Here is a 144179-nt window from a genome sequence, read left to right on the forward strand (position 1 = left end):
CTTCTCAACAAGATGTCTTAGTATTAGAATGGGTTTTATTTTCTTTGTTTCTCCCTCTCACTTCTGAATTGCATGGCTGATCTTTCAGTTTAGGTCGAGCAACAAGAGAATCACCAGGGAGGCAACAGTTACTCCAAACCAGAATCAAAGTTAATAACATCACACTGTTTGGACTGGGGACTGCTCAGCAAACTAGGTGTAAATTTGCAGTAACTATGAAGTTATAACAAAACTTCAAGCGAAATTCATTGCTACCCCAGTGGCTCAGTCGGTATAATCAGGGCATAGCTGTGCCATACAGACCAGATGGTTTGTATGGAGATAGCTGAATTCAGCTGTGGTGTCAGTGGACACCCTGCAATTGGTCTCAACATCCCATTGCTGGGGAGGGGAGAAAATAAATAGGGCTCCCACTTCTAATCCAGTGCACACTAACAAGTGTAGGATGAAGACAAGCTGCTATGATGCCCCTCAAAGCTGAATAACACCTAAATGGATCGTCTAAGCTCTGGCATTAAAAACGCTCACTCTAATATTAGATCTGGTCTGATTTCAGCAATAAACAAATCAACGCTTGTAAAATAAAAGCCCGAGACTGTAGTTTAGGTAGATGAAAAATGTTGCAGCCTACATTTTTTCACCAAGTTTTTCTAAACTGATTTCCATAGCCTGGGTGAGTTTGTACTTCAGACGGGGCTGCAGATCAGGGAATTTTCTGAAGGGAGTATTCTTAAACACCACGTTGTTGCACGCCTGGAGTTGCTCCGCCAGGTTACTCAGAGAGCTCAGGAAGGGGGTGCATTCTGTCAGCGTACTGTCCCACAAACTGTGTTGCTGCTCGATAACCTGGAAACTTTTCTGTAGGGCTTGATGAACAGCCAGCATGGCTTGTTTCTGAGCCATTACTTTTATCGTAACCTAAACAAAGAATTAAGGAAAAAAAACAAAATTCAGTGAAATAAAAAAGGTAAGGGAGATAGGTGCGATTTGCACAATGATCAAACCAATAAAATGCTTTCATTTTTATATATTGATTGACAAATTATTGCTGATAGATTATTTTTATGTTTTTTAAAACTGCAGATGCTGAAACACAAACAGAAGACGCTGCAAACATAAGAACGTAAGAACTAGGAGCCTGCTCCACCATTCAATAAGATCACGGCTGATCTGATCTGGGCCTTAACTCCACTTCCATGCCCGCTCACCATAATCCTCGACTGCCTTGTAGTTGAAAAATATGTCTGTATACCTGCACAGCTCTCTTAGGTAGAGAATTCCAAATATTCACGATCCCGTATTCTGAAACTATGCCCCCTAGTTCTAGATTCCCCACGAGGGGAAACATCCTCAAATTTTATGTCTTATAATACTCCTGTGAAGTGTACTTAGTACGGGAGCCCGAGGCTTTGCAAGGCCTAAACTACAATTGCGAGCCATTGCCTGGAGTCCTTGTGCTCCGGACGGTGATGAGAAACCCCTGTCGTCGTACTCTGGGTTCCAGGAAAGAAGACACAGCGCCGGTCTCTTTCTCGGTAAGAGTCATCGAGACCAGCAACCATGACTCGTCTTAAGACTAATGTGCAGCTCGAGCTCCAGCTAATGTTCTATTTCTGTCCCTTCCAACGGGCTGGATAGAATGAACTGACAGGCCAGATATGGCTTTTTCAGTATTTTGCCCACCACTGGTTTAGGCCCTAAACTCTGGAATTCACCCCCCGAAACCTCCCCACCTCCCTCTCCTCCTTAAATCTTATCTCTTTCAATATTAAATTATCTGTCCCAATATCTCCTTCTTTGGCTTGGTGTCAATTTTTGACTCATTATGCTTCTGTGAAGCTCTTTGGGACATGTTCCTAGAGGTTACATAAATGCAGGTTGTTGTCAAAGCATACTGAAAAAGCAATCTCTGGTTGGTTCGATAGAGCCTCAATTCCTTACTGTTAACACTCGCACATAAATCCAAGCTGACACTCCAGTGCAGTGCTTTAATCATCATCATAGGCAGTCCCTCAAAGCGAGGATGACTTGCTTCCATGCCAAAAAGGGATGAGTTCACAGGTGTTTCAATGAAGGACGTAATATTCCCGGTCCCGAACTACATTGTGAAGGGTGGAAGATGCCTGTGTGTGGATTTTTTTAACGTGTGGTGGTCATTGCACACCAGCCACTACACGGGCGTGACAGAGCTAGGTCTTGGTCCAGCGGCAAGGATTACCCAAGACTAACTGGAGACCAGCTCTGTTGCACAGATCAAGCGTGCACACATATTGCAGTGTGGGCTGACCCGTGCTGCCCCTGGGCCGACCCGTGCTGCCCCTGGGCCCTCGCCTCTCCTGGGCCCCGGTCATTTCCCTCTCCGGACTCTTGCTGCTCCTTCGCCACTCCTGCTGTGCCTGCCCGCACTGCAATCAGCGACCTGGCTTCGCAGCCGTCGCCCTCCTGCAGCAGCACGCGCTGCTCCCTACAGTGGTATGCCACCGCACGATGCTCCCTCCAGTACCCCGGCCTACTGATGGTAACCGAGGCCCTGTCTGCTCTCAGGTGGACGTAAAAGATCCCATGGCACTATTTCGAAGAAGAGCAGGGGAGTTCTCCCCTGTGTCCTGGCCAATATTTATCCCTCAATCAACATAACAAAAACAGATTATCTGGTCATTATCACATTTCAGTTTGTGGGAGCTTGCTGTGCACAGATTAGGTGCCACGTTTCCCATATTGTAACTACACCCCAAAAGTACTTCATTGGCTGTAAAGCACTGTGAGACGTCCGGTGGTCGTGAAAGGCGCTATACAAATGCAAGTCTTTCTTTTTTTCTGTGATAAACTTCCCCAAGTTTCCAGTGGCTCTGCTTGCTTGACAGCTGTGCTGTGTGTCACCACACTGACAGTCCGCACATGTCCTGCACTGGCTGGGAAATCCAAGAAAACTCAGTGTGTGCAATAACAACAACAAAGCAGCCCAAGGCAAGTAAAGGTAATCCAGGCTGTCAGGCCCGTGGCCCATGGATGGACCCTCCTCCCGCACTAATGTCACCTGGCCCATGTCCCCGGGCCGGGCCTCACATGGCAGCCACACTGACCGTGGGCTCAACCCGAACGACGGCCGCATCACAGGCCTTGTGCCTGAATGTGTGACTGGAACACTCACTACCTGGACCACTCCGTTCCACACCACCGGGGATACCGGGCGCACTAACCGTACGACACACACCGCCCGCAGGGTCCGCGCGTGCACACAGCCTCACCCCCGCCGCAGGACTACAGCTCCCGTGATGCTTTGCCCGCAGTAACAATCGCATTAATTCCTGTCGCGCTAATATTTAATCTGTCTATCAATCTATATGTCGCTGAGTCATATTCACATTGGTTTTAAGCAGTTGCTTCACAAAAAATATTTTAGACTTTGAAAACTCCAGTTGAACGTTGGAAAGGTTGGATGGAAAGCCGCACTGTGATTGGCGTTCACTGATAGCCGAGCTGTGATTGGTGGTCACTGGCAGGCAAGCTATGATTGGTGGTTACTGATTGGCGAGCTGTGATTGGTGGCCACTGAGCTGATCGTATTGTGATTGGCGGGAATTGAGCTGGCCGTAATGTGATTGGCGTTCACCGACAGCCGAACTGTGATTGGTGGTGATTGGCAGGCGAGCTATGATTGGTGGTTACTGATCGGCGAGCTGTGATTGGCGATCACTGAGCTGGCCGTAATGTGATTGGCGTTCACCCGAGCTAGCCGCAAGTGTGATTGGCGGGCACTGACGTAAACCTGTGCTGTGATTGGCTGCGGATTGGTTTTGCCGGAGTGTGGCGTCTGCTGGATCCTGATTGGTTCGCCCGGCGCATTTGAAATTTTCAACAGTTTGGGCGCGGGGGTCGGCGGCGAGAAACCGGAGCGGTGAGTAAATGTTGTTCTTTTAATATCCGAGTCACCGGAACCACGGCCCGTTTGTGTTTGTGTCTGGGATGGTGCATGCCGCGCGGCTCCTTCAGGTGGCGAGCTCGGTTTGAGCCGAGAACTCGAGCAATTTCTCCAACAACAGCAACACAAGGCCCAAATATTGTGGGTGCTGGAATCTGACATAAAAACAGAAAATGCTGGCGATCTGAGCGGGTCAGGCAGCACCTGTGGAGGAAAACAGTTTACATTTCGGTCCACGACGACAACAACTTGAAAGAAAAACTTACATTTCTCTAGCGCCATTCACGACCTCGGGACTTCCCAAAGCGCTTTGCAGCCAACGAGGTAGCTTGTGAAGTGTAGTCACTGCTGTAATGCAATAGAGAGGCTACACAGGAGATTTACCAGGATGTGGCCTGGACTGGAGAATTTTAGCTCTGTGTAAAGATTGGCTAGGTTGGGGGTTGTTTTCTTTGGAACAGGAGGCTGAGGGAGACCTGATTGAGGTGCATAAAATTGTGAGGGGCCTGGTTAGAGTGGATCTATTTCCCTCAGCAGAGGGGTCAACAACCAGGGGGCATAGATTTAAGGTAATTGGTAGGAGGATTTGAGGAGAAATTCTTTCATTGTGGGTGGTGGGGGTCTGGAGCTCACTGCCTGAAAGGGTGGTAGAGGCAGAAACCATCAACATTTTAAAAAGTACTTGGATGTGCACTTCAAGAGCTGTAATCTACAGGGCTACGGACCAAGAGCTGGAAAGTGGGATTAGGCTGGTTAGCTCTTTGGCAGCCAGTGCGGACACGATGGGCCGAAATGGCCTACTTCTGTGCTGTAAATTTCTATGATTCTATGAAGCGCGGCAGCCAATTTTCGCACAAGATCCCATAAATAGCAAAATAATAATGACCAAATAATCTGTATTTTACTGATGTTGGTTGAGGGATAAATGTTGGCACCAGGAGACCAGGGAAAACTCCCCTGCTCTTCAAATAGTGCCATGGGATCTTTTGCCAGAAAGGCTCCCAGTTTAATCCGAAAGATGGCACCTCTAACCGTGCAACACTCCCTCAGTACTGCACTGGAGTGACGGCCTAGATTTTTGTGCTGAAGTCTCTGGAGTAGGACTTAAACCCGCAAGCTTTTGACTCCAAGGTGGTGGTGCTACCCACTGAGCCATGGCTGACACATTTACATAGAACGATACAGCACAGAAGGAGACCTTGCAATTCTGCAGATGTATTTCATGTTACAATTATATATTATTGGCAGGATTAGTGACTTGAAACCTTGAGACAGACTGTTAGCTATGCTGATGTTGCACTATTTGCAATCTGACATTCTCCCAGCTATTCTTCCATGGCTTATACATTTTCATATATCCCGTTTACTTTACTGTCCTTAATTCCATATATTCCGTTCAGATATCCACAAGTTCAGCAGACAAGGACAAAGGGTTTAATTAGGAGGGGGAAAATAGAGCATGAGAGTAAGCTTGCAGGGAACATAAAAACTGACTGCAAAAGTTTCCATAGATATGTGAAGACAAATGTAGGTCCCTTGCAGTCAGAATCAGGTGAATTTATAATGGGGAACAAAGAAATGGCAGACCAATTGAACAGATACTTTGGTTCTGTCTTCACCTAAGGAAGACACAAATAACCTTCCGGAAATACATGGGGACCGAGGGTCTAGCGAGAAGGAGGAACTGAAGGAAATCCTTATTAGTCAGGAAATTGTGTTAGGGAAATTGATGGGACTGAAGGCTGATAAATCCCTAGAGCCTAATGATAGTCTGCACCCCAGAGTACTTAAGGAAGTGGCCCTAGAAATAGTGGATGCATTGGTGGTCATTTTCCAACATTCTATTGACTCTAGATCAGTTCCTATGGATTGGAGGGTAGCTAACGTAATCCCACTTTTTAAAAAAGGAGGGAGAGAGAAAATCGGGAATCATAAACTGGTTAGCCTGACATCGGTGGTGGGGAAAATGTTGGAATCAATTATTAAAGATGTAATAGCAGCGCATTTGGAAAGCAGTGACAGGATCGGTCCAAGTCATCATGGATTTATGAAAAGGGAAATCATGCTTGACAAATCTAGAATTTTTTGAGGATGTAACTAGTAGAGTGGACAAGGGAGAACCAGTGGATGTGATGTATTTGGACTTTCAAAAGGCTTTTGACAAGGTCCCACACAAGAGATTAGTGTGCAAAATTAAAGCACATGGTATTGGGGGTAATGTACTGACATGAATAAGGAACTGGTTGGCAGACCAGGAAGCGTAGAGTAGGAATAAATGGGTCCTTTTCAGAATGGCAGGCAGTGACTAGTGGGGTACCGCAAGTTCTCTCTCCACGTTAATACATTATCCCCAATACCATGTGCTTTAATTTTGCACACTAATCTCTTGTGTGGGACCTTGTCAAAAGCCCAGCTATTTACAATATACATTAATGATTTAGATGAAGGAATTGAATGTAATATCTCCAAGTTTGCAATTGACACTAAGCTGGGTGGCAGTGTGAGCTGTGAGGAGGATGCTAAAAGGCTGCAGTGTGACTTGGACAGGTTTGGTGAATGGGCAAATGCATGGCAGATGCAGTATAATGTAGATAAATTTGAGGTTATCCACTTTGATGGCAAAAACAGGAAGGCAGAATATTATCTGAATGGTGATAGATTAGGAAAAGGGAAGGTGCAACGAGACCTGGGTGTCATGGTACAGTAGGTGGTGAAGAAGGCAAATGGTATGTTGGCCTGTAGGAGCAGGGAGGTCTTACTGCAGTTGTACAGGGTCTTGGTGAGGCCACCTTGAATATTGTGTATAGTTTTGGTCTCCTAATCTGAGGAAGGACTTTCTTGCTTTTGAGGGAGTGCAGCGAAGGTTCCTGGGATGGCAGGACTGACATATGAAGAAAGACTGGATCGACTAGGTTTATATTCCCTGGAATTTCGAAGAATGAGAGGGGATCTCATAGAAACATAAAATTCTGACGGAATTGGACAGGTTAAATGCAGGAAGAATGTTCCCGATGTTGGGGAAGTCCAGTACCAGGGGTCACAGTCTAAGGGTGAGGGGTATGCTATTTGGGACCGAGATGAGGAGAAACTTCTTCACTCTGAGAATTGTAAGCATATGGAATTCTCTACCACAGAATGTTGTTGAGGCCAGTTCATTAGATATATTCAAAAAAGAGTTAGATGTGGCCCTTACGGCTAAAGGGATCAAAGGGTATGGAGAGAAAGCAGGAATGGGTACTAAAGTTGCAAAAATAATCAGCCATGATCATATGGAATGGTGGTGCAGGCTCGAAGGGCCAAATGGCCTGCTCCTGCATCTATTTTTTCTCTTTCTATTCAGCCCATCGTGTCTGTACTGATTCTTTGGTAGACCTATCCAATTAGTCCCATAGCCCTGGAATTTTTTCCACATTAAGCATTTATCCAATTCACATGAATGTTACTATGGAATCTGCTTCCACCGCCCTTTCAAGCAGTGCATTCCAGATCATAACAAATCGCTCGCTAATTTTTTTCCACAGTGTCAGCTGCGGCTCAGCAGTCGCACCCTCTTCTCTGAGTCAGAAGATTGTGGGTTCAAGTCACATAAGAAATTGGAGCATGAGTAAGCTGTCTGGCCCCTCGAGCCTGCTCTGTCATTCAATAAGATCATGGCTGATCTGATCTTGGCCGTAACTCCACTTCCCTGCCTGCTTCCCTTAACCCTTGACTCCCTTATTGTTCAAAAATCTGTCTAAATCCACCTTGAGTATATTCAATGACCCACTCCAGGGACTTGAGCACAAAAATTATCTAGGTTGATACACCAGTGTAGTGCTGAAGGAGCGTTGCATTGTTGGAGGTGCCGTCTTTTGGATGAGACGTTAAACCGAGTTCCCGTCTGCTCTCAAAGTGGACGTAAAAGATTCCATGGCATTATTTTGAAGACAAGCAGGAGGGCAGTTATTACTGGTGGCCTGTCCAATATTTATCCCTCAATCAACATAACAAAAAAACTGATTATTTGGTCATTATCACATTGCTGTTTGTGGGAGCTTGCTTGTGTGCAAATTGGCTGCCGTGTTTCCTACATTACAACAGTGACGACACTTCAAAAGTGCTTCATTGATTGTAAAGCGCTTTGAGATGTCCGGTGGTCGTGCAAGGTGCTATATAAATGCAGGTCTGTCTTATTTCGCCTAGGGTTCTTTCGCCAATTACCTTTATATTTGTGTCCTCTGGTTACTGACCCTTCAAAACCCTTCATGATTTTTGAACACCCCTATCAAATCTCCCCATAACCTTCTTGGCTCTAAGGAGAACAATCCCAACTTCTCTCCACTTAACTGAAGTCTTTCAACCCTGCTAGTAAAACATCCCAAGGCTTCACCGCACCGTTAACAAACACAATTTTTATTTTTTAATATAAATGACCTCGACCTGAGTATAGGGAGTACAATTTCAAAGTTTGTGGATGATACAAAACTTGGCAATGTAATAAATTGGCTCGTCCAGTCTATTTAAAATTTGAACTGTTCTGGCACAAGGCAGCAGCTGCTGCAGTAAGAAGTGGAGCGGTGAGTAATTGGTGCATGTTGCCCCTTTAATATCCAGGTCATAACGATTGGTTGTGTTTGTGTTCCGTGCTTCCTGTCTCATCGTCAAATAGTAAATAGTGAGCAGAATAGAGGAAGACTTCAAAAATACGGAGACTGGCGAAATGGGCAGACACATGGCAGATGTAATTCAGTGCAGGTTAGTGTGAAGTGATGCTCTTTGGGAAGAACAACCTGTAGTATAATCTAAATGGTACTTTTTGAGGGGGATGTAAGAGCAGATGACCATGGGGTGCATATACACAAATGATTGTAGGTAGCAGGGCAAGCATATGGGATACTTGGCATTGTAAATAGGGACATTGAAGACAAAAACAAGGAAACCATGCTAAACTGTTACAAATCACCAGTTAGGCCTCAGCTGGAGTGATGTGTATAATCCTGGGCATTACACTTTAGGAAGGATGGCGTGCCCTTGGAGAGGGTACATAAGAACACAGGAAATAGGAGCAAAAGTAGGCCATACGGCCCCTCGAGCCCGCTCCGCTATTTAATACGATCATGGCTGATCCGATCATGGGCTCAGGTCCACTTCCCTGCCTGCTCCCCATAAACCCTTACTCCCTTATCGATTTGAATAAATTTAAGACAGAGATAGACAGTTTATTAATGTCCCAGCTTCCACCGCTCTCTGAGACAGCGAATTCCACAGATTTACAACCCTCTGAGAGAAGAAATTCCTCATCTCAGTTTTAAATGGGTGGTCCCTTATTCTAAGATTATGCCCCCTAGTTCTAATCTCTCCGATCAATGGAAACCTCCTATCTGCATCCACCTATACGCTCGATAAGATCACCTTTCATTCTTCTGAATTCCAATGAGTAGGGGCCCAACCTCCTCAACCTTTCCTCATAAATCAATCCCCTCATAGAAACATAGAAAATAGGTGCAGGAGTAGGCCATTCGGCCCTTCTAGCCTGCACCGCCATTCAATGAGTTCATGGCTGAACATTCAACTTCAGTACCCCATTCCTGCTTTCTTGCCATACCCCTTGATCCCCCTAGTAGTAAGGACCTCATCTAACTCCTTTTTGAATATATTTAGTGAATTGGCCTCAACTACTTTCTGTGGTAGAGAATTCCACAGGTTCACCACTCTCTGGGTGAAGAAGTTCCTCCGCATCTCGGTCCTAAATGGCTTACCCCTTATCCTTAGACTGTGACCTCTGGTTCTGGACTTCCCCAACATTGGGAACATTCTTCCTGCATCTAACCTGTCTAACCCCGTCAGAATTTTAAATGTTTCTATGAGATCCCCTCTCATTCTTCTGAACTCCAGTGAATACAAGCCCAGTTGATCCAGTCTTTCTTGATAGGTCAGTCCCGCCATTCCGGGAATCAGTCTGGTGAACCTTCGCTGCACTCCCTCAATAGCAAGAATGTCCTTCCTCAGGTTAGGAGACCAAAACTGTACACAATACTCCAGGTGTGACCTCACCAATGCCCTGTACAACTGTAGCAACACCTCCCTGCCCCTGTACTCAAATCCCCTTGCTATGAAGGCCAACATGCCATTTGCTTTCTTAACCGCCTGCTGCACCTGCATGCCAACCTTCAATGACTGATGTACCATGACACCCAGGTCTCTTTGCACCTCCCCTTTTCCTAATCTGTCATCATTCAGATAATAGTCTGTCTCTCTGTTTTCACCACCAAAGTGGATAACCTCACATTTATCCACATTATACTTCATCTGCCATGCATTTGCCCACTCACCTAACCTATCCAAGTCGCTCTGCAGCCTCACAGCATCCTCCTCGCAGCTCACACTGCCACCCAACTTAGTGTCATCCGCAAATTTGGAGATACTACATTTAATCCCCTCATCTAAATCATTAATGTACAGTGTAAACAGCTGGGGCCCCAGCACAGAACCTTGCGGTACCCCACTAGTCACTGCCTGCCATTCTGAAAAATACCCATTTACTCCTACTCTTTGCTTCCTGTCTGACAACCAGTTCTCAATCCATGTCAGTACACTACCCCCAATCCCATGTGCTCTAACTTTGCACATCAATCTCTTGTGTGGGACCTTGTCGAACGCCTTCTGAAAGTCCAAATATACCACATCAACTGGTTCTCCCTTATCCACTCTACTGGAAACATCCTCAAAAAATTCCAGAAGATTTGTCAAGCATGATTTCCCTTTCACAAATCCATGCTGACTTGGACCTATCATGTCACCTCTTTCCAAATGCACTGCTATGACATCCTTAATAATTGATTCCATCATTTTACCCACTACCGATGTCAGGCTGACCGGTCTATAATTCCCTGTTTTCTCTCTCCCTCCTCTCTCCGGAATCAACCTAGTGTACCTTCTCTGAACTGCCTCCAAAGCAACTATATCCCTTTGTAAATATGGAAACCAAAACTGCACGCAGTATTCCAGGTATGGCCTCACCAATACCCTGTATAACTGGAGCAAGACTTCCTTGCTTTTGTACTCCATCCCCTTTGAAATAAAGGCTAAGATTCCATTAGTTTTCCTGATCACTTACTGTACCTGCATACTAACCTTTTGTGTTTCATGCACCAGCTGTACTGCAGCAGTTTGTAATTTTTTTCCATTCAAATAATAACTTGCTCTTCGATTTTTTTTTTTCTGCACATAACTTCACACTTTCTAACATTATACTCCATCTGCCAAATTTTTGCCCACTCACTTGGCCGGTTTATGTCCTTTTGCAGGTTTTTTTGTGTCCTCACACTGCTTTTCCTCTTTGTCAGCAAACTTGGCTATGTTACACTTGGTCCCTTCATCCAGGTCGTTAATATAGATTGCAAATAGTTCGGGTCCCAGCACTGATCCCTGCGACATCCCACTAGTTACTGATTACCAACCAGAGAATGTACCATTTATCCCGACTCTCTGTTTTCTGTTAGTTAGCCAATTCTCTATCCATGTTAATATATTACCTCCAACCTCGTGAACTTTTATCTTGTGCAGTAACCTTTTATATAGCACCTTGTCAAATGCCTTCTGGAAGTCCAATACACCACATCCACTGGTTCCCCATTATCCACCCTGTTTGTTGCATCCTCAAATAATTCCAGTGAATTTGTCACTGACTTCCCCTTCATAAATCTATGCTGACTCTGCCTGACTGAATTATGTTTTTCCAAATGTCTACTACTGCTTCTTTAATAATGGATTCCAACATTCTCCCAACCACAGATGATAGGCTAACTGGTCTATAGTTTCCTGCTTTTTGTCTGCCTCCTTTTTTAAATACAGGTGTTACATTTGCAGTTTTCCAATCTGCTGGGATCTCCCCAAAATCCAGGGAATTTTGGTAAGTTACAACCAATGCATCCACTATCCTTGCCGTTACTTCTCTCAAGACCCTAGGATGCAAGCCATCAGGTCCAGGGGATTTATCTGCCTTTAGTCCCATTATCTTACTGAGTACCACCTCCTTAGTGATTGTGATTATGTTAAGTTCCTTAGCCCCTTGACTATTCACTGTTGGGATATTTTTAGTGTTCTCTACTGTAAAGTCTGATACAAAATATTTGTTCAGAGTTTCTGCCATCTCCATATTCTCTTATCACTAATTCCCCAGTTTTGTCTTCTAAGGGACCAACATTTACTTTAGCCATTCTTTTCCTTTTTATATACCTGTAGAAACTCTTGCTATCTGTTTTTATATTTTGTGCTAGTTTACTTTCATAGTGTATCTTCCCTTAATAATTTTTTTTGTCATTCTTTGCTGGTGTTTAAAAGCTTCCCAATCTTCTGTCCTCCCACTAGTTTTGGCCACTTTGTATGCCCCATGTTTTTAATTGGATACCATCCTTTATTTCTTTAGTTAGCAATGGATGACTATCTTTTCTTTTACACCCTTTCCTCCTCACTGGAATATATTTTTCTTGAGAGTTATGAAATATCTCCTTAAATCAACCGTCCTACACTTTAACCTATTTTCCCATACCTTTGTAGTCTGCTCCTTTATTTAAGCTTAGTATGCTGGTTTGAGATACAACTTTCTTGCCCCCCATCTGAATTTGAAATTCAACCATGCTATGGTCACTCGTTCCAAGGGGATCCTTTACTAGGAGATTGTTTATTAATTCTGTCTCATTACACAGGACCAGATCTAAGATAGTCTGCCCCCTGGTTGGTTTGGTTACATACTGCTCAAGGAACCCATCCCTTATGCACTCTATGAACTCTTCCTCAAGGCTACCCTGACCAATTTGATTTGTCCAATCAATATGGAGGTTAAAATCACCCATGATTATTGCTGTTCCCTTTTTACAAGCCCCTCACCCCCCGCTTTCCTGTGACGTCTAATGTAGTCGCCCAGTTCCACCTCGTCGCAGTCACCAACCTGCTCGCGCTGCTCCCTAGAGTATCTAGCTGCCGCCGTTACCTTTAAGCTGCCTGGGGGAGGGAGAGAGGTGCTTACCTGAGGCTGCAGTGATCTGTGGTACAGAGAAGATTTACTAGGGTTGATTTTTGGCTAAGATCAAATGTAATAGCGCAAAGTGATCTTTGGCGCTGGAGTTGATCTGACAAGAATGAACAAAAAAAAATAATGTGAAGAGATTGGAGAAGCTGGGATTGTTCTTCGAGCAGAGAAGGTTAAGGGGAGACCTAATAAAGGTACTGTATTCAAAATTATGAGGAGGTTTTATAGAGCAAGTCGGCAGAAACTGTTTCCTTTGGCAAATGAATCAGCAACCAGAGGTGATGGATTTAAAATAATTAGCAAAAGAACGAGAGAAGAATTCTTTTTACATGGATTGGGCAAAGGCAGGTACATGGAGCTAGGTCACGTTTCAAACATGATCTCCTTGAATGGTGTAACAGGCTCGAGGGGTTAAATAGCTAACTCCTGTTCCTGTGTTCCTCGAGGGTTGTTAAGACTTGGAACACACTACCTGAAAGGGTGGTGGAATCAGATTCCATTGGAACTTTCAAAAGCTAATTGGACATGTACTGGAAGAGAACTAATTTGTAGTGTTATGGGGGAAAGCTACTTTGTGGGACATAGAAACATAGGGTCCAAGTTTCGAGCCGCGCCTAGAACGGCGCAGTCCCGACCTGGACGCCCGTTTTTCGCGCCACAAAGTGCGCCTAAAAAAAAAACCTCCAGATTCTCCACCTCCTTGCAGGTCCTCTGGTCCTCGGCGCAGCGCAGCAGGAGCTGTAGGGGGCGGAGACAGGTCCCTGCGCTGAAAACAGTGCCGGGACCTCTGCACATGCGCGCTACAGTGGGCACGCATGTTCAGTAGCTCCAGGCGCCCAAAACAGTGTGGGAGGGGCCGAAGCACGCAGTCCCGAGCTCTGGCCGAATGGCCTCACCGGGGCTGCGTGCATAAGGCTCCTCCCACGCCCAGCTCCTGCTTCCTTCCGACCCAACTCGACTCCCGCTTCCCGCCCCCGGACTGGACCCACCCTGACTCCTGCTTTCCCCCCCGGACCCGACCTGACTCCCGCTTCCCCCCCCCCGCCCCCGACCCGACCTGACTCCCGCTTCCCCCCCTGCCCCCGGACCCCGACCCGACCTGACTCCCGCTTCCCCCCGTCCCGGACCGGATCCGACCTGACCTCCCGACCTGACCTACCTCCCCCCAGACCTGACCTCCCTCTCCCTCCCTCCCCCCGAACCGAACCGACCTCCCTCCCACCACCCCCCCCCCGACCCACACTTCCCTTGACCCAACGCCAGCTACCTGTAAATCTGGTGCTGGGAAAGGCTCTACCCGAAGTCTCGGGCGCGGTCCGTTCAGCTCCCTCCCCTTCTCCTTCCCCCCCCCCCCCCAATCTCCTTCTCTTTCTTCTTCTCTTCCTCTCCCCAATCTCTCTTCCCCCCCCCCCATCTCCTTCTCTTCCCCCCCCCCATCTCCTTCTCTTCCCCCCCCCATCCCTCTCTTCCCCCCCCCCAATCTCCTTCTCTCCCCCCCCCCAATCTCCTTCTCTCCCCCCCCCATCTCCTTCTCTCCCCCCCCCCCCCAATCTCTTCTCTCCCCCCCCCAATCTCCTTCTCTCCCCCCCCCCAATCTCCTTCTCTCCCCCCCCCCAATCTCCTTCTCTCCCCCCCCCAACTCTCCTCCTCTCCCCCCCCCCAATCTCCTCTCTCCCCCCCCCCAATCTCCTCCTCTCCCCCCCCCAATCTCCTCCTTCCCCCCAATCTCCTCCTTCCCCCCCAATCTCCTCCTTCCCCCCAATCTCCTCCTTCCCCCCCAATCTCCTCCTTCCCCCCCAATCTCCTCCTTCCCCCCCAATCTCCTCCTTCCCCCCCAATCTCCTCCTTCCCCCCCAATCTCCTCCTTCCCCCCCAATCTCCTCCTTCCCCCCCAATCTCCTCCTTCCCCCCCAATCTCCTCCTTCCCCCCCAATCTCCTCCTTCCCCCCCAATCTCCTCCTTCCCCCCCAATCTCCTCCTTCCCCCCCAATCTCCTCCTTCCCCCCCAATCTCCTCCTTCCCCCCCAATCTCCTCCTTCCCCCCCAATCTCCTCCTTCCCCCCCAATCTCCTCCTTCCCCCCCAATCTCCTCCTTCCCCCCAATCTCCTCCTTCCCCCCAATCTCCTCCTTCCCCCCCAATCTCCTCCTTCCCCCCCAATCTCCTCCTTCCCCCCCAATCTCCTCCTTCCCCCCCAATCTCCTCCTTCCCCCCCAATCTCCTCCTTCCCCCCAATCTCCTCCTTCCCCCCCAATCTCCTCCTTCCCCCCCAATCTCCTCCTTCCCCCCCAATCTCCTCCTTCCCCCCAATCTCCTCCCTTCCCCCCCAATCTCCTCCTTCCCCCCAATCTCCTCCTTCCCCCCCAATCTCCTCCTTCCCCCCCAATCTCCTCCTTCCCCCCCAATCTCCTCCTTCCCCCCCATCTCCTCCTTCCCCCAATCTCCTCCTTCCCCCCCAATCTCCTCCTTCCCCCCCAATCTCCTCCTTCCCCCCCAATCTCCTCCTTCCCCCCCAATCTCCTCCTTCCCCCCAATCTCCTCCTTCCCCCCCAATCTCCTCCTTCCCCCCCAATCTCCTCCTTCCCCCCCAATCTCCTCCTTCCCCCCCAATCTCCTCCTTCCCCCCCAATCTCCTCCTTCCCCCCCCAATCTCCTCCTTCCCCCCCAATCTCCTCCTTCCCCCCCAATCTCCTCCTTCCCCCCCAATCTCCTCCTTCCCCCCCAATCTCCTCCTTCCCCCCCAATCTCCTCCTTCCCCCCCAATCTCCTCCTTCCCCCCCAATCTCCTCCTTCCCCCCAATCTCCTCCTTCCCCCCAATCTCCTCCTTCCCCCCAATCTCCTCCTTCCCCCCCAATCTCCTCCTTCCCCCCCAATCTCCTCCTTCCCACCCCAATCTCCTCCTTCCCCCCCAATCTCCTCCTTCCCCCCCAATCTCCTCCTTCCCCCCCCAATCTCCTCCTTCCCCCCCAATCTCCTCCTTCCCCCCCAATCTCCTCCTTCCCCCCCAATCTCCTCCTTCCCCCCCAATCTCCTCCTTCCCCCCCAATCTCCTCCTTCCCCCCCAATCTCCTCCTTCCCCCCCCAATCTCCTCCTTCCCCCCCAATCTCCTCCTTCCCCCCCCCAATCTCCTCCTTCCCCCCCCCAATCTCCTCCTTCCCCCCCCAATCTCCTCCTTCCCCCCCCAATCTCCTCCTTCCCCCCCCAATCTCCTCCTTCCCCCCCCAATCTCCTTCCCCTCCCCCCAATCTCCTTCCCCTCCCCCCAATCTCCTTCCCCTCCCCCCAATCTCCTGCTCCCCTCCCCCCAATCTCCTGCTCCCCTCCCCCCAATCTCCTGCTCCCTCCCCCCAATCTCCTGCTCCCCTCCCCCCAATCTCCTGCTCCCCTCCCCCCAATCTCCTGCTCCCCTCCCCCCAATCTCCTGCTCCCCTCCCCCCAATCTCCTGCTCCCCTCCCCCCAATCTCCTGCTCCCCTCGTCTCCTTTATCCCCTTCTCTTCCCCCTTCTCCCCCCCATCCCTCTTCCCCCCCATCCCTCTCCCTTCCCTCTCTCTGCTCCCCCCCTCTCTCCCCCTCCCCTCGCTGTCAGAAACACAGACACTGACAGAGAATGAGAGACACACACAGACAGACAGCGATAGAGACACACTGTGGGGGGGGGGGAGGCATCCCAGCATGCTGTTGGAGGGCTCCCGGTGCTGCAGTCGGTAAGTAGAAAATGTTTTATTTATTGATTTAAAAAAAAAAATTATTTCTTATTAATTTTTTTGATTGATTTATTGGTTGATTTGTTGATGTATTTATTATTTATTATTGATGATGGCTCTTTATTTGTAAAACTGAAGTGTTTAATGTTTGTAAACTTCCCTTTAAACCCCCCCCCCCACCATTCCCTACGCCTGATTTGTAACCTATGCCTGATTTTCTAAAGTGTCGACAAGGTTTTTTCGAGCGTACAAAAATCTTCACTTACTCCATTCTAAGATAGTTTGGAGTAAGTTTTCACTCACGAAACTTTGAAATCAGGCGTAAGTGGCCGGACACGCCCCCTTTTGAAAAAAAATTCTGTTCCAAAGTGAAACTGTTCCAATTGACTAGAACTGGAGCAAACTAAATGACGAGAATTCCGATTTCTAAGATACTCCGTTCTACACCAGTTGCTCCTAAAAGTCAGGAGCAAATCATGTGGAAACTTGGGGCCATGGAAAATAGGTGCAGGAGAAGACCATTCGGCTCTTCGAGTCTGCAACACCATCCAATATGATCATGGCTGATCATGCAACTTCAGTACCCCACTCTTGCTTTCTGTCCATACCCCTTGATCCCTTTAGCTAACTCCCTTTTGAATATATCGAACGAACTGACCTCACCAACTTTCTGTGGTAGAGAATTCCACAGGTTCACAATTCTCTGAGTGAAGAAGTTTTTCCTCATCAAATGGCTTATCCTTAGACTGTGACCCCTGCTTCTGGACTTCCCCAACAATGGGAACATTCTTCCTGCATCTAACCTGTCCAATCCCGTCAGAATTTTATATGTTTCTATGAGATCCCCGCTCATTCTTCTAAATTCCAGTGAATATCAGCCTAGTCGATCCAGTCTTTCTGCATATGTCAGTCCTGCCATCCCGGGAATCAGTCTGGTGAACCTTCGCTGCACTCCCTCAATAGCAAGATTGTCCTTCCTCAGATTAGTAGACCAAAACTGAACACTATATTCCAGGTGAGACCTCACCAAGGCCCTGTACAACTGCAGTAAGACCTCCCTGCTCCTATACTCAAATCCTCTCGCTATGAAGGCCAACATGCCATTTGCCTTCTTCACCGCCTGCTGTATCTGCATGCCAACTTTCAATGACTGATGTACCATGACACCCAGGTCTCGTTGCACCTCCCCCTTTCCTAATCTGTCACCATTCAGATAATATTCTGCCTTCCTGTTTTTGCCACCAAAGTGAATAACCTCACATTTATCTATATTATACTGCATCTGCCTTGCATTTGCCCACTCACCTAACCTCATTCTGTAGCCTCTTAACATCCTCCTCACAGCTTACACCGTCACCTAGCTTAGTGTCATCTGCAAACTTGGAGATATTACATTCAATTCCTTCGTCTAAATCATTAATGTATATTGTAAATAGCCAGGGTCCCAGCACTGAACCTTGTGGTACCCCACTAGCCACTGCCTGCCATTCTGAAAAGGACCCATTTATTCCTACTCTTTGCTTCCTGTCTGCCAACCAGTTCTCTATGCATGTCAGTACATTACCCCCAATATAATGTGCTTTAATTTTGCACACCAATCTCTTGTGTGCGACCTTGTCAAAAACCTTTTGAAAGTCCAAATATACCACATCCACTGGTTCTCCCTTGTCCACTCTACTAGTTACACCCTCAAAAAATTCTAGAAGATTTGTCAAGCATGATTTCCCTTTCATAAATCCATGCTGACTTGGACCGATCCTGTCACTGCTTTCCAAATGCGCTGCTATTACATCTTTAATAATTGATTCCAACATTTTCCCCACAACTGATGTCAGGCTGACCGGTCTATAATTCCCTGTTTTCTCTCCTTCCTTTTTTAAAAAGTGGGGTTACATTAGCTACCCTGCAATCCATAGGAACTGATCCAGAGTCTATAGAATGTTGGAAAATGACCACCAATGTATCCACTATTTCTCATGACTAAATTGGACAGCTCTTTCAAACAGCCGGCGCATGCATGACGGGCCAAATAGTCCCCTTCTGTGCTGTAAGATTCCATGAAAAGTTGGCACCGATCCACGTCAGGAGATATGACCGGTGTAAGGGGCGAGAAAGATGTAGATGGGAATATATGTGCTTGGGGCCTCGGCAGCTGAAGGCACAGCCGCCAATGGTGGAGCGATGCAAATCGGTGATGCATAAGAAGCAGATCAGCCATGATCTAATTAAATGATGGGACAGGCTGGAGGAGCTGAATGGCCTGCTTTTGATCCCACGACAGTTATCTTTCTGTGTAAATGTGTGACCTTTGGTGTTGGAATCCAGTGGGCCAATGCTTTTCTAGTGGGTTGGCTGTTCTGGTGTGCTTCTTTCCCACCAATGAAGTGGCAGCTCGGCCCAACTGCGGGTTTGGAGGCAGCAGTTTATCTCTCCATCCTGCTCTCCCATTCAATCCCTCTTTCCCAGTAGTGACATCAGCTGAGCCAGGCGAGCTGTGATTGGCCGTTACTAAGCCAGCCGAGTTGTGATTGGTCGTCACTGAGCCTGAGCCAATCGAGCTGTGATTGGCCGTCACTGAACTAGCCGAGCTGTGGTTGGACAAGATGTGTGGAATTTTCTGGGTTCTGATTGGCAGATTCGGTGTATTTGAAATATAAACAGTTGTGGCGTGGGGTAGCGGCGGCAGCAGCAGCGAGGAACAGTGAGTGAGAGGTGCCTGTGAACGCTTTAATGTCTGGCTGGGTATGGTTGTGTTCCGTGCTGGGTTGAGTCGCAGACTTCCAGTCTCTATGGAGGAACCTAGTCGGCCCGGGGCTGTGGGAGAGCTGTGCTGGTGGGCCCCAGTGCTGGCGTTAGCAGGGCTCAGACCGGGCGGGGTGGGGGTAGGGTCACTGGGGGGGCTGTTGGGAGAGGGTCACGGGGGGCGAGGGGGAAATGTTGGGGGAGGGTCACGGGGTGGGGGCGGGGGAAATGTTGGGGGAGGGTCACGGGGTGGGGGGTGGAAATATTGGGGGAGGGTCACTGGGTGTGGGGGTGGAAATGTTGGGGGAGGGTCACGGGGTGTGGGGGGGAAAATGTTGGGGGAGGGTCACGGGGGGAAATGTTGGGGGAGGGTCACGGGGGGGGGGGGGGGGAATGTTGGGGGAGGGTCACTGGGGAGGTGATGTTGGGGGGCGGGGAGGTGATGACTGGGGGGGGGGGATGTTGGGGGAGGGTCACTGCGGGGGGCATGTTGGAGGAGGGTCACGGGGAGGTGGGAGGGAATGTCACTGGGGCTGCTGTTGGGGGAAGGTGGAATATTGTGTTTCAAGCTATCGAGATTAAGTTTAATCGCACATCTTTTGACCAAGCTTACGACACGGTTCTGGCAAAGGGTCATTGACCTGAAATATTAACTCTGTTTCTCTTTCCACAGATGCTGCTTAACCTGCTGAGTATTGCCAGCATTTTCTGTATTTATTTCAGATTCCAGCATCCGCAGTATTTTGCTTTTGTATCATCCTTTGGAAGGATGCCGAGCATCCTGGCCACTTGGATGACCAGATTGTGAGGATACAAAGCAGACTGGAGCTTTTGGTACTGCCAGCGGCCCTCTAATAGGGCAGTCATGACTGCGAGGACCAGAACGTTCTGGACAATCGGGAAAATAAGAGCATTAGAACATAAGATATCGATGTAGGAGTAGGCCATTTGGCCTTTCGAGCCTGCTCTGCCATTCAATAAGATCATGGCTGATTTGATCATGGATTCAGCTCCACTTCCCTGCCTGCTCCCCATAACCCTTTATTCCCTTGTCGCTCAAAAATCTGTCTATCCCCGCCTTAATAATATATTCAATGACCCAGCCTCCACAGCTCTCTGGGGCAAAGAATTCCATAGATTTCTAACCCTCTGAGAGAAGAAATTACTCGTCATCTCAGTTTTAAATGAGGGGCTCCTTATTCTAAGACTATGTCCCCTAGTTTTCGTTTCCCCTATGAGTGGAAATATACTCTCTGCATCCACCTTGTCGAGCCCCCTCATTAGCTTATATCTTTCAATAAGATCACCTCTCATTTTATTTTCTATGTTTCTATAGACATTAAGGGGTATGGGGAAAAAGCGGGAATATGGTGTTAAGATAGAGGATCAGCCATGATCATATTGAATGGCGGTGCAGACTCGAAGGGCTGAATGGCCTACTACTGCTATTTTTCTATATTCTGAACTCCAATGTGTATAAGCTCAACCTATCCTCATAAGTCAAACCCCTCATCTCTGGAATCAACCTGGTGAACCTTCTCTGAACAGCCTCCAATGCAAGTACATCCTTCCTTAAATATGCAGTACTCCAGGTGTGGCTTCATCAATACTCTGTACAGTTGTAACAGGACTTCTCTGCTTTTATACTCTATCCCCCTTTCAATAAAGGCCAACATTCCATTTGTCATCCTGATTACTTGCTGTACCTGCATACTAACTTTTTGTGTTTCATGCACAAGGACCTCCAGGTCTCTCTCTGCTGCAGCACTATGGAATTTTTCACCATTTAAATTATAATTTTCTTTTCTAATACTTCTGCAAAAGTGGATGACCTCACATTTTCCCACATTATGCTCCATCTGCCAAATTTTTGACCACTCACTTAACCTGTCTATATCCCTTTGCAGATTTTTTGTGTCCACCTCACGATTTGCTTTCCCACCCATCTTTGTAATATATAGGAGACGAGTCAGTCCCAGACCGATGGACCCACATTGTAAACCACATCCTACCATTTATTCCCCAGGGTGGCAATGCCCCTTCTCAGTGTCCTTATTGTCCTGAAGCATCTGGACAAGAAGGATTTGGGAAGTTACTGTCCTATTGCAGGTGGATTGCAGACTGACAAAATCATAGAAATTTACAGCATGGAAGGAGGCCATTTCGGCCCATCGTGTCCATGCCGGCCAACAAGAGGCTATCCAGCCTAATCCCACTTCAGGTGCACATCCAAGTACTTATTAAATATGGTGAGGGTTTCTGCCTCTACCACCCTTTCAGGCAGTGAGTTCCAGACCCTCTGCATGGAGAAACTTCCCCTGAAATCCCCTCTACCAATTACTTTAAATTTATGCCATCTGATTGTTGACCCCTCTGCTTAGGGAAATAGGCCCTTTCTATCCACTGTACCTAGGCCCCTCCTAATTATATACACCTCCAATGAGGTCTCCCTGCTGTCTCCTCAGTTCCAAGTAAAACAAACCCAGTCTATCCAATTTGTCCTCATGGCTAAGATTCTCCACTCCCAGCAACATCCTCGTAAATCTCCTCTCTACCCTCTCCAGTGCAATCACGTTCTTCCTGTAATGCAGTGACCAGAACTGCACGCAGTACTCCAGCTAACCAATGGCCTAACCAGTGTTTTATACAGTTCAAGCATAACCCCGCCCCTCCCCCCCCCACTCTTATATTCTGTGCCTCGGCTAATAAAGGCAAGCATTCCCATATACCTTCTTAGCCACGTTATCTACCTGGTCTGCTACCTTCAGGAATCTGTGGACATGCACTCCAAGGTCCCTTTGTTCCTCTACACTTTTCAGTGTTCTGCCATTTAATGTGTATTCCCTTTCTTTGTTAGCCCTCCACAAATGCATTACCTCACACTTCTCCAGATTAAATTCCATTTGCCACTGTTCTGCCCACCTGACCAGTTGATTGATATCTTCCTGTAGGCCGCAGTTTTCTTCATTATCAGCCACACAGCTGATTTTAGTATCATCTGCAAACTTCTTAGTCATACCCCCTATATTCAAGTCTTGATGATTGATGTATACCACAAAAAGCAAGAGACCTAGTACTGAGCCCTGTGGAACCCACTGGAAACATCCTTCCAGTCACAAAAACACCCATCAACCATTACCCTTTGCTTCCTGCCTCTGAGCCAATTTTGGATCCAACTTGCTACTTTGCCCTGGATCCCATGGGCTTTTACTTCCGTAACCAGTCTATCATGTGGGACCTTATCAAAAGCTTTGCTAAAATCCATATACACTACATTATACGCACTGCCCTCATCGACCCTCCTGATTACTTCCTCAAAAAATTCAATCAAGTTAGTCAGACACAACCTTCCCTTAACAAATCCGTGCTGACTATCCTTGATTAATCTGTGTCTTTCTAAATTAAGATTTATCCTGCCCTTTGGGATTTTTTCCAATAATTTTCCCACCACTGAGGTTAGACTGACTGGCCTGTAATTATTCGGTCTATCCCTTCTTAAACAAAGGTACCACATTAGCAGTCCTCTGCAAACACACCTGAAGCCAGAAAGGATTACATAACAACATAAGAAATAGGAGCAAGAATAGACCACCTGGCCCCTCGAGCCTGCTCTGCCATTTAATAAGATCATGGCTGATCTGATCATGGAAACATAGAAATTAGGTGCAGGAGTAGGCCATTCGGCCATTCGAGCCTGCACCGCCATTCAATAAGATCATGGCTGATCATTTAACCTCAGCTTTCCTGCTTTCTCTCTATACCTCTTGATCCCTTTGGCCATAAGGACCCCGCTCCCCATAACCCTTTCTTCCTTTATCGCTCAAAAATCTGTCTATATCCGCCTTAAATATATTCAACGACTGAGTCTCCACAGCTCTCTGGGGCAGAGAATTACACAGATTTATAACCCTCTGAGAAGAAATTCCTCCTCGTCTCAGTTTTAAATGGGCGGCCCCTTATTCTGAGACTATGTCCCCTAGTTTTAGTTTCCCCTATGAGTGGAAATATCCTCTCTGCATCCACCTTGTTGAGCCCTCTCATTATCTTACATGTTTTGATAAGATCATCTTTCATTCTTCTGAACTCCAATGTGTATCGGCCCAACCTATTCAACCTATCTTCATAAGTCGACCCCCTGATCTCTGGAATCAATGTAGTGAATCTTTTCTGAGCAGCCTCCAATGCAAGTATATCGTTCCTTAAATACAGAGACCAAAACTGTATGCACTACTCCAGGTGTGGCATCACCAATACCCTGTACAGTTGTAGCAGGACTTCTCTGCTTTTATACTCTATCCCCCTTGCAATAAAGGCCAACATTCCAGTTGCCTCCTGGATTACTTGCTGTGCCTGCATACTAACTTTTTGTGTTTCATGCACAAGGACCCCCCCAGGTCCCTCTGTACTGCCGCACTTTACAATTTTTCTCCATTTAAATTATAATTTGCTTTTCTATTTTTTTCTGCCAAAGTGGATAACCTCACATTTTCCCACATTATACTCCATCTGCTAAATTTTTGACCACTCACTTAGCCTGTCTATATCCCTTTGCAGATTGGAAAATGATGGTCACCGTCTCTGCTGTTTTCTCTTTTAATTCATTTGGGATACATTTCATCACGGCCTGGGAACTTAGCCACTTTCAAAACTGCTAAACCGCTTAATACCTCCTCTCACTATGTTTATTTCATCTAATATTTCATACTCCTCCTCCTCGATAGCAGTGTCTGCATTCCCCATCTCTTGTGAAAACAGATGCAAAGTATTCATTAAGAATCATACCCTCATCTTCTGCCTCCACACAGATTACCCTCATAGTCTCTAATAGGTCCTACACTTTCTTTAGTTATCTTCTTGCTCTGAATATATTTATAAAACATCTTTGAGTTTCCCTTGATTGTACTTGCCAAGGATTTTTCATGCTCTCTCTGCTTTCCTAATATCCTTTTGAATTTCACCCCCAGACTTTCTATACTCCTGGAGATTCTGCAGTATTTAGTGCTTGGTATCTGTCATAAGCTTGCCTTTTTTTCTTTATCCTACCCTGTATGTCCCGAGACATCCAGTGGGCTCTAGATTTGTTAGTCCTACCCTTTTTCTTTAAGGGCACAGATTTGGCCTGAACACTACGGGCCCAAGTTTCCACACGATAAAAAAACGGGCCCCCCTCCGAGCTGGGCGCCCGTTTTTCGCGCCGGAAAAATAACGCGCGATTCTGGAGCGCCCTGCAGTTCCATGTCTGCTTGGCGCGGCGCCCAGGGGGTGGAGCCTACCACTCGTGCCGATTTTGTAAGTGGGAGGGGGCGGGTACCATTTAAATTAGTTTTTTTCCTGCCGGCAACCGTGCGCATTGGAGCGTTCGCGTACGCGCAGTGTGAAGGAAACATTGGCACTCGGCCACTTTTGTAGTTCTTTGTAGCTGTTTAATTTTTGAACATTTTTTTAATAAAAGCACATTGCCATCAGCACTGAGGCTTCTTGCAGCAGTGAGAAGGCTGCAGGAAGCCTCAGAAAGTGGAGGCAGCCGCCCCCCCCCCCCCCCGCCCGCCGTCAGGAACGGCTGCCTCCTCTCCCCCTCCCCCCCCCTCCCTCGCATGCACGAACGGCTGCCTCCTCTCTTTCCCCCCCCCCCCCCCCCCTCCTGTGGGAACGAACGGCTGCCTCCTCTCCCCCCCCCCCCCCCCCCCGGCAGGAAGGAACGGCTGCCTCCTCTTTTCCCCACCCCCCGCGGGAACGAACGGCTGTCTCCTCCCCCCCCCACCCCCCCGCGGGAACGAACGGCTGCCTCAATTCTCCCTGGCTGAAGCACTTTCACACAGGTAGGAAGATGGTTTATTTAATCTTTTCTTTGCTTATACATGTTTATTCAGGTTGGATTTATTTGTATAATATTTGTATAAGTATAAATAAGGATTTATTATAGAATTTAATGACTTCCCTTCTCTCCCCCCCCCCCCCCCCCCCACCCCCACCTCGTTCTGGACGCCTAAATTGTAACCTGCGCCTGATTTTTTAATGTGTAGACAAGGTTTTTTCAGTTCTACAAAAATCTTCACTTGCTCCATTCTAAGTTAGTTTGGAGTACGTTTTCACTGTGGAAACTTTGAAATCAGGCGTCAGTGGCTGGACACGCCCCCTTTTGAAGAAAAAATTCTGTTTCAAAGTGAAACTGTTCTAACTGACTAGAACTGCAGAAAAGAAAATGTGGAGAATTGCGATTTCTAAGATAGTCCGTTCTCCACCAGTTGCTCCTAAAAAATCAGGCGCAAATCATGTGGAAACTTGGGCCCTACAGATCTCCTCCTTGGATGCCTCCCACTACCCTGACACTAATGTGAATGTGTAAAGAAGGGTTGCGAATGTGGTAGATGGATAGAGAATGTGGCAAAAGGATGGAGATAGGGAATCATGGGAAAATAGCTAAAGAAATGTCAAGATGCAGACAACTGCAGAATCAACAGAAAAAAAAGGCGTTACCAAGAGTTGAAGTTGAGGTTAGATACGGGTCATGAGAAAGACACAAGGCAGCACAAAGAAAGAAAGCAATCCTAGATAGGAGGGGAAAAGTAATAGCTTTTACTGATAAGGAGGAAGGGAAACTAATTGGGTTCTTTACTGATAAGGGAAGACAGTGTAGCAAAGCTATAACTAACCTGACCCTGACACCAGCCCTAATTGGGAGACTTTCTTGCCTGCCATTGGACGTACTCGGCGGGGGGACAGGGAGGCAGAAAGGGATTGGATATACCAAGTGCTAATCAAATGTGTTCTGTTTTGAAAATGTATAACTGTTGTTGTGTCGCACTGAAAAGGGGCTTGTCCAGGGGAAGGTAAACAGGCTCTGATTGAGAGTGTCCCTTTGTCTTGACAAGTCCCGGCCGGAGAATCTTCAATAAAGGTCTTTTACAGAAAAGGCAAAGAGGTGTTCGCGTGTCAGTGTATTCGCTGAAACAGATTGAGGGGAAAAAGAATCCGTATTAACACTGATTTACCTTCAAGTAGCTGTTTCCAGTCCACTATGAAAGTGGTGGAATAGGATAGCTGAAATGGACAATGGACTCTAAGGCCTCGTCCTGTAAGGGCAGTTCCTACCTGAGCTCAGTGACATTGTGCTGGTGAATAGGCAGGAGAGTGATATGATCTGCACCGGGGTAGATGGAACAAGGCAGAACATGGGAGAGTGAATGGAACAGGAGAGGTCACCTGTGCTCATCTGTTTGGCAGTGGTGGTGACACAATAGCCTCCTCTTCCCAGGTTAAAGAGACCTGGTTTCCTCCTTTTACCGCCCCCACCCCCCCGCTCCACTTGGTGACAATAATGGTCTCAAAGAAAGACTTGCATTTATATAACGCTTTTCATGACCACCAGATGTGTCCCAAAGTGCTTTACAGTCATTTAAGAACTTTTAAATGTTGTCACTTGTAATGTAGGAAATCTGCATGCTGGGGCAGAGTGCTGAGTAATGTCACAGTGGTAAATTTTTGCCTGGTGCTGTGTACAGCACCCAAGGCCTGGGCTCAACCAAGTGGATCCATATTGGATCAGCCTTGGGGGAAAGTCACAGAACTCTTTGAAGGTATCCCCTCTCCCTAAACCTCCCACAGACTCGACCCGATATAAGTGAGCAAGGCCTCCCTCCCAGGCTGTTGGGGAATGGAAGGTTCCCAGTTTTTCTGGGCGGTGAATTGGTTTTTAAAAAAAACAGACTTCCTTCTGAATTTAAGAAAAAAGACCCCCAAATTCCTATTGTTTTCATACCAAAATTTGGCCTGTAGATACAGCAACATCGCTTCTGTGCCATCAGCAGCAAGCACATTGTGTGCTGTACGTGCTACACTGATGTTTTAATTCAGTCTAGGGATGTGGGCATCGCTGACGAGGCTGGCATTTGTTGCCCATCTCTAATTGCCCTGAGACGGTGGCGGGCTGAACCATTGCAATAGTAACGATATTTTAATACAGCTGAGGCCTTTCTGGGCCACTTCCAAGGGAGTTGGAGGTCAACCATGTTGGTGTAGTATTGCAGTCCCATATAGGCCAATATAAACTAGGTGGGAACGGCGGGTTTCCTTCCCTAAAGGACATTAGTGAACCAAGGAATGAAAAAAAAATTAAAAGCAAGATCGTAACTGTACTCCTGTGCATAAACTCCAACAATTTTAAAGGGACTGCAGGAAGAGAGAGACCTAGGAAATATAGGCATAAGAGTACAAAACACAGGAAGTTATGGTAAATCTATAGTTGGAGTGTTGTGGCCTAAGCTGGAGTATTGTGTCCAATTCTGGCACCACACTTTAGGAAGGGCGTGAAGGCTTTGGAGAGGGTACAAAAGAGTTTTACTGGAATGGTTCCAGGGATGAGGGATTACAGTTAGGTGGATATACTGGAGAAGTTGGGGTTGTTTTCCTTGGAGCAGGGAAGCCTAAGAGGAGATTTGATAGAGGTGCTTAAAATCATGAAGGACTTAGAGAGAGTAAATAAAGGGAAACTGTTTCCAATGATTGAAGGGCCGATAACCAGAGGACAGAGTTAAGGTGATTGGCAAAAGGAAGCAGAGGCGACATGAGGAAAAACTTGTTTACGCAACGTGTGGTTAGAATTTGGAATGCAATGCTTGATAGCGTGGTGGATTCGAATTCAATAGTAACCTTCCAAAGGGAAGCGGATAAATACTTGAAGGAGGAAAAGTTGCAGGGATATGGGGAAAGGGGGGTGTGGGGACTGACTGGATTGCTCTTTGCTCGTTGGGCCGAATGGCTCCCTTCTGTGCTGTACTCTTTGCTAAGAAGTTCTATGAATGATAAGAGTGCATCGGTTTTATGGTCTAAAGAACCATTTGGGCTGAGAAGGCCAAACCAAGTCTGTGAATGTGCTGGAGCCTAGCAATTGTTAAAGTGCCACTGCTGGAGATGCTGATCTTTCACAAAGGCGGGGAACCCGGGTGATGGCTATATCAGTGAGGCTCTTCTGTACCAGTGATTATACGGGTCGTTTATTCTATCAAGCTTCACATTGAGCTGAATTTGCTCGGTTGGAAAGGAAGAAGCTCGTATAATCCCAATGTGCAATTGTTGTCTTTTTAAATTTTGCAACATTACTACAAGAAATTTTCCAAAAATGTCCGATGGAATGAAACTAGTTCATATAATGTTAGTAAACTGTAGCAGCTGTTGCCTTTGTCAACCAAGCATAATGTTGCTAATCTGTCAAAACACTGGATTAAGATAGATGACATACTGACTTTAAAAACTCTGATATCTGAATTTTAAAAGGAGGGAAAGGTAAATCTGAAAGCTTTTTCTTGTTCTTAGCACACTTTATTTAGCATTTATCCTGTTCAGAAAGTCAGCACATCTGTTATCGTGCCCTCAAATACTGTATCTCATTATCTTCAATTCCTTTCTTTCAGGTAACCATGCCTACAAAGCGGAAAGCAACTCGTTGCAAAAATGATACATTGAAATTAAAAAAGCACGAAAAGCTTCAGGCTTTCCTTAAGGATTTTGACATTGAAGGTACAGTAATAAATTTAGACTGTTCAAAAGTTCGAAGCTGACTCCATATTGGTAGCAATTATGGTAGCAACTATACCAATGTTTCGCACACACACACACACACACATTCCGGGGTGGGGAATCAGTGGTATAGTTGATTTTATTTTGAGGTTAGGGTAAAGGTATGTTGTGGCACTTTGCATCCATCAGTGTTAAGTTTCACTGGTTGGAGTGAACTGGGGAAAATTATACTTTTCTCTAGTAATAATACCCCTCACCTTGAGCACTGAATTCTGAATGAAGCTGAACATCGGTTAATTTGTCAGTTTGTAATTGCACTTAATGTTTGCTGGTCTGAGCTGTAACTATTTTTCTTCTGTAGTTGATCGGCGAAAGAGGGAGATGGAAAAAACAATGAACAACCTTCTCATCACAGTAGATGCTCATTACAGTCGTGCAATTATGAAACTTCCACTGGCTGTTCGACAGATGAATAACCTGGATTACCTTGGTAAGACATTGCTCCCTCTATCTGCTATGCACTGTGTTATGTATTTATGCTTGGGGTTACCAGACACCAGGGGGCGCCATTGTCGGAGGCCATCGGGCTATACGCAGTGTGCGCGGTCGCTGGTACCATGTCACGCGGGTTACTTTGGACGCGAATAAAGTTGGATCAGGTTTGCACCTGAAACAGTTTATAGTAACAAGTCTTTTGAGTCATTATATTCATTACACACTGTTACAGGCTTGAGATAGATTAGGGCTCTCAAACAGAAATCACCGCTGTATTTTTATGATTTATCTAGTTGAAGGCCTGAATCATTAGCACATGTGGTATCTGCAGAAAGCTCCATTTTAAGCACACATTAGGAGATTTATCCTATAGCCTTAGTGGCCAGTTTCTTCAGAGCTCAGGAATGGGCATAAGGATCCCAAAATGGCTGATCTTGGAATACAAACATAAGAATTAGGAGCAGGGCTGGAGCCTGCTCCGCCATTCAATAAGACGATGGCTGATCTTCGATCTCAACTGCACTTTCCCGCCCTATCCCCTCTTGATTCTCCTAGCGTCTAAAAGTTTATCTCTCTCCACCTTGAATATGCTGAATGATTCAGCTTCTACAGCCCTTTGGGGCAGAGAATTCCAAAGATTCACAACCCTCTGTGTGAAGAAATTCCTCCTCATCTCAGTCTTAATTGGCCGGCCCCTTATCCTGAGCCTATGCTCCCTAGTTCTGGACTCTCCAGCCAGTGGAAACCACCTCTCAGCATCTACCATGTCAATCCCTCTCAGAATCTTCTATATTTCAATGAGATCACCTCTCACTCTGCTAAACTCCAGAGAGTATAGGCCCAATCTCTCCTCATAGGACAATCCTCTCATCCCAGGGATCAATCCAGTGAACCGTGGTTGCATTCTTGTACTGCAGCCCCTTGCAGTAAAGGCCAATGAGAAGTGAAGTTTTGATGTCACGTTTTTCTGAGCCACTTTATTTTTACTGTTTGTGGGCGGGGGAGGGGGTCCTACTGTTCCATTTTGTGCGTTTGCTATTGTTTTAATGGATGTACCTTAAAATTTAGGCCAAAAGTCTTCTAAAAACGCATGGTATTGAAATATATTTGTGTACTGGATTGGACATTGTACATCTAGGTTCATGTTTTCAAAATGTTAAAATGTATACTAAAGTGCATTAAATCAGCAAGATTTGTATGTTTTTTGTTAATTAATTTGCAAGGATTAGAAATTAATGTGCTTCTTTACTTTCAGTATATGTCTATATGTATTATTTTCCTGAAACCGCTTTTGAAGCCATAAAACTGCACAAGTTAATTCCTTTTTTTCATAATCCAGCGCATTAAGTTTAACAGCCAGATTCTCAGGTATTTGCTTCAAAGTGTAACGGAAAGATGTTGATGTAATCGAGGTCATTGTGTAGCATTAAGCAATGTTGTTCGAGTTGGGTTCAAATGACGGCCAGACAAATGAAATGAATTTGCTGTTGAGTTCCCCCAAGCTACTTCCCATGCTAATTACCTGCCAACTGCCCCACCCCCCCTAAAAATAGATCTCCATTCTTGTTCGTATGAACAATGAGCTGTCAGCCTAGCTGTGTTGCCTCAGAGGATAAAGATCTTGGGTTCAACCCCCCATTCCAGGACGTGAGAATCTAATCTAAGCAACAACTTTAGTGCAGTACTAAAAGAGTGGCCTCTTTCAGATGGGGTGTTAAGCTGAGGCCATGTTAAATATTCCATGCCACTTGAAGAGCAGAGAAGTTCTCCCAGTCTTCTGACCAACATTAACAACTTACATTTATAGAGCGCATTTAACGTGGCAAAACGTCCCAAAATGCTTAACAAGAGTGATCAATAAAAACATTTTTGACTGCAAGCCACAGATGGAGATATCCGGACAGATGACCAAAAGCTTGGTCAAGAAGGTTTTAAGGAGCATCTTGAAAGAGGAGGGAAAGGCATAGAGGTTTAGGAAGGGAATTCTAGAGCTTGGGGCCAAGGCAGCTGAAAGCACGGCCGCCAATGGTGGAACAATTAAAATCTGAGCTACAAAAGAGGCTAGAATTGGAGGAGCACAGATATCTCGAAGGCTCGTAAAGCTGGAGGAGGTTACAGAGATGGGATGGGGTAAGGCCATGGAGGGATTTGTAAACAAGGATGAGGATTTTAAAATTGAGGGCTTTGTCAAACCGGGTGCCAGAGTAGGTCAGCAAGCAAAGTGGTGATGGGTGAACAAGACTTGGAGCGAGTTAAGATACGGGCAACAGAGTTTTGGATGAGCATAAGTTTACGTAGATGGAAGATGGGAGGCCATCTAAGAGAGCATTGGAATAGTCAAGTCGAGAGGTAACACAGGCATGATTGAGGATGTCGGCAGCAGATGAGCTGAGGCAGGGTCGGAGTGGGCATTGTTATGGAGGTGGAAGTAGGCAGTTTTGGTGACGGAGCGAATATGTGGTCGGAAGCTCATCTCGGGGTCAAACACAACACCAAAGTTGCGAACGGTCTGGCTCAGCTTCAGACAATTGCTAGGCATGAAAACAGACCATGGCCGTTTGTGAGATTTTGATGTGCACAAGTTAGCTGCCATACTTGCCTAAGTAACAATGACTACACTTCAAAAAGTAATTCATACATATGAAGCACTTTGGGACATCCTGAGGACATGAGAGGTGCAGTATAGATGCAAGTTCTTTCAGCAAAATAGTTAAACTGATTATTTAAAAAAAATGTCAACTTAAGGGACTGGTACTCTTAACTTTGAGTTTAACTTGGAATTTCTTGCGGGGAGGCAAGTACTTACAATAGTACGGTGTCCTTGGCTGAATGTAGTTACAGTGAAACCTGTAAATTAGGGACACCTAAGGAACTCGCATCAGGTGTCCTTATTTTTAAAATAGTCATTGTATGTACAGTAAACTGGATGAGCCAAATATTCAGGATTTTCTGTTTCCTACAGTGTCCCTTTTTCTCGCCTTCTCCTGGAATCATGTTTAATTTTGGAGCTCTGTAGCAGGATGTGATTTCAGGTCATTTTCAGGTTGGCTTTCCTAGTTTATTGCCATTCCATGGTCCTTTTCTATTAAGGAATTGATGTCCTGATCCTGAGATCTGCTGCGTTGGCAGCCTGCACCGGGCGAGGTGGCTGCTCTATGGTCAGAGTGTCTGGCAGATCCCAGCCAAATTGGGAGGTGGTGGGAGGGCCGGTTCATGTTCTGGAGACCCCTGTCCAGGACCCCTTCTCTCTGTGCTGCAGCTGCTCATGTTTCAAGTGCTGCGGTCTGGGTAGGGGGCTGTTAGCAGCTCATCTGTTCTTGACATACTGGTGGAGTAGAGTTGCCAACTCTGGTTGGAGGCATCCCTGGAGGTTTGATCACGTGATGTTCTGACCACATGACATTTGACCATATGATGCACGTGAAATCGGATCACATGACATCCACAAATGTTGGTTCCCTGTAGATGAGAATATTTATTTGTGATTTTGTGCTAGCAGCTGTTGTGTGAGAAGTTCTAAGAGCCAGGAGGCCACCTGAGAGCAGGCGAAGAGGGGAAACGGAGGATGAGGAAAAGAGGAAACCATTCTCTCCATCTCCCTCTTTTCCACTCTTGAGCCCCCAACGATTTAATTCTCGCCCCCACAACAATTTCAGGCTACCCTCCTGTGAATCAGGATTCCCAAATCTCCCCTCCCTGGACCAGCAGTTCCTGGCCTTTTTGTTCTGGAGATCTCTTTACCAAGCATCCATACCGGCAGAAAAACTCCTTTATCCCTGCGATCGAGCCGTGCAAGCATTCCGTCCCAGAGACAGTGGTTTCTCAGTTGCTATGTGTGATGTCTTGAATAAAGAGTCAGACTAGATACTGCAAGCTCAAAGTAAGGTGTGACCGTAGTCCTTTATTACAGATCTCAGAGTGCCTCTCCAGTCTGTGAGGCCTCCTTATATACAGGTACTCCCAAGGGATTGTGGGATCCCTTGGGACTCGAGGATAAGCCCTCTGGTGGTTAGACATGGTATTTATAGGGTTAGCTTACATAGCAACACGCCCACCCGCCCCCAAAAGTCAATAGTGTAACTATTTACAATGTGAGTCGACCTGGGGCCTTCCTTTCCCTGCTTGATCATCTCGGTGCAAATGCTGGTTTACGTGAGTCATTTGTTGGGCCCTCGCTGGGCTGCTGGGGGTGGCGAGTCCTGCAGCGGGTGATGGGTTCTGCTTCGTGGTCAACTGCTGGGTCAGTCGCCACGTGTGTGTGTGTGTGTGTGTGTGTGTGTGTTGGAGGGTTGAAAAAGGGGTCTATTGTGGGTTGTTCTGGATAGTCCGTAAATCTGAGTTTGGTTTGGTCCAAGTGTTTACTGCAGGTGAGTCCATTTGAGAGTTTGACCACAAACACCCTATTCCCCTCTTTGGCCAAAACTGTGCCAGGAAGCCATTTGGGACCTTGTCCATAGTTCAACATAAATACAGGATCATTTATCTCAATTTTGCGTGACACATTTGCGCGATCATATGTATTCTGTTGAAGCCGCCTGCTCTCTACCTGTTCGTGTTGATCAGGGTGGACTAACGAGAGCCTTGTCTTAAGTGCCTTTTTCATGAGCAGTTCAGCGGGAGGGACCCCAGTGAGCAAGTGGGGTCTTGTGCAGTAACTAAGCAGGACTCGGAATAAGCGAGTCTGCAATGAGCCTTCAGTTACCCTTTCCAAGCTCTGCTTGATTGTTTGAATTGCTTGTTCTGCCTGACTGTTGGACGCTGGTTTAAACAGGGCAGATGTGACGTGTTTGATCCCGTTGCGGGTCATGAACTCCTTGAACTCGGCACTGGTAAAGCATGGCCCATTGTCACTTACAAGGACATCAGGTAGGCCATGCTTGGCAAACATGGCCCGTAGGCTTTCAGTGGTGGCAGCATCTACAACCACTAAGAGAATTTTTCCCAAGAATGGGCCTGCATAGTCGACATGGACCCTGGACCACGGTTTGGAGGGCCAGGATCATAAACTTAGTGGCGCCTCCCTGGGTGCATTGCTTAACTGTAAACATGTATTACATTTGTGCACGCAGGACTTTAAGTCTGCATCGATACCGGGCCACCACACATGGAATCTGGCTATCGCTTTCATCATTACGTTGCCTGGGTGGGTGCTGTGGAGATCACTAATGAAGGTGTCCCTGCCCATTTTTGGCACCACTACCCGATTACCCCATAGAACGCAGTCTGCCTGTATAGACATTTCATCTCTGCACCGCTGGTACGGCTTTATTTCTTCCTGCATCTTTAATGGGACACTAGACCAACTCCCGTGGAGCACACAGTTTTTTTACTAAGGACAGTAAGGGGTCCTGGCTCGTCCAGGTTCTAATCTGTCGGGTGGTAACAGGTGATTTCTCACTCTCGAATGCTCCCATTACCATAACTAAATCTGCGGGAGGTGCCATCTCCACCCCTGTGGTGGGCAGTGGCAGCCTATTGAGAGCATTGGCACAGTTTTCTGTGGCGGATGGCGTAGTTGTATGCGAACAACGTGAGCGCCCACCTCTGGATGCGGGCTGATGCATTCGTATTTATCTCCTTGCTTTCAGAAAAGAGGGATATGAGCGGCTTATGTTCGGTTTCCAATACAAATCTGAGCCCGAACAGATATTGATGCATTTTCTTTACCCCGTAAACACATGTTAACGCTTCTTTTTCGATCATACTGTGGGCCCTCTCAGCCTTAAACAGACTTCTGGATGCATAAGCAATCGGTTGCATGTTCCCAAATTCATTAGCTTGTTGCAATACACACCCAACCCCGTACGACGACGCTTATGCTAGTACCAAACGCTTACATGGATCGTACAACACAAGCAATTTGTTTGAACATAACAGCTTCCTAGCTTTCTCAGAGGTATTTTCTTGGCTTTTACCCCATACCCATTCATCTCCTTTACGCAGTAAAGAGTACAGAAGTTCTAACAATGTGCTAAGACCCGGTAAGAAGTTACCAAAATAGTTCAAGAGTCTTAGAAACGACCGCAGCTCCGTCATGATCTGTCTTGGTGCTTTCTTGATTGCCTCCGTCTTCGAATTGGTGGGCCTGATGCTGTCCGCCGCGATTCTTCTCTCCAGGAACTCCACTTCAGGCGCCAGGAAAACGCACTAGCCCCACACGATTAAGCCGACTAAGAACTTGCTCCAGGTTCTGCAGGTGCTCGACGGTGTCCTGACCTGTAACCAAGATGTCGTCCTGGAAGACCACGGTACGCGGGATCGACTTCAGCAAGCTTTCCATGTTCCTCTGGAATATCGCCGCGGCCGATCGAATCCCAAACGGGCATCTGTTTTAAATGAAGACACCTTTGTGCGTGTTGATGCAGGTGAGGCCTTTCGATGATTCCTCCAGCTCCTGCATCATGTAGACCGAGGTCAAGTCCAGCTTCTCGAACGTTTTCCCTCCCGCCAGTGTTGCAAATAGGTCGTCTGCCTTTGGTAGCGGGTATTGATCCTGCAGTGAGAAACGATTGATAGTTGCTTTGTAATCACCACAGATTCTGACGGTGCTGTCTCCCTTGAGGACTGGAACAATCGGACTGGCCCACTCATTGAATTCGATCGGCGAAATGATGCCTTCTCGTTGCAGCCTGTCCAGCTCGATCTCCACTCTCTCTCTCATCATGTAAGGTACCGCTCTCGCCTTGTAATGGCTGGGTTGCACCCCCAGAATCAAATGGATCTGCATTTTTGCTGCTTGGAACTTCCCGATGCCTGGTTCGAACAGCGAGGGGAACTTGTTTAGGACCTGGGCATATGAGATGTCGTCGACGGACGAAAGCGTTCGGACGTCGTCCCAGTTCCAGCATATCTTTCCCAGCCAGCTCCTGCCGAACAGAGTGGGACCATCGCCCGGTACCACCCAGAGTGGTAACTCGTGCACCGCTCCATCGTAGGAGACCTTTACGGTAGCACTGCCGATTACGAGAATCAGTTCCTTTGTGTACGTTCTCAGTTGAGTACGAATGGGAGTCAGGACTGGCCTTGAGGCCTTGCTGCAGCACAATTTATCGAAAGTCTTTTTGCTCATTATGGACTGGCTTGTGCCAGTGTCCAGCTCCATGGACACCGGGAGTCCATTTAATTCAACCTTCAGCATTATTAGGGGACACTTTGTGGTAAATGTGTTTACCCCATATACCTCTGCCTCCTCAGTCTGAGGCTCTGGTTTGTCGTGATCCACCGTGGATCTGTCCTCCTCTGCAACATGGTGGTTTGCAGGATTAACAGGGATTGCAGCTCGCCTGCACATGTGTTGGAGGTGTCCCATTGTTCCACAGCCCTTGCAAACGTATCCTTTGAAGCAGCATCAATGGAAACGATGATCACCCCCGCAGCGCCAACAAGGTGTTAATGGCCTTGTATTCAGCACCCTTGATGGTGGACTCTGAGTCATCTACGGACGTGCAGCTGCAGGCGTGTAAGTCCTGCCCTGTACATTTCGATTTAAAAACAACTTTACTTTGTTCACAGTACTTGCAGCAGCACTCGTGTGCTGAGAAATTTGTTTGGTATTGTCACTGGTGGTGATAAATGCCTGGGCAATCGCTATGGCTTTACTCAAGGTTGGGGTCTCTACAGTCAAAAGTTTGCGAAGTATTACTTCATGGTCAATGCCAAGTACAAAGAAGTCTCTGAGCATGTGCTCCAAGTGTCCTTTAAATTCGCAATGTCCTGCAAGGCAACTTAGGTCGACGTAGCTCGTCCACTTTCTGGCCTTCGGACCTCTTGTACGTATAGAACAGATACCTCGCCATCAGAACGCTTTCCTTCGGGTTTAGATGCTCCCGGACCAGTGTGCACAACTCATCGTATGATTTGTCTGTAGGTTTCGCTAGAGCGAGCAGATTTTTCATGAGGTCATACATTGGTGCCCTGCAAACGGTGAAGAGGATCACCCTTCGTTTGGCAGCGTTCGCTTCTCCTTCCAGCTCGTTGGCCACGATGCATTGGTTGAGTCGCTCCACGAAGGTTTCCCAATCATCTCTCTCTGAAAATTTCTCCAGGATGCCCACGGTTCTCTGCATTGTTGCGGTGGGGTTCGTCATCTGTATCTCATTGCCAGTTGTTATGTCTTGAATAAAGAGTCAGACTAGATACTGCAAGCTCAAAGTAAGGTGCGACCGTAGTCCTTTTATTACAGATCTCAGAGTGCCTCTCCAGCCTGTGAGGCCTCCTTTATACAGGTGCTCCCAAGGGATTGTGGGATCCCTTAGGACTACAGGGGATAAGCCCTCTGGTGGTTAGACATGGTATTTACAGATTTACATACATAACACTATGCATACTGGGTAAAGAAATCTCCGTTACAGAAAAGTGTTTTTTTTTTTCCTCCGCTAGTGCCTCGAACTCACTGTGTCCAATGTTTTATGTTGTAAACAGACTTGGTGCATTTCTGTCCGTAGTTGGTCATTTCCGAGTGTCCGTGGTTTGACAGGGCAGTTTGTATTTGTCATTTGGGATTGTCAGTAAATGTCTGTTTTTGGGGGTGTCTGTTTGTACAGGTTTCACTATTGCTATTAAGAATTGTTTTTCTTTCCTTTTAAAGAAATGGGTGGAAGCGCAGAGGCAGTGGCTGAAGCGGAACAAGTAAGTTTTTTTCCGATCTCATCACATCAAATGCTGAGTAAAGTAAAATCCTAATGCAACATAATGCCCTTCCACAAAGGTAGGGTGTCAAAGGCTTGCAGGTGGCTCACTGAGTAAGTAACACTTTCTGGTTTGATACTAAGCCATACAGACTAGGAATATTCTGCATTTATAGCGTTCTGGAAGGGGTGAGCTGCTTGGTAGGCACACAAGGCAACAATAAAACTGGAGTTAAGTTGTTGTTTGTGTACCTGTCACGCAAGTAACTTAACAGATCAGATCTTTTCATTTAAAAGTATTTTTTCAAAATATTTTCGAATACCCAGTCACAGCACCGATTTAGCAGTGGCTCTGCTGTGCAGACTTGCCTGTAGCACCCAATATAGTAACTAACTTTGTAGGTTCATTTATGCCTGTCACTAGTCAAAACCAGATGATATGGTAGTCAACTGGATGAGGAGTCCCATCCCTATTTAATAAAACTAATAATGCAATTTGTTTCTCATTATCTTCATAGGTTTAAATGCTAACATCTGACACATGGGAATGCAAAGGGGAGTGAGTTATGCTTCAGTTGTACAGAGCCTTGGTCAGACCCCATCTGGAGTATTGTTCAATTTTGGACACCACATCTCCGGGAGGATATATTTATATTGGCCTTGGTACAGTGCCAACTCACCAGAATGATACCAAAGGCTAAAAGGGTTACATTATGAGGACAGATTGTTTGAACTTGGCTTTTATTTCCTTGTGTTTATAAGGTTGAGGGATTATCTAATTTGAGGTGTTTCAAACGATAAAAGGATTTGATGGGGTAGAGAGAAATTATTCCCTGTGGTGGGGACTCCAGAAAGGGGGGCACAATCTTAAAATTAGAGCTAGGTGACTCGGGAATGAAATCGGGAAGCAATTTTTCACACGCAGTGTAGTAAAAATGTGGAATTCTCTTCCCCAATAGACTCCTGGGACAATTTAAATTTTCTAGACTAGGAGAGACAGATTTTGATTAGGTTAGGATATCTAGGGATATGGAGTTGAGGTACAGATCAGCCATGATCAAATTGAATGACCAAACAGACTAGAGAGGCTGAATGGTCTACTCCTGCTCCTGTATCATGTGTTGAAAAGGAAATGAATGATACCTGAGTCAAAGTCCTATATGTCTAAGCTACTTTAAATTTTTAGCTTGTTCCTATGGATGATTAGATAAGTATTACTGTGTTTTTTATTAAATTCCACTATATCTAGAAGATGACAGGACTGCAATTTTAAAATTCCTAACTATACATGAAAACAGACTTAATGTATGTAAAAAAAGTTAATTTATTCTAAATCTATGGTTTGAAATAAAAATGGCCACTCCTACTTTATTTTTGTCCTTTTGAAGAATTTTATCTGTTTGGGATTTTTTTAATGTCTAATCCTTTTCTGAACTTGAGGAGGACAGGAATTGGAAAATGTTCCGCTGTATCTAATGAGCTTCTTTGCTGCAGAAACGTATCGATGCTGCCTGTCTGCAAGTTGAAGCCATAGAGTGTGAAATCTTGAAAGATGCTGCCCAGCTGAAGACCACCAAAAAACGTAAGCTTGGTACAACCATTACTGCCATATTAACTTGTGGATATTCTGATCTAACAGTCTAGTGTTGTGTCAAATCCATGCATTGATTGGAAAATTGTAGACCTACAAATGTGTTCACTGACTTCTACACTTACAGTTTATCAGTGGTGACAGTGTGCTTGTATGCTGTACCTAGGAGGGTGGGGGTCTGGCACTAAATAGCAAGTTAAATCTTGCCTTTATTACTGTACTTGCCCTTTCAGACCAATAATGTGCCATAGTGGCTGAACAGTATACCGGTGATTTTTCCTGTATCAACATTTTCCAGAAAGAAAGGCAAGAAAATGAATTGAAAATGCCAAATTTAATTGTGGTGCAAATATAGTCCTGTTCTTTTCACTCTTGCTGGAAAGTTGCTCAGTTTTCTGCTTCAGTGAAATGCTGACTACTACTTGTAAGTTACCCCCATAGTCCAAAATTGGAAGCCTGATTTCCTCCTCCTTGTTTTTATAAAAGTCCATTGTGCAAGTCTTGTAATGCAATTTCCCCATTTATTTTTAGTTAGTTATGGATAGTATTAGAATAGTGGGCAAAAGAATATTACAGCACTGTTAATCAGCGTATTGCCAGAGGAAATGAAACGCCACCCCCTCTGGGCCCATGGAGGGTAAATGCACAACCCAGTGTCTCACTGAACCAAAGGCTTTTAGCTTGACCGCGCCGGTATGTACTGTAGAATCTTGAGCCACATATCCTATTATATATCAAGTTGCTGATGCTAACAGATCTTTGTGTTCTGATTTAGCATTTGTCCCCCAGTGAGGCAAACTGCCCTTCCCACACTTCCAGGCCCACAGGACAAACCAGCTTCCTAAACAGGACAAACCAGCAGATAAAAAACGGAGTAACTATTTGTACTAAGTCTCCCGTCTCCCTTCTGCGCATGATTCTCCTGACTCATGCGCAGAAGCGAGAGTTACAACAAATATCACCGACTCTGGCACACACCACCCCCCCGCAATTCCTACTAACCCTTTTCTGCGCATGTGTCCAATACCACTTTGCCTCTACTGAGCAGCCGAGCCGAGCCTCCCACAGCACTGAGCGGGCCACAAGCCTCCTACATCGGCAGGGAGAGCTTGGGTGGGGGGGAGAGAGAGCTGGGTGGGTGGGTGGGGAAAGAGAGAGAGAGAGAGAGAGAGAGAGAGAGCTGGGTGGCGGGGGGAGAGAGAGAGAGAGAGAGAGAGAGCTGGGTGGGTGTGGGGGAAGAGAGAGAGAGAGAGAGAGAGAGAGAGAGGTGGGGGGTGGGTGGGTGGGGAATAGAGAGACACGCAAGTGGGGGAGAGGGGGATCGGAAGGGAGGGAGAGAGAAGACGGATTACGTTCTTCCTACCTCCTGGTGCATGCAAGCTCAGTGCGTGTGTTACAAGGGACATTGTTAGGGTGGATGAAATCCAGAAGTCACGACACTGTCACTATTCACTTCATACCCAATAAACATGTTAACAATCTGCACACAATGCCCTATCTATGGGGGGGGGGGAAGGGAGGAGAGTGTGGTAAGGTTCTTGCGCTTGGGTAAGGGTCTTTAGCTGGTGGAAGGATTGCCGGGGTAAGGATCTTCAGCTGGCGGAGGGATGCACTTATGTTGGAGTAATGGACTTCGGCTGTGGGAGGCAGCACATGTGCTGGGTAAGGACTTTAGCTGGAACTTGGTGGCTTTTGGGGAGATCTATCCTCTGGCTCCTGAAGTCAAAATGGATTGAATTACAAATTGGAAATTCACTCAGAACTTGGGCTGGGCGCTTCCAGTTACACATTCCAGAGGAACTTCAGGGTGTGGCTGGTCCCCTTAGAGGATAAATCAGCAATAGGTCTAGAGAGCCAATCAGAGAATCCGCTGCATTTGACTTAGTGCAAATAGATGCATCCATTAAAAAAACGAAGTGCAAATTGCTTAGGGCTGTGCAACCTGTCTTTCCAAGGCTTCAGGTTAAACAGCCCAATACTGAAGTGTCCAAGGTCTGATCTCAGGTTTTTTCTCTGTCTCCCCCAGGAGTTAGCATTACTAGTGTTATGAGAGGTGATGCCCAATAGTGCACTGCCAAATGGACAGGGCGAGCAATGATTAGATCTGGTCATCTTTTCCTCTTCTCTCTCCATGCATCTGAAGTAAATATTTGTAAATGTTTTAATTAATTTGAAAAGTATTTCCTGCAGGTAAACACAAAACAAAGAATGATTGTGACGCCTTTGCAAGTGACGGTGAAAATCTTCCTCCTTCGACCAAAATGTTCCGAAAGGTTAGTGTGTTTATGACAATCTCATTACTAGTCATTGTTTAACGGATGAATTGTAGCCAGTAAGTGAATGCCAATCTGCACAAGGCAAGTGAGCCATTGTCTAACAGAATTAAAACTGAAATTCTCACTCTATGTATAAATGTGTGTGTCCTTTACTTTAATTTATTTTACTGTATGTTCTGTACTCGAGTGGTGGTAGTTTAAATGTAATTATCTCCAAGTTTGCAGATGATACTAAGCTGGGTGGCAGTGTGAGCTGTGAGGAGGATGCTAAGAGGCTGCAAGGTGACTTGGACAGGTTACGTGAGTGGGCAAATGCATGGCAGATGCAGTATAATGTAGATAAATGTGAGGTTATCCACTTTTGTGGCAAAAACAGGAAGGCAAAATATTATCTGAATGGTGACAGATTAGGAAAAGGGGAGGTGCAACGAGACCTGGGTGTATAGTTCATCAGTCACTGAAAGCAGGCAGTGAAAAAGGCAAATGGCAAGTTGGCCTTCATAGCGAGAGGATTTGAGTATAGGAGCAGGGAGGTCTTACTGCAGTTGTACAGGGCTTTGGTGAGGCACACCTTGAATATTGTGTGCAGTTTTGGTCTCCTAATCTGAGAAAGGACATTCTTGCTGTTGAGGGAGTGCAGCGAAGGTTCACCAGACTGATTCCTGGGATGGCAGGACTGACATGAGGAAAGACTGGATCGACTAGGCTTATATTCACTGGAATTTAGAAGAATGAGAGGCGATCTCATAGAAACATATAAAATTCTGACAGGATTGGACAGGTTAGATGCAAGAAGAATGTTCCCCATGTTGGGGAAGTCCAGAACCAGGGGTCACAGTCTAAGGATAAGGGGTAAGCCATTTAGGACCAAGATGAGGAGAAACTTCTTCACTCAGAGTTGTTAACCTGTGGAATTCTCTACCACGGAAAGTTGTTGAGGCCAGTTCGTTAGATATATTCAAAAGGGAGTTAAATGTGGCCCTTAGGGCTAAGGGGATCAAGGGGTATGGAGAGAAAGCAGGAATGTGGTACTGAAGTTTCATGATCAGCCATGATCATATTGAATGGTTGTGCAGACTCGAAGGGCCAAATGACCTACTCCTGCATCTACTTTCTATGTTCGTTCCGGTTAATGGTCAGCTCAAACCTAAAGTCGAACAAATTGCAATCTGCTTTCAGGCAATAGTGACCTTCAGTCTGATTCAAATCAACCTGTTTGTGGATTTGATCTGTATTGGATCTTTTTTTTTCCTCTCTGCTATATATTGGGTACTGGCTTGTAGCTTTCTATTGCACAGAATGGGGTTTACAAAGGAAGACTGGAGATCTTTCTAATGTCTCTTTTTAGGCAGTCCCTCAGAGTCGAGGATGACTTTCAAACTAAAAATGAGTTCTCATGTGGCTGATGAGTCCTATACGGGATCTACAGTCTCTGTCACTATGGGGCAGATGGCGGTTGAAGGAACGGATGTGTGGGATGCTTGGGTTGCCATACGTTTGTTCCGCTGTTTATGCCTGGCTTCAGCTTGCTCTTGGTGTAGAGACTTGAGGTGTTCGGCACCTTCCCAGATGCTTTTCCTCCACTTTGGGCGATCTTGAGCCAGGGATTCCCAGGTATCGGTGGGAATGTTGCACTTTTTCAAGGAGGCTTTGAAGTGTTTCCTCTGCTTGCTTGTCATGTCGGAGTTCAAATAAAGTGCTTGTTTTGGGACTCTAGTATCAGGCATGCGGACGACGTGGCCCGCCCAATGGAGTTGATCGAGCGTGATCAGTGCTTCGATGCTGGGAATGTTGGCCTAAATGAGAGTGCTGATGGTGCATCTATCCTGCCAATGGATTTGCAGGATCTTGCGGAAGCAGCGTGGTGGTACTTCTCCAGTGCTTTGAGATGCCTGCTGTACATAGTCCATGTCTCTAAAGCATACAGGAGGGCTAGTATCAGCACTACTTCTCTGTAGACCATGAGCTTGGTGCCAGGTTTGAGGTCCTGGTCTTCAAAGGCTCTCTTCCTGTGTGTTTGTGTTCACACACATGGGGATGGTGGACTCAATACTGAGAAGAAATGTTTTCAGTATTTCAGGAGGGGTGTTCCTCTACTTGAGAGCAGCCTCTCGTCAAGATTACCAATCCCAATCACTTTTTTTGTTTTAGCCTTTTTAAATTTGTTTTGTACTTGCAGGTTACTTTAAATTGTAATACTGAAGTAATTAGGATCCATAATGGAAACCTTTAAAATTTGTTGCCAATCCTGGTAAGGATGCATTTATTGCCTCTCAAAAGGTGTTGGTGGGCCTTCTTGAACCTCTGCAGTCCTTGTACTACAGGTGATTCCATGATAGTGTTAGTAGGAAATTCCAGGATGTTGACCCAGAGACAGTGATTTATGTCCAAGTCGAGCTGATTTGTGACTTGCAGGTGACGGTGTTCCCTGGACATTGCTGCTCTTGTTCTTCTTGGTGGTAGAGGCCATGAGCTTGGAGGTGCTGTCTCTTGTTAAAGCAACCTTGCTAAGTTGCTGCAGTGCATCCTGCACACTGTAATGTGCTACTGCTGGATGGATATTGTGTTCAGTGGCAGGGGATCCAGTCAAGCTGACTGATTTTGTCATGGATGATGGTTTATTTCTTGAGCATTGTTGGGACTGCACCAATCCTGGTGAGTATTCCATCAGACTCCTGACTTGAGCCTTGTAGATGGTTGAGAGTCTTGTCTTTTGACTGGTCAGAGGTGAGCCAGTAGCCTCAGAGTCCCCAGCTTCTGCCGTGCTCTTGTAGCCAATGCCATTGATACGATTGGTCCAGTGAAAGTTTCAGTCAGTGGCGGATCCCCAGGATAGTGGTGCTATGGAAGGTTGGGGATGTAGTTGATTATTATTGAGATGGTCACGGCCTACCACTTATGTAATGCAATTGTGACCTGACATTGTCAGCCCAAGTCTAGATGTTGTCCAGGTCCGATTTGAATATTGAACTGAACAAACTTTTTTTCTTTAACATTATTCTCCTTTAGGGTAAAAACGGTGCAACCTTCTCAGTTAAAAGTAGACCTCCATTAGCATGTGCCACAGTTACCCGGACTAAAAGGTAAGTATTCACCCCAAAACGGTTTTATTTCTGGTACAGAAGATGAGTCTGAAGTTTAATGTTCTGATCATTACAGTTAACGGGTTAACCAATTCACAAGTGCTTCTTGGTCATTTTTCACATTTACGACTTGGTTACAGCTTTGCTGTGGCAATGCCAATCTTCATAACCAAAGTATTTTTATCAACTGCAAAACTGGGCTTAAAACAAGTGTTCAGCCAAAGGCTACCCTTTGATGGCATCTAGTATTGCATCCCAAGTTGTCACTTTCAGGAACTGTTTAAAATAATTCCTGGGTCTGTTTCTTCAATTGGAGTCTAAGAGCATTAGCAAGTTATCATATGGTTTTTTTAGTTCGTTCTGGGATGTGGGCGTTTCTGGCGAGCCCATCCCTAATTGCCCTTGAGAAGGTAGTGGTGAGCTGTCGCCTTGAACTGCTGCAGTTCTTGTGGTAAAGGTACTCCCACAGTGCTGTTAGTGAGCGAGTTCCAGGATTTTGACCCAGCGAGATGAAGGAACGGCGATATATTTCCAAGTCCGGGTGGTGTGTAATTTGGAGGGGAACTTACAGGTGATGGTGTTCCCATGTGCCTGCTGCCCTTGGCCGCCTAGGTGGTAGAGGTCACGGGTTTGGGAGGTGCTGCCAAGAAGCCGAGGCAAGTTGCTGCAGTGTATCGTGTAGATGGTACACACTGCAGACATGGTGCGTTGGTGGTGGATGGGGTGCCAATCAAATGATCTGCTTTGTCCTGGATAGTGTCCCGCTTCTTGAATGTTGATGGAGCTTCACTCATCCAGGCAAGTGAAGAGTATTCTATCACACTCCTGACTTATGCCTTGTAGATGGTGGAAAGGCTTTGAGGAGGTGAGACACTCACTGCAGAATACCTACTCTTGTTACCACAGTATTTATGTGGCGGGTCCATTTTAGTTTCTGGTCGATGGTGGTCACCAGGATGTTGATGGGGGGGATTCGGCGATTTATAATGCTGTTGAATATCATGGGGAGATGGTTAGACTCTTGCTTGTTGGAGATGGTCATTGCCTGGCACTTGTGTGGTGCAAATGTTACTTACCACATCAGCCCAAGCCTGAATGTCGTCCATGTCTTGCTGAATGCGGACATGGGCTGCTTCATTATTTGAGGAGTTGTGAATGGAATTGAACACCATGCAATCATCAGTGAACATCCCCACTTCTGATCTTATGATGGTAGTAAGGTCATGGATGAAGCAGCTGAAGATAGTTGGGCCTAGGACACTGCCCTGAAGAACTCGTGCAGCGATGTCCTAAGGCGGTGATGATTGACCTCCAACAACCACAACCATCTTCCTTTGTGCTAGGCATGACTCCAGCCAGTGGAGAGTTTTCTCCCTGATTCCCACTGACTTCAATTTTACTAGGGCTCCTTGATGCCACATTCGGTCAATGGCTGCCTTGATGTCAAAGGCAGTCACTCTCCCCTTACCTCTAGAATTCAGCTCTTTTTTCCATGTTTGGACCAAGGCTGTAATGAGGTCTGGAGTTGGTGGTCCTGGCAGAACCCAAACGAGGCATCGGTGAGCAGGTTATTGGTGAGCAAGTGCCACTTGATAACACTGTCGACGACACCTTCCTTCACTTTGCTGATGATTGAGTCTAGACTGATGGGGCGATAATAGGCCGGATTGGATTTGTCCTGCATTTTGTGAACAGGACATACCTGGGTAGTTTTCCACATTGTTGGGTAGATGCCGGTGTTGTCGCTGTACTACAGCAGCTTGGCTAGAGGCGCAGCTAGTTCTGGAGCACAAGTCTTCAGCACGACAGCTGGGATGTTGTCAGGTCCCATAGCCTTTGCTGTATCCAGTGCGCTCAGCCATTTCTTGATATCACGTGGAGTGAATCGAATTGATATGAAGCCTGAGACTCCTGAAGGTAAGTTCTGCATTAAGTGGCACGGAGTCGTATCCCCCCCCCCCCCCTCGGAAATGGCTTAAGCCCAAATTGTCGTCCTTGCATTTTATTGGGCCTTCCAGAAAGGCTTGGTTATGGAGCCCCTCAAAGCAGTTAAAGACACTGCCGTATCCTTCAGGTTGATTCGGTTGCAATTGGAAGCTCCCTGCAAAGTATGCAACCTCTACCAGGCAATCCGAATACTCTGGATTGACTAGTTGATTTTGAGGGGTTAATTATACTCGCATCTGGCTGCAAGCTATTTAATTTCTACCAGAACTACTTCAATTGTTGTGTAGCTCACGATTGTGGAATGGTGAAAGTCTCCGAGCGACGTGTCTCTTGCCAAAATCTTCTGTCAATGGTGGGGTGCTGAACTGATGAAGTTCGTCCATTTCAGCAGTCTGCCTGGCACATCAGACCGGTTTGAACTCTGCATGATGTGATTTTTTGTGCAGCATTTCCTCGCTCTTCTGTCCTGGTGTACATGGGAAAGTTTGCCGGGGGAAATCTGGTGCCTTCCTGCTGTCACTTTATGATTGACAGCCTAGATTGATTCCTGGGATGAGCGATTGAGTAGAATAGGCTTATATTCTTAATGAGAGGCTGTTTCCTCTAGCTGGAGAGTCTAGACCTAGGGGTTATCGTCTCAGGATAAGAGGTCGGCCATTTAGGATTGAGATGAGAAATTTCTTCACTCTCAAAGGGGTTTGAGTCTTTGAAATTCTCTAGCCTAGACAGCTGTGGATGCTCACTCATTGAGTAGATTCAAGACTGAGATCGATAGATTTTTGGGCATCAAGGGATAGACTGGAAAAGTGGAGTTGATGTAGAAGATAAGCTATGATACTGAATGGAGGAGCAGGTCCAAGGGGCTGTATGGTCTTCTCCTATTTCTTATGTTCTTATTAAGTAGGGATGCAGATCTTTTTGGTATTACCCACTCATCCTTGGACTGCTGATTTTCTAGAAAGTCCTCCAAACAAAGCCGACAGCTTTGAAAAGTTTGTACTGTGAAGCCTGGATTAGAATGTGAAAGTAATTCAATTGCCATGTTGTGTACAGATCCTGCAAGCACGAGAATTGGCTCAGTATCCTGAGGGGAAAGCAGCAGGGGGATGCTTTTTCACATTGTATTGTAACTGTTTTGATAGATTATTTCATCGCTAATTGTGTCTTTTCAATTGTACAGGACAAGCCGGACCAAGGGCTCCAGTTCTGCGACTAAACCTGATATATGGGGGCCCACACCACTGATAACACCTAAATTTGATTCACGGTCAGTTTATTAAATGTTCAGTAAAACCAGACGTAAAATTTAAAGTGTTAACGCTCTGGAGGTTGAAGTAAATCCCATATATAATTTTATTTTTCTGGTATCAAAGTGGAAACATTTGCTGAAAAACCAACTTGAATTTTCGAAACGTTGCTTTAATCGTACAATGTGTTACTTTAAAATTAACCTTAGAATTTCAATTTTATCTCCGATTACAAAAGTTTTGTAACTGGTTTGAGTAGCTACCAGAATTTGGTTTAGTTGGTATGATGTTTTCGAATGATTTTGTAGCAAGTAACGTTGTCTGTTTTGTAAATGGTTCACTTAGGCTGCCGAAGACGACAACTCGCTTGCGAAAAATGGGGGAGCGTGTGTTTAGCTTTTCAGGAAGCCCGCTCGCCGAAACCAAAGAAATGACCATCAGTATCCCAACTGCGGATGGACAGGTGAGCCTGAGCTGACCAAGGACTTGGGCATAATTTCCGTAGCAGCTGCCCATTGTTTAAAGATGTACACTGCAGATGAGTGTTCTAGGATCCATTTGTTCTACAACCAGATTAAAAAGTTGATCTAAAACTGAGCTCCTGCAAAGACTAATTCAAGTTTGCCCTGTTTTAGAATATCCAGTTGCTGGCCAGCAAAATAAACAATACAGATTTAACTCAACTGGATGACCAGACATTTAAAAGTTTTGAGCAACTCTCTGTAAGTACCATCTATAATAATAATCATCAGTCTTTGTCTGTCCTGGGGCGGGGGCTGGGAGCATGTGGTCCGGACTGAGTGACCGTTGCACTGACCAACGGGTGATCAGGGCCTTGCAACCAATCAGGGCGGGGAACGATGGATCTGCTCCAATGAGGAGGCGGCAGTCGATGCAGCGGGGACAGTGGGCATGGGAGAGATGGAGGGAGGGGGAGAGAGAAAAAGAAAGAGATGGACGAGGGAGGGAGGACGGGAGGACATCAGTGTTGATTCTATAGACGAAGAAGGTGAGAACAGTCTAAACAAGTATTGCTGCAATAAAGATACTAATTTGACCGCAAATGTTTTGCAAATCTCTGCTAGTTTTACTACATTAAGCATTGGGCTTTAGAATTTTCAAATGTCTTACTGATCACATTATAATGGTGTAGTTACAACTAATTACTAATGCGATCCTCTGCCAGGCTTACACCTCATATTCTCTCAAGCCCTTGTGCATGTCTGATTACATTTTTCATATTCATTCCTGACTTGCAAAATGCTTCTTGTGTTATCCTACATTTCAAATAATTTGCTGTCTTTGGTTTGTGGTGGTTCTGATTTACTGTTTATTAATTGTCTAAAAGTTGACGGTAAAGTAGGTAGAAAAATGTATGATCAAAGTGGGTCCCTGCAAAGATAACTCAGCTGTACTTGGATTAAAATGGGTCGACCCTTTAGCAGCTTTTTTTTTTTAATTGAGAAGTTTGATCCCTTCACTGCCTGGAAGGGCCCATCTATGAATTTGTGAATTTCCAGTTGTGGGCCCTCCTGTTAAAACGTGGGATAACACTTTATCATTGTGTAAAATTGGCCATCCTTGATGGATGGAAGCTTTTGATGATCAGAAATGAAAGCCATGAAGATTTTCCTTCTACCCATGCCCTGCAGATCTGCAAACCCAGGGTGCTGAGCATTGTTCCCTGTAAACTGCGCTTTGTTCTGTGCAGCCTGTTTCTTTTAGTGCGCGGTCCCTTTAAATTTCCACGCATGCGCAGTGTTTACAATGGGGAAACCGGTGAGCGGCCTGCCTGGGACCTTTTCCATTGCTGTGGGGCCGTGCAGCTCAGTGGGAACATTTGGTAATTAAGCAAATTGTAACATCTGCATGGATGTCACTAAATGCACAGCTTGGCCTGCTGCTCTCATAGCCAAAAGATGATAAAATAAATTCTAAATGTATTTTGGGGGATGAGTCAGGGAAGAATAATTGTGGAATAAATGCCACTTGGAGTACAACATTCTAATTAGTATTTGTTTTTACTTTGTAGCATCAGCTCAACGAAATGTTGAAGACGAGAAGGTGAAAGCTGGGAGATGCCAAAAATACTATTCGTGTGAATTCTTGTTTGAAGTATATCATATTGTGGTTTGATAGAATTGTGTTTTAATAAATATTATGCTTTTACAATCAGGCAATAACCCATTTCTAGTTCAAGTCAATCACTGCACAAATATAGATGCTGCATGAAATTCGAACAGGCCTATGTGCCAACATTTTATTGACAAACCTTTTCCTACATTGAGAGCAAGAAAAGGTGAAGATACATTATTCTAAAGGCCAGCATTTATTGCCAATCCCTAATTGCCCTTTACAGGGTGGTGGTGAGCCACTTTCTTTAACTACTGCAGTCCATGTGGTGAAAGTGCTCAGCAGTTTGATATATCTGAGTGGCTTTCTAGGTCACTCCTGTGGGCAGTTTGGAATCTTTTTGTGGGACTGGAGTCCCATATATGTAATGACAGAAGGTTTCCTATCCTGGTGAACCAGTTGGGTATTTGCGAGAATCCAACGTTCATGGTCACTTTTACTGAGGCTAGCTTTTATTTATTTCCAGATTTAAAAAAAAAATTAAATTCAAATGTTCAAACTGCCATGATGGGATTTTCACTTGCATTCTTTAGATTATTAGTCCAGTGACATTATTGTACCATGTATGCTCAGGAGAAAGCCCTGTCACAGCTCCTGTGTGAAAAGTATTTAAAATGCAAAATCTTCTCGCTTGTCACAATTGCATTTGCTCATCACTACTGCTTCAGCTCCTGTGCATTTCTGGGTTGCTTAAAACCTCCTCACTTCCCTGCCTTTTTAAAGTCTTCTCAAACTCCATTCTCTTGAGCCAAGTTTGAATGGTAAGGAAAGATGAAAAGTACAATTTAATAACCCCAACAAAGAAGTAATTGTTAGCAGAAATTGCTGGAACTTTGGCATATTAAAGCTCTTTAATGTCAAGAGCTTCCATAAAACTGGAAGCGTAACACATTCTACTTGGATGGTATCTATTCATAAGAACCTAAGAAATAGGAGCAGGAGTAGGCCATTTGGCCCCTCGAGCCTGCTCCGTCATTCAATAAGATCATGGCTAATCTGATCTTGGCCTCAACTTCACTTCCCTGCCTGCTCCGTGTAAAAGGCAGTTTCTGCTTCTGCAATGAGTCCATGATTGGAGAGGAGCAGCAATGATTGAGTGGACTTAAAAAAAAAATCTACCTTTTTGGATTTTGGGAAATCATAGAGCATCCCACACCAAAAATTGCACCAGTGTTGATATGTCTGGTGTATGTCTGAGTTTAGAAACTGATCAGCTCGGGGCAGGTAGCCAGAGCTCCAAAGTTTAATAAATCACAATTGAAATGATTGAAGCTGAAGCAGCCCAAAGCTAAAATGTTGCATTATTTCACCTGTAGATGGCGATCTAGTTCAGCAGAATGGACAGTGCGAGAAGTCTAAATGAAAAATAAAATAAGGTACAGGAAAAAAAAATAAGCTGGTCAGTTACTTGCAGAGATGTTTAGGGCTAGAAATTTGGTTCTCGGCGATAACTATTTTTCGCCAAAATTACCGCTATGAGGCCGTAAATTCAAGGTTTAATTTTCAGGAGGATTCGCAGTGCAAACCGCGATCCTCGCCAACTTTGGTCCGAGGCCGATACCGCTGCGGGTTGGGCCGGAGAGGGGGGGCACGGAGAAACGCCTAGAAAAATAAATTGGAAAAAACAAAAAAGTAAATTCACAAAACATTTACAAGACACTTATCGAGCGAATCGCTGCAAAAGAATTTAAAAAATAAAAACTTTAACTTACCGTTGAAGGTCTTTGTACTTACCGCTGCTCCAAGGGCTGCAACACAACTTTTTTGCCCTAAATACAGATGTGCTGTGAGCCAAATTTTTGGCGAAAGCGCATTTCGAGTCTTACACGGCGGCGCTCCTCTCTCGACCGGTATTTGAAAACCACCAACGCAAAACGTCTCCGAATTTTCTGCCAATCGGGTTTTTGCTGAAAAAGGTGAAATATTACCAAACACCCGGTTGCAAAATTGCTGAATTTCTAGCCCTTCCCACCACGGGAGCTCTAACTTTATCTTTGGACTCTCTCTTATTCTTTTCTCTTTGTTTACAATCAGAACATGTCTTAATCTGTGCCATGTATGTCCATTCACACACACATTTTGTCTGCCGTTCTAGACCCAAGTTCATTATTTCTGACTTTCTTTTAACTTGCTCTTCTCTCTACTGTCTTGGACTCTTCTCTTCTGTCTCCCTTTCCTGTTACCCAGTCACGCCTCCTTTAATGTTTTGCCCCTCAGATATTTTGCCCTCCCATATCCCTACTCCAACCCTTCACTGTTTCTCTAGTTTCCTACTCTCCTGCCACTATCTTTTTAAATGGTGAGAGATTGGGAAATGTTGGTGTTCAGAGGGACCTGGGTGTCCTTGTACACGAATCACTGAAAGTTAACATGCAGGTACAGCAAGCAATTAAAGCAAAATGGTATGTTGACCTTTATTACAAGAAGATTTGAGTGTAAGAGTAAAGATATCTTATTGCAATTGTATAGGGCCCTGCTGAGACTGCACCTGGAGTACTGTGTACAGTTTTGGTCTCCTTACCTAAGGAAGGATATACTTGCCACTGATGGAGTGCAATGAAGGTTCACCAGACTGATTCCTGGAATGGGGGTATTATCCTATGAGGAGAGATTGAATAGGCTAGGCTATATTTGCTAGGGTTTAGAAGAATGAGAGGTGATCTCATTGAAACGTATAACATTCTTACAGGGCTTGACAGGGTAGATGCAGGGAGGATGTTTCCTCTGGCTGGGGAGTCTAGAACCAAGGGTGTAACGCTCTCAGAATAAGGGGTCGGCCATTTAGGACTGAGATGAAGAAAAACTTATTCACACAGAGGGTGGAATTCTTTACCCCAGAGGGCTGTGGAGGCTCAGTCGCTGAGTATATTCAAGACAGATCGATAGATTTTTGGATATTAAGGGATATGGGGATAGGGCAGTAAAGTGGAGTAGAGGTGGAAGATCAACCATAATCTTATTGAATGGCAGAGCAGGCTCGATGGGCCGAATGGCCTGCTCCTATTTCTTATATCCCAGGATTGGCTCCTTCCTGTATAAGCCCATAGCATTCCCTCTGTGTCTCTTGGCATTCTCTGAAGGGCCCATCGAGACACTCGTTACAGCCTCCTCACAGCAACAACCACAACTGCCTCGTCCAGCGCACCTATTTGGGGCTAATCTTGCCAATCTCCTTTCCATCCCACTCACCCCTCCCACTGCTGGCCCTCTCCGCACCTCCCTCCAGAATGTCTGTTCGCTTGCGAACAAAGCCTTTACTATTCATGACTATTGTGGATGATTGCATCGACATCATGGGCCTTGACTGAAACTTGGCTCACGGGTGATACTTTTACAATAGCTCAAGCTATACCTCCACAACTTGCCCTGCCCAAGTCACCACGGTGGTGGTGTGGCCCCAATCACATCTTCCTGTGGTCTGCTTCCTACGCTTGGTATCTTCTCATTTGAACACCTCGCCTTGTTACACCTTCAAAATTCTTGTGCTGTCACACCCACCCCAGGTTTCTCACCGAGATAGATATCCTCACTTGGTTGATTCCGGGGATGACGTATGAGGAAAGGTTGAGAAGATTGGGCCTCTACTCATTGGAATTCAGAAGAATGAGAGGTGATCTTTATTGTGTTCCTAACACAGATGAAGCTGCACACAGGGAGATTAAAGTAACAGTGACCTCAGTCTTTATTAAGGCACTCCAGAGTGAGGAACAGGCCTTAGGGGCCGGCTTATATACAGTGCTTCCAAGGGATACTGGGATCCCTTGGGACTTCAGGGGATGCGTTCAAACTTAGTGGTGCCTCTCTGGGTGCGTTGCTCAACTGAGCACACACGCTGCATTGCTGTACACAGGACTCTTAAGTCAGAGTCTATACTGGCCACCACACGTGGGATCTGGCTATCGCTTTCATCATTACTATACCCGGGTGTGTGCTGTGGAGACCCGAGATGAACTTCTCCCTGCCCTTTTTGGGTAGCACTACGCGGTTACGCCACAACAGGCAGTCTGCCTGAATGGACAGCTCGTCCTTTTGCCGGTGGAACGGCTTGATTAGCTCTTGCATTTCAACGGGATGCTGGCCCAGCTCCCATGCAGTACACAGTTTTTTACTAGGGACAGCAGAGGATCTTGGCTGGTCCAAGTCCTAATCTGGCAGGCCGTGACAGGTGCTTCATTTTCAAACGCTTCCATGACCATCAACAAGTCTACTGGCTGCGCCATTTTCCATCCCCGTGGTGGGCAATGGTAGCCGACAGAGCATCCGCACAGTTCTCGGTGCCTGGCCTGTGGCGGATGGTATAGTTATACGCTGATAGTGCAAGTGCCCACCTTTGTACGCGGGCTGAGGCATTAGTATTTATCCCCTTGTTTTCAGCGGACAGGGAGATGAGGGGCTTGTGATCGGTTTCCAGCTCAAATTTGAGGCCAAACAGGTAGGTACTGATGCATTTTCTTTACCCCGAACACACACGCTAATGCCTCTTTCTCAATCATGCTGTAGGCCCTCTCGGCCTTAGACAAGCTCCTGGAGGCATAGGTGACAGATTGCAACTACCCCGCAACGTTAGCTTGTTGTAATACACACCCGACTCCGTACGACGACGCACCACATGCTAGCATGAGTCTTTTACACGGGTTATACAATACAAGCAGCTTGTTTGAGCATAAAATGTTTCTGGCTTTCTCAAAAGCAATTACTTGTTTTTTTTCCCCATACCCAGTTCTCACCTTTACGCAATAACACATGTCGGGGCTCTAAGAGGGTGCTTAACCCCAGTAGGAAGTTACCACAATAGTTCAGGAGTCCCAGGAACGACTGCAGCTCCGTGACGTTCTGTGACCTGGGCGCGTTCCTGATGGCCTCTGCCTTGGCGTCCGTAGGCCGAATGCCGTCCGCCGCGATCTTTCTCCCCAAAAACTCCACTTCTGTTACCATGAAGATGCATTTCGACCTCTTCAACCGCAGCCCTACGCGATCCAGTCGCTGGAGGACCTGCTCCAGGTTTTGTAGGTGCTCGACTGTGTCCCGACCCGTGACCAATATGTCATCCTGAAAAACCACCGTGCGTGGTACCGACTTGAGTAGGCTCTCCATGTTTCTCTGGAAGATCGCTGCAGCCGATTGAATTCCAAAAGGGCATTTGTTGTAGTGACCTCAGTCTTTATTAAGGCACTCCAGAGTGAGGAACAGGCCTTAGGGGCCGGCTTATATACAGTGCTCCCAAGGGAACAGTCCCTTGTGCGTGTTAATGCAGGTGAGGCCCTTCGAAGATTCCTCCAGCTCCCGCGTCATGTCGGCCGAAGTCAGGTCGAGCTTGGTGAATGTCTTGCCTCCTGCCAGCGTCGCAAATAGGTCGCCTGCCTTAGGTAGCAGGTATTGGTTCTGTAGCGAGAAACGATTAATAGTTACTTTATAATCGCCGCAAATCCTGACTGCCATCACTTTTGAGTACTGGAACAATCGGGCTGGCCCACTCGCTGAATTCCACTGGGGAGATGATGTCCTCGCGTTGCAGCCTGTCCAGCTCGATTTCCACTCCCTCGTCATGTGAGGTACCGCTCGCACCTTGTGGTGAATGGGTCATGCCTCTGGGACCAAGTGGATCCGTACCTTCGCCCCGGAAAAGTTTCCAATGCCTGGCTCAAAAAGGGAAGGAAATTTGTTAAGAACCTGGGTACATGAGGCCTCATCGACATGTGATAGCGCTTGGATGTCATCCCAGTTCCAGCAGATTTTACCCAGCCAGCTCCTTCCAAGCAGTGTGGGGCCATCGCCCGGGACAATCCAGAGTGGCAGTTCGTGCACTGCCCTCGTAGGTGACGTTGACCATGGCGCTGCCCAGGACAGTGATGAGCTCTATATCGTCTCAATCACAGTTGAGTCCATCTCTGATCACTTCATTGTTACTCCTGCTCCTATTTCTTATGTTTATTCCACTTCAAAAAAAAATTGAAGGAACAACCTGGATAATAGTACATATGAGCAAGAATCAGTTGGAAATGAAGATACAGGAAAATTGTTTTTAAGTATGTAAAACCAGACATAACCTATTTAAATGGAAATGCATCCAAGATTGCTCGAGAACAGCAGGCCACTAATCCCAGAACCCTGAACCACCAAGTACTTATAGATGGAGGTTGATCAGTCCGAAGAATCAATAGGGCAGAGAATGAACTTGTATGCTATGGTACAAATGGAAAAAGTGTATCTTAAAGAGAAAGAATATGCATTTATATCACACCTTTCATAACCTCAGGATGTCCCAAAGCGCTTTATAGCCAATGAAGTATTTTTGAAGTGTCACTTGGAATGTAGGAAACACGACAGCCAAATTATACAGAGCAGGGCACAAAAGCAGCAATATGATAATGACCAGAGATAATCTGTTTAAGATACCGGGGAGAACTCTAGCGCCAGGGGATCTTTAATTTCCACCTGAGAGTGTGTTATGGGGCCTCGGTTTAACATTTCTTCTGCAAGAAGGCACTTCCGGGAGTGCAGTACTGCCTCGGTACTGCACTGGAGTGTAAACTTAGAGTTTGTGCTCAAATCCCTGCAGTGGGAATTAACCCGGGTGATGGTGTTCCTATTGAGCCATGGCTGACACTTATTATTTTAGTAATAAAAGAAACAAGGAATTGAATAAAGGAAGAATATCTAGTTTAAAGCCCCCAGCTACAATTTTTGGGGGGTGAAAGGTGAGGTGAGTTAAAAAACATTCATGACAAATGAGTCAATGTTAAAATGCATGCATTTTGAGGGGAGGGGTTAGTTCCCATGCATATCTCAGTAATACTGAGCATCCACTATGATAGAATGTCTAAAAGGAGGTTACAGTGAATTAAAATCACCTTTTTGAAAGTGTGTGACAGGCTGCTAATTCAAACTGTCCAATGGTAGTATAACTTGACCAATCAATGTACGATGTCCAGTGTCTCTGTTCTATTTGCAATGCGCTGAACAAACACCCTTTCCAGTTTAATTGGATGGTTGCATTCACTGACATTAAATGAAAGAACACTCGAAGTTGGCATGATTTAAATGATCAGACAGATGGAGGCACAACACAAAGCCGAGTGGAATTCAGAATGACAGCCAGCTATCAGACAAAACAGCAATCCGACAGTATAATCTTAAAAGGCCATGATATATGAAGGAGACAGTCACACAATTCATCCCATCATCTAGTTTAAGCACTGGACACAAACTGAACAAGACAAAGCTCCTCAGCACCCTCCAGAAACAACAACTTTCATTTATATAGTGCCTTTAATGTAGTAAAATGTCCCAAGGAGTTGCACAGGAACATAATTAGATAAAAATTAACACTGAGGTAAAGAATAGGACAGGTGGCCCAATGCTTGGTCATAGAAACATAGAAAATAGGTGCAGGAGTAGGCCATTCGGCCCTTCTAGCCTGCACCGCCATTCAATGAGTTCAGCGGCAGTTGGTGAGAGGGGAGCGACCTATCAAAAGCCCAGCAGGAGATCGAGAGCCAGCGGCAGTTGGTGAGAGGGGAGCGACCTATAAAAGGCCCAGCGGGAGATCGAGAGCCAGCGGCAGTTGGTGAGAGGGGAGCGACCTATCAAAAGCCCAGCGGGAGATCGAGAGCCAGCGGCAGTTGGTGAGAGGGGAGCGACCTATCAAAAGCCCAGCGGGAGATCGAGAGCCAGCGGCAGTTGGTGAGAGGGGAGCGACCTATCAAAAGCCCAGCGGGAGATTGAGAGCCAGCGGCAGTTGGTGAGAGGGGAGCAGCCTATAAAAGGCCCAGCGGGAGATCGAGAGCCAGCGGCAGTTGGTGAGAGGGGAGCAGCCTATAAAAGGCCCAGCGGGAGATCGAGAGCCAGCGGCAGTTGGTGAGAGGGGAGCGGCCTATAAAAGGCCCAGCGGGAGATCGAGAGCCAGCGGCAGTTGGTGAGAGGGGAGCGGCCTATAAAAGGCCCAGCGGGAGATCGAGAGCCAGCGGCAGTTGGTGAGAGGGGAGCGGCCTATAAAAGGCCCAGCGGGAGATCGAGAGCCAGCGGCAGTTGGTGAGAGGGGAGCGGCCTATAAAAGGCCCAGCGGGAGATCGAGAGCCAGCGGCAGTTGGTGAGAGGGGAGCGGCCTATAAAAGGCCCAGCGGGAGATCGAGAGCCAGCGGCAGTTGGTGAGAGGGGAGCGGCCTATAAAAGGCCCAGCGGGAGATCGAGAGCCAGCGGCAGTTGGTAAGAGGGGAGCGGCCTATAAAAGGCCCAGCGGGAGATCGAGAGCCAGCGGCAGTTGGTAAGAGGGGAGCGGCCTATAAAAGGCCCAGCGGGAGATCGAGAGCCAGCGGCAGTTGGTAAGAGGGGAGCGGCCTATAAAAGGCCCAGCGGGAGATCGAGAGCCAGCGGCAGTTGGTAAGAGGGGAGCGGCCTATAAAAGGCCCAGCGGGAGATCGAGAGCCAGCGGCAGTTGGTGAGAGGCGGGAGCGGCCTATAAAGGCGTACCGGTGCAGCTACAGCGGGAGAGAAAGCAAAATAGAAGTAGAAAGGAATCAAAAAGTGATGTCACAGCCAATGGGGTAAGTGATTGGCTGGTGATTGGTGAGTAGCTTTTCTTTTTATTTTTTAAATCAGTAAGTGAACTTTAGCATTGTTACTACCAATTTAAGGGTATCTAAGGGTTAAGACATGGCAGGAGAGCTCGGTCACGTGATATGCTCCTCCTGTACCATGTGGGAACTCGGGGACACTTCCGGTGTCCCTGGGCGCTACGTGTGTGGGAAGTGTATCCGCCTCGAGCTCTTGATGGTCCGCGTTGCGGAATTGGAGCTGAGGGTGGATTCACTCTGGAGCATCCACGATGCTGAGAATGACATGAGTATCACGTGTAGTGAGTTGGTCTTACCGCAGGAGAAGGGTCCACAGCCAGATAGGGAATGGAAGACCAGCAGGAAGAGCAGTGCAAGAAAGATAGTGCAGGGGTACCCTGTGGTCATCCCCCTGCAAAACAGATACACTGCTTTGAGTACTGTTGGGGGGGATGACTCATCAGGGGAGGGCAGCAGCAGCCAAGTTCATGGCACTGTGGCTGGCTCTGCTGCACAGGAGGGCAGGAAAAAGATTGGGAGCGCGATAGTGATAGGGGATTCGATGGTGAGGAGAATAGATAGGCGTTTCTGCGGCCGCAACTGAGACTCCAGGATGGTATGTTGCCTCCCTGGTGCAAGGGTCAAGGATGTCTCGGAGCAGGTGCAGGACATTCTGAAATGGGAGGGAGAACAGCCAGTTGCCGTGGTGCACATTGGTACCAACGACATAGGTAAAAAAAGGGATGAGGTCCTGCGAAAAGAATTTAAGGAGCTAGGAGCTAAATTAAAAAGTAGGACCTCAAAAGTAGTAATCTCGGGATTGCTACCAGTGCCACGTGCTAGTCAGAGTAGGAATCGCAGGATAGCGCAGATGAATACGTGGCTTGAGCAGTGGTGCAGCAGGGAGGGATTCAAATTCCTGGGGCATTGGAACCGGTTCTGGGGGAGGTAGGACCAGTACAAACTGGACGGTCTGCACCTGGGCAGGACCGGAACCAATGTCCTAGGGGGAGTGTTTGCTAGTGCTGTTGGGGAGGAGTTAAACTAATATTGCAGGGGGATGGGAACCTATGCAGGGAGACAGAGGGAGACAAAAATGAGGCAAAAGCAAAAGACAGAAAGGAGATGAGGAAAAGTGGAGGGCAGAGAAACCCAAGGCAAAGAACAAAAAGGGCCACTGTACAGCAAAATTCTAAAAGGACAAAGGGTGTTAAAAAAGCAAGCCTGAAGGCTTTGTGTCTTAATGCAAGGAGTATCCGCAATAAGGTGGATGAATTAACTGTGCAAATACATGTTAACAAATATGATGTGATTGGGATTACGGAGACGTGGCTCCAGGATGATCAGGGCTGGGAACTCAACATCCAGGGGTATTCAACATTCAGGAAGGATAGAATAAAAGGAAAAGGAGGTGGGGTAGCATTGCTGGTTAAAGAGGAGATTAATGCAATAGTTAGGAAAGACATTAGCTTGGATGAAGTGGAATCTATATGGGTAGAGCTGCAGAACACTAAAGGTCAAAAAACGTTAGTGGGAGTTGTGTACAGACCTCCAAACAGTAGTAGTGATGTTGGGGAGGGCATCAAACAGGAAATTAGGAGTGCATGCAATAAAGGTGCAGTAGTTATAATGGGTGACTTTAATATGCACATAGATTGAGCTAGCCAAACTGGAAGCAATACGGTGGAGGAGGATTTCCTGGAGTGCATAAGGTTTTCTAGACCAATATGTTGAGGGACCAACTAGGGGGGAGGCCATCTTAGACTGGGTGTTGTGTAATGAGAGAGGATTAATTAACAATCTCATTGTGCGAGGCCCCTTGGGGAAGCGTGACCATAATATGGTGGAATTCTGCATTAGGATGGAGAATGAAACAGTTAATTTGGTCCAGAACTTAAAGAAGGGTAACTTTGAAGGTATGAGGCGTGAATTGGCTAAGATAGATTGGCGAATGATACTTAAGGGGTTGACTGTGGATGGGCAATGGCAGACATTTAGAGACCGCATGGATGAATTACAACAATTGTACATTCCTGTCTGGCGTAAAAATAAAAAAGGGAAGGTGGCTCAACCGTGGCTATCTAGGGAAATCAGGGATAGTATTAAAGCCAAGGAAGTGGCATACAAATTGGCCAGAAATAGCAGCGAACCTGGGGACTGGGAGAAATTTAGAACTCAGCAGAGGAGGACAAAGGGTTTGATTAGGGCAGGGAAAATAGAGTACGAGAAGAAGCTTGCAGGGATCATTAAGGCGGATTGCAAAAGTTTCTATAGGTATGTAAAGAGAAAAAGGTTAGTAAAGACAAACGTAGGTCCCTTGCAGTCAGAATCAGGGGAAGTCATAACGGGGAACAAAGAAATGGCAGACCAATTGAACAAGTACTTTGGTTCAGTATTCACTAAGGAGGACACAAACAACCTTCCGGATATAAAATGGGTCAGAGGGTCTAGTAAGGAGGAGGAACTGAGGGAAATCTTTATTAGTCGGGAAATTGTGTTGGGGAAATTGATGGGATTGAAGGCCGATAAATCCCCAGGGCCTGATGGACTGCATCCCAGAGTACTTAAGGAGGTGGCCTTGGAAATAGCGGATGCATTGACAGTCATTTTCCAACATTCCATTGACTCTGGATCAGTTGCTATCGAGTGGAGGGTAGCCAATGTAACCCCACTTTTTAAAAAAGGAGGGAGAGAGAAAGCAGGGAATTATAGACCGGTCAGCCTGACCTCAGTCGTGGGTAAAATGATGGAATCAATTATTAAGGATGTCATGTCACCATTTTCCAAATGCGCTGCTATGATAGGTCCAAGTCAGCATGGATTTGTGAAAGGGAGATCATGCTTGACAAATCTTCTGGAATTTTTTGAGGATGTTTCCAGTAAAGTGGACAAAGAAGAACCAGTTGATGTGGTATATTTGGACTTTCAGAAGGCTTTCGACAAGGTCCCACACAGGAGATTAATGTGCAAAGTTAAAGCACATGGGATTGGGGGTAGTGTGCTGACGTGGATTGAGAACTGGTTGTCAAACAGGAAGCAAAGAGTAGGAGTAAATGGGTACTTTTCAGAATGGCAGGCAGTGACTAGTGGGGTACCGCAAGGTTCTGTGCTGGGGCCCCAGCTGTTTACATTGTACATTAATGATTTAGACGAGGGGATTAAATGTAGTATCTCCAAATTTGCGGATGACACTAAGTTGGGTGGCAGTGTGAGCTGCGAGGAGGATGCTATGAGGCTGCAGAGTGACTTGGATAGGTTAGGTGAGTGGGCAAATGCTTGGCAGATGAAGTATAATGTGGATAAATGTGAGGTTATCCACTTTGGTGGTAAAAACAGAGAGACAGACTATTATCTGAATGGTGACAGATTAGGAAAAGGGAAGGTGCAACGAGACCTGGATGTCATGGTACATCAGTCATTGAAGGTTGGCATGCAGGTACAGCAGGCGGTTAAGAAAGCAAATGGCATGTTGGCCTTCATAGCGAGGGGATTTGAGTACAGGGGCAGGGAGGTGTTGCTACAGTTGTACAGGGCCTTGGTGAGGCCACACCTGGAGTATTGTGTACAGTTTTGGTTTTCTAACTTGAGGAAGGACATTCTTGCTATTGAGGGAGTGCAGCGAAGATTCACCGGATTGATTCCCGGGATGGTGGGACTGACCTATCAAGAAAGACTGGATCAACTGGGCTTGTATTCACAGGAGTTCAGAAGAGTGAGAGGGGACCTCATAGAAACGTTTAAAATTCTGACGGGTTTGGACAGGTTGGATGCAGGAAGAATGTTCCCAATGTTGGGGAAGTCCAGAACCAGGGGTCACAGTCTAAAGATAAGGGGTAAGCCATTTAGGACCGAGATGAGGAGAAACTTCTTCACCCAGAGAGTGGTGAACCTGTGGAATTCTCTACCACAGAAAGTAGTTGAGGCCAATTCATTAAATATATTCAAAAGGGAGTTAGATGAAGTCCTTACTACTCGGGGGATCAAGGGGTATGGCGAGAAAGCAGGAATGGGGTACTGAAATTTCATGTTCAGCCATGAACTCATTGAATGGCGGTGCAGGCTAGAAGGGCTAAATGGCCTGCTCCTGCACCTATTTTCTATGTTTCTATGGCTGAACATGCAAATTCAGTACCCCCTTCCTGCTTTCTCGCCATACCCCTTAATCCCCCTAGTAGTAAGGACATCATCTAACTCAAAGAGGTAGGTTTTATGGATCATTTTAAAAGGAGGAGAGAGGAGGAGTGGTACAGAGAGGAAATTCCAGAGCTTAGACGGCTGAACGCGTGACCGCCAATGGTGGGCTGAAGGAAATGGCAGAGGGACAAGAAGCCAGAGTTGGAGGAACACAGTTTTCGAAGCCCATTCCCCTACCATCAGGCTGAATGATTTCTCAGGACAGCCGAGGAAGGCACAGCTCACACTAAGAAGGAGTATTCATGGCAGCAAATACGCCCAGACTGCAAGAAAAAAAAGGCAGGGAAGATCGTCACAACATCTTTCAACTAAAGCCGGCAGGGTTGGAAAATGGTCAGATGGCTTCTTTAGGAACCACCCATCCAAAAGCCATCACCTGAGCACAGGGCTCGACTATAATAAAGAGGATACACCCCTTCATACTATGTGATTATTAAAATATAGATGTACAACAACTTGCTTTTATATAGGGCCTTCAACATAGAAAATTGTCCCCAAGGTGAAAATGGATGCTGAGCTAAAGGAGATACTAAAAGTTTGGTCAAAAGATGTGGATTTTAAGGAGGGTCGAAAGGATTAATTGGCCATTCATTTCATTGGCTGTTTCTGCTCAAACTGGCTGCTGTTATTTGCCTGCAGTGACTGCACCTCCAAAGTAACTCAGCCGACGTAGTGCTTCAAAAGTGATGAGCTGCTGTGTAAATCAGAATTCCTTTCTGAAATTGTTTTGCTGAAAAGTATATTTGTTCTTTACAAAGTTGTTTTGCTGATTAAACCCAAGGGTTTTTTTCATTCCAAACATTTTAATTTAAAAGCAATAAAATATGGATTTGAATTCAGCTGATTTCACATGAATCCAGTAAAAATCAAATAATAAAACTTACAGTATTTTGTACAATATAATATTATCAACCAGTTTCTAGAAAGCCAGCAGATGGCACTAAATACTTATCTTTTCAACCATTCCCTAAACAGGCAGAACAAACGGTGAGCTTTCCAAACTGGATGAATAATAAAATAATCACGAGGAATTTAAAAAAACATAAAACTAGCAGTAATTTTTAAGGCCTGCAGACCATTTGATTGTAATATTTTGCATGTTTTCGGTCAAATTTATAACCAAACAACCAAAATATTTATATTTAAAAAAATATTCACCTGAAATTTCATATTTGTTTTGTGTGTTTTAAAAAGAATGAATTCTGGTGAAATTTGTGGAACAGGCAGGAATTCATTGTTACAAAACATCTTATTCATTTACATATGTGCCAACTTAGAAAAACCAGCACAAGCTGGCACAGCCTCAACAAAGTTGACAGCTGAAATACAGCCCTGAGAGATATCTGGAGGTCATAATTGAAGATTTATCCAGCATACCTTTCAGATGAGACGTTATACCGAGGCTCAGTCATCCCTCTCAGGTGGACATAAAAGATCCCATGGCACTATTTCGAAGAAAAGCAGGGGAGTTCTCCCCAGTTTCCTGGCCAACATTTATCTCACAACCAACATCACTAAAACAGATTATTTGGTTATTTATTTCATTGCTGTTTGTGGGAGCTTGCTGGGAACAAATTGGCTGCTGCACTTTCTACATTACAACGGTGTCTACACTTCAAAAGTGCTTCATTGACTGAAGTGCTTTGGGGCATCCTGAAGTTGTGAAAGACACTTGTTTTGGTAAATCACACACCTTGGCAAATCATTCTTGGGAAGTGGCAATGACTGAAATCTGATCATGAATAATCTTAGAATCTCAGAACCTAATGGTGAAAATTGGTTTTAACATAAAGCAACATTGGCATTCATAAAAGGTAATTTAACTTTGCCTGCAAGTTAAGGTGTGGAAAATATCTTTGTGTGAAGTGTCACTGGAATTACTCTGCAGACTCATACACAATGCAAATTGACGAATCTTTGTGAGTGTTCATTGGACTTAGAGGCATTTCTAGAGACAGAAGGCAGCGAGGCATGTGAATGTAAGAATTCAGCTGCTTGCTATGTGTAGCAACTTTGTTAATACATCAGTAAACAGCAAAGTCATTTTAAAACAATGTGTTTATGATCTTGCTATGAATAATGGACAGAGCAAATCATTTTTTTTCTTTATTCGTTCCTGGGATGTGAGCGTCGCTGGCAAGGCCAGCATTTATTGCCCATCCCTAATTGCCCTTGAGAAGGTGGTGGTGAGCCACCTTCTTGAACTGCTGCAGTCCGTGTGGTGAATGTACTCCCACAGTGTTGTGAAGGAAGGAGTTCCAGGATTTTGACCCAGCGGCTATGAAGGAATGCCGATATACTGTATCTGTGGTGTCACTCCACACACTTACTCTCATGGCCAGTAGGCAGGTAGGTGGAGCTGCCTGGCTAATAATCCAGAGAACGTGAGTTCAAATCCCACCATGACAGTTTGAGAAATTAAATTCCGTTTTTTTTTAAATCTGGAGATAAAAGCTGGTATCAGTGAAAGTGACCATGAATCTGTTGGATTATTGTTGGAAAACCCAACAGTTTCACTAATGTCCTTTAGAGAAGGGAGCCTGCCGTCCTTACCCAGTCTCGCCTATATGTGACTCCAGTCCCAGAACCACATGATTGACTCTTAACTGTCCTCAGAAGTGGCCTAGCAAACCACCAGGTTGTATCAAAACTGTTGCCCGTGGTTCAAGAAATAGGCCTACCACCACCTTCTCAAGGCAACGCAGGATGGGCAATAAATGGCAGTCTTGCCAGCGATGCCCACAGCCCAAGAATGAATAAAAAAATTTTTTAACTGATCTGTTATAGCATGATGGGCATGTTTGGCCTGCAGGCCATTTCTTGTTTCTAAATTTTGAGTACTGCTGCATGGGAAAAAGTACTTTGATTGTCTATCAGACTCAGATTTCTTTTAAGAATACTTCTTGTTCTGAAAACTTGCTGCCTTCAAGAATTCGCACATCACCACTAATCTTGATTTGAAATGTATTTTCCTCTCAATCTATTTGCTTTGAAGAAAAACATCTGTCATCATCATAGGCAGTCCCTCGGAATCGAGGAAGACTTGCTTCACTCTAAAAATGAGTCCTTAGGTGGCTGAACAGTCAAATAAGAGAACCACAGTCCCTGTCACAGGTGGGACAGATAGTCTTTGAGGGAAAGGGTGGGTAGGATTGTAAAAACATCTGTAGTGCAGTGTAATAAACCTTATTAAAGTCAACAGTATGGGAGCATCAATTTGCTGCGCCCTGGGGTAATGGCACAATGGGTTCATGGGCCAGGTTTTATCCTACCCAGAGGAGCAATTTGAGAGAGCCACTGTGACATGATCGTACACATCTAGCGGCCTCCTCAAAAATTGGCTGAGGTCTTGGAGTAGGTTTCCACTGCCAGTTACAGAATGGTTCGAGGCCTTAAGAGGCCTAAGGAGTGGGGCAAAAAGAAATGGGTGAAACGAGGAGAGCGCAGAGATCTTGGGTGGGAGAGGAAAGTTGGGTGTCTAAGACTGACAATGCCGTGCATGGATGGGAAAGAGTGGGTTCGATTTCCACGCTTCAAGTCCTAATGAAAAATAAAGTTAATCAGGTACTTGGAAAAGCTGAGTTACATACGTACCAATGCCAGAGCAGCTTAGATTAAAGAAAGACCTGCATTAATATAGTGCCTTTCATGACCTCAGGACATACCAAAGTGCTGCACAGCCTATGATGAAATACTTTTGAAGTGCAGTCACTGTTGTAATGTAGGAAATGTAGTAAGCCAATTTGCACACAGCAAGGTCTGGCTGGCTGAATGACCAGATAATCTGTTTTTTCAGTGATGTTGGTTGAGAGATAAATCAGTCATAGGCGGTCCCTCGAAACGAGGATGATTTGCTTCCACGCCAAAAAAGGATGAGTTCACAGGTGTTTCAATGAAGGACCCGAACTACATCCTGAAGGGTGGAAGATGCCTGTGCGTGGATTTTTTTAACGTGTGGTGGCCGTTGCACACCAGCCACCACACGGGCTTGACAGAGCCAGGTCTTGGTCCAGTGGCATAGTGGCTAAGTCACTGGGGAGAAATCCATTGCTCTTTGAAATAATTATGTAAATCTTTTATGTCCTCCTAAGAGGTCAGACGGGGCCTCAGTTTAACATCTTAATTGAAAGACTGCACCTCTGACAATGCAGCACTCAGTACTGCATTGGAGTGTCAGCCTACATTTTGTGCTCACGTCTCTGGAGTGGGATTTGAACCCACAACCTTCTGACTCAGATCACTAAACCACGGCTGAGGCCTGCATCAATTGAAGGAACTAAATGCAACAGCTTAATCATAACATTAACAGGAAACGCTAGTGGATGGAGAAATCTATACGTGGCACACAAGCGGATGTATATTGATACCTGTACTGAATCTAGCAAAGGGAGCTATCTCTACACTTCCAGGCGTCTTTGTCTTAATTGTTTCCTACTAGTTGATGGCAGCCCAGGAGCAGGCACTTCCATTCCATTTATACATTTGGGATTCTACAGCAGTTCAATTAATCTATCTCATCTTTGTTGGGGTTGAGGGGAATTGCTGTTATATGTAATTGCCTATATATTAATCACTCAGTGAGCTGGTGTTAATTGGGACTAGATGCATTTCTAGAGAGAGAACGGAATACAGCATCTGATAGATTTTTGTTGGGCAAGAGTGTTACGGGTTATGGAACCAAGGCGAGTGGATGGAGTTAAGATACAGATCAGCCATGATCCAATGGAATAGCGGAACAGGCTCGAGGGGCTGAATGACCTCCTGTTGCTATGGATGTAAGAATTTCTCAGGTTGCCATATGTAACAACACCATAAATACACATGTAAAGACATATGACTACATAGAAATTACAACAGGGAAACGGACAATCTGGCCCAACTAGTCCTCATTGCTATTTATCCTCCCCATGAGCATTGTACTAATCGCAGGTGGTACCCTATTCCCATATCCCTTTATTCCTCTTTCCTTCAACTACCTATCCAACATGTTTTTGAATGTTGACACAGTCTCTGCTTCAACCACTAACCGGTAGTTCATTCCACAACCTCACAACCCTCTGTAAAAAAGGGTTCTCCTGCTCTCTGTCCAAAATCTTTTGTCCATGTCCCCATGTTCCAGATCTTGCCATCACTGGAAACCATCAGATTCGATCTACTCTGTCTCATCCTGTCTTCATTTTAAACACCTCTATCTCTGATCATTTCCACTGTTCTAATAAAAACAGTCCCAATTTTTCCAAGTCTTTCTTTGTTTTGGTATTTCCTCATATGAAGCAGCTTCCTTGTCAATCTGTGCTGTACCCTCTCTATTGCGGAGTCCAAAACTGCACACAATCCTTCAACTGTAGTTTTACTAAGTTTTTATACAGACTCACCATTACACCTTGACTTTTATATTCTACATCACTTGCTGTAAAACCCGGCATTCCATTAGCTTTTGTATGGCCTTATCCACTTGAGCTGCTTTTAATGTTTTCTGAAGCCCCCAAATCGCTCTGTTCTTCCACATCACCCAACCATCCCTGAAAGTATAATTCTTGACTTTGAATTACATCTGCCATTTCTTTTTCTATTCCGCCATCTTATCAACCCTTGCAAATTCCTTTGGCCCTCAGGAATTATTTATCAAGCTTCATATTTGCAAATTTTGACACCATTCAGTCTAGCCCTTTATCCAAATCATTGATGTACACACAGTGAATAGAAGTGGTCCCAGAACCGAACCCTGTAAGACACTACGAAGCATGCTCATAAATTGAGCATTAACACCAACTCTTTGTCTCCATCCTTCTTACCAGTTTTTAATCCAATATGTTACCCTTCCCTTAACTCAAAACTCTTTAGTTATCTCCAATAGTCTCCTGTGTAATACCTTGTCAAAAGCTTTCTGAAAATCCAGATATATCACATCCACTGCATTTCCCCCATCCACCATATCCATCACCTTCCCAAAGAATTCTATCTGGTTTGTCAAGTACGATCTTCCTTTCTCAAATCTTTCTGGCTACTTCCAATTATTTTCGCTTCATATAGATATGTAGTCATTTCAAATTTAATTGAAGATTGCAAAATATTCCCTACCACTTTTCACTGTTGCAGGTGCATTTGACAACTCTCACTAAAAGGGAGGTAAAAGAGTAAACTACATTCTACAACTCTGTATATTGTTTTAAAAAAACCTTATGGAAGGTATGTATTTCCTGTCCACATACCATCTAATTGTTGTCACGATTGATTTTGGCTCTGACTTTTGGATCAATATTTGCCATGCCAACAATTCCCATTGATTTTGCTATGTCAACTGTCACATATAGTTGCAGACACCGGCCACTAGGTGGCTCCATGGAGTGAGTTTCTGAAGTCTTTATTGCTAAACTTTATTGCTATTCTGTATATTAAGAAAAAGCTTATATTCATCAACTGGTTGTGGTTACCAGCAATTTAATAATATCATTTAAATCGGCAAATCAAGTGTGAGCCTTTCATACAGCTGTTCTGCTAAATAAGAACATATGAACACAAGAAATAGGAGCAGGAGTAGGCCATTTGGCCCCTTGAGCCTGCTACGCCATTCAATAAGATCATGGCTGATCTGGTCATGGACTCAGCTCCACTTCCCTGCCCGCTCCCCATAACCCTTTATTCCCTTATCGTTCAAAAATCTGTCTATCTCCACCTTAAATATCTATCTCCACCTCCACAGCTCTCTGAGGTAGAGAATTCTATAGATTTACAACCCTCTGAGAAATGAAATTTCTCCTTATCTCAGCTTAAATTGGAAGCCCCTTATTCTAAGACTATGTCCCCTAGTTTTAGTTTCCCCTATGAGTGGAAATATCCTCTCTGCATCCACCTTGTTGAGCCCCCTCATTATCTTATAAGTTTCAATAAGATCACCTCTCATTCTTCTGAACTCCAATGTCTATAGTCCCAACCTACTCAACCTATCCTCATTAGTTAACCCCTTCATCTCCAGAATCAACCTAGTGAACCTTCTCTGAACAGCCTCCAATGCAAGTATATCCTTCCTTAAATACGGAGACCAAAACTACGCAGTACTCCTGATATGGCCTCACCAATACTCTGTACAGTGGTAACAGGACTTCTCTGCTTTTATACTCTATCCCCTTTGCAATAAAGGCCAGCATTCCATTTGCCTCTCTGATTACTTGCTGTACCTGCATACTAACTTTTTGTGTTTCATGCACAAGGACCTCCAGGTCTCTCTGTACTGCAGCACTTTGCAATTTTTCTCTATTTAAATTATAATTTGCTTTTCTATTATTTCTGCCAAAGTGGATAACCTCACATTTTCCCACATTTTACTCCATCTGCCAGATTTTTGCCCACTCACTTAGCCTCCCTTTGCAGATTTTTTGTGTCCTCACAATTTGCTTTCCCAGCCATCTTTATATCATCAGCAAACTTGGCTACATTACACTCGGTCTCGTCATCATTAATATAGATTGTAAATAGTTGAGGGCCCAGCACTGACCCCACTGGTCACTGTTTGCCAACCGGAAAATGACCCATTTATCCCGACTCTCTGTTTTCTGTTAGTTAACCAATCTTCTATCCATGCTAATATATTACCCCCAACCCCGTGAGCTTTTATCTTGTGCAATAACCTCTTATGTGGCAATTTATCGAATGCCTTCTGGAAATCCAAATACACCACATCCACTGGTTCCCCCTTATCCACCCTGCTCGTTACATTACTCCAGCAAATTTGTCAAACATGATGGCAATTTTCTACGACGAGTAACATATCACAAGACTAACTGTTCACTTTCAATAATCAGCTACAAAAAAATTCTTGTAACAAGGCCACTCACTGACATATTGCACTTGGCAGTAAAGTCACTGTCATATACTGTTTGTCACTTTTGTAGTAACTGCTGCTGGGAATTTGTGTAGCTGAATAGTTTGAGCTGCAAGTCAGTGAAATGCAACAGGTGTGGCTATTAGTTCACTACTGAAAAATCTGTTAAAGAAGCAGTGATGTTGAAAGAGAACTAGGGATATTAGGAGACCTGGCGCTTAACCACGGACCATCAATCAACAAAGCAAATAGAATGCTCAGCTACGTAACCAATAGGTATCAGCCTTGGCTCAGTGGTAGCATGCCTGCTTCTGACTCAAAAGGTTGTGGGTTCAAGTCCCACTCCAGAAACGTGAGCATAAAACTGCCTTTCACATGAGATGTTTATCAGAGGCCCTGTCTGTCCTCTCAGGTGGATGTAAAAGATCCCATGACATTATTTGAAGAGCAGATGAGTTCTTCCCCAGTGTCCTGGCCAATAGTTATCCCTTAAACAACAACATTTGTTCAGATTAAGGGACCAAGTTTGCTGATGATACAAAGCTAAGCTGGAAAGTAAGTTATGAGGAGGTTGCAAAGGGATATTGATAGGTTAAGTGAGTGGGCAAGAACATGGTAGATGGAATATAATGTGGCGAAATGTGAATCCACTATGGTAGGAAAAATAGAAAGGCATAATATTTTTTAAATGTTGAGAGATTGGGAAATTATGGTATTCAGAGGGAGCTGGGTGTCTTTGTACATGAATCACCTGAAAGTTAACATGCAAGTCCAACAAGCAATTAGAAAAGCAAATGGTATGTTAGCCTTTATTAAAAAAGAGGCAGTGACTTCAAAAAGTACTTAATTGGCTGTAAAGGACTTTGTGACATCCTGAGGTCATGAAAGGTGCTATATAAATGCACTCTCCCAATTTTTACTTCAAATCGCACTGGTTCAATCGAGCAATTTAGAACTAATGTCAGGCAGTTATTTTTCATGCCCATAGGGAGCATCCCTTGGAATGTGTTGGGTAGGATAGTGTAGTGTAGGCAAATATCCAGGAATCATTACAGAAACAGCTGGATAGGGGACTGATCTTTCTTGGTGGATGAACTGCAACGGCCTCAGTCATCCATATCTATCTTGTGAACAGACGCAGAGAATCATCTGTACTTTGTGAGATCATCTTTCATTTGTGCTTCTATGTTACTAATCAATTCTGCGGGTTTGAAAGCAATGAACATTTAATCATATACCAGAGCTGATCGTACTACCTCAACAAACTTTAGTCAGTCATTTTTGAGCCCTTCCCCCCCCCCCCACCCCCCCAACCAAAAAAAGTGACACAAGACAAAAGTTACAAACGTGAGCCATTATCAGTTCTAACTTTTCACACAGGTCAGACACAAATTAACAAAAGAAGAGAATGAAAGACTTGCATTTCTCTCTATTTTCACAACATCAGGACATTCCTAAGCGCTTTACAAACAATTGAGTATTTATAAAATGTAATCACTGTTGTAATGTAGGAAATGCGGCTAACAATTTTGCACACAGCAAACTCCTACAAACATTATCATCATCATAGGTGGTCCCTCGAATGAGGATGACTTGCTTCCACATGAGTTCATAGATGTTTCAATGAAGGACCCGATATTCCAGTCCTGAACTCCAGGGGTGGAAAATGCCTGTGTGTGGATTTTTTTAACGTGTGGTGGCCGTTGCACATCAGCCACCACATGGGCTTGACAGAGCTAGGTCTTTATCCAGTGGCAAGGGTTAACCAGGACGACTGGAGACCTGCTCTGCTGCACGGACCTAGTGCGGACACATATCACAGTGTGGGCTGGCCCGTGCTGCCCCTGAGCCCTCGGCTCTTCTGGGCTCTGTACCCTCATTTGCCGCACCTCCTCCACGATCTCTCAGCGCTCCTCTGCCACAAACATTCGCCGCACTATCGCCATGATCTCTCAGCGCTCCTCTGCCACAAAACACTCGCCGCACCACCGCCACGATTTTCCACCGCACCAAACATTCGCCAGACCTCTGCCAAGATCACCCACAGAATCTCAGCCACGATCCCTCATCGCCCCTCCACCTTGATCACTAACTGCACCTCCGCCATGTCCTTCCTGCTCCTCTGCTTTACCAGGGCCCCGTCGATGCTCCTGGCCACGCTCCAAACAGCGACCTGGGTCCTGATGACGTCACCCAATCACCTACCTCGAAGCCGTCGCTCACTTGGAGCAGCTCGCGATGGAAGTTGTAGTGGTATGCTCTTTTATGCTCTCTTCCCACAAACAGCAGTAAGATAAATTACCTGATAATCTGTTGGCCAGAACACCAGGAGAACTCCCCTGCTCCTCTTCAAAAAGTGCATAGGATTTTTTACGTCCACCTGTCAGTGCAGACGAGGCTTTGGGTTAACACCTCATTTGAAAGACCGTACATCTGACAGCGCAACACTCTCTCCGCACTGCACTGAAGTGTCAGTCTGGATTTTGTGCTGAAGTCTCTGGAGTGGAGCTTGAACCCACAACCTTCTAACTCAGAGGCAAGAGTGAGCCAAGACTAACGCCAAAAGAGATGCTTGAAAGAAGGTGATGGCATGAGTGGGGCCCACTTGTTATTTTTTTAGGAAGTAGTTCAGTTCAAAGAAATCCAAGTTGCCCCTTTAAGGGCACCGCCTAGCGATGCTGCTAAGTCGTAGAGAACCCAGGAATGTGGCCAGTTCGATTCCTGTTTAGTGTCAAATTAGCTGATCTGAGTTGGGGTTGCGACAATGGACCTCAGTATCCGTGTTAGGGAGGAGAAGAAATCAGCCAGATTACTCACTTCTGATAATTATCCTGTGATACCTGCTGGACTCAGGTCAGGCAGAGGTGAGCACAAGATCGATAACATTCACCGTGTAAGCTTAGATATGTGATGTCCCCATTAAATTCCATAATTCATCAAAAAGTCTGAAAAGGAGCAGGAGAAGGTAAAAAAAAACTTAAAAGGACAGTCTAGGTTGCTTATTTAACGGGTACTGGCCTCTGCTTTGGTTTCTCGAGCGAACGCTACTCTCTGCCACCTGATCCAATAAGAAATGAAAGTAGACAGACAGCACAAAGTGTATTTTGATACCATTTCATCAATGTTTACATCTGCGGGCTGACAATGGTGTCACGGCTGATTGGAAAGCCATTCAGCCTGCTGATGTAGTGTGAAATGAAACCAATACCTTTCTGGCTCTGTGACTTTCTTTTTATTGTGGAGAAACATCAGACCCGTACACAAGATGAAATAAAGAGTACAGCGGGCGGATTATTTGTGAAATCTTTTTTTTTGCTTTTCCATGAAAAAGGTTTGACAAAATTAAGTTCACACTACGGTGGTTTTCAATGGCTGACTAAAGTACCTTTGCAGCACGGTGAATTCTATCTCTGAGTGTGACGGAGAGATGATTCTTTGATTATGAATTCTATTAAATGCCAGCACTGAGTGGAAATGGGGAGACTGGAGCTGGGTGGCACCAGAGCCTCCAGATTAATTAGTTCTGTTCAGAGGGGGCCCTGTTGAGTAATAGATGATACTTTAAGCCTCAGAGAACTGCATTTCTCTTACAGCTTGTGGTACAACATGCTTTCCATTCCGCAAAACTAATGTGCTAATAATGGGAATTGTTCTGTTCAGGAAAACAAAGAGTGTTGAGAACGCAAGAATTTAGAAGTGGAATGTTATTACCTCATCAGCTTACAGCCTTTCTCTCATTAAACTGGCTTTGTCCTTTTTTCAAATCCTCGCCATTCGAGGCGCAAAAGATCAACACCATTAACAGTTGTCAATCAAGAGAAGGCCAAATGGCCTACTCCTGCACCTATTTTCTATGTTTCTATGTTTCCGTTAACCTCAGAACTAGAACATCAGGACTGATCCAAAACAAAATAAAAGTGGCTCAACAGGGGGTGAAGCACCTCAACAAAGAATTAGGGCCTCGCAGCTGGAGGCACGGCCATCAATGCTGAAACAATTAAAATCAGGCATGCTCAAGAGGCCAGAATTAGAGGAACGCAGATATCTCGGAGGGTTGAGGGGCTGGAGGAGATTACAGAGGTAGGGAGGGGCGAGGCCATAGAGAGATGTTTACCTTCTGCTCCTTTTCTGAAATTGTTGACTTTTTCATGAGTTATGGGATTGAATGCGGACCTCGCCTATCTAAGCTTACACGGTGAATGTCATCGATCTTGTGCTCACCTTCCACCCCCGTGTCCACAATGTCCTCTTTCCAGCAGGTGTCACAGCATTGGGGGCCATGCCTTCAGCTGCCAAGGTCTAATTCTTTTTTTTATTTGTTCCTGGGATATAGGCGTCGCTGGCAAGGCCGGCATTTATTGCCAATCCCTAATTGCCCTTGAGAAGGTGCTGGTGAGCTTGTTTCTTGAACCACAGAGGGCAGTTAGGAGTCAACCACATTGCTGTGGGTCTGGAGTCACATATAGGCCAGACTGGGTAAGGGCGGCCGATTTCCTTCCCTAAAGGACATTAGTGAACCCGATGAGTTTTTAACAACAATCCGGTCATTTCAAAGTCACCATTACTGACACAAGCTTAACTGAATTTAAATTCCCCAGCTGCCGTGGTGGGATTTAAACTCATGTCTCTGGATCATTAGTCCAGGTCTCTGGATTACTAGTCCAGTAACATAACCACTATGCTACCTAACCCTAACCCTAACCCGTGTCGCTTACTTCAAATTATCTCATAATTCATATTTTTCTGCACCAAACATACTACTTTCCTATATTATTGATACTGCTTAATTCAAATTACTAGATAGTTTTGTAGTACAAAAAAATTAAGTAAACTACGTATAAATATTTGTGCTTCTCTGAGACACTGAGCAGATTGAGCAGCCACATTGAGCAGATGAACTCACACCAAGTTCCATTCACCCATCACCCCTGTGCTCGCTGACCTACATTGGCTCCCGGTTAAGCAACGCCTCGATTTTAAAATTCTCATCCTTGTTTTCCAATCCCCCCATGGCCTCGCCCTTCCCTATCTTTGTAATCACCTCCAGTTGTTATTGTTAAGTAAGGGTATTAACTGATATGGAATGAAGGCGGGTAGATGGACTTAAGATACAGATCAGCCATGGTGTCATTGAATGGCAGAACAGATTCGAGGGGCTGAATGGCCGACTCCTGTTCCTATGTCAGCTGGTGCCATAACATCCTAGCCCAGTAATGAATTGGTACCTACAAGAGAGGAGAAGAGATAACTGGGGTAAGGAACTACATTGAGAAAATTACACAGTAGATGACATCTCTATATTTCCGGAGACAGAGTTCCACTTGTATCAAAATCCTCTGAATGAATCTGCAACTTTACTTTTGATCTTTTCATAAAATGTGTTTTATAAAGGGTTAAAAGAAAGCAGTGAAGCCCGAAGGCCCTACTCTGTAAATGTAGGGCCTTCGGGCTTCACTACTGCACAGCTGGCAAGGAAACATAGAAACATAGAAAATAGGTGCAGGAGTAGGCCATTCAGTCCTTCGAGCCTGCACCACCATTCAATATGATCATGGCTGATCATGTATCTTCAGTACCCCATTCCTGCTTTCTCTCCTTGTCGCCTCATATTCCTATCATGTTGGCCTCATTCAAACTAATATTAAAGATTGTTTTACTGCTAATATTGCCCAGTTTAGTAAACATAGGAATCGCAAGACAAAAAAAGAGCAAGGACCATCTAGTTCGCCTTCTACCATCCTGGTAGTCACGTGATACAATGATAATGGAGTTGTTAACTAATCATAGCAATCAGTCTCAATGAATGAGTCTACAACAGACCCAGACATGTCGCACGGAAAGCCCCAGTGGTGGAGAGCTTTGCAAACCATAGGTCAAAGACCCCTACAAGAGAGCACGCTATACGTAACACAGTCATGTCTCAAATTACTCATATACTGCATCCCGGAAAGTTATTTTCTGAAAGAAATCTATCTAATTTGCATTTGAATAAATCAATGCCCAATTCATGTTTTAGAAATAGTACAGTCCAGGATTTTCCAATCAAAGTCCATTCTTGGTGTGTACAAGTTTATATTTACTCACAATACCAAGACAGGAATACACAGCCAGTCCTATTGTTTTCAAGTTTGTCTGAGGTGAGGAGAAAGTGTCTTAATGTATTTAAGAGGCCCTCACCCATTTGGAAAATAGTTTCTAGGGTGTTACAGCTGTATGTTACCCATTAGAGATGCACCAGATGTGTTTGAGAATTATGAAAAGACTTCGTCAGCAATCTTTTATTAGAATGTACAGTCATTAAATCAGCATTATTCCCCATCGCTCACCATGGTGATAGTGATCTGCTTCATGGGATGTTTGTCGTTGGAAATCTGTGAAACAAGGTAATGTTAGCAGTTTTGACATCTAAAAATATATCAAGCTTCAGCCTCTCAGTCTACGTAACATTCTTGCAACAAAACTTACATTTATAGAGCGCATTTAACATAACAAAACATCCCATGCCACTTTACAAGAGTGATATCAATAAAAACATTTTTGACACTGAGCCACAGACAGAGATATCAGGACAGATGACCAAAACCTTGGTCAATGAGGTAGGTCTTTGGGAGCATCTTAAAAAGAAGAGAGAGGTAAAGAGGCAGAGAGGTTAGGGCCAAGGCAGCTGAAGGCACGGCTGCCATGGTGGAGTGATTAAAATCTGGGATGCACAAGAAAAAAAAATTGCAGCTGAAAAGGGTCACATCCTGTTGACTAATTCCTCTTCATTAGAAATGTAAAGAAAATTGTGTTCTCCTATTTATCTGATATTTATTTTACAGCAAACACTGCTATCCCTCTAAACATCTCTTAATTCTCTATAAACTCTAAGACCCGCCTTACTCTTGCCTTCCTGTGTAGAATTCGAGAAAAAGCTTTTTGTCCAATTGATGGTCGCTTCACTTAACACCAGCCTCCAACCTCACTCTCTGTCGCAACCTTTCTTGTCTTCATTTTATCAATGCAGATAATTACATAGAATTACATAGAAGTTGCAGCACCAAAACAGGCCATTCGGCCCAACGAGCCTTTGCTGGTGTTTATGTTCCACACGAGCCAACTTCCAATTTACTTAATCGAACCCCATCAAAATATCCTTCTATACCTTTCTCCCTCATGTACTTATCTAGCTTTTCCTTGAATGCATCTATGCTATTCGTCTCAATCACTCCATGTGGTAGCGAGTTCCACATTCTCACCACTCTGGAGTAAAGAAGTTTCTTCTGAATTGCTTATTGGATTTATTAGTGACTCTTATATTTATGGCGTCTAGTTTTGGACTCCCTCACAAGTAGAAATATCTTCTGTACATTGACCCTATCAAACCCCTTCATAATTTTAAAGACCTCTAGTAGGTCACCTCACACCCTTATCTTTTCTAGAGAAAATAGCCCAAGCCTGCTCAGTCTTTCCTGATAGTTATTACCTCTCAGTTCTGGTATCATATTTGTACATCTTTTTTGTGCCTGCTCTAGTGCCTCTATATAATTTTGTAATGGGGAGACCAGAACTGTGTACAGTTCTCCAATTGTGGTCTAACTAAGGTTTAACATAACCACTGCATTTCAATTATTTTCCACTAGAAATGAACCCCAATGTTATGTTTGCATTTTTAATGGCCTTGTTAACCTGATGATTTGGGAATCTGTATCCATAGTTCCCATTGCTCCTCTACCCCAGTTAGACTCTTGTTTTCCAAGAGTAGATGCCCCGCCCCCTAATTCCTCCAACCAAAATGCATCTCCTCACACGTAACTGTATCGAAATTAATTTAGCATTTAAATATTGGCCTAGAAATCCCAGCCCCGCTGGGTCCGTATGGAGTGTGTACGGACCCAGGAAGGCATCGCAAAAGCCGCTTTTCTGCGCACAATGCACATGCGTGAAAACCGGCTTTTCCAATTTGTCAAGCACCAGCTTGACAGATCCTTCACATCTCCACAGTCAGGACATTCGCATGGGCAAGATTGCGGTATTTATCCATATCTTGCCCAGCGAATGTCCTGAAAAGTCTTGCGCCTGATAAAAACAGGTGTCTAGTCTACCTTTACAGGCGTAAGAGTTTTAAAACATACAAAAACACAGTAAAATAAAATTTAAAAACACATTTTATTGTTAAAAACCCTGCCCACCATGATAAGTTTATTTTAAAACCTAATTAAAAAAAAACTTTTTAAAAAATTGCGAAAATATATAATTTTTATAAGACATTAATAACTTTAATTTAAATTAATCTTAAATATATAGTGTAATTTTTCTATTTTTTATTTGTGTTTGCGTGTTTGGGGTGTTGTTTCTCAATCATAATAATGGGAACTCCAACTTACGGAGTTCCCATTATTATGAATGAAAAAATACTATACCTGGATTGGCTGCCCAGAGCCATGTGACTGCAGCTCCAGCTTATGGATGTCCAGACATGCACGCGCTCCGACGCGCAGTGAGCGGAGGCCTCAGGACCGGGATCTCTTGTGTTTTCCCTTTTTCTGTCGTTTGCCGTGGGAAGACCTCGACCGGGATTTCTAGGCCAATAAGTCATAGTTCCTCAGAGCATTGCTATCTTGTTTGTCATGAGCTCCAAATACTGTGCCATCTACGCTTTCTCCTCGCTGTATCAAGATTAAGATTCAACTCCTCACATCCTGCTCTAACTCCCTCACTGGAGCATCAGCCTAGATTTTGTGCAAGTATCTGAAATGGGATTTGAACCCACAACCTTTGGCTTCAGAGGCAAGAGTGCCACCATTGAGCCATGGCTGGCACGTTCTACTTGGCAACACTGGCATCTTGAATCATGATGTGGTATTATATCCTAAAAATAAGAGAGAGAAAGGCTTTCAGTTTATGACGGTGCCTTGACCTGGAGCCAGAAATTTACAAGCACCCGCCAATCTGCAAACTTCCCTCACCTACACCAATTAACCTTTAATTGACCCCAGGTCTCAAAAGAAGTGGCTTCAGAGATAGTGGAGGCATTGGTTGTAATCTACCAAAGTTCCCTGGATTCTGGCGAGGTCCCAGCAGATTGGAAAACCACAAATGTAACGGTCCTATTCAAGCAAGGAGGGAGACAGAAAGCAGGAAACTATAGACCAATTACCCTAACATCTGTCATTGGGAAAATGCTGGAATCCATTATTAAGGAAGTAATAGCAGCACATTTAAACATAATAATACAATCAAGCAGAGTCAACATGGTTTTATGAAAGGGAAAAAACATGTTTGACAAATTTACTGGAGTTCTTTGAGGATGTAACGAGCAGTGTGGATAAGGGGGAACCAGTGGATATAGTGTATTTGGATTTCCAGAAGGAATTCGATAAGGTGCCACATAAAAGGTTACTGCACAGGATAAGAGCTCACGGGGTTGGGGGTAATACATTAGCACGGATTGAGGATTGGCTAACTAACTGAAAACAGATAGTTGGGATAAATGGGTCATTTTCAGGTTGGCAAACTGTGGGGTGCCACAGGGATCAGTGCTGGGGCCTCAACTATTTACAATCTATATCAGTGACGGATGAAGGGAGCGAGTGTAATGTAGCCAAATTTGCTGATAATACAAAGATAGGCGAGAAAGCATGTTGTGAGGAGGACACAAAGAATCTGCAAAGGGATATAGAAAGGGTAAGTGAGTGGGCAAAAATTTGACAGATAGAGTATAATGTGGGAAAATGTAAGGTTATCCACATTGGTAGGATGAATAAAAAACAAATTATTATTTAAATGTAGAGAGGCTACAAAATGCTGTGGTACAGAGGGATCTGGGGGTCCTTGTACATGAAACACAAAATATTAGTATGCAGATACAGCAAGTAATCAGGAAGGCAAATGGAATGTTGGCCTTTATTGCATGGAGTATAAAAGTAGTGAAGTCCTGCAACAACTGTACAGGGTATTGGTGAGGCCATACCTGGAGTACTGCATACAGTTTTGGTCTCCGTATTTAAGGAGGAATATACTTGCATTGGAGGCTGTTCAGAGCAGGTTCATTAGGTTGATTCCTGAGATGAAGGGAGTTGTCTTATGAAGAAAGGTTGAGCAGGTTGGGCCTATACTCATTGGAGTTTAGAAGAATGCGAGGTGATCTTATGGAAACAGATAAGATTCTGAGGGGGCTCGTCAGGATAGATGCAGAGAGGATGTTTCCAGTTGTGGGGGAATCTAGAACTAGGGGGCATAGTTTCTTACTCGAAGGGGAGAGTGCTACCAGCTGAGTCACGGCTGACAATAAAGCTACTCAACCTGGGGAGGCATCATAGCTACAGCTTCTCACTTAACATGCATTTTTTTCAGCAAGTTGAACTGAGAAGCAATGTTTAGTGACCAGGAGTAGAAATGCTAACTGATTTCATCCTCTCCCCAGCTCAGGGACACCCAAACTACAACATCACCCGGGGACTGGGAGAAATTTAGAACTCAGCAGAGGAGGACAAAGGGTTTGATTAGGGCAGGGAAAATGGAGTACGAGAAGAAGTTTGCAGGGAACATTAAGACGGATTGCAAAAGTTTCTATAGATATGTAAAGAGAAAAAGGTTAGTAAAGACAAACGTAGGTCCCCTGCAGTCAGAATCAGGGGAAGTCATAACGAGGAACAAAGAAATGGTGGACCAATTGAACAAGTACTTTGGTTCGGTATTCACTGAGGAGGACACAAACAACCTTCCGGATATAAAAGAGGTCGGAGGGTCTAGTAAGGAGGAGGAACTGAGGGAAATCCTTATTAGTCGGGAAATTGTGTTGGGGAAATTGATGGGATTGAAGGCCGATAAATCCCCAGGGCCTGATGGACTGCATCCCAGAGTACTTAAGGAGGTGGCCTTGGAAATAGTGGATGCATTGACAGTCATTTTCCAACATTCCATTGACTCTGGATCAGTTCCTATGGAGTGGAGAGTAGCCAATGTAACCCCACTTTTTAAAAAAGGAGGGAGAGAGATAACAGGGAATTATAGACTGGTCAGCCTGACATCGGTAGTGGGTAAAATGATGGAATCAATTATTAAGGATGTCATAGCAGTGCATTTGGAAAGAGGTGATATGATAGGTCCAAGTCAGCATGGATTTGTGAAAGGGAAATCATGTTTGACAAATCTTCTGGAATTTTTTGAGGATGTTTCCAGTAGAGTGGACAAGGGAGAACCAGTTGATGTGGTATATTTGGACTTTCAGAAGGCTATCGACAAGGTCCCACACAAGAGATTAATGTGCAAAGTTAAAGCACATGGGATTGGGGGTAGTGTGCTGACATGGATTGAGAACTGGTTGTCAGATAGGAAGCAAAGAGTAGGAGTAAATGGGGACTTTTCAGAATGGCAGGCATTGACTAGTGGGGTACCGCAAGGTTCTGTGCTGGGGCCCCAGCTGTTTACACTGTACATTAATGATTTAGACGAGGGGATTAAATGTAGTATCTCCAAATTTGCGGATGACACTAAGTTGGGTGGCAGTGTGAGCTGCGAGGAGGATGCTACGAGGCTGCAGAGCGACTTGGATAGGTTAGGTGAGTGGGCAAATGCATGGCAGATGAAGTATAATGTGGATAAATGTGAGGTTATCCACTTTGGTGGTAAAAACAGAGAGACAGACTATTATCTGAATGGTGACAGATTAGGAAAAGGGGAGGTGCAAAGAGACCTGGGTGTCATGGTACATCAGTCATTGAAGGTTGGCATGCAGGTACAGCAGGCGGTTAAGAAAGCAAATGGCATGTTGGCCTTCATAGCAAGGGGATTTGAGTACAGGGGCAGGGAGGTGTTGCTACAGTTGTACAGGGCCTTGGTGAGGCCACACCTGGAGTATTGTGTACAGTTTTGGTCTCCTAACCTGAGGAAGGACATTCTTGCTATTGAGGGAGTGCAGCGAAGGTTCACCAGACTGATTCCTGGGATGGCGGGATTGACCTATCAAGAAAGACTGCAGGAAGAATGTTCCCAATGTTGGGGAAGTCCAGAACCAGGGGACACAGTCTAAGGATAAGGGGTAAGCCATTTAGGACCGAGATGAGGAGGAATTTCTTCACCCAGAGAGTGGTGAACCTGTGGAATTCTCTACCACAGAAAATTGTTGAGGCCAATTCACTAAATATATTCAAAAAGGAGTTAGATGAAGTCCTTACTACTAGGGGGATCAAGGGGTATGGTGAGAAAGCAGGAATGGGGTACTGAAGTTGCATGTTCAGCCATGAACTCATTGAATGGTGGTGCAGGCTAGAAGGGCCGAATGGCCTACTCCTGCACCTATTTTCTATGTTTCTATGTTTCTATCACGACCAAGCGAGATCGGTTAATCGGGACCTTCCTGTTCTTCGTGGCTCAAGAAATGCATGTATCCACCGAATCATCTTATCTTGCATGTAAACTTTATCAGAAAGTGTTGTGGAATTTTTCCTCAAGCATCTATCTTGACTTGCTTGCAGTTCGATATGAAGAAAAGATGTACACTTATCAGGTCAGTGAGCCAGGGTGTGAGATACAGAACACAAACACTTAACTGGATGAGTTAAGTCAGGATGAAGATAACTTCAGTGCATGAAATATGGAATCGCCCAGTATTCTAGTTGGAATTTCCAGCAGTTGATAAAGGGAGAGGATGCTTGCCAGCAAAGTGCAGGATGCCGTGGCTGATTAATTGTCAGAGTATTTTTGCAATAAAAACAGAAGCCAGCCTGCTGTGTGACATCTGCAAGTAATAGGAAAGCACGAGCTGGATTTTCACATGTAAGGCTTGCTATAAATTGATCTACACGACTGATAACTTAAAATAACTTTCATAATACGGGAAGTTTCATAAAGAACCTTTCTGCATTTACACTTAAATGGCACAGAAATCATGTGAGAATTGGGGTAAAAACAGAAAATGCTGAAAACACTCAGTGGGTCAGGCTGCAATTGAAGAGAGAGAAACAGAGTTCACGTTTCAGGTCAATGAGCTTTCGTCAGAACTAGAAGATGTTAAAGATGAACCGGTTTTTAAAATACAGAGGCAGGGAAAAGAGGGGCAGGAAAAGAACAAAAGGGAAAGGGCAGTGATAGGGTGGAAGGTAGGAGTAATTAAATGACAAAAGTGATGGTGGAGCAAAGCAAAAGGACGTGACAACTGGGAGTGAGTCAGAGGCTGGAGTGATGTGAGAACTGAGGGCTGGTCAGGGACTGGCATACTGAGGTGCAGGTCAGCACAGGGGGTGGGGGCACGGAGGTCCCTTGTTTCTGTGATAATTCTCCTCCCATCGTCTTTCCGATGAGACATTAAACCGAGACCCCCGTCTGCCCTCTCAAGTGGACGCAAAAGATCCCATGGCCCTACGGGGAGTTATCCCCGATGTCCTGGCCAATATTTATCCCTCAATCAACATATCAAAAAAATAATTATATGGTCATTATCACATTACTATTTGTGAGAGTTTGCTGTGCCGCATTTCCCACATTATAACAGTAACTACACTCCAAAACTACTTCATTGGCTGTGAAGCGCTTTGCGATGTCCGGTGGTCGTGAAAGGCACTATATAAATCCAAGTCTTTCATTCTTTTCTATGTTGATGCATACATAATAAATTAATAATCATTTAATATCTGAACTTAAAACATAATATGCATATTAATGTTACAGTAAGGCTGCTGGAAGCTGAAGGAAGTGAGAGGTGGTGAGGTGAACTGGGCAACTCCATTCCTCCCTTCTCTCCCCCACCAAACCCCCCCAATCCCGATTCCCCTCCCCCACCGCCCCCCGGCTCCCAGTGATTAGAAACATTTTCCACACACAGGCTCCGCATCGTATTTCATGAGCTCGTTGCTTCCACTTTGTGACACCTTACACAATTGTTGTGCTTCTTCTGAACCCTTTAGCAGATGGTTCATCTACTGAGTCTGTGAGCATATTGATTGAAATCTTCCTCCAATTAATCATGTAATTAATGGGCTCATTACCAGGATTTATCTTGGAAGTGAAACCAGGTCTGATTGTGAAAGTGAAAGATTGTTTATCTAACGACGGTTGGCCGATTAATACAATGCTCACCTCACGTTCTCTTTTGGTTTGTTCCTGACTGCTTCTGCCAAATTGCCCATGTAATACCACAGTATTGCTTTTTGCTGCACAAAAACAGTACTGTTAGTAGTTCATGATTTCTAGAATTATGTAATTCAGGAACTGAGCTATACTGACCAAACTCTGGCTGCTTGGGCCAGGTATCAGAACAGGCCTGGCACGTGTGAGACCATAGCCCAGCCGTTGCCCGCCATGGGAGATGCGAGGGGCGCAAACTCCTCCAATATCTAGCTCCCAGCACTAGTTTACCTTTAACACCTATCCATACAAGAGGCTTAAATACTTGTCAAAGTGGGTACTTTCCACTTACTGAGTCCAGCCACTGACAGTCAGACAAAAGCAAAATATTGCAGATGCTTGAAATCTGAAATAAAAACAAAAAATGCTGGCAATACTCAGCGGGTCAGGCAGCATCAATGGAGCAAGAAATAGAGTTAACGTTTCAGGTCGCTGACCCTTCATCAGAACTGGAAAAAGTTACGAGAGGTGTATCAGGTTTTAAGCAAGTACAGAGGGAGGGAAAGGGGGAGATGTGGGGGGGGAGGGGAGGGGAGTACTAAAAGGATAATGGTGCAAAGCAAAAGGGAATGGTAATAGGACAAGTAAAAGATAGGTCTACTGGAGCTGTAAATGGCAACAGCAGAATTGTTCTTTCCCTCCCCTTTCCCTGCCTCTATACTTGCTTAAAACCTGATCGACATCTCCCAATTTTTATTCCAGCATTTTCTGTTTTTTATCACTGATAGCCTTGGGGAGACTGAAAATTAGTTTTTTTGACCAGATCATTCTGTCATGTTGTTTGCTGCTAATGATGTGAAAAGCTACATGTTTATTGTCTGTTAAGTTTTTTTTCCTCTTTCATCAGAATGAAGGCCGACTGGTAACACTCAGAAAACTTACCATTTTTTTCCCCTCTTGTGAAGATGCAGTTCCACAGACACCAACCAGGGCTTGGTAACTTCACCCATGTGGCCATTCTCCGTGTTTGAGCTTAGACAGTGCGTGCTGGCAAGCCCAATCTGACCTTCAGCCAAAGTTCACGCCCAGGTACTTTCCAGTGAGTCACTGAACAATGCTCAGGAGGAGGAACCCTGGCTGACCAGCCCTGGTGCTCTGAGCATTGTAACTAACCCCTATCACTGCCCTGGCTCAGAACAGTTAACTTCAGCACAGAACCAAAATGGAACCAGCCTCTTTTGAGCCTCAGTTCTTCAGTTCCACACTGGGCAGGGAATCTACCAACTGTGTCATGTGGGGAGCTAACTTTCCATTTAATAACTGCGCAAATCTGATTATATCAAATCTCCAGATTAAAAAGTGGTTCTTCTTTGACACTTACTGGCCTTGAAATTCGAGCGGTGGCGCAAAGCGTGAAGTCTGGGATCGTCCACCCGTTATATGCTGCAGCTGACCTTCAGTTCCATTGCAGTCAGTGGAACTAACCGGCCGGGCAAATTTTTATGCCTTAGTTTCCCAGTGCCTTATAATCAACACGCAGGATGTTATCATGAACAAATTGTGACAGGCACCAATCATCTCCGTACAGTATTCAGTCAGCAGAAAACATTGGGGGATAGTTTGACTTTGGGTGATGGTGTAGAATGAGCAATATTAATTCAGCCGCCCATTATAGAATCAGAGAATCAGAAAAATTTACAGCACGGAAGGAGGCCATTTTAGCCCATCGTGTTCGCGCCAGCCGACAAAGAGCTATCCAGCCTAATCCCACTTTCCAGCTCTTGGTTCGTAACCCTGTAGATTTTTGGACTTTAAGTGCATATCCACGTACTTTTTAAATGCTAAGAGAGTATCTGCCTCTACCACCCTTTCAGGCAATGAGTTCTAGACCCCCACCCCTCTGGGTGAAGAAATTTCTCCTCAAATCCCCTCTAAACCTCCTACCAATTACTTTAAATTTATGCTCCCTGGTTCTTGAGGGGGGGGGGGGGAGGGGCATAGATTGCTCCCAATTTTTATTTTCATAATGGATTTGAAAATCGTGAGGGATGTATAATTGGTGGTTGAATTGATATCGCCCATTTCACACTGACACCCAAAGTCTAAATTAACCCTATTCACTTAGAAACTTGCTCTCAGTTTGGGTTAAAAGGTGATACTGAATGAGTGCTGGGAACCACGCATTGACCAGCTAGCTGGAGTTTCATTGAAAAATTCACCCTGGACTTACAGAATGAAGGGGGAAGATTCCCTTTGTTTGTGGTAGAAAACTCTAAATACATTTATTAAAAAATGCATTTACATAAGTCGCAAACAAGGACATCTTGCCCTAAAGAGACAGATGAAGCAAGCTTCAAATACTCTTCCACTCCTGGCTGTGCTTACTCTCGCAACCAACACCAGCAAACGCAGATGTACCTGGTTTTCACCATCACTACTTGTGGGATCTTGCTGTGTGCAAAATGCTGTCACCTTTGCCTACGTACCAACCAGTCACTGCAATTCAAAAGTCATTCACTGAGGGTGAAGTAGTTTGGGATGCTTCTGAGACATGACAAAAATAGATGTCTTTTCTTTGAATGACAATCATTTTGACATCCAAGAAAGATCTGTCATAATTCATCACTGATAAGATGTATTCATAATATTCATGTGGGGTAATACCAGTGAAAACAAGAATGAACAAAGTCACTGCTCCACCAGTATGACAACTTAATAAAGTGGCACATACTATACAGACTGAGCTCTTAATTCTCTTCTCATTCTGCATAAGAACAGCAGAACAATTCCCCGAATATACCCTCCCGTCAACCATATGGCAATGCTACTTGGCAATGAAGATTCACAGTCTTCTATCAAGGCTATCCAGCTTTATCTTCAATGAGCATTGGGGTTGTTTAGTTTTCTTGAGAAAGAAAGGCAGGAAGAACAAAAGAAAGAATTGAAAGAAGGATGTAAGAATGAAAGAAAGGAAGGAAACATAAAAGATAAAAAAGAAGGAAGAATGAAAAGAAATACAAATGAAAGGAAGGGTGAAAGGACCAGAGGAAGAATGAGGGAAGGTGTAATATATAGCTCCATCTAGTGGACTACTGTGGCAATGCAGCCATTGCAGTTTACAATAATACAGGGATGGAACCATCTTGTAACTGGGCGTTTATGATGTCGTTAGGAAGATACCACAGAAAGGCAGAAAGGAAGAAGAAAAGAGCAAAAGAAAGGAAGGAACAAATGGACGAGCGGAAGAATGAACAGATTAAAGGAAAGAACAAAAGAATGAGCAAAAAAAAGGAAGGAAGGAAGGGAGAGAGGGAGGAAGGAAGGAAGGAAGAACAAAGATGAACAGTTGAAAGAAAGGAAGGAAAAATAAAACAAGAAAGGAAGGAAAAAGAAAAGAAAGTGCAAAATGCAGGAAGGAAGGTCACATTAATACAGCTCCATATTACATCATACATGGTCACCTGCTCTTCAAAGCATTGTGATGATATCCATCTTTTGTGCTTACTGTGTTACTGTGTGCAAAGGACCTCCCGAAGCAGTTTTCTGAAGTGCAGTCATGTGTAGGCAAACATGACAGCCATTTTGCACACAAGGTGCTGCAAACAGCAGTGAAATGAATGGCTAGTTAGTCTGCTTTTGGTGGTGTTGGTTGAGGGAGGATTATTGTCCAGAACTGCCTGCTCTTAAATAGTGCCATGGGGTATTTTATTTGAACTGCTGGAGCAAGCAGTTGGGGCCTGAGTTTATCATTGCATCTGAAAGACCTTTACACACAGTAACACAGTAAGTACAAAAGATGGATATCATTGCAATTCTTTGGAGAGCAGATGACCATGTGTGTTCAAGTTGCCTGATCCTTTGTTCCTAACTGCTGCTCTTCCCATCTCCTTTAAGGTGGGTCCTTAGATAGCCATCTGCATGACCATGCCATAATCCATCCTCAGCCAATCAGTGATGCTGTAACCTCTATTACCCTTATATGGAGATGCTGCCATTTTGTTTCTCCTTGATCTTCTCAGCAACTTTCAACAGACACTATTTTAGGCAATCTGCAGTGAGTCAGTTTAGGATTACAACATCCACACACTTGCTAGACGGGGGTCTCTGTTTAGAAATTAGGAGCAAGAACCTGGGCTGTTTTCTCTCTCCCTCATCCTCAGGCAGTGAGGATATTGTAATTCTCTAAACACTGCCCCAAGTAACTGAGCACAGACCAGGGATCACAGCCGAGTATCTCCTGGTCTGTATGATTCAGTACCACACTGGGCAGGATATTCACCAATCATGGTACAGCAGTGTCATGTATCTCACACTACTGTACATAACTGTATCTTACCATGCTATACATGACTGTAACTAGAGATGACCTGTAACCACTAGCTTACCTTACCACCAGGGGTGCACTTGCAGGAGACACTGGATACCTGTCCCAGACAGGTATATAAGGACAGGTCTCAGGCAAGTGTGACATTCGAGAGATGTGTAATAAAGGTGCAGGTCCTGAGTGACCTTGACTTCAGTATGTGCCTCATGTGAATCTGTATTGCAGGGACAGGACTTTACAGTGGCACAAGTTACGGGATTACAGAATCCACAGAATGGCGACCAATGGCTCAGAGGAAAAATACAATGCTGGAGATAATTGGGATGACTTTATAGAAAGGCTCCAGCAAAGCTTCGTAACCAAAGACTGGTTAGGCGATGATAAGGCAGACAAGAGAAGAGCCCATCTCTTGATCAGCTGTGGCTCGAAAACATACGCTTTAATGAAGGACCTGCTGGCACCCGGGAAACCAGCAAGCAAGTTGTTTGAAGAGTTGAGCACACTGGTAAGAGACCACCTGAAGCCAGCAAGCAGCCTACACATGGCCAGACACAGGTTCTACAACTGCAGGCGCTGTGTGGGCCAGAGCATACCCGACTTCGTGGCGGAACTTCGGAGGTTGGCTAGCTTATGTGAGTTCTCCGATGAACTAAGGAGAGAAGTACTGAGAGACTTTTTTATTGAGGGAATAGGCCATGCAGGCATATTCCGAAAGCTCATAGAGACCAAGAACTTGATCCTAGAGGCAGCAGCACTGGTTGCACAGACATTCTTGGCAGGAGAAAAAGAAACGAGGTTGACTTACACTGTGGGTACGACAACTAACAAAACATCATAACAAGGGGTTCACAGCGTGAAACAAGCCGCTACCCCCGCACACAGACAAAGACAAGAGAGGAGGCCCTCAACAGTAGGCAGTGGCGCCAGAAGCCATCAAGGGCCACATGAACGGCCGTTCACACCTCATCAACTCACAATGCGAGCAATCAACTACAAACTGAGAGAAGCTCAAGAGAGATCAGCCAGACGCAGCTCATCCTTTGGAAACAATGGAAGCGGTCTGAGCTGGAGATTTGGGGGAAGGCACTCATCAAGGGGATGTAAATTTCAGCATGCTGTTTGCAGAAACTGCGACTATACAGGGCACCTGGCCCGCATGTGCAGAAAAACGGCAGCTCGGCTGGTATACGAATTGGAAGGGTCGGAAAGCGGATCAGAAGACGGTGGGGACAGTACCCGGGACACCGAGGTACAGCGGGTCAACACGATCAATGACCACTGCTCTGACAACAAGACGCCTCCAATTATGATGAGGGTCCGACTCAACAGGATACCCGTCAACATGGAACTGGATACGGGGGCCAGTCAATCTCTCATTAACGCTCAACAATTTGAACAGCTGTGGCCGCACAAAAGAGACAGATCAAAACTCACAAGGATCGACACCAAACTAAGGACCTATACCAAAGAAATCGTCCCAGTCCTTGGCAGCGCTATTCTCTCAGTCAAACGCAAAGGGACAGTGAACCGACTTCCCCTGTGGATTGTCCCCGAAGATTTCCCAGCACTGCTGGGGAGAAGCTGGCTGGAAAAACTTACCTGGAAGTGGGATAATGTTCACGTCATGTCGTCCGAGGAATGGACCTCCTGCTCAACAGTTCTAAGTCGATTTGAACATCTCTTTCAGCCAGGTGTGGGCACCTTCAAAGGGGCTAAAGTCAAAATCTACATCACACAGGATGCTAGACTAGTCCATCACAAGGCTAGAGCTGTGCCCTATGTGATGAGGGAAAAGATTGAACATGAACTGGACAGGCTTCTGCGGGAAGGCATTATATCACCCGTGGAATTTAGCGACTGGGCAAGTCCCATCGTTCCAGTCATGAAGCCTGATGGATCCGTACGAATCTGTGGGGACAACAAATCTACCATAAACAAAGTCTCCCTACAGGACCAATACCCGCTGCCCAGAGCGGAGGACTTATTTGCCACATTGGCTAGAGGAAAACTTTTCTCAAAACTAGATCTCACATCTGCGTATATGACGCAAGAATTGACTGACGAGTCTCAGCTACTCACCACCATCAACACACATCGAGGCCTTTTCATGTACAATCGATGCCCAATTGGCATCAGGTCGGCAGCTGCTATATTCCAGCGCAACATGGAGAGCCTGCTCAAGTACCCGGGGACAGTGGTATTTCAAGACGACATACTTATCACGGGCAGGGACACCGACTCCCATCTCCGCAATTTGGAGGAAGTACTAAAGCGGTTGGATCAGTTAGGCCTAAGAGTTAAGAAATCCAAGTGCCTGTTTCTCGCTCCCGAGGTTGAATTTTTGGGCAGAAGGATTGCCGCTGATGGAATCCGCCCAACAGAGTCCAAAACAGAAGCAATTCGCCTGGCACGCAGGCCCCGGAATGTCTCAGAACTGCGTGCCTTTCTTGGGCTACTCAATTACTTTGGGAACTTTATGCAGGACTTAAGCACGCTGCTGGAGCCTCTCCACGTGCTACTCAGAAATGGGTGCGATTGGTTTTGGGGGGACGCCCAGGAACGCACCTTCAATAAGGCACGCAACCTTCTGTGTTCCAACAGTGTTTTGGCTTTCTTTGATCCAGGTAGAAAGCTAGTTCTTGCATGTGATGCATCAGCATACGGTGTCGGGTGCGTTTTACAACATGTCAATAGTGCGGGTAAATTACAACCCATAGCCTATGCCTCCAGGTCACTTTCGCGGGCGGAGCGCAGGTACGGAATGGTGGAGAAGGAGGCGCTCGCGTGCGTGTACGGTGTCAAAAAGATGCACCAATACCTTTTCGGAGCCAAGTTCGCGTTAGAACTGACCACAAGCCCCTCACGTCCCTACTATCCGAGAGCAAGGCAACAAACGCCAACGCCTCGGCGTGCATTCAACAGTGGGCACTCATGCTGGCCTCTTACGATTACACCATAAGGCACAGACCAGGCACAGACAACTGTGCCGACGCGCTTAGCAGGCTACCCCTGGCGACCACGGAAGGGTCTGACGAACAGGACTGTGAGATAGTCATGGCAATCAATGCCTTTGAGTCCACAGGTTCGCCCATGACGGCTCACCAAATCAGAGCCTGGACGACCAGCGTCCCCACGTTATCCCTAGTAAAAAATGTGTCTTAACTGGTGACTGGGCAGAGGCTCGCGATGCCTGCCCCGAGGAGATCAAATCTTTCCATAGGCGCATGCATGAACTGTCACTACAAGCAGACTGCCTGATGTGGGGCAGCCGAGTAGTTATGCCTCTGCGAGGCAGAGAGGCATTTGTCCGGGAGCTCCACCGCGAGCACCCGGGGATCGGTCTCATGAAGGCCATAGCCAGATCCCACATCTGGTGGCCTGGCATTGACGCGGACTTGGAGCTCTGCGTCTGACGGTGCACCATCTGTGCCCAACTCAGTAATGCTTCCAGGGAGGCCCCCCTGAGCACTTGACACTGGCCCACCAAACCGTGGTCGCGGGTGCACGTAGACTATGCGGGCCCATTCATGGGCAAAATGTTCCTCGTAGTTATAGATGCATTTTAAACTCAAGCACCACCTCCACCACTGTGGAGAGCTTTGGAACCATGTTCGCAACGCACGGCATTCCTGACATATTGGTCAGTGATAATGGTCTGTGCTTCACCAGCGCAGAATTCCAAGATTTTATGAGTGACCACGGCATAAATCACGTTAGGACGGCACCGTACAAGCCGGCCTCCAATGGCCAGGTGGAGCGAGCAGTGCAGATCATTAAACAAGGCACGCTCAAAATTCAAGGTTCTATGCTGCAGGGCCGCCTGTCGTGACTGCTACTGGCATACAGATCTCGTCCGCATTAATTGACTGGAGTTCCCCCCGCGCAACTATTGATGAAACGGACCTGAAAGGCAAGGCTCTCATTAATCCTCCCAGACATGCATGAAATCGTGAGGCAAAGCGCCGTAAGCTAACCGAGTACCATGACAGAAATTCGAGGGGGAGGTGGAATGAGATAGGAGACAAAGTGTTTGTGCTAAACTATGGCAGGGGTCCCAAATGGCTTGCAGGGACAGTAACAGGCAAGGATGGAAACAGGCTACTGGTGGTACAAATGGACAATGGACAAACCTGCCGGAGGCATGTAGACGAAGTCAAAAGTAGATTTACCAACAACACTGCTGAACCAGAGGCAGACTACAATGTGAAACTCATACCACACCTGGTGGACAGACAAAGGGAACAACCTGAGGAAAGGGCAATCCCAACAGACAGCCCAGGCGAGACACCAACAATCATACTGAACGAAACAGACAGCCCAGGCGAGATACCAGCAATCACACCGAAAGAAAAACAGGCACCAAGGCAAACAACTGAACCACAACTAAGACGTTCTACGTGAGAGCATAGACCACCTGAGAGACTGAACCTATAAAGACAATAAGACCTTTGGGAAGGGTGATGTCATGTATCTCACACTACTGTACATAACTGTATCTTACCATGCTACACATGACTGTAACTAGAGATGACCTGTCACCACAAGCTTACCTTACCACCAGGGGTGCACTTGCAGGAGACACTGGATACCTGTCCCAGACAGGTATATAAGGACAGGTCTCAGGCAAGTGTGGCATTCGAGAGCTGTGTAATAAAGGTGCAGGTCCTGAGTGACCTCGAATTCAGTATGTGCATCGTGTGAATCTGTACTGCAGGGACAGGACTTTTCAAGCAGCAAGTACAATCGTGATTACTTAACATAAACCAACATCTAAACCATCATAATCAACCAAACTCTCATTAATAGGATGGTAATGCAATGATATCTACAGCCTGGAACCAATCTACACCGATTTTCACTCTATTTTTATCAAAATATATATAAATAAACAAATAGCTGAACAATTGGAGTGGTAGGAAAGAGAGAGCAACTGAACTGACATCGATCAGAGGGATAAAAGCAGAAGGATGCGAGGGGAACAAGGATCAGGGGCTGCAGAGGATGTGAAGCTCGGTTAGCATAAGCGAGAAATAGGGAAATGAAGATGCAAGATGAAAACATTCAATCAATAATTTACTTCCTTAAAAATATTAAGTTGCATGCAAAAAATTTCATATGTTTGTGGCATAATTGCGAATGAAGTCTTATACTGATGGATTGATTGACTGGAAATTAAATTTGGATTATCACCCCATCAGCTCGTATGATCACCTCACAGTTACTCGTTCCACAACATGAATCATGCTTCAACAGCAAATCATTGTCCACCATCACATCCGCCACTAGCTGATAAACAAATGTTTGCCGCACCATTAACAAGCATTGAATGACTTGAAGTTGCTGTATTTGCGCGGGAGAGACAAACTAAACCCACGGCAGATATTTAGGGCTAGTAATTACAAGCATAAGTACAATGTCAGCTGTGGCTTAGTGGGTACCTCAGTACGGCTGTAGTAATACCCGCCCTCCTGTACAGCCGTAGTGATACCTGCCCTCCTGTATGGCCGTAGTGATACCTGCCCTCCTGTACGGCCGTAGTGATACCTGCCCTCCTGTATGGCCGTAGTGATACCTGCCCTCCTGTATGGCCGTAGTGATACCTGCCCTCCTGTATGGCCGTAGTGATACCTGCCCTCCTGTATGGCCGTAGTGATACCTGCCCTTCTGTACTGCCGTAGTGATACCTGCCCTCCTGTACGGCCGTAGTGATACCTGCCCTCCTGTATGGCCGTAGTGATACCTGCCCTTCTGTACTGCCGTAGTGATACCTGCCCTCCTGTATGGCCGTAGTGATACCTGCCCTTCTGTACTGCCGTAGTGATACCTGCCCTCCTGTACAGCCGTAGTGATACCTGCCCTCCTGTATGGCCGTAGTGATACCTGCCCTTCTGTACTGCCGTAGTGATACCTGCCCTCCTGTACGGCCGTAGTGATACCTGCCCTCCTGTACGGCCGTAGTGATACCTGCCCTCCTTGTACGGCCGTAGTGATACCTGCCCTCCTGTATGGCCGTAGTGATACCCGCCCTCCTGTATGGCCGTAGTGATACTTGCCCTCCTGTATGGCTGTAGTGATACCCGCCCTCCTGGATGGCTATAGTAATACCCACCCTCCTGGACGGCTATAGTAATACCCGCCCTCCTGTACGGCTGTAGTGATACCCGCCCTCCTCTACAGCTGTAGTAATACGCACCCTCCTGTACGGCTGTAGTAATACCCACCCTCCTGTACGGCTGAAGTTATACCCGCCCTCCTGTACGGCTGTAGTAATACCCGCCCTCCTGTACGGCTGTAGTAATACCTGCCCTCCTGTACGGCTGTAGTAATACCCACCCTCCTGTATGGCTGTAGTAATACCCACCCTCCTGTATGGCTGTAGTAATACCCGCCCTCCTGTACGGCTGTAGTAATACCCGGCCTCCTGTTTCAGAGCTCCCTTCTTCATTCTAGAACCACTTTGAAATCATCAAGGATAGCAAGAAACCTGACTCTATGCTGAGGCAACGCCAGCCATTTCAACAGGAGTTGGGATCTCAGTCTGACCTGAGACCTGGTCCAGAGCTGTCCAGCCCCAGGGGAAGACCTCAGTGCTTGAGGAATGCTACATACAGGGCTGGAGGGCTGTAACAGGCGGGTTCCCTGCCAGTGTGAGTTGTGACAACGATGCCTCCACAAGATCCTGCAAATCCCCTGGGAAGACAGACGCACCAACATTAGCGTCCTCGACCAGGCCAACATCCCCAACATTGAAGCACTGACCACACTCGATCAGCTTCACTGGGCAGGCCACATTATTTGCATGCCTGACATGAGACTCCCAAAGCAAGCGCTCTATTCGGAACTCCTTCATGGCAAGCGAGCCCATGAAGGGCAGAGGAAACGTTTCAAGGATACCCTCAAAGCCTTCTTGATAAAATGCAACATCCCCATCGACACTTGAGATTCCCTGGCCAAAGACCGCCCTAATTAGAGGAAGTGCATCCGGGAGGGCGCTGAGCACCTCGAGTCTCATTGCTGAGAGCATGCAGAAAACAAGCACAGGCAGCGGAAAGAGCGTGCAGCAAACCAGACCCACCCACCCTTTCCCTCAACGACTGTCTGTCCTACCTGTGACAGAGACTGTAATTCCCATATTGGACTGTACAGCCACCTAAGAACTTATTTTTAAAGTGGAAGCAAGTCTTCCTCGATTTCGAGGGACTGCCTATGATGATGAGTGGGTAGCACTCTCACCTCTGCAGAAAATGGTTGTTGGTTCCAGTCCCACTCCACTCAGTAAAATATATATCCCCTTTTCACTGCTGGCCAAATACAATGAAAGCACCTGCAAGAAGATGAGAGCACAAGATAATGCATCACAAAGTTTCTATGGTGTCGAAATTACGTTCTTGTAAGTTTTAGCACACAAACCTTTAACTCTTAAATATTCTCTTAAAATAAACAGATTAACAAGTCTGTTAAAACAGCAGACAAAGACATTGCATACAAATGCATTAGGACTTTGTATTTTAACAAGCTCACGTATGGTACTTCGCAAGTCAGTATATTATAGAGTAACACTTCACAGCACCAAGAGGATATTAATAAACAAGGTTCCACACTCAAAGTTTAAGAGGTCAGCTCAACACTGTAACATATTTCACACTCTGGATGGTTTGGTGTTTCTATAATAATGGGGATCTCCTGGAATGTTGTTGATAAGTTGGATGACCTACTGTTTTATAAGGATTCTGTAGGGCACAATGCATTACTCCGCTCTAAGGCCATAATGTGTGGTATGTGAGAAGTCTGGCTTTGTTTGATTGGCAGGTCGATTAAGAACTTGTGGCTAATGTAGAACTGGTATGTTGGTGGAGAAACACATTGAGGGTAATTTTATCTTTCGGTGATAGTGTAAAATGCACAATATTGACAACAAATTCTCCATAACCAACTGAGCAACTTCACGACCAACTGACCTTCTGCACAACAACTGACCTTTCCCACAACAACTGACCTTCCCCACAACCAACTGACCTTCTCCACAACTAACTAAGATACTCCATGACTGTTATATATGCAGACTATAGTTATACTCTCTGTTTAGTCAATGTATAGTTGCATAAGCTGGAGACTTTTTACCTGATGGACTATCAATAAGGTTTACTCTGTGCATATACTATGCTGGCACCACTAGAGGGAACAACTGGTGGAGACTAGGGTTTCCTGCCCCTGTGGCAGAGACTGTCCATCAGAGGGCACTGCAGTAGGAGACCTGAGGGTCACCTGCATAGGTGTGCAGGGCCCAGTATAAAACGCTGCCCACTTGTGCCTCACTCTGGAGTTACAAATAAAGGACCAAGGACACTACAGTTTGAGTACAACACATTGCCTTGTGAAGGCATTCATAAGTGCATTACAGACATAATAACTGGCGACGAGAATACGGACTTTCATGCGATTATGGCTACCTTTGGTACACTAAAAGACTTCGCAGAGGGTGATGATTGGGATGCCTTCACGGAAAAGCTCAAGCAATATTTTGTGGCAAATGCCCTGGCAGGGGAGACAGACACATTGGCGGAGAAGCGCAAGGCTATACTGCTGACCAGTTGTGGGTCCGAGGTCTACCACCTCGTCAGGGACTTGCTGGCACCCACGAAGGCCAAGGATAAGACATACGATGAGCTGACTGAACTGATTCACGACCAACTAAAACCAAAACAGAGCATCCTCACGTCCAGGCACAGATTCTACACTCACCGAAGACCTGAGGGCCAAAATATGCTGCCGACCTCAGGAGACTTGCAGCACCGTGTGATTTTGGCACGCACCTCAACGAAGCATTGCGAGACATCTTCGTTATGGGAATTGGCCACGAGGGCCTCCTTCACAAGCTATTATCTGCCGACACCACAGTCAACCTGCAGAAGGCCATCAGCATCAGTCAGGCGTTCATGACCTCGACCTGCAGCACCAAGTAAATTATTCATCCTGTGGACTCAAACCTGCCAAGTACTGTACACAGAATGGTGCCTTTCACAGGCAAGACTGTAGAACGTGGCTCTGCCCAGGGCAGAGAGCACAGACCTCAGGGTTCCAGAACTCAGAGTCCGTTGAGCGGTGCTAATCGAGTAGCACCATGCTGGCATTGTGGAGGAAACCATAGGGCTCACCAGTGTCGGTTTGCTGAGTACGTATGCAAAGCCTGTAACATGAAGGGCCACCTCCAGAGTATGTGTAAAAGAAATATGACTCACCGCCTAGCAGATAAGTCGGTAGATGACTTTGAATCCAGCAGGGTGTATGATGATTTGGCCAGAGAGGCAGCTCAGCCCCAAGAGGAAGTATATGGAGTGTATACCTGCACCACCGATTGTCCTCCAGTGAAGATGAAAGTTGAGATAAATGGCGTTCCAGTCTTCATGGAAGTGGACACGGGAGCAAGCCAGACAGTGATGAGCCAGGATACCTTTGAGAGGCTATGGAACGAAAAACGACCCAAGCTGGTTCCAGTACAGGAAAAGTTGCGCACCTATACCAAGGAGCTGATCCCAGTCCTTGGTAGTGCGATGTAAGTGTAATCCATAATGGCGTGGTGCACAAGTTACCTCTGTGGATTGTTGCAGGTGATGGTCCAAGACTACTCGATCCAGTGGAAATGGGAAGACCTCTTCACTCCAGCAATCGATGTCCCCTGTGCTCAGAGGCAGAGCAAAACCTCACCTTCGCTTGGACCAGAGAACAGACCAGTGCAGCACCTGAGGCACAGACCGTCTATCACGACTGTGTGGCAATGATCCGACCGGAACGACCTAAAAGTCCCTTCCCGGCTCCAGTGGCAGGACTCCTGGTCAAATTCACAGGCACTCTTCCAGCTTTTGTGGCAGAATCGCGGGAGAGAAAGATCAAGGCAGTCGAACTCGAGGACAGAGGCAAGATGGCATCCCTACTGCAGCGAGGTGCAGCATGGCTGAAAAAAAAGATGGCCATGGCCATATCACGAGGTGCAATGCTGAGGGACCAACACGTGCTGTCTAACAAAGGATTCGATTGGGGTAAAGCCACCAGGGTTCTCTTAAAGAAGACCTACAACCAACTGAACTTAAAGAGACATTGTATGCATGGCAATCAATGCAACGAACTGATTAAAATTGTGAACAAAATGTTGTTGCGAAATGTCGGGAAGAGAATGTCCCCACAAGTTATAGGCCAGTGACCTCAGGAGGGTGAAGGCACTGATCCGGATACCCTGCCCCAAGTCTATCCCACGCTGCAGGCACCCGATGGCACTATTCGCCACGGACCTGGAAATGAAAATGGCGCCAATACGCGCAGTCGACCACCGTTGCCCACCACCCAGGTGGAGGCGGCGCAGCCCCCAGACCCAGTCACTACCTCGGCCATGTCTGGGAGCAAAAGATCATAACCAACGAGTTCCCCAAACGGGACCTGGAACAGCCAGGTTCCCAACACTGTTAGAGAGCAGGCAGAAGATTCTGCAGCCCTCAAAGTAGGACAGGGAGGCCACACACATCTGTGGCTCTGCCCATCACTAGGCAACGGCAAAGGCCCCGAGTCCTGGCTAGGTGAGCGAACCAAGCCCACCCGGCTAGCAGGGAGCGCAGCACCGCTATCAGACGAATAGGACCCCGTCCGATTGCTCGGGAATCTGCGTCCTCACATATCTGTACTGCTACCTCAGTACTGACCATGACTGAACCATGAATGCAATCTACCCAATCCTAGCGCATGACCGCAAAACGTAACGAATGTAAGTCACTGAACCAAGGTGTCACGATATAAACTGTAACTTCCTTTCTTTGTAGTTGCACTGTGTCTGATCCTGTATGTTATTGTAACTGGCCTGCTACATGATCTCGCTGTGAGGGGAGGGGGGGCAATGGATGTATGTAGCCATGGTCACACACATGGATCATATCAGAACCCACTGGAACCTCCACTGCATCACCGAACTATCCAAACTGGTAACCATTAACCAACGCTGTGGCAAAAGGACTTTGGGGTTAACAGGGCGAGAGCCAAGCCAAAGCACAGCCAAGGTGTAAGGGCTATTGGCACATCAGTCTGGGGAGAGTAAGCCAGAGCACATAGTGCAAAGGTAATCAGCACAAAGGACTTGGGGGAGAGTGATATTATATATGCAGACTATAGTTATACTCTCTGTGTAGTCACTGTATAGTTGCATAAGATGGAGACTTGGTACCTGATGTACTATCAATAAGGTTTACACTGTGCATATATTATGCTGGTACCACTAGAGGGTGCAACTTGTGGAGACTGGGGTTTCCTGCCCTTGTGGCAGAGGCTGTCCACCAGAGGGCACTGCGGTGGGAGACCTGAGGGTCACCTGCATAGGTGTGCAGGGCCTAGTATAAAAGGCTGCCCACCATGCTTGTGCCTCACTCTGGAGTTTCGAATAAAGGACCAATGTCACTACAGTTTGAGTACAACACATTGCCTCGTGGAGTCATTCATAAGTGCATTACAGACATAACAATGACCAATAGAGATATTCCAAGAGTGACAGATCTATTCCACGACTGACAGATACTCCTTACCATATGATCTACATGAGTGTGTCTTGGTGGAGGTTGAGGTGACAGCTGCTCTGCATTATGATTTTTATGCTGAATTTGTACTGACCTAAATGCAACACAAAAGTCAAAGTGCCGGAAAGCAGGGTTACCCTGTGGTCTCTTAAGTCATCAGTCCTTCTGTCGTTAGAACAGATGTGATCACTCTTGAGAATGTTATGCGACAGAAATTGCGAAGAACATACAGGAGGAAGATTTCCTCAATGTGCTACGTGTAACAAAGTCGTGCGGAGAGGAAACACATTTCCCCATTTCCCTGGCAGCCTAGACACTTACCAGGTAACCGGTGTTTGCGCAAGATTATTCTAGTCAGTGAAAAGGAGTCGCTGGATAGAACACAGCATCTGCTGTCAAAAAGTGTTCAGTACATACTCCTCTGACCTATCATTATTCAAATCTATAATCCATTCTCACTGTGTCCACAGGAACAGGAGCCATACGATATGCTCCAGGCAAGTCCTCAAATCAAGACAGCAAAGACAGTCCAAGCAGCTTACCTTCTGCAATGTGTTGATTTAAATCAGTGTTTAGCTAATTATTCAAATGTCTGCATCGTGAAATGTGGAATCCAGAAATAACAGCAAGTCATTTTGAATTCAATGCCATTTACAACCACCTACGGTTGAAGAGGTTTGTTTGGCTCCAGCAATTGCAGCTGCAGTAAGTGCAGTTGTTGGAGAATATCAATACTTCCAGTCACGTTTAGTCAATGTAGACCCATGGCAATCTGCACCAAGTATTAGTACTCTCATACGGAAGCCCCCCACGGGGTGAGGGATCTATTGGTTCCAAACATGGGCCCAGTAAGTACAGACAGGGAGTCTCAGTCACACACAGCAATCATAAAGAAAGAAAAGACTTGCAGTTATATAGCGCCTTTCACATTTATATAATGCTTTACAGCCAATGAGTGTACTCACTGTTGTAATGCAGGAAACGGGGCAGCCAATTTGCGCACAGCAAGTTCCCACAGACAGCGGAGGTAATGACCAGATAATGTGTTTCTCCCAGAGCTCAATCAAATGTTCATTGTGAAACAGGATTCAGGACTGATCTGTTTCTACATGTGGAATTGGGGAGGAAGCTGGTTGTTGATTTCTTTGACAGTTTCGTAAATAATTGCTCTATTTTAAACTTTGCAACTCTCCGATAAGTAGCAAAGAATCTGATTCACAAGGAATTTACACTTTTTGGCTCCAAGTAAACATCGGGCTGTGAACACTTCCTTTTGCACATATGTGACTCAGGACATTTAAATCAACTCTGCATAAACTTAGAAAGTGCCCAGAGATCCAATAGAGACCGGTTTGGCACTGCATTGAAGTCTGCTCTATGGAGAGAAAGTGGGTCCTCTGGGGATGCCCACACTACCCTCCTTCAGAGGCAGGTTCGGGCTGGACCCCAATCTATGGGACAACTTTAGTGTCACTGCGATGTGAAGGTTGCAGTTTAATCGCCCTCCAAACCAAAATCTGTGCAGAAACAGAAGCTAAAACATTTTTACAGCCATTTAAGTACTTTTAAAATGTAGTCATTGTTGTAATGTATGAATTGAAGACCAGGCCCTCAAATCTGCCACCAAGCTCATGGTCTACAGGGCTGTAGTAATACCCGCCCTCCTGTATGGCTCAGAAACATGGACCATGTACAGTAGACACCTCAAGTCGCTGGAGAAATACCACCAACGATGTCTCCGTAAGATCCTACAAATCTCCTGGGAGGACAGACACACCAACGTTAGTGTCCTCGACCAGGCCAACATCCCCAGCAATGAAGCACTAACCACACTTGATCAGCTCCGCTGGGCAGGCCACATAGTTCGCATGCCAGTCTTTTCTTTCTTTATGATTGCTGTGTGTGACTGAGACTCCCAAAGTAAGCGCTCTACTCGGAACTCCTTCACGGCAAACGAGCCAAAGGTGGGTACTGGAAACGTTTCAAGGACACCCTCAAAGCCTCACTGATAAAGTGCAACATCCCCACTGACACCTGGGAGTCCCTGGCCAAAGAACGCCCTAATTGGAGGAAGTGCATCCGGGAGGGCGCTGAGCATCTCGAATCTCGTCGCCGAGAGCATGCAGAAATTAAGTGCAGGCAGCGGAAGGAGCATGCGGCAAACCAGTCCCACCCACCCATTCCCTCAACGACTATCTGTCCCACCTGTGACAGAGACGGTGGTTCTCATATTGGACTGTACAGCCACCTGAGAACTCATGTTAAGAGCGGAAGCAAGTCTTCCTCGATTCCAAGGGACTGCCTATTGTAAAGTCCTGTCCCCTCAGTACAGATTCACACGAGGCATGTAGTGAAGTCAAGGTTAGTCTGGACCTGCACCTTTATTTCACAGCTCTGGAATGCTGCACTTGCCTGAGACCTGTCCTTATATATCTGTCTCTTGCAAGTGCACCCCTGGTGGTAAGGTATTCTGGTGGTTACAGGTCATATCTTATTACAGTCATGTATAGCATGTTAGGATACAGTTATATATAATAATGTAAGATACATGACATCACCTCCCCCAAGATCTTATTGTCTTTATAGGTTCAGTCTCTCAGGTGGTTTACGCTCTCGCGTGGAGCGTCTGAGTTGTGGTTCAGTTGTTTGCCTTGGTGCCTGTTTTTCTTTCAGTGTGATTGCTGGTATCTCGCCTGGGCTGTCTGTTTCGATTGGTGTGATTGTTGTTGACTCGCCTGGGCTGTCTGTTGGGATTGCCCTTTCCTCAGGTTGTTCCCTCTGTCTGTCCACCAGGTGTGGTGCGAGTTCCACATTGTAGTCTGCCTCTGGTTCCGCAGTGTTGTTGGTAAATCTGCTTTTGACTTGGTCGACATGCCTCCGGCAGGTTTGTCCATTGTCCATTTGTACCACCAGTAGCCTGTTTCCATCCTTGCCTGTTACTGTCCCTGCAAGCCATTTGGGACCCCTGCCATAGTTGAGCACAAACACTTTGTCTCCTATCTCATTCCACCTACCCTCGAATTTCTGTCATGGTACTCGGTTAGCTTACGGCGCTTTGCCTCAACGATTTCATGCATGTCTGGGAGGATTAATGAGAGCCTTGCCTTTCAGGTCCGTTTCATCAATAGTTGCGCGGGGGGAACTCCAGTCAATGAATGCGGACGAGATCTGTATGCCAGTAGCAGTCATGACAGGCGGACCTGCAGCATAGAACCTTGATTTTTGAGCGTGCCTTGTTTAATGATCTGCACTGCTCTCTCCGCCTGGCCGTTGGAGGACGGCTTGAACGGTGCCATCTTGACGTGATTTATGCCGTGGTCAATTATGAAGTCTTGGAATTCTGCGCTGGTAAAGCACGGACCATTGTCACTGACCAATATGTCAGGGATTCCGTGCGTTACAAACATGGTTGCGAGGCTCTCCACAGTGGTGGAGGTTGTGCTCGAGTTTAAAATGGTACATTCGATCCATTTTGAAAATGCATCCACAACTACGAGGAACATTTTGCCCATGAATGGGCCCGCATAGTCTACGTGCACTCGCGACCATGGTTTGGTAGGCCAGGGCCAGGGGCTCAGTGGAGCCTCCCTGGGGGCATTGCTGAGTTGGGCACAAATGGTGCACCTTCGGATGCAGAGCTCCAAGTCCGCGTCAATACCAGGCCACCAGACGTGGGATCTGGCTATGGCCTTCATGAGAACGATCCCCGGATGCTCGCGGTGGAGCTCCCGGACAAATGCCTCTCTGCCTCGCAGAGGCATGACTACTCGGCTGCCCCACATCAGGCAGTCTGCTTGTAGTGATAGCTCATGCATGCGCCTGTGAAAGGGTTTTAATTCCTCGGGGCAGGCATCGCGAGCCTCTGCCCAGTCACCGGTTAGGACACATCTTTTTACTAAGGATAACGTGGGGTTGCTGGCCGTCCAGGCTCTGATTTGACGAGCCGTCATGGGCGAACCTCTGGACTCAAAGGTATTGATTGCCATGACTATCTCACAGTCCTGTTCGTCAGACCCTTCCGTGGTCGCCAGGGGTAGCCTGCTGAGCGCGTCGGCACAGTTGTCTGTGCCTGGTCTGTGCCTTATGGTATAGTCGTAGGACACCAGCGTGAGTGCCTACCGTTGAATTCGCGCCGAGGCTTTGGCGTTTATTGCCTTGCTCTCGGATAGGAGGGACGTGAGGGGCTTGTGGTCGGTTTCTAACGCAAGCTTGGCCCGGAAAAGGTATTGGTGCATCTTTTGACCCCGTATACGCACGCGAGTGCCTCCTTCTCTAACATTCCGTACCCGCGCTGCGCCCGCGAAAGTGACCTGGAGGCATAAGCTATGAGTTGTAATTTGCCCGCAGTATTGACATGTTGCAAAACGCACCCGACCCATACGCTGACGCATCCCATGTGAGAACTAGCTTTTTACCTGGGTCAAAGAAAGTCAAAACACTGTTGGAATACAGAAGGTTGCGTGCCTTATTGAAGACGCGTTCCTGGGCGTCCCCCCAAAACCAATCGCACCCCTTCCTGAGTAGCACATGGAGAGGCTCCAGCAGTGTGCTTAAGCTCTGCATAAAGTTCCCAAAGTAATTGAGTAGCCCGAGAAAGGCGCGCAGTTCTGAGACATTCCGGGGCCTGCATGCCAGGTGAATTGCTTCTGGTTTGGACTCTGTTGGGCGGATTCCATCAGCGGCAATCCTTCTGCCCAAAAATTCAACCTCGGGTGCGTGAAACAGGCACTTGGATTTCTTGACTCGTAGGCCTACCCGATCCAACCGCTTTAGTACTTTCTCCAAGTTACGGAGGTGGGAGTCGATGTTCCTGCCCGTGATAAGTATGTCGTCTTGAAATACAACTGTCCCCGGGATGGACTTGAGCAGACTCTCCATGTTGCGCTGGAATATGGCAGCTGCCGACCTGATGCCAAATGGGCATCGATTGTACATAAAAAGGCCTCGATGTGTGATGATGGTGGTGAGTAGCTTGGATTCCTCGGTCAATTCTTGCGTCTTATATGCAGATGTGAGGTCTAATTTTGAGAAAAGTTTACCTCCAGCCAATGTGGCAAATAAGTCCTCCGCTCTGGGCAGCAGGTACTGGTCCTGCAGGGAGACTCTGTTTATGGTAGATTTGTAGTCCCCACAGATTCGTACAGATCCATCAGGCTTCATGACTGGGACGATGGGACTTGCCCAGTCGCTAAATTCCACAGGTGATATAATGCCTTCTCGCAGAAGCTTGTCTAGTTCATGTTCACTCTTTTCCCTCATCACATAGGGTACAGCTCTGGCCTTGTGATGGACCGGTCTAGCATCCTGTGTGATGTAGATTTTGACTTTGGCCCCTTTGAAAGTGCCCACCTGGCTGAAAGAGATGTTCAAATCGCTTCATAACTGTTGAGCAGGAGGTCGATTCCTCTAATGACATGGCATGGACAACATCCCATTTCCAGTTTAGTTTTGCTAGCCAGCTTCTCCCCAGCAGTGCTGGGAGGTCTCCGGGGACAATCCACAGGGGAAGCTGGTTCACTGTCCCTTTGTGTGTGACAGAGAGCATGGCGCTGCCGAGGACTGGTACGATTTCTTTGGTATCAGTCCTTAGTGTGGTGTCGACCCTTGTGAGTTTTGGTCTGTCTCTTTTATGCGGCCACTGTTGTTCAAATTGTTGAGCGCCCATGAGAAATTGACTCGCTCCCGCATCCAGCTCCATGTTGATAGATATCCCGTTGAGTAGGACCCTCATCATTATCGGAGGCGTCCTGTTGTAGGAACAGCGGCCATTGATCGTGTTGACCCACTGTACATCGGTGTCCCGGGTACTGTCCCCACCATCTTCTGGTCCGCTTTCCGACCCATCTGATTCGTATACCAGCCGAGCTGTTGTTTTTTTGCACATGCGGGCTAAATGCCCTGTAAATTCACAATTTCTGCAAACAGCCTGCTGAAATCGACATTCCCTTGACGAATGCCCACCCCCACACCTCCAGCACAGACCTGTTCCATTGTTCAAAGAGTTCCCAAAGAATGAGCTGCATCTGGCTCATCTCTCTTGAGCTTCTCTCAGTTTGTAGTTGATTGCTCGCATTGTGGGTTGATGAGGTGTGAACTTTTTGTTCCAATATTTCGTTAGTTGTCGTACCTGCATTGTAAATCAATCTTGTTTCTTCTTCCTCTACCAAGAATGTCTGTGCAACCAGTGCTGCTGCCTCTAAGGTCAGGTTCTTGGTCTCTATGAGCTTTCAGAATATGCCTGTGTGGCCTATTCCTTCAATGAAAAAGTCTCTCAGCATTTGTCTCCTCAGTTCATCGGAGAACTCACATAAACTAGCCAAACTCCGAAGTTCCGCCACGAAGTCGACTATGCTCTGCCCCACACAGCGTCTGTAATTGTAGAACCTGTGTCTGGCCATGTATAGGCTGCTCGCTGGCTTCAGGTGGTCTCGTACCAGTGTGCTCAATTCTTCAAACGACTTGCTTGCTGGTTTCTCGGGTGCCAACAGATCCTTCATTAAAGCATATGTTTTCGAGCCACAGCTGGTCACGAGATGGGCTCTTCTCTTGTCTGCCTTATCGTCGCCTAACCAGTCTTTGGTTACAAAGCTTTGCTGGAGCCTTTCTATAAAGTCCTCCCAATTGTCTCCCACATTGTACTTTTCATCTGATCCGTTGTTCGCCATTCTGTGGATTCTGTAATCCCGTAACCCGTCGCCACTGTAAAGTCCTGTCCCCTCAGTACAGATTCACACGAGGCATGTAGTGAAGTCAAGGTCACTCTGGACCTGCACCTTTATTTCACAGCTCTGGAATGCTGCACTTGCCTGAGACCTGTCCTTATATATCTGTCTCTTGCAAGTGCACCCCTGGTGGTAAGGTATGCTGGTGGTTACAGGTCATATCTTATTACAGTCATGTATAGCATGTTAGGATACAGTTATATATAATAATGTAAGATACATGATGTATGAAATGCAGCAGCCAATTTGAGCATAGCAAGGTTTCACAAACAGCAATGTGATAATGATCAGATCACGTGTTTTATGTGATATTGCTTAAGGGATTAATGTTGGCTCGGACACCGGGAGAACTCCCCTGCTCACCTTCAAAATAGCGCCATGGGATCTTTTACTTCCACCTGAGAGTGCAGACAGGGCCTCGGTTTAACATCTCATCCGAAAGACAGCACCTCCAACAATGCACTCCCTCAGCACTGCAGTGGAGTGTCAGCTTAGATTTTGTGCTCAAGTCTCTGAAGTGGGACTTGATCCCACGATCTTCGGACTCAGAGGCGTGAGTGCTAAGAGATTCACAACAGTAACCCCTGGAATGCTATTGTCTCCAAAAGCTCTGAAATTGGAGCTAAGCAGTGTGTGGAAACCCTACCATGAATCCATCCCTCCCCCACCCCCCTCCATTCCTATAACACCAAATGACCTGAGAAGAAATCATTTTAAAGTGGATGAATATAAACAATGCCTAAATAAGGGCAAAAATTGTGTTCTATTTAGCATCTCCAAATTCTCTTCTAAAAACATTTGAATACGTTCTTTCATAGATTTTTCCAGATTCTGTTTGCCAGTATGGATTTAAAAAAACAAAAAATCCAATTAAAGAGGGTTTACAATTCTTGCAGCTAAGTCATGTATAGAAAACAATTACTGAGATCCAATGTTTTCAATTCACAGCACAAAATAGGTCATATAGTGATTCATTAGATTCATTCAGGGAGCCCACAAAACTGGCTGGTGGGAAACATGTCACATTGCCACCGTCGGGAGTTCTCATCCCAGATCAAAATTAAGGCATATTTGGGAACGGTGGAGTGGGGTGAGTCTGTGGGATGGTGGAATTAAAGGAGCTTTATTCTGTACGTGGCCCCCATGTTATGCCTGACCTGGAAGTTCTTGATATCGATACGGAGTGTTAATAGCACTCTCCTGTATGGTTCAGAGACTGTGGACCATGTACAGTAGATACCTCAAGTCACTGGAGAAATACCACCAACGATGTCTCCGCAAGATCCTACAAATCCCCTGGGAGGACAGACGCACCAACATTAGTGTACTCGAATAGGCCAACATCACCAGCATTGAAGCATTGGGCAGGCCACATCGTTCACATGCCAGACACGAGACTCTCAAAAGAAGCACTCTACTCGGAACTCCTTCACGGCCAATGAGCCAAAGGTGGGCAGAGGAAACATTACCCTCAAAGCCTCCCTGAAAAAGTGCAACAGCCCCTCTGACACCTGGGACTCCCTGGCCAAAGACTGCCCTAAGTGGAGGAAGTGCATCCGGGAGAGCGTTGAGCACCTCAAATCTCATCGCCGAGAGCATGCAGAAATCAAGCGCAGGCAGCGGAAAGAGCGTGCAGTAAACCTGTCCCACCCATCCTTTCCCTCAACGACTATCTGTTCCACCTGTGACAGGGACTGTGGTTCTCGTATTGGACTGTACAGCCACCTCAGAACTCATTTTAAGAGTGGAAGCATGTCTTCCTCGATTCTGAGGGACTGCCTATGATGATGATCTCCCATTCTCGAGGAGTGATGTCCCCTTTCAACTGAAACATTCGCGAGAAATGTGTTGAAAAGGAACATTCAATTCAAAGGTTCTAACCTTCACATAACATCTAAGCTGATTTATCGTGCAAAACAGTTTGACCTGTCTTTGACCTTGATCTCCCTGGTTCTTTAAAGCAAGGAGCAGTAACCAAGCTGTGTTTCAAACAAGAACACATCATTTGCAACATCGCTGCTTGCTGACTCACTCTGAGCTCCCCTGCTCCACCTTGGCTGGTGGTGCACATATACTCAGAAGAAGAGGAGGAAAAGTCAAGGAGGAGAAAAGGCCATGCCACCATCGTAGCTTGACCCTCTACTACTCCAATTCACCCAGCCTAGTTCACTTTGACCTCCCTGAATATCATCAATTCCACGACCTCACTTGGTGGGTAATTCCAAACATTTAACGCCCTTTGACAAAAGAATTGTTTTCTAATATCTGTTTCAAATTTAATTTTCACTAATTGAAATTTATGACATGTGGCCCTACTGATTTTGAATTATCATTTTGGTTCACATTAAATATAAGTAATTGTTCAGCCTGTGCTCTAGGTGGCTCTGTATTTGGAGTCATTACTGAAGCGAGCTATAGCCCAGTGATTCACTTTGTCACATAATTGGCAGCAAAAAGAACTGATGAAAATGGACTGGGAGGGAAAGGACGATGTTGCAATGGACTGCACAAGTTATTATTTAGTAAATAAGTATCAGAATGATGAAAGTGTGTCCTTGCACAGTGTTTTTTTAATAAAATTGAAGGTCATTGAGACTGACAGGGCAAGAATATTTTACTGGAAAGAAATAGCACACTCTATTTAATATAACAGCTATGTTTAGTATCGGAGCATGTTTCTGCTGCAAAAATAATGTTTGGTTTGTACAGATAACAACCATAACATTCCTGGGTCTAGAAAGGGTATAAGTCACATTTGCACGTGGGGAGAGGGGAACGGGGATTGGATTATAGCCCTGACCCCAGCTCCACTGGGATTCTGTTCCATTCTTAAATTCTTATATACTTAAATTCTGGTCGTAGGTGAGGGGATGGCGGGAGTGGGTTCAGTGGACTGATCTTCCACAATATGGTGTGGAACTGAGTCACAGACTGTAGTGTTAGCTGTTACTTTTGTAATGTATGCATCTGTGAGTATGCTCACAGGTTTGTAGAGCTGTTGTGTTGTGAGTGGCTTAGCCAGTCACGTGATGTTCGTCGTCAGAGGCAGAGCGGGGAGTTCGTCGGTGTCATGTATGTCATGTATGTAACCTTCATGTAACTGTAACTTTCATGTAACAACACTGCATACTATATACACCTAAGAAATGCACACCTTGACCACAGGGGGTGAACTTGTGGGAGACACACCTAGCCTGGTCTTTCAGATATAAAAGGGGAAGCTCCACCACCTTCATCACTTCTTGGTCCTGTGAATAAAGGTTAGGTCACAGAGTGACTTTGTCTGCAGAATGTGCCTCGTGTGAATTTATAGTAGTGTGTAAGGACACAACATTTGGCGACGAGAAACGGGAATCAACAACCCGCGAGAATGGCCTTGGGTAGCACAGAGGAACAGTATTGTGTTGGTGAGGACTGGGACGATTTCGTTGAGAGACTCCAGAAGAGCTTTGTCACGAAGGACTGGCTGGGAGAGGCAGCAGCTGACAAGCGAAGGGCACATCTACTGACCAGCTGTGGACCTAAGACGTCCGCGCTGATGAAAGACATGCTCGCACCCAAGAAGCCGGCAGACAAAACCTTCGAGGAGCTCAGCAAACTGATCGGTGAGCACCTCAAACCGGTGAGCAGTATACACATGGCCTGACACCGATTCCATACACACTGACATCGGGAAGGACAGAGCATACCGGACTTTGTCGTGGATCTTCATGCTTGGCCAGCCTCTGTAAGTTCACAGACACCTGCAGGGGGGAGATGTTACGGGATTTCTTTATTGAGGTCATAGGCATGCCGGGATTTTCAGAAAGCTAACTGAGACCAAGGACTTGACACACGGAGCATGCCCCGAGGAGGTCAGACCGTTTCACAGATGGATGGATGAGCTCTCCATCCAAGCTGACTGCTTACTATGGGGCAGCTGGGTAGTCATGCCCCAGAAGGGAAGGGAAGCATTCATCAGGGAACTCCACAGCGAGCACCCAGGCATCGTGCTAATGAAGGCCATTGCCCGGTCACACGTATGGTGGCCGGGAATTGACTCAGACCTGGAACACTGTGTTCGCAGGTGCACGACGTGGGCCCAGCTGGGCAATGCCCCCAGGGAGGCCCCACTCAGCCCGTGGCCCTGGCCCAGCAGGCCATGGTCACGTATTCACGTAGACTACGCGGGCCCGTTCATGGGAAAAATGTTCCTTATTGTTGTTGATGCATACTCGAAAGGGATCGAGTGCATCATATTGAATTCGTGCATGACATCCACCACTGTGAAGAGTCTGCGTGCGGTCTTTGCGACCCACGGCTTGCCGGACATCCTGGTTAGTGACAACGGCCCGTGTTTCACTAGCTATGAATTCCGGGAGTTCATGTCGGGTAATGGCATCAAACATGTCAGGACAGCACCGTTCAAGCCGGCCTCCAATGGCCAGGCGGAACGTGCGGTCCAAATCGTAAAACAAGGCATACTCCGGTTTCAAGGACCCTCCCTTCAATGCCGCCTATCGCGCCTCCTGCTGGCCTATAGGTCCCGACCGCATTCGCTCACGGGAGTCCTGCCCGCTGAACTACTCATGAAAGTTACACTAAAAACTCGGTTGTCCCTCATTCATCCAGTCCTGTCAGACATTGTTGAGGGCAAGCACCAGTCCCAAAATGAGTTCCATGACCGTAACTCAAAGGGGAGATGTATAGAAATCGATGACCCTGTATTTGTTCTTAATCATGCTTTGGGGCCCAAGTGGCTTGAGGGTACTGTAATTGGCAAAGAGGGGAATAGGGTCATAGTGGTCAGACTTAACAATGGACAGATATGCCGCAAGCATCTGGACCAAGTAAAAAAAAGGTTCAGCATGGACACTGAGGAACCTGAGGAAGATCATGAGATGCTGCCCACATCACCGCCAGTGAATGAGCAACAAGAACTTTCAGCAGCATGCACAGTCCCTGCGGCCAGCGCGGACAAGCCAGAATCACCACAGGTGACAGAGTCGCATGCCAAGGTTTAACAACCAGAGCCCCAACTGCAGCGCTCCACGAGAGAGCGTCGACCGCCCGAAAAAATTAATCTTTGAACCCACAAGACGTGGGGGGGAGGTGATGTCATGTATGTAACCTTCATGTAACTGTAACCTTCATGTAACAACACTGCATACTATATACACCTAAGAAATGCACACCTTGACCACAGAGGGTGAACTTGTGGGAGACACTCCTAGCCTGGTCTTTCAGGTATAAAAGGGGAAGCTCCACCCACCTTCATCACTTCTTGGTCCTGTGAATAAAGGTTAGGTCACAGAGTGACTTTGTCTGCAGAATGTGCCTCGTGTGAATTTATACTAGTGTGTAAGGACACAACAGTTGGGAGGACTACAAGAGGTCCAATGTCGGAGAGGCTTGGGAGTTCGTCGTCGGAGGCGGAGCGGGGAGTCTGGAGGCAAGGCTAACAAGAGGCCCAACCTCAGAGAGGCTTGGGAGTTCGTCGTCGGAGGCGGAGCAGGGAGTTCGTCGGGAGGCCTACAAGAGGCCCAACCTCAGAGGGGCTTGGGAGTTCGTCGTCGGAGGCGGAGCAGGGAGTTCATCGGGAGGCCTACAAGAGGCCCAACCTCAGAGAGGCTCGGCAGTTCGGAGGAGAGGCCAGCCGGTGCAGCTGCAGCTGGGAGAGAAGGCAAAAAAGAAGTAGAAAGAATTCGAAAGGTGACGTCACAGCCAAGGGGGTAAGTGATTGGCTGGTGATTGGTAAGTAGTTTTTCTTTTTCTTTTCTTTATCAGTAAGTAACCTTTAGGATTGTTGTTGCCAAATTAAGTTTATCTAAGGGTTAAGTCACGGCAGGAGAACTCGGACATGTGTTATGCTCCTCCGGTACCAAGTGGGAAGTCAGGGATGCTTCCGGTGTCCCTGACGACTACGTGTGCGGGAAGTGCATCCGCCTGCAGCTCCTGACGGACCGCATTGCAGCACTGGAGCTGCAGGTGCATTTACTCTGGAGCATCCACGATGCTGAGAATGACGTGAATGTTTAGTGAGTTGGTCTTACCTCAGGTAAAGGGTACACAGCTAGATAGGGAACAGGTGACCAACAGGAAGAGCAGTGCAATGAAGGTAGTGCAGGGGTCCCCTGCGGTCATCCCCCTGCAAAACAGATATACTGCTTTGGGTACTGTTGGGGGGGGATGACTCATCAGGGGAGGGCAGCAGCAGCCAAGTTCATGGCACCGTGGGTGGCTCTGCTGCACAGGAGGGCAGGAAAAAGAGTGGGAGAGCTATAGTGATAAGGAATTCAAATGTAAGGGGAATAGTTAGACGTTTCTGTGGCCGCAACCGAGACTCCAGGATTGTGCAAGGGTCAAGGATGTCTAGGAGTGGGTGCAGGGCATTCTGAAAAGGGAGGGAAAAGCCAGTTATTGTGCTGCATATAGGTACCAACGATATAGAAAAAAAACGGGATGAGGTCCTACAAGACCAATTTAGGGAGCCATGAGGCAAATTAAAAAGTAGGACCTCAAAAGTAGTAATCTCAGGACTGCTACCAGTGCCACGTGCTAGTCAGAGTAGGAATCGCAAGATAGCTCAGATGAATACGTGGCTTGAGGAGTGGTACAGAAGGGAGGGATTCAAATTCCTGGGACATTGGAACTGCATCTGGGGGAGGTGGGACCAGTACAAACCGGATGGTCTGCACCTGGGCAGGACCAGAACCAATGTCCTAAGGGGAGTGTTTGCTAGTGATGTTGGGGAGGAGTTAAACCAATATGGCAGGAGGATGGGAACCTATGCAGGGAGACAGAGGGAAGTGGAATGGGGGCAGAAGCAAAAGATAGAAAGAAGAAAAGTGGAGGGCAGAGAAACTTAAGGCAAAAAGCAAAAAGGGCCACATTGCAGCAAAATTCTAAAGGGGCAAAGTGTGTTAGAAAGACAAGCCTGAAGGCTCTGTGCTTCAATGCGAGGAGTATTCGGAATAAGGTGGACGAATTAACTGCGCAGATAGCAGTTAATGGGTATGATGTAATTGGCATCATGGAGACATGACTCCAGGGTGACCAAGGCTGGGAACTCAACATCCAAGGGTATTCAACATTTAGGAAGGATAGACAGAAAGGAAAAGGAGGCGGGGTGGCATTGCTGGTTAAAGAGGAAATTAATGAAATCGTAAGAAAGGACATTAGCTTGGATGATGTGGGATTGGTATGGGTGGAGCTACGGAATACCAAGGGGCAGAAAACGCTAGTGGGAGTTGTGTACAGACCACCAAACAGTAGTAGTGAGGTTGGGGACAGCATCAAACAAGAAATTAGGGATGCACGCAATAAAGGTACAGCGGTTATCATGGGTGACTTTAATCTACATATTGATTGGGCTAACCAAGCTGGTAGCAATGCGGTGGAGGAGGATTTCCTGGAGTGTATTAGGGATGGTTTTCTAGACCAATATGTCGAGGAACCAACTAGGAAGCTGGCCATCCTGGACTGGGTGATGTGTAATGAGAAAGGACCAATTAGCAATCTTATTGTGCGAGGCCCCTTGGGGAAGAGTGACCATAACATGGTAGAATTCTTTATTAAGATGGAGAGTGACAGTGTTAATTCAGAAACTAGGGTCCTGTACTTAATGAAACGTAACTTCGATGGTTTGAGGCGTGAATTGGCTAGAATAGACTGACAAATTATACTTAACGGGTTGAGGGTGGATAGGCAATAGTAAACATTTAAAGATCACATGGATGAACTTTAGCAATTGTACATCCTGTCTGGAGTAAAAATAAAATGGGGAAAGTGGTTCAACCGTGGCTAACAAGGGAAATCCAAGGAAGAGGCATACAAATTGGCCAGAGAAAGCAGCAAACCTGAGGACTGGGAGAAATTTAGAATTCAGCAGAGGAGGACAAAGGGTTTAATTAAGAGGGGGAAAATAGAGTACGAGAAGAAGCTTGCTGGGAACATAAAAACTGACTGCAAAAGCTTCGATAGATATGTGAAGAGAAAAAGATTAGTAAAGACAAACGTAGTTCCCTTGCAGTTGGATTCAGGTGAATTTATGATGGGGAACAAAGAAATGGCAGACCAATTGAACAAATACTTTGGTTCTGTCTTCAAGAAGGAAGACACCAATAACCTTCCGGAAGTACTAGGGGACCGAGGGACTAGTGAGGAGGAGGAACTGAAGGATATCCTTATTAGGCGGGAAACTGTGTTCGGGAAATTGATGGGATTGAAGGCCGATAAATCCCTGGGGCCTGATAGTCTGCATCCCAAAGTACTTAAGGAAGTGGCTCTAGAAATAGTGGATGCATTGGTGATCATTTTCCAACAGTCTATCGACTCTGGATCAGTTCCTATGGACTGGAGTGTAGCTAATGTAACACCACTTTTTAAAAAGAGAGGGAGAGAGAAAGTGGGTAATTATAGATCTGTTAGTCTGACATCAGTTGTGGGGAAAATGTTGGAATCAATTAAGAAGGATGAAATAGCAGCGCATTTGGAAAGCAGTGACAGGATCGGTCCAAGTCAGCATGGATTTATGAAGTGGAAATCATGCTTGACAAATCTTTTGGAATTTTTTGAGGATGTAACTGGTAGAGTGGACAAGGGAGAACCAGCGGATGTGGTGTATTTGGACTTTCAACAGGCTTTTGAAAAGGTCCCACACAAGAGATTGGTGTGCAAAATCAAAGAACATGGTATTGGTGGTAATATACTGACGTGGATAGAGAACTGGCTGGCAGTCAGGAAGCAGAGAGTCTGGATAAACGGGTCCTTTTCAGAATGGCAGGCAGTGACTAATGGAGTGCTGCAGGGCTCAGAGCTGGGACCTCAGCTCTTTACAATATACATCAATGATTTAGATGAAGGAATTGAGTGTAATATCTCCAAGTTTGCAGATTACACTAAATTGGGTGGCAGTGTGAGCTGTGAGGGGGACGCTAAGAGGCTGCAGGGTGACTTGGACAGGTTAGCTGAGTGGGCAAATGCATGGCAGATGCAGTATAATGCGGATAAATGTGAGGTTATCAACTTTGGGGGCAAAAACGCGAAGGCAGAATATTATCTGAATGGTGACAGATTAGGAAAAGGGGAGGTGCAACGAGTCCTGGGTGTCATGGTTCATCAGTCATTGAAAGTTGGCATACAGGTACAGCAGGCGGTGAAGAAGGCAAATGGTATGTTGGCCTTCATAGCTAGGGGATTTGAGTATCGGAGCAGGGAGATCTTACTGCAGTTGTGCAGGGCCTTGATGAGGCCTCACCTGGAATATTGTGTTCAGTTTTGGTCTCCTTATCTGAGGAAGGACGCTCTTGCTATTGAGGGAGTGCAGCCAAGGTTCACCAGACTGATTCCCGGGATGGCTGGTCTGACATATGAGGGGAGACTGGATCAACTGGGCCTTTATACATTGGAGTTTAGAAGGATCAGAGGGGATCTCATAGAAACATAAGATTCTGACGGGACGGGACAGGTTAGATGCAGGAAGAATGTTCCCGATGTTGGGGAAGTCCAGAACCAGGGGACACAGTCTTAGGATAAGGGGTAGGCCATTTAGGACTGAGATGAGGAGAACCCTCTTCACTCAGAGAGTTGTTAATCTGTGGAATTCCCTGCCGCAGAGAGTTGTTGATGCCAGTTCATTGGATATGTTCAAGAGGGAGTTAGATATGGCACTTACGGCTAAGGGGATCAAGTGTATGGAGAGAAAGCAGGAAAGGGATACTGAGGGAATGATCAGCCATGATCTTATTGAATGGTGGTGCAGGCTCTAAGGGCCGAATGGCCTACTCCTGCACCTATTTTCTATGTTTCTAAGACTCAATAAAACCCCAGCCAGTTGGGTTCGGGGGATCCACGATGAGACAGGTGGTTGTGAGCCTGGTGGATGAACTGGTAATGTGTGGTGTGATTGTTAAACCTTTTGCTAATAAACCAACTAGTTCTGAATAGCAATGTGTTGCTGTGGATTCTTAAGCAAAGAACGCACAAAACAAAATACATTACAACTTTAAAATTGAATTAGACCGCCCTGTGTACTCAAGAGATAGAAATGTTTGTCTGATGGTGATTGGGGATATGATATGTGCTGACTGCCTAGACTGTTAGCAGTGCTTTTGCAGGTAGATCTTATTACATGATCAAGGCAGTGCTTGCATTAAGCTTTTTCAAATGAGCAACAGCATACAGGTAGAAGGCCTTAGCTTTCAATCCCAGTCTCTGCTGAGTTAGCTGATGTCAGTTGGGACAGCAGTGGGGTTGGTGTAATTGTCTTCATCACCCCTGGCCACGGAAAGGCAAGCGTGGGTGTTTTGATGTTCCCCACGGTTGAATACGCCACGGATGTGCACTGTCTGAGTCCATACACAAAGAACAACGATTTAGCCTCCAGTACCCAAGGGCCGCTGGCATCTCTGGGAGGTCAGCCCCTTCAGGAGAGAAGAGGAGAAAACTAGAAGGAAAGAGAAAATAAAAATGTTAATGGGGAAAAAATAGAATGCTTACACATTGCAAGGAGTTAAAATGGTGAAATAAATAAAATGGACTTGATTTCTCTGTGCATGCATTATTCAGGATAATGTTTCTGACACTGACAAATTCTGTTCACCTTTGCAAGCTTGCAAGTAATCAATTCCTAAGCCCTGTGGTTCCTGCTAATTCATTGTTCTGCTCAGCCTCATTACTGTTTATGCACTCACTGCTGTCACACTCTGTCTGCAGGTTTGGTCTCTCAATTGCAAAATCTTTTGTTGTATTGTGCTTTGGCATTTCTTCCTTTCTGAAGGTCCCCAGATTGACTATTATCTGTTCAAAATGGAGAGAATGCTCGCAAGCCCGACGTGTTTACAATTCCGATTGTTGGATAAAATGATAAGCTGGTTTCAAGTTGTCCAAACATGGAGTCACTGGTATTTCGGCAGATTCTACAACAGTGTACAAAAATATCATGTCCTGTCTCACCAAAACAGCTGTCAAGAGGAGATATTAAATCCCAAAGCTTCATCATCAAACGAGAACCCAGAAGGACAACTTTGCATGCTTTCAGTGCCTGCTGTGTGTTGATGCAGACTTGGCTTGGGAAGTAATGTTGGAGAACTATGTTAACCCATTAAAGTATTTAAAGAGGGAGGAAAGTCGAGCGCAGGTATTTTCAGCTTAGGGAAAGAACTAGCATTTATAAAGTGCTTTGCATGTCCTCAGGACATCCCAAAGCACGTCATGGCCACGGAAGTACTTTTTGAAGGTTTAGTTAGTCATTGTCATAATGCAGCAGCCAATTTGCTCATAGCGAAGAATTCACAAATAGCAAATGGTTATGTGGAGTGGGATTTAAATGCATGATCTTCTGGCTCAGAAGCAAAAGTGCTACCACGAGGCCAAGTCTGACACCTGCCTCAATGTATACGAGGAGAAAGTATGGTCGAGAAAGATATCTCTACTGTTTAAAAGAAATCTACACATGACCCAGAGTGACTCTGTTCCTTTTAATGGGAGTCACAACCCATCATCATCATCATAGGCAGTCCCTCGGAATCGAGGAAGACTTGCTTCCATTCTAAAAGTGAGTTCTTAGGTGACTGACCAGTCCAATACGAGAAACACAGTCCCAGTCACAGGTGGGACAGACAGTCATTGAGGGTAAGAGTAGGCGGGACTGGTTTGCCACGCACTCCTTCCGCTGCCGGTCTTAATTTCTGCATACTCTCGGCGATGAGACTCGAGGTGCTCAGTGCCCTCCCGGATGCACTTCCTCCACTTAGGGCGGTCTTTGGCCAGGGACTCCCAGATGTTGGTGGGGATGTTGCACTTTATCATGGAGGCTTTGAGGGTGTCCTTGAAATGTTTCCTCTGCCCAGCTTTGGCTCGTTTGCCATGAAGGAGTTCCAAGTAAAGCGCTTGCTTTGGGAGTCTCATGTCAGGCTTGCGAATAATGTGGCCTGCCCAGCGGAGCTGATCGAGTGTGGTCAGTGCTTCAATGCTGGATATGTTGGCCTGCTTGAGGACGCTAATGTTGGTGCGTCTGTCCTCCCAGGGGATTTGCAGGATCTTGCGGAGGCATCGTTGTCACAACCCACACTGGCACGGAACCCGCCTGTAGCAGCCCTCCAACCCTATATGTAGCATTCCTCAAGCACTGAGGTCTTCCCCTGGGGCTGGACAGCTCTGGATCAGGTCTCAGGCCAGACTGAGATACCAGCTCCTGTTGAAATGGCTGGTGTTGCCTCGGGACATTCAGTCAGCCTTCTTGCCATCCTTGACCGTTCCAAAGTGGTTCTAGAATGAAGGAGGGAGTTCTGAACCATTGCAATTTAAAGAGCAAACTAAAACCGCTGGAAATCTGAACCAGAAGTAGAAAAGGTTCACAGATTCTCATCCAGCTTCCTGAAAAGACTCCACCCATTTCTCCCGGTTTCTTTGTCTCTATTGTATATGCTCTGATGAGTTGATTTTCTGGAGTTCAGCTTCTGAATGTCCTCTTTTGTCCCTAACCAGACTATCGTCGACTTTCAGTCGACTATAGTCCATTGGGCCCAGAACTGTGACCCCCCACCCATTTCCTGTGCCTCTATTCCCCCACTTCCTTCTCTCACAAAGACACTATCCCTCACTTTCCATTCCACCAACCTCTCCACGCACCAAATTACCTGTGTCATTTCCACCACCTACTACACCATCCTATCACTAAGCAGATCTTCTCTCTTTTTTCCAGAGGGACCATTCTCTCTGCAATTCTCGTTCTCTCCACCATAATTCCCTGTTCCAGCTGTCCTTTCCCTGGCACTTTCCCAATGAACGTTAGCCGGTGCAACATCTGTCCATTTTTCTTATTCCCAGGACATTGCTCAGGACCCCATAAAGCCTTTGCTAATCTAATTTACTGTATTCTCTGCTCACAGTGTGGTCATCTCTACACTGGAAAATCCCAACATAGGTTGGGAGGCCACATTGCCAAACCTCTTCATTCTGTCCACAGGTGTAATTCTGAACTTGGCTCATCACTTCAATTTCTCCTCCCATTTCCATCCTGATGTTTCATCCATTGAGGCTGAATTTGAGGCCCCCATGGGTGCATACAATGTGTGCAGGCACTTGTAGTGGCCCCGCAAGTTCCGAGTTCAGGCATGCACCACGCATGCGCCAACACCCAGAACTTGCGATGTCAAAAATCCTCTTGATAGATCGCACGCATCCCCGGGAAATGGGCCTCCGCGGGCGGAGAGTTGGGCTATTTGCCCAACTTTTGCCCAGCGAATGCGCTTTTTAAAAAAATTGAAAAATAACATTTTCCCTCATTTATATATTAAAAACCCTGTCCATTAAGGCAAGTTTATTTTTCGCCTTGTTAAAACATATTAAAAAAAAGTCAAAAAAATTAATTTTTGTATAAAATATTTAATTAAATTGCATTTTAATTAATTCTAAATATGTAATGTGTTTTTAAAATGTATTTAATGTGTTTGTGTGTTTTGGGGATATTCCCATTCATACTTATGGCAACACTGTAGAAACGGAACTCACCATAAGAATGAGTGGGTATTCCCCCTACTTTGATTGGTTGGGCCAGCTCATGTGATCCCAGGGACGTGTGCGAAGCACCTGCATTCCTGGAATACGTGGGCATCTCCGCAGGCCTATGTGTAGCGGCCCAGGACTGCAAGTCACCAAACCACCCGGACCACCAGGTAGGTTCATAGATATTTTTCAGGTCGGAGGCCTCTGTCCGCGAGAAGCCTCCAACTGCCAAATGTGAGCCATTGTCTTTTGAATGAGACGTTAAACCGATGCCCTGTTTGCTTTCTTAAGTGGATGTAAAAGATCTTATGGCACTGTTCAAATATGTGTAGGGGGGTTTTCCTGCTGTCCTGGCCAACATTTTTCCCTCAACTGACACCTCCAAGCACAGATTATCTGGGTTAACAGAAGCTATTTATTTGATTGTTATTTGTGGGTACTTGTTCTGTGCAAAATTGGCAATCAAATTTCCCTTCTTTACTACAGTGGCTACACTTCAGAAGTACTTTGTTGGATGTGAAATGCTTTGGTACGTGAAAGAGATTATTTAAATGCAAATTCTTTCCACATTTGTACTCACATAGTGTTCAACCAAGCAAAGCCCAAATTTCAGAATCTTTCTCCTTATCACTGCCATTCTGAGGCGGAATGTTGTCTTTAGACCTTAACCATCTTCCTCATTTTCTTGGCTGCTTCTTAAATCCACTACATTCAACAACTTACATTTCTATAACGCTCATGAGTACACAGATGTCTCATCATGCTTTACGGGGCAATGGATAGTGAGCGAACACACAAGTGAGGGAAAAAGGGAATAGGGTCAGAATGAGGCAAAAACATAGTCAAAAGAAAGGGTCTTAAGGAGGCCTTTGAAGGCAGGGAGCGAGTGAGTAGGTAAGGAGGAAATAGTGAGGGACGGAGAGCAGAGAGCATAGTGGCTGAAGGAGCAGCAGCTTGATTGATGGTGGAGAAAAGGCAGCAGAAGTCAATGAATCAGAGGATGCACACAGGGAGCACAAGGTGCAGGGAATGTTGATGCTGTCTCCCCCTTCCTTTTTCTTTGTTTTACTGACATCTTTTTCACAGCCTGACTGATGTGATGTTCATCCAATAGTTCAATTCTTCCCAGCGTTACTTAAAGAAAACTGTTTGTATTCTATCAAGCCCTTTGAAAAACAGAAAATGTTGAAATTACACAGCAGGCCCACCAGCCTCTGTGATTTATTAAAAGCTGGTGTCTAAAATTGTGAAGCACGCACATTTAATTATAACTGGGCAATGAGCCACTAGCCAATCCATCCACTTATGGCCAATATTTATCCATCCACCTATATTAAAAACAAATTATCTGGTCATTATCACCTTGCTGTCTGTGGGGGCTTGCTGTGCGCAAATTGGCTGCCTGTGTCTCCTACATTACAACTGTGACTACACTTCAAAAGTACTTCATTGGCTGTAAAGCGTTTTGGGACACCCTGAGGTTGTGAAAGGCGCTATATAAATGCAAGTTATTTATTTTCCGTGACTTCATCACTAGTGAATTCCTGTAGCGTGCGTGCAGCCTATGAGTTGCCTATGAATCCAACCATTTAAATCATCAATGTAAAGCCTGTTTTAAATAGGGGAGTGGAAGAGGCAGAATAAATGTGACTGTAAAAATAAAACTAAATTGAGGATTATAACCCTTTGACTGTCATACATATAATAAGGCACTTGCTGCTTTACTGTTTATAATTCAGAGCAGGGGTTTATTTTCAAGTGCTGGTAACTGTACTGCCAGCTCGCTCTTAATAACTTGTACTTTACGAGTTTCCCAGGAGATTCCTGGGGCACCTGTGTTCTCCCGACTCCCAATTAAGCAGCAAATCCTCCAGGTGAAGTAACACATACTATAACTGGTCCAAAGTAATTATTCTCGCTTGCTGCGATAACAAATGCCCACCTTAAATGGCCACAAATTCAAACCCACAGCCAGGCAGGGTAAAACACCCATTGGGACATAACATAAGTACATAAGAAATAGGAGTAGGAATAGGCCATTCGGCCGCTTGAACCTGCTCCGCCATTCAATGAGATCATGGCTGATTTTCTACCTCAACTCCACTTTCCTGCGCTGCCCCCATATGCCTTGATTCCCTTAATATCCAAAAATCTATCGCTCTCTATCTTGAATATACTCAAAGACTGAGCCTCCACAGCCCTCTGGGGTAGAGAATTCCAGAGATTCACCACCCCCTGAGTGAAGAAGCTTCTTCTCATCTCAGTCCTAAATGGCTGATCCCTTATTCTGAGACTGTGACCCCTGGTTCTAGACTCCTCAGCCAGAGGAAAGATCCTCCCTGCACCTCCCCTGTCAAGCCCTGTAAGAATGTTGCATGTTTCAATGAGATCGCCTCTCATTCTTCTAAACTCTAGAGAATATTGGCCTAGTCTGCTCAATCTCTCCTCATAGGACAATCCCCCCATCCCAGGAATCAATCTGGTGAACCGTTGTTGTACTTCCTCAATGGCAAGTATATCCTTCCTTAGGTAAGGAGACCAAATATGTACACAATACTCCAGTTGCAGTCTCACCAGGGCTTTACATAATTGCAGTAAGATGTCTTTACTCTTATACTCAAATCCTCTTGCAAAATGGCCAACATACCATTTCTTTCTTAATTGCTTGCTCTACCTGCATGTTAACTTTAAGTGGTTCATTACAGTCGCGAGACTGACTTACAAAACCAGGACTGGAATCCAGTTCAGGTAACTCTCCCACATAGACTGGGAGATTTTAAGGAAAGTTAAAGCTCATTATTTTTATTCTCTAATTTCATTTAGGAAGAACCTTCTCTGCCGTGTTCTGTTCATAAAGTCAAGGGCAGTTTTAGTTTAGGTCTTTGCAGAAGAAAACAAAACATTATCCATGGAGCGCTCAGATATTGTGGAGTTGTGCTGGATTATAAAGCTCAGCCTTTAATGAAGTGATGGGCAAGATGTAAGATGATACCAGAACTGAGAGGGTATAACTATCAGGAAGGACTGAGCAGAATGGGATTCTTTTCTCTCGAAAAGAGAAGGCTGCGAGATGATCTAATAGAGATCTTTAAAATTATGAAGGGGTTTGATATGCGAAAATGTAGAGAAGCTGTTTCCACTTGTGGTAGAGTCCAGAACTAAGGTCCATAAATATAAGAGAGTCACTAATAAATCCAATAAAGAATTCAGGAGAAACTTCTTTACTCAGAGAGTGGTTAGAATGTGGAACTTGCCACCACATAGGGTGATTGAGGCGAATAGCGTAGTGGCATTTAAGGGGAAGCTAGATAAGGGAGAAAGGACGAGTAAGATATAGAGCTTGGTTGCAATGAATATTGTGTACAGTTTTGGTCTCCTAATCTGAGGAAGGACATTCTTGCTATTGAGGGATTGCAGCGAAGGTTCACCAGACTGATTCCCGGGATGGCAGGACTAACATATGAAGAAAGACTGGATCGACTGGGCTTATAATCACTAGCATTTAGAAGAATGAGAGGGGATCTCATAGAAACATATAAAATTCTGACGAGATTGGACAGGTTAGAGGCAGGAAGAATGTTCCCGATGTTGGGGAAGTCCCGAACCAGGTGTCACAGTCTAAGGATAAGGGGTAAGCCATTTAGGACCGAGATGAGGAGAAACTTCTTCACTTAGAGAATTGTGAACCTGTGGAATTCTCTACCACAGAAAGTTGTTGATGCCAGTTCGTTAGATATATTCAAAAGGGAGTTAGATGTGACCCTTGTGGCTAAAGAGATCAAGGGGTAGGGAGAGAAAGCAGGAATGGGGTACTGAAGTTGCATGATCAGCCATGATCATGTTGAATGGTGGTGCAGGCTCGAAGGGCCGAATGGCCTACTCCTGCACCTATGTTTCTATGTTTCTAAATAGGGTGGGAGGAGGCTCGTGTGGAGCATAAACACCGGTACAGATCTGTTGGGCTGAGTGGCCAGTTTCTATGCTGTAAATTCTATGTACGTCTGGCCTTAGTGATTTTGAATTACCTACCTCGCTGTCTGACTCAATGCAAAGTCTATGTCATCGCTTCTTCTTCTTCTTAGGCAGTCCCTCAAATCGAGGATGACTTGCTTCCACGCCAAAAAGGGATGAATTCAATGAGTTCACAGATGTTTCAATGAAGGACCTAATATTCCAGGTCCTGAACTGCACATTGAAGGATGGAAGATGCCTGTGCATGGACTTTTTTGATGTGGGGTGGCCGTTGCATACCAGCCACCACACGGGCTTGTCAGGGCTAGGTCTTGGTCCACTGGCAAGGCGTGGTCAGCAGCCCTGGGAGCAGCATGGAGGCATACCACTTCAGGGAGCAGCGCGAGCTGGTGCAGGAGGGTAACGGCAGTGGTGACTGGATTGGATGTCACCAACGTCCAGGTCGCTGATTGAAGCGTGGGCAGGTACAGCAACAGTGGCAAGGTCGGGGATCAGTTACACAGTCTCATTGCAATCAGCTACACAGTCTCATTGCAATCAGTTACAGTCTCATTGTAATCAGTTACATTCTCATTGCAATCAGTTACACAGTCTCATTGCAATCAGTTACACAGTCTCATTGCAATCAGTTACACAGTCTCATTGCAATCAGCTACACAGTCTCATTGCAATCAGCTACACAGTCTCATTGCAATCAGCTACAGTCTCATTGCAATCAGTTACATTCTCATTGCAATCAGTTACATTCTCATTGCAATCAGTTACAGTCTCATTGCAATCAGTTACACAGTCTCATTGCAATCAGTTACAGTCTCATTGCAATCAGTTACACAGTTTCATTGCAATCAGTTACATTCTTATTGCAATCAGTTACACAGTCCCATTGCAATCAGCTACACAGGCTCATTGCAATCAGTTACACAGTCCCATTGCAATCAGTTACACAGTTTCATTGCAATCAGTTACACAGTCCCATTGCAATCAGTTACACAGTCTCATTGCAATTAGTTACACAGTTTCATTGCAATCAGTTACACAGTTTCATTGCAATCAGTTACACAGTCTCATTGCAATCAGTTACACAGTCTCCTTGCAATCCGTTGCACAGGCTAAGGCTTCCCTTTAATTTTTAAATACCTGCCCTGTAAATGGTAATGCTGTACTCCATAGCAGTAACTGGATGGGAGGGGGTGGCCGGGAAATGTCCTGTCCTGGCTCCCCGTTCCCATACTGCCACTTGAAGGATATTTCAGCCGGAGACGACGTGGGAAATATAATACATTAATCCACATATGGGCTGGCATATCGTAATGCTATGTAAACCATGGAAATGTAACTGATTGCATTGAGATTGTGCAACTGATTGCAATGAGACTGTGCAACTGATTGCAATGAGAATGTAACTGATTGCAATGAGACTGTTTAACTGATTGCAATGAGACTGTTTAACTGATTGCAGAGACTGTGTAACTGATTGCAATGGGACTGTGTAACTGATTGCAATGAGACTGTGTAACTGATTGCAATGAGAATGTAACTGATTGCAATGAGACTGTTTAACTGATTGCAGAGACTGTGTAACTGATTGCAATGGGACTGTGTAACTGATTGCAATGAGACTGTGTAACTGATTGCAATGAGACTGTGTAACTGATTGCAATGAGACTGTGTAACTGATTGCAATGATACTGTGTAACTGATTGCAATGGGACAGTGTAACTGATTGCAATGGGGCTGTGTAACTGATTGCAGATCATCATCATCATCATCATCATAGGCAGTCCCTCGAAGCCAGGATGACTTGCTTCCACGCCAAAAAGGGATGAGTTCACAGGTGTTTCAATGAAGGACCTAATATTCCAGATCTCGAAATACATCATGAAGGGTGGAAGATGCCTGTGCGTGGATATTTTTAACGTGTGGTGGCCGTTGCACACCAGCCACCCCACAGGCTTGACAGAGCTAGGTCTTGGTCCAGTGGTAAGGAATACCCAAGACTAACTGGAGACCAGCTCTGCTGCATGGACCTAGCGCACACACATATCGCAGTGTGGGCTGGCCCATGCTGCCCTTGGGCCCTCGCCTCTTCTGGGCCCCGGTCACTTCCCTCTACGGACTCTTGCTGCTTCTTCGCCCCTCCTGCTGTGCCTGCCCGCACTGCAATCAGCGACCTGGCTTAGTAGCCATCGCCCTCCTGCAGCAGTACATGCTGCTCCCTGCAGTGATATGCCGCCGCACGCTGCTCCCTCCAAAGGTCCTGGCCTGCTGATGGTCTTGCAGTCCGGGACCCGCCGATTTCCCGACCGGGCCACCGCACGTTGCTCGCTCTGATTGCAATGATTGCAATGAGACTGTGTAACTGATTGCAATGAGACTGTGTAACTGATTGCAGAGACTGTGTAATTGATTGGAAGGAAGCTCTGTAATTTGCCCACTAAGGGTTTTCAAGACCTTCTTTTCTTTGTCATTTAAGTGACAGATAAGAATCCTACATTGTGTCATCAGGCATTCCTTCAGTTCCATATCCAGATGGCAGATTGTCTTGCAAGGCTCCTTGCCAGCTTACCAAGCCACTTTAGCTCTCAGCTGGCAGGAAAAGATTTAAATGAATTACATATGGAATTTAACCATATCCAAAGTTCCTCCATTTATTGACTGCCTTATCCTCTCCATCACAAGGTGTAATGCATTTGCTTCATGGGTTCCTTGCTTAAGAATTCATAGCAATACATTGCTATTAAGAACTAGTTGGTTTATTAGCAAAAGGTTTAACACTCACACTACACCTTACCAGTTCATCCACCAGGCTCACAACCATCTGCCTCATCGTGGATCCCCCGAACCCAACTGGCTGGGGTTTTATTGAGTTTGTGAACATCACGTGACTGGCTAAGCCACTCACAGCTCAACAGCTCTAAAACCTGTGAGCATACTCACAGGTGCATATATTACATATGGACCACCTACTTTCACCTTCTAAACATCACCAGTCTCTGCCCCTGCCCCTACCTCAGCCCATCTGCTATTGATACCCTCATCCATGCTTTTGTTGCCTGTTCCAATGCACTCATGGCCGGCCTCCCATCGTCCACCCTCCATAAACTTGAACTCTGCTGCACAGGCACCTTGCAATTATTTGCACAGAAACATTAACGCAATTTAAAAATTAATGGAAATATCATGTTAAGTCCAATCAATCAGATTCCAGGTACCCAAACAAGTACAACTTTATGACAAAGGATTATTGTAAAAGGGATTGAACTGCTGTGGTGTCTAGAAACAGACCCAAGCACTAGGCAGCTTGCATTAAATGACCCTGGTTAGAATTATAGAAGATGAACACTGTTGTTTAGACCTCTATGTGAATTCATTTCAGATTTCAAAGGCTATTACCTTTCATCTTTAATTAGACTTTGTACCAAAGAGAGATTACAGCCCCAGAAGACATTGACAGAAGCTATTTAAATTAAGAAATGGAGGGAGGACAGGGGAGATGAGCTTCTGGTGTTCCAATATACTGTGTATTAAATGGAAGAAAAGTTCTAGTTAAAATGGAAGGCTTATTTCCCACTAAATATGACCTTGTGGCCTATATGTCTGGGAAGCTAAATTCAGAGCAGGTGTTGATTGATGGAATCTCTGGAGTCCTTGTTCGTCAATGTCAGTTACACAATATCTCTAGACTACAAATGAAGGTTGAGGTAATGACTACTGCAGTCAGTGTCACTCGCGCACACACATATATATATAATTTAAAAGTCAGTGTTTAAAGGAGCAGGAGACAGCTTTATTATTTTAAGTGAAAATATTTCTCATTTTGTTTTTTTCCCACAAATAGGTGGCAACTTTAACCTAACCCATCAGGTGAGAAACCCACAGGATTGGGTGCAATGCTGGTTGCACACCCGGTCCAATATTACTCGCCAATGACTTCAAATCCGGCAGGATGGAAAACTGCCGGTGCACCCAATCCCGTCAGTTTCCCAATTGGTAAGTGAGGTCAAAATTGTTCTTATAGTGTCTGCTGACCTCAACAACGCTGTTAGCTGGGAAAGGAAATGAAGCTACACGACTCCACTGCAACACACAATTCTTTCATATCTACATAACTTGCCTAGGTAGCAGTCACCACTACACGCCAAAAACTAACCGATAATTCAAACAGTAAGACCTTTTTAGTGTAAACTAAAATAAGTTGGTTCATGGATTATGGAGGCAGAGGGCCAATTACTTCCTAATCTTTGGTATAAAAAAGCCTATTATTAATTATAAATGTTATACGTTTATTGCTATTCTTGCTTTTCATTAAGTTTGACAATTTTGTACTTTATAACCAATGAACATCGGTGGTGACTCAGCCTAAACCATTATGCAGATATTCATATTTAAAGTGCAGTATACACATACACATTCATATACAAATATAAGTACATAACTTTACCAATCCTAGACTGCAGGTAGTTTACAAACCTAAAATTTAGTGTTCCATTAATAGTTGACTATATATTGTGCTAATGCAATGTATTTCTTTGGTTGTGATTGTGTTGCACATCATGATTAGCATTGCATAAGCCTGAAGGGATTATGCCTTGAAATTTAAACTTGCGTGTCGGGTTTTGCTGTGATATCCAATTTGACTGACTGTTAAGACATTCTTCATAGCCCAACTCAGCTGCAGAACCCACTGAATTCTTGGCTTTCCCAAAGATGTTGAGTACTGAATAGTAGGCATGCTCAATGTATAACCAATAACTTAAATGTGTATCTACTCAACAATAATTACTTAACTAATCAGCACAAACAGAATAACATGGCTTTGGATTCCAATAACCCATTGGTCTGGATTTTGCGGTCAATGCTGAAGTGACAGCATTTGCTGCTGACCTCAAAGAAAGTTGGCCACTAACTGTTAGCAGGCTATGTGTCAATGATTTCACCTTTTCCAGCATGACTTTCCATCTGGAACCATCTATAGGGGATCTGTGGCACCCAGCAACAGTGATGGCATCATGCATGCTAAGCGGCCAATCACAATGAAGAATTCTCAGACAGCAAACCCGGAAGTAAAAAGCCGGTTTTATCATTCACATTTTTACAACTTTACAGAAAGCAAAATAAAGATTGGGACATACACATTGGATTAAGATAGAAGCAGAAATATCATAAACAAACTTTAAAAAAATGAAATAAAGGATAATTTTTATTATTTTAAAAATCTATGGAATCTTTATCATGGAATGGATAACATGACGTTCCACTTATATAAAATTAGTTTTTCAGGGCCAGAGAGGTTGTTCAGCAGTAATTATGACTTAATACACTGTTAAAAACTCAGTTACACCTCCTTCAACAAGACACAACTTTTTCAAGGGGTTTTAAAGCGAGAATAGCATGTAAAAAGGTAGAAGTTCACATCAGTTCAGTGATTTCTAATTGAGTTCCATTTGCGAGGACTGCAACAGCGCCCCCTGTGGAGGAGCAAGGAATCACTGACCAGCAACTTCCAGACTTCCGTGTTTAACTGCGCATGTGCAGACTCCAGAAGTTGCTGTCAGTTTTACAGAGTAATGACAGCAAATGTTGACAGTTTCATAGTCAGTTCATCTGCAACTTCCGGGCCAACATGTTTAAATTAAAATAGCATAATTCAACCCAGAATTATAGTATCGCAGCTTCAGTTGGATTTACCTTGATATAGCCTAGCAATAATAAGTAGCTTTGAAGTTTATATTATGTCCCTGACAGTTTATGTAATAAAATAACAGTGCTTTTGTTTCAGTCAATATCTTGAATGACATTCATATACACAGGAACCTGTTAAAGTTCTGCTGTCTTATGGAAACACTTCCATCTGCCTTTGTAATACACAGGTTCTGGGAACTGACCACTTCTTCAGTGTATCATCTGCAGACTTCTGCCTTCCAGCTTCAGCTAGCAACCTGCATGTACATATATGTGTCAGCGTAGATCAGTGATAGCTCTGAGTCATCAGGTTGTGGGTTCAAGCCCCACTCCAGAGACTTGAGCACAAAATCTAGGCTGACACTCCAGTGCTCAGCCAGTGCTGTATAAATGCTTTCTTTTAACTGTCACAGCTGCATGATTGAGTAGAATGAGCCTATATTCTCTGGAGTTTAGAAGAATGAGAGGTGATCTCATTGAAACATATAAAATTCTTAGAGGGCTTGACAGGGTAGATGCTGAGAGGCTGTTTCCTTTGGCTGGAGAGTTTAGGGGACATAGTCTCAGGATAAGGGGGTCAATCAATTAGGACTGAGATGAAGAAAAAACACTCAGAGGGACATGAATCTTGAAATTCTCTACCCCAGAGTGTTGTGGATTTTCAATCGATGAGTATATTCAAGACTGAGATTGATATATTTTTGGCACTAAAAGAATCAGGGGATATAGTGATAGCGCGGGAAAGTGGAGTTGATGTACAAGATCAGTCAAGATCTTTTTGGCTTTGTTTAAATTTACCTTAGTTTCGGACTTAACCATATCGCTCTCAAATTTAATATGAAATTCTATCATATTATTGTAGTGTATGGAGAAAGAGTCAGACTGAACACAGTGAGTTCGAAGTAAAGTGTGCCCGTAGTCTTTTATTGCAGGTCTCCAGAGTGCCTCTCCAACCTGTGAAGCCTCCTTAAATACTTGTGCTCCCAACCAATTATGGGATCCCGTGGGTCTCCAGAGGATGAGCCCTCTGGTGGCTGTACAGAGTAAATACAAGTATACATATATAACAACACTCCCCCCCCCCCCCCCAAAGTCAATAGTGTAATGTAACTTACAATGTGAGTTGATCTGGGGCCCTTCTTGCCCTGGTTGATCGTCTCGGTGTGAAAGCTGGTGTTGTTGAATCAATTGTTGGGTCCTCGCCGGGCTACTGTGCAGCTGGCCTTGCTGGGCTGCCTGGTGTGTTGGGCCCTGCTGGGCTGCTATGGATGATGGGTTCTGCTTCGTAGTCAACCGTGGTGCCGGTTGCCACTGGTGTGTATGTTGGGGGATCAAAAAAGGTAGGATCCAAGGTGGGTTGCTCAGGATGGTCCATGAATCTGAGTTTGTTTTGGTCCAAGTGTTTCCAATGAATGAGTCCATTTGAAAGTTTGACCTGAAACACCCTGCTCCCCTCTTTGGCCACGACAGTGCCGGGAAGCCACTTGGGACCTTGTCCATAATTTAATACAAACACAGGATCATTGATTTCAATCTCGCATGACACATTTGCGCTATCATGGTATGCACTTTGTTGAAGCCGCCTACTCTCTACCTGTTCGTGTAGATCAGGGTGACTAACGAGAGCTTTGTCTTAAGTGATCTTTTCATGAGCAGTTCAGCAGGTGGGATCCCAGTGAGTGAGTGGGGTCTCATGTGATAGCTAAGCAGGACTCGGGATAGGCGAGTCTGGAGTGAGCCTTCAGTTACCCCTCTTCAAGCCTTGCTTGATGGTTTGCACTGCTCTCTCTGCCTGACCATTGGACGCTGGTTTAAACGGGGCAGATGTGACATGTTTGATCCCGTTACGGGTCATGAATTGTTTGAACTCAGCACTGGTAAAGCATGGCCCATTGTCGCTCACCAGGACATCGGGTAAGCCGTGTGTGGCAAACATGGCCCGCAGGCTTTCAGTAGTGGCAGCGGACGTGCTAGCCGACATTATCTCACATTCAATCCACTTGGAGTACGGGTCTACAATCACAAGGAACATTTTACCCAAGAACGGGCCTGCATAGTCGACATGTACCCTAGACCACTGTTTGGAGGGCCAAGACCATAAACTTAGCGGCGCCTCCCTGAATACATTGCTTAACTGCGAGCATGTATTACATCTGTGAACGCAGGACTCTATAAGTCCGCATCGATACCGGGCTACCACACGTGGGATCTGGCTATCGCTTTCATCATTACGATGCTTGGGTGGGTACTGTGGAGGTCATTGATGAAGGTGTTTCTGCCCTTCTTGGGGACCACTACTTGATTGCCCCACAGAAGGCAGTCTGCCTGTATAGACATTTCATCTTTGCGCTGCTGGAATGGCTTTATCTCTTTCTGCATTTCCACTGGGACACTGGGCCAGCTCCCGTGAAGCACACAGCATTTGACTAGAGATAATAAGGAGTCCTGGCTTGTCCAGGCTTTGATCTGCTGGGCAGTGACGGGTAATTGCTCACCCTCAAATGCTTCCATAACCATGGCTAGATCTGCGGGCTGCGCCATTTCCACCCCCATGGTGGGCAATGGCAGCCTACTGAGAGCATCGGCACAGTTTTCTGTGCCTGGTCTGTGGCGGATGGCGTAGTTGTATGTAGACAACATGAGCGGGCTGATGCGTTGATATTTATCACTTTACTCTCGGAGAACAGGGATATAAGTGGCTTATGATCAATTTCCAATTCGAGTTTTAGCCCAAACAGGTATTGATGCATTTTCTTTACCCCATAGACACACGCTAACGCTTCTTTCTCAATCATGCTATAGGCTCTCTCAGCCTTAGACAGACTCCTGGATGCATAAGCAACCGGTTGCAGTATTAGCTTGTTGCAATACATACCCGATGCCATATGATAACTCATCACATGCTAGTACCAAACGCTTACATGGATCATACAACATAAGCAATTTATTTGAGCATTACAATTTTCTCGCTTTTACAAAGGCATTTTCTTGGCTTTTGACCCAAACCCATTCGTCCCCTTTTCATAGTAAGACATGCAGTGTGCTGAGACCTGGTAAGAAGTTACCAAAGTAGTTCAGGAGTCCCAGGAACGACTGCAGCTCTGTCACGTTCTGTGGCCTCAGTGCGTTCTCGATTGCCTCCGTCTTCACGTTGGTGGGCCCTATGCTGTCCACCGCAATCCTCCTTCCCAGGAAATCCACTTTGAGCGTTTTAACCTGAGCCGCACGTGGTTGAGTCAACTAAGAACCTCCTCCAGGTTCTGCAGATGCTCGACTGAGATCTGACCTATGATAAGATGTCGTCCTGGAAGACCACGGTGTGTGGGACCGACTTCAGTATCGCCACCGCTGATCGGATTCCAAATGGGCATCTGATATAAACAAAAAGACCTTTGTGCGTGTTGATGCAGGTGAAGGCCTTCGATGATTCCTCCAGTTTCTGCGTCATTTAGTCTGAAGTCAGATCCAGCTTCGTGAATGTCTTTCCTCCCGCCAGCATTGCAAAGAGGTTGTCGGCCTTTGGTAGTGGGTATTGGTCCTGCAGGGAGAAACGATTGATAGTTTCTTTGTAATCGCCACAGATTGTGACAGTGCCGTCTCCCTTGAGGACTGGGATGATAGGACTGGCCCACTCATTAAACTCCATCGGGGAAATTATGCTCTCTCTTTGCAGCCGGTCTAGCTCGATCTCTACCCTTTCTCTCATCATGTACGGTACTGCTCTCGCCTTGTGATGGATGGGTCGAGCCCCCGGAATTAGGTGGATCTTTACTTTTGCTCCTTGGAATTTCCCGATGCCTGGTTCGAACAGCAAAGGAAATTTGTTTAAGACCTGGGCACACGAAGTGTCGTCAGCGGGCGATAGCGCTCAGACGTCGTCCCAGTTCCAGCGTATATTTCCCAGCCAACTCCTGCCGAGCAGTGTGGGACCATTGCCCGGTACCACCCAGAGTGATAGCTTGTGCACCACTCCATCGTAGGAGACCTTTACGGTAGCACTGCTGATTACAGGAATCAGTTCTTTTGTGTAAGTTCTTAGTTTCATGCGAACTGGAGTTAAGACTGTCCTTGAGGCCTTGTTGCACCACATCCTTTCGAAAGTCTGTTTGCCCATGATGGACTGATTTGCACCTGTGTCCAACTGCATTGACACCGGGAGTCCATTTAGTTCAACATTCAGCATATTCAGCACAATTCGTGGTGAATGTGTGCAACCCATGTACCTCTGCCTCCTCGATCTGAGGTTCTAGTTTGTCGTGATCCACAGTGGATCTGTCCTCCTCTGCAACATGGTGGTTTGCAGGTTTAACAGGCTTTGCAGCTTGCCTGCACACTCGTTGGAGGTGTCCCATTGTTCCACAGCCCTTGCAAACATACTCTTTGAATTGGCATGAATGGAAACGATGATCACCCCAGCAGCGGCAACAAGGTGTTAATGGCCTTGCATTCATTACCCTTGATGGTGGACTCTGAGACATCTGCGGACGTGTAGCTGCAGATATGTGTGACCTACCCTGTACGTTATGATTCGAAAACAACATCACTTTGTTCATAGCACTTGTAGCAGCATTTGTGTGCTGAGAGATTTCCTTCATATTGTCACTGGTGGCAATGAATGCCTGGGCTATCGCTATGGCCTTACTCAAGGTTGGGGTCTCTACAGTCAAAAGTTTGCGAAGTATAGTTTTGTGGCCAATGCCAAATATGAAAAAGTCTCTGAGCATGTGCTCCAAATGTCCTTCAAATTCGCAATGTCCTGCAAGGCGTCTTAGCTCGGCGACATAACTCGCCACTTCTTGGCCTTCAGACCTTTTGTAGGTGTAGAACCGATATCTCGCCATCAGAACGCTTTCCTTCGGGTTCAAATGCTCTCGGACTAGTGTGCATAAATCGTTGCATGTTTTCTCTGTGGGTTTTGCTAGAGTGAGCAGGTTCTTCATGAGGCCATACATTGGTGCCCCACAGATGGTGAGGAGGATCGCCCTTCATTTGGCACCGCTCTCTTCCCCATCGAGAATATTGGCCATGAAGTATTGGTCGAGTTGCTCCACAAAAGTATCCCAATCATCTCCCTCCGAGAAATTCTCTAGCATGCCCACTGTTCTCTGCATCTTTGAGTTCGCTATCTGTATCACATCGCCAGTTGTAGTGTATGGAGAAAGAGTCAGACTGAACACTGTGAGCTCAAAGTAAAGTGTGACCTTAGTCTTTTATTACAGGTTCCAGAGTGCCTCTTCAACCTGTGAAGCCTCCTTAAATACCTGTGCTCCCAACCGATTATGGGATCCCTTGGGACTCCAGGGGATGAGCCCTCTAGTGGCTGTACAGAGTAAATACAAGTATACATATATAACAATTATCATCACTCTTTCCAGAGGATTAATTACAATAAGATTACTAATTAACCCTGTCTCATCACACAATACTAAATCTGAAATAATCTATTCCCTAGTTGGTTCCTCAACATATTGTTCTAGAAAACTCTCTGAAATGCATTCCATGAACTCATCCTCCAAGCTACTTTTGCCAATTTGGTGTGCCCAGTCTTTTTTATGAGGATTACAGTCGCCCATGATTATCGCATTATCCTTGTTAGATGCTCCTAGAATTTCCTGATTTATACCATGTCCTACACTATTATTACTGATACGGGGTCTATAAACTACTCCCACTGGTGTTTTCTGCCCATTGTTATTTCTTAGCTCCACCCATATTGATTCTACATTCCAATTTTCTGGGAGAAGATCCTTTCTCTGTACTACCTTTGTCTCTTCTTTAGTTATCAGGGATACCCCACCTCCATTTACATTTTGCCTATCTTTTCTAAACGTCAAGTATCTTGTAATATTTAGTTCCCAACCTTGGTCACCCTGCAACCATGTCTCAGTAATGTCTACTGGATCAAACCCATTTATCTCTATTTGTGCTATTAATTCATCTATCTTATTAAAAATGTTTTGTGCATTATGATATAGCTCCTTTAATTTTAACTTCCTATTTTTTCCTGAAGTAGCCTTAGTCGCTAATGTTCTTTTACCATTATTAAACTCTCTGTCCCTTCCTGACACAAACTGCTTGATTTTACCCAAATTGCTACATTGCTCTGCAGCCTTTTCTCTTCAGACATAAATTTACCCTTATCTGAACGCTCCCTCCCCTTATTAGTTTAAAGCCCTATATACCACCCTAGTTATTCTTCGTTAAGAAGTGTTCGTATCTGATGAGTTCGTGCTCATCTGAACTTTCCAAGGGTCAACAATTCAACTAATGCCAGGCCTTATGAGCAAAATACTTGTCGAGAAATTAATCTTATAGTGGCAGGTTGACAATTGTGTGTTTCCCACAGGACCGTTGCAAACTTTGTATCAGCATTAACTCCACCGCCCAACGTTCCTAAAGCTAAAATATATTTTAATTAAGTGCATGCCCTTGTTGTTAATGGCTCTGCCAGAGAGAGGCTTCCTTCATCCATTGAATGCTAATTCTGGCTGCTCGTTCTTACAGTGGATCTTATCAGACTAGAGGATTCAATAAGCAAACACCTCCTGCCGATTGCCATGTGACAGCTGCTGGCAGGAAGAGAAGGGTGATATAAATGTGTTCCAGTGACTCTCTTATCAGCAGAATATCTTGCAACCTGACCAAACCCTGCCAGTCACATCTTCTATGAGGTGCAATGATACGCCTATCATGCATGGTCCCATGGCAGCAATATCCTCCACGACAATCTATGGATTCAGCTATCAGAGAGGCAGTTTATGTCTTCAGCCTGAACCCTTAGTTGCCTCAATGATGCCACAGTATAAATATGAATATGCAAATGTAATAAACCAATGAATATAACTAAAAATACAGAAAGTAACAGCATGACAGCAAGCAATCCTGTTCTACTTAGACTAATATAAGACCACTCAGATGTGTGGACTGCTACTAATTTTTCTGGCGGTTGCTACGACCTCTTATTAAGATCTTCTGACGCTTCTTTAAAATCTGCCAGATGAATTCAATATTAGTGAGTTGGAAAGATTATCATCAGTTCTTAACTTCGATCATGATGACCCTCATGGTGGCCCCAACATACTGACATCATTTGGAACCGAGACACAGTCACTGTGCCAATAACCCAGTCTATTGGAGGCTTGAGACAGGTCAGCATTTAATGCGGATTGGATGATGGTTCTCATTTTAAATCAGCGCAGAAGAAATGTATAATGAGATGCCTTGGATCACCAAGAGGACCATTGGCATCATTAGAATGTATTTTAGGGGCCGTAACTAATCCGGTGTAGTTCTCAGAAGGTCTGCTAAATTCCTTTAGTACATTGTCAGTACAGTACTGCCACTGAAAATGGAATCAGTCAATGTTCCAGTAGCAGATTAATAATATTTCATCTCCAGGCTTTTCATACACACCGGTTATGGCTGCAATAGTTGTTGAGTGGACCAAGATTATAGAATTTATCTGATGCAAGAGTATGTCAGATACAATTCTGTTCTAGGTCTGGTTAATGATGCTTTCCTATTCTTTGTCATAAATGCCGATGTTTACAAAAATTGCATTCTACTATGGTCCTGATTTGTCTTCAGAATGGAGCAATGTATCTATGCAGTGAAGTTGTGCTAAGACTCATGAACAGATTACATTCAATAGTTATTGCTGGTCTTCAACAAAAGCCATTACTCCCCTCCGTTTGGATGGGCACAGTCACTGGCATCATTACTTACAACAGAACACATGGTGTTCTGCAAGCAATTTTCTCTTTACAGTGTACCACATATGGCCCAACAGGTTACAGGGACTAGTTCTCTGTACTGGAGCTCGGAAATGTGCTTGATCTCTCTCCCTTTTCCTTCCAAGAAAGCAAGAGCTAAAACACTGCCATATGTATGGCCCATCTCCTTGCCAACCAAAGCAGAGATTAAATTTCCTCTGAAGTGCATGTAAATCAGCGATGTCACTTCCAAATTTCCAGCTGAGAATCCATCTCCTGTTCTAGCCGTACCTCTCACAATGTGATCCACAAGGGAATGGTGACACCATATCTCTGGCGACAGACAAGGGTCCACTCATTCCGCTGCTGACTACTGATGTACACATTAGTTTAGGAGATGGTAATACAGCTATAACGTCCCGAATCCGACAACCTCGGGACCGAGGCCATGCCGCTTTTTGGATTTTTCTGGATTTCGGGCCGGATATTAAAACAGTGCGTGAGTCAGGTCGGGTCGGGTCACACGTGGGTCGGGGTCGAGGGTCATTTGGCAAGGCTCGGACCGATCGCATGCTGGACTACTCGATCTGAAATGCGCTTTTGCAAAAAAAAGTCCTGTTTTCGGACAATTCCTTTTTTCAGAATTCCGGATTCGGACGTTGTACCTGTATTATACTGGTGCGGTAACTTTCTATACTGAGAATCTAAGATTGTGATCTTCTAAAGGCATTGTAAAGACACCTTGTTGGCACAGGGTAGAGGGACTATTCCCCCACATCTAGTTCATGTTTAGTGAGCCCAGACTGGCCCAGCCTCAGCACTGGGTGAGCAGTACACATCCATACCCGCAACAAGAGGTCCAAGGATCGATAGAAATTGGTCCTCGGGCCTCCTCTACATATTCGGGGTGAGCTGCTGGCTCTAGTTTCACTTCCTCAAGCAGCTTACTCAATGGCAAAAGAAGCAATTTAGGGCCGTCTGGCCTGGCCTGCTCCTCCCAGCCCCAAAGGAAGGGCTTAAAAAATAATTCACAAATGGCTTTTCATTGCTTGCCTGCCCTGCTCATTGATAACTAATTTTGTGAAGTGAAGCTTCAACAGAAATACCTAAAAAATAGGCCCACTGTTAAATTGGTATGCTTTGCGCCTGTTATCTCCCCAAAAATAGGCGCAACGCATACCAATTCAGACCCCCACGGAGTGCGCTTAAAAGGGTTAACTTCATTCTTAGTGTTGTATTGATTATTTTATCTACTCAAGGAGTTAGGTGTAAGGTTGCCTGTCATAAATATATAACAGCAACAACTTTCATTTGTATAGTGCCTTTGAAATAAGAAATCACCCAAGACGTTTATGTCTTGTTCATCTTTCATAATATAAATTTGATTAATGTGTAAAACAAGGCCTGATGTGACACTCAATTACTTATAAATGTCAGAGTGCCATCTTATGAAGGCATAATATAAATCCAGAAGCTAAAAGCACTTACCAGACTGGGCTTGTTGTATGTTTCCCAGGCACATTAGTGTAAACTTTTCTCGATCTCAAGGAGAGGATAGGCACACTGAAGGTGTTGGGACTCACCCGCCTGTGCGATCTAAGATACAAGAGCCAAAGTAATCTATGATAAGGAGGTTAAAAAAGAGGCAATAATGTAACATTGTGTTTGATCCATTGGAAAGCATTCTGTTCCCTAGCACCATTTCCCACTTAACTGAGAATAAAATTTGCAAAAAAAAGTTTCAAAAGCCAAAAACATTACATTATGGGCTCGATTTTCGGATGCTTTGTGCTCCGGGTCTCGCTCTGGAGCGGCGAGGCCTTCTGTGTCCGGTTGGGAGCCTCGGGTCGGGTTTTGCGACGGCACTTAGAAGCACCGCCGGGAAAAGCCGCGCTGGGTGTGCGACGCCTCTCATTACGACACCGACGCACGTTTTGACTCGCACCTGACCCGTACGCCCCGAAGCGCGCCCCGCAGTGACCGACAGGTAAAACAGAGCGGTCCAGCCATGCCGGCAGTGGTGAGGTAGATAAAGTGCAGAAAAGGTAAGTTCCAGTGTTTATTCTTTAATTTTTTTGTAGCGATTTGTGTCGTGGTGGTGTGGGCAATGTTTTTGGAATGTTGTGGTGATTTTTATTTGTTTTTTTCCCCCCTCCCCGCAAGGCCTCTCTCGGAGTGCTCCCGGCCACGCACTTTAGTGGACAAGGTTCCCATTTTTGTGCCATAAAACTTGTACAATGCCTCCCTTCACGCTGCGCTCCTGGTGCAGGGCCCAGACGGCAAAAATTTCTCCCTAGAGCGCAGACGTTCTCCGGCCAGTAACTTTCCGTACCACCTCTGTTTTCGCCCTGAAATCGGCAAAACCGAAAATCCAGCCCGAAGTATTGCAATAGTATGCCTGCAGACACTATACTGCAATGGGAATTATCAGAGTTAAGTAGGGTCCTGGCAAATTCAACCCACTTGAAATTCATAGAAGTGAAATATTGAATGGTCGGAAGCCTTCCTGTTTGGTTTCTGAATATTTGCTTGTGCATCAAAGATAAATTACTGGCAAATGATATCATAAATTGAAATAATATGGAAAAATGTAAGGGTAGTTTGCTGCTAAATAGGCTAAAACCAATTCATTAACTGAGTAAACACATTTGAGCAGGTTAATGTTTCAGCATAAAATAACCAATTATAATCTAGCTCCGAATGACTTTCACAAAAGCCGCTACAGTCAGTCACCACGGAAAGAATATCAAGGCATTAGACGTGATGGCATTACAAAGCAAGAAAGGTATCCTATCCAAATTTATATTGGAAACACAACAGGCAGTTTATTCATTCTCAATTACAGACAGCTCCTACAGGGGCCGAAATCATGAAATGTTTTGGGGAAAGATTTCCTAGATTATATGGTTCAATTTAGTGAATTGTCTAGCAAAAAGGGCATCAATTGAACATGGTAAGATCTTGAACATATGGGCCCAGATTTTGCTGAAAGATGGCACCTTAATGACGCACGGTGTTATTAATATACAAATTGTGCTGCTCCGCTATTAGCTTAGCAAAAATGGCATCTTGCTTTTCATAATTTTCATGAAGTTGCTGTATTTGCACGTTAATTGTCCATTACACTTACCACAGAAGGTTAAGTCCAGTAATTAACATCATAAGTAACCTTTTAATAACATGATGATTGTTAATGCAATACCAATCAACCTCTCTGGCCCAGAAAGTGAACAGTTAAAAGTATGGAGTCTCATTCCTTCAGATTGTGAATTGTTGTTGGAGATTTTTTAAATGACAAATTTAAAATTTTTACATTTTTTTAAAACTTTTTTTCTGTCTTCTATATTCTCTCTCTTAATCCAATCTTTCATTCCTTCGTTAGTCATCTTTCTGTACTTGATTTGACAATGAACCCTCCTTCCTCTATTTATTATTAATTTCTTTAATCTTATTGGTTACGTCACTAAGGTCCCAGATGTCCTTTTGCTGTGCCATTATCTGCTCGCACCTCCAGCAACTCTGTGGGCAAAAGATGTTAAAACCTAAATGTGCACGGACAAGTCTAACTAACAGGGCATGCCACAAGATGCCCCACTCCAGCAAAATCTGGGCCATGGACTTTGGAATCTCATCATGAATCACTTCTCAGTGTTTTTTGTGGTCATTTTCTGTCAGTGTTTAATAGGTTATCCCTGCTCCATCGAGTGGGTAAAACCATTCTGGGTATGTTAGGAAATTGTAGGCCAATGTTTCACACATGGAAAGTAAAAAAAATAGAAAGAACTTTCATTTTTATAGCGCCTTTCACAACATCATGACGTCCCAAACAGCTTTATAGCCAATGAAGGACTTTTTGAAGTGAAGGCACTGGTGTAATGTGGGAAACACGGCAGCCAATTTGCGCACAGCAAGCTCCCATAAACGGCAATGTGATAATGACAAGATAATCTTTTTAGTGATGTTGACTAATTCTGTTCCTTTCTCTTGTTAACATTAGCTTGGGCGGGGCAAGACCCTCCTTGCATTTTTAATGAAGTCCTTCCTATGAGGAGAAGCATCAACCAATCCCCTGATCCACTGGCTTATCACAAAATGGCATAACTCAGGTTGTTTGAAGTGCTTTTCTTCATACAGTTTAATCTAAACCAACAGTAAAACCATCCAGAATACCACAAGAAGCTTGATTCTTATGTTAATGTGCTTGTGCAAGTTAAAGCTTTATTTGTGCATTTATTACAAGGTATGACATTGGAAAACACCAGAGTGTTTGTAGAATTGTTGCATTAAATGCTTAACCAGGCGAGTATAGGATTGTGATGCTCTTCCTGCTTGAATAGCTTACCAAGACCTCATTATTAAACTCATATGGTTACTTTGGTGAATTGCTGATCGGTACCTATATCCCAGCACAGAGTCAGTGCTTTCAGGTGAAGAGGGGCAAAAATAGGCAAGAAAAAGAGGAAGTCATTTTTTAAAGCAAGAAATAAAAGTGAATGGTCTAGTAGGTTGGAGTCCCAACTCAAAAATTGTGGTCTGTCAACAGGGAAGCGAGCGGATCAATACCATGCATTTTTTAGGGGAATTCAGTGCAACCTATTGGAAAAGCCCAACAGATTGGAGCAACATAGGCTAATTACCTTTGCTGAGTTCCTTGTCGTAGCCCCATAGCTGTGGGAAGGCCCCTTTGTGCCTCTCTGGGGTGGGCAAAGGCAAGACTGGAGGGGGAATGATCATGGCTGCTGTTGTGTTGCTCCAAGTGGCCAGCTAAAGAATGGTGTCCGCTCATTCACATGCTGTCTGGGACATCAGGATTTCATACGCTCAATTAAATGCAGTTCCTGCACCACTTTAACTGCGGCACTGACTCAATCCCTTAATTACGCTTTGATAAATCGTTCAGCTCAAGCCATAGGAAGAGAGTCTCAGGGCCGAAACATTACTTCTTCATTTCTTTCATCTTCTTTACCAGCCATGTCATCCTTGGCAGTGTCCTGCACCGCTGCCCTTGTTCCCCCACTCAGTTATCTCAACAGTCATAAAACAAAAATCATCAGCACTCGATCAAAATCCTGACATTTACTACCTAACAGCACTGTGAGAGTACTTTCACCACACGGACTGCAACGGTTCAGGAAGGAGTCTCACCACCACCTTCTCAGGGCAACTACGGATGGACAATAAATGCCAGCCTTGCCAGTGACAGCCACATCCCGAGAATACATTAAAAAAATTACAGAATTATTTCACGGATGCAGATTTGGTTGCTAATTCCAGCCATCTCAGAGTACTGTCATCACTAGCATGCAAAGTGGGAGAGACCATCAGATAGTTTGGTTAATTGGGCAGGAATCAACGACACGGGACATAGTTTGCACTTGCCATTGTATCAGCCATGGCTCAGTTAGCAGCACTCCCGCCTCTGAGTCAGAAGGTTGTGGGTTCAAGTCCCACTCCAGAGATTTGAGCACCAAATCTAGACTGACACTCTAGTGCAGTGCTGAGGGAGTGCTGCACTGTTGGAGTTGGAGGTGCTGTCTTTCAGGTGAAATGGTTAAATTGTCTGCCTTCTCAGGTGGACATGAAAAAAAAAATGCACTATTTGAAAAAGATCAGGGGACTTCTCCCTGGTGTCCTGGCCAATATCTATCCCTCAACCAACATGACGAAAACAAATTAGGTCATTTATTTAATTGCAGTTTATGACACCGGAGATGTGCTGTGTTTCCTACATTTCAATAGTGACTACACGTCATTGACTGTAAAGCGCTTTGGGATGTCCCGAGGCTATGAAAGGTGCTATGAAAATGCAAGTCTTTCC

At 45.5% G+C, this 144179-nt stretch overlaps 2 protein-coding genes across 6 annotated transcripts in view; one reads left to right on the forward strand and one right to left on the reverse strand.

Annotated features, from left to right (window-relative positions):
• Positions 1 to 3249, reverse strand: part of airim (AFG2 interacting ribosome maturation factor) — a 9452-nt gene extending 6203 nt beyond the window's left edge. The window contains exons 1-2 of one of the 4 annotated variants that reach the window (XM_070899212.1): positions 3201 to 3249; positions 632 to 918 (exon numbers count right to left, since the gene is read on the reverse strand). In XM_070899212.1, coding sequence (XP_070755313.1) covers positions 632 to 903 — 272 coding nt within the window. In that variant the 5' untranslated portion in view covers positions 904 to 918; positions 3201 to 3249. Of the gene's footprint in view, positions 1 to 631; positions 919 to 3151 lie in introns of all 4 variants that reach the window. The other 3 variants (XM_070899210.1, XM_070899211.1, XM_070899213.1) reach the window with 3 other exon arrangements.
• Positions 3250 to 3828: 579 nt separating this feature from the next.
• Positions 3829 to 50334, forward strand: LOC139279908 (borealin-like). Of its 2 annotated transcripts, XM_070899220.1 has the most exons (12): positions 3866 to 3898; positions 8516 to 8656; positions 28791 to 28896; positions 29258 to 29386; positions 37979 to 38019; positions 39513 to 39600; positions 41800 to 41882; positions 44895 to 44968; positions 48096 to 48182; positions 48508 to 48625; positions 48798 to 48884; positions 50195 to 50334. In XM_070899220.1, the coding sequence occupies exons 3-12, from the start codon at positions 28797 to 28799 to the stop codon at positions 50228 to 50230; spliced, it is 843 nt and encodes a 280-aa protein (XP_070755321.1). In that variant the 5' UTR covers positions 3866 to 3898; positions 8516 to 8656; positions 28791 to 28796; the 3' UTR covers positions 50231 to 50334. The 2 variants fall into 2 exon arrangements, with proteins under 2 accessions (XP_070755320.1, XP_070755321.1); XM_070899219.1 differs by lacking the exon at positions 8516 to 8656 and having other exon boundaries at positions 3829 to 3898.
• Positions 50335 to 144179: the final 93845 nt, after the last annotated feature.

The sequence above is a fragment of the Pristiophorus japonicus genome, chromosome 14 (genome assembly GCF_044704955.1).
Source record: "Pristiophorus japonicus isolate sPriJap1 chromosome 14, sPriJap1.hap1, whole genome shotgun sequence".
Taxonomy (NCBI): domain Eukaryota; kingdom Metazoa; phylum Chordata; class Chondrichthyes; family Pristiophoridae; genus Pristiophorus; species Pristiophorus japonicus.

What these genes read in the sequence shown, in the direction of transcription:
- LOC139279908 (XM_070899219.1), top strand. Translation starts at nt 28,797, where the DNA reads ATGCCTACAAAGCGGAAAGCAACTCGTTGCAAAAATGATACATTGAAA. An exon ending in GAATAACCTGGATTACCTTG is followed by an intron (nt 29,387 to 37,978) that starts GTAAGACATTGC and finishes TTCCTTTTAAAG; the next exon opens with AAATGGGTGGAAGCGCAGAG. An exon ending in ACACCTAAATTTGATTCACG is followed by an intron (nt 48,183 to 48,507) that starts GTCAGTTTATTA and finishes TGGTTCACTTAG; the next exon opens with GCTGCCGAAGACGACAACTC.